We start from the raw sequence: 127,307 nt of genomic DNA on the forward strand, positions 1-127,307 counted from the left end.
CTCCCGCCTTCGAGAAGGGGTTGAGTTCGCAACTCCACTTACAGACTACGGAGGAACCCCAGGGTCAAACCAAACCAAACCAATTCTAGCCAGTTGCTTAGCGCGGTTCAAGTTGCCTAGTGCGCTGGAAGCGGCATTTCAGGCAGTCCAACATCTGGCTCGAACCTTCTCAGAGTATTCCAAGGATGGAATACTCTCACTTGAGCGCTGCCGAGGGTTCCGCTTGAGGGAAACATGAGTTTGCGAAGGTGAGCAGTCTGGGTCGGTAGCGAAAGCGGAGACCTTAGCTGACCCCGCAGCTATCTTTCTCTTTGTTAACCTCAACACATCGCGCCCCCTTCCGGGAACACTTGCTCTTCTCTCCTTGGCTTAACTAGTCCCGGTTTTTCATTCTTTATCCGTGACCTTTAGGGAACCGTGAGGGGGAAGTCTGGTTTCTGTCCTGCTGCTTTCCTTCAACTACAAGATGGCTTCTCAAAAGGACGTATGCAATGCCATTCCTCAAAGAGAGTATGTTGATTTCACAGTGTTTTTATATGAACAACATTCAAGTGTCAAAAGTATCAATTTCCAGGCTAGGAGCTACAAGTTACAAGGAAAACAAAAATGTTCCAAAGATACAGTGTTTATTAGCTACATCTTGGGAAGTGCCTTTCCAGAGAGTAACATGAAACCTTTTGCGTGACAAAGTGCACGAAGTATCTGAATTATTTCATTGGGCAATTGTGCAAAAGAAATAGCAAATTACCGTAGAAACAAAATAGTAAGAGCACAGCTAGATGGATAAAGATACAGATGTGAAAATATAGATGCCCTTTGCATGAAAATTCAGTTTTCCTCAGCACTAGAGACCCAGATACTCCTGAATTAGCATTATACTAAAGTCCTCACTAGCTAACCATCTGCCTTTCCTCCAATCCACGGACGTGGTCCTCAAAATAACATTTTATCTTGTGAGAAACCTTCATTAATTACACCTGACAACACCATGACGCAGGTTCATGAGGATACTACTGAAGGCAAAAGGAAATCCCTATTTCTCTGACCCTTTCCCTAATTTCCACTTAGCACAAATAAGACTACTCAACAGTCTGATTTTAAAAAATCACTGTATGGGCTGGGCGTGGTGGCTCCCGCCTGTAATCCCAGCACTTTGGGAGGTCGAGGCGGGCAGATCACTTGAGGTCAGGAGTTCAAGACCAGCCTGGCCAACATGGTGAAACCCCGTCTCTACTAAAAATACAAAAATTAGCTGGGCATGGTGGCAGGCTCCTGTAATCCTAGCTACTAGGGAGGCTGAGGCAGGAGAATTGCTTGAACCCAGGGTCAGAGGTCGCAGTGAGCCGAGATCCTGCCACTGCACTCCAGCCTGGGCAACAGAGTGACTCTCTGTCTCAAAAGAATAAAATAAATAAAAACCACTGTATGGAGCAAAAAGTAGAAGGACACATACCACATGTTATCAGTAATCTCTAATTTTGCTCTGTGATTTTGTGCATTTTCCAAGTTTTTTGCATCAGGTCTGATTTTCAAGTTTAATTCTCTGAGAAACATTCTCATCAGAGGAATGTTCTATCTTCTTAGAGAAACCTGATTGGCCTAGTGAAACTGTCATGTTCCTATTCCCTATAATCATATTGTAATTGTTTGCTTGTTTCCCTAGTAAAGGTGAGGCAATTTTCGGGTAAGGGTTTTCCCCCTCACTTCTGCCCTCCAAGTGCCCAGCATCTGCTTTGCACACAGAAATTTTTACATCTGCTATATGTTTGCATTAATATGTTCAACAATGATCCTAATGTAGGCCAGTCATTTTGGAAACGCATTGTGAAGTGGAGAGGATTATTAAATACCTCACATTTTGTTCCTTGTGCTAGTTTAATGAGACACCCTCAGCAATTGCTGTTTGCCAGACCAGAAAATGAATTTTACAGTTCCAATTCCAGTTCCCTTTCTCTAACCACTCTGTTCTAAGAGTTCCCCATAACATTATGATCCTATGGACACATCAGGTAAGTATATGTGTTTCAACACAGAATTTTGTAAGAATGTGTGTTGTGGTGGTAAATTTCTATGTAAGCAGCTGTCATGTGCATGATCTGCTGCAGTTTGATCATCCTGCACCTGGATCATCAAATGCTTAGCAGCCATCATTTTACCAGTCTTATTTGACAATCTGCTGTTAATGACTAACAACCAGGGGACTTTATAGGTTGAAATTTTTATTAATTTCCTCTGTTTTCAGTGTTTAAAGTAGAAAATTTGGCCAACCACTGTGACTCACGCCTGTAATGCCAGCACTTTGGGAGGCCAAGGAGGGTAGATCGCCTGAGGCCAGGAGTCCGAGACCTGCCTGGCCACCATGGGGAAACTGTCTACAAAAAAATACAAAATTAGCTGGGTGTGGTGGCCCAGCTACTCAGGAGGCTGAGGCACGAGAATCACTTGAACCCAGGAGGTGGAAGTTGTAGTGAGCCGAGATCGCGCCACTGCACTCCAGCCTGGGCTACACAGCGAGACTCTGTCTCAATGAATGAATGAATGAACGGAGTGAAGTAGAAAATTCTAGGGGAGGATATGTCACCTTCCATTATTACAGAAACAAATTATCCTTAAAGCAAAATGGAAATAAGCTAAGTAAGATGATATGTGGAAAATATATCGAAATAGGAACTATTGCTGTTTCTTGAGATTTGAACCTTTATGGTGTTATTAGGTGCCATATCACATCCATCTTAAAACCTAATAAAAATTTAAAACTGTGGTATATATATACAATTGAATATTATTCAGCCTTAAAAGGGAATGAAATTCTGATACATGCTACAATATGGATAAACCTTGAAAACATGCAAGATGAAATAAACCAGACATAAAAGGACATATATTGTACAATTTCACTTATATGAAGCACCTAGAATGGGCAAATTCACACAGATGGAGAGTAGAATAGAGGTTCCCAGGAGTTGGGAGAAGGGGGGAATGAGAAGTTACTGTTTAATGGGTACAGAGTTTCCGTTTAGGATGATGAAAGAATTCTGGAAATGTGAATGCACTTAATGACAATAATTATACACCTAAAAATGGTTAAAGTGGTAAATTTTATGTGGTATATATTTTACCACATAATACAATGGAGAATGAAAAATATTTAAAGCTAGTATGCTACAGGCACATCATTACAAATTACAACTTTTTTTTTTTTTTTTTTGAGATGGAGTCTCGCTCCCTTGCCAGGCTGGAGTGCAGTGGTGTGATCTTGGCTCACTGCAACCTCTGCCTCCTGGGTTCAAGCGATTCTTCTGCCTCAGCCTCCCAAGTAGCTGGGACTATAGGCGCATGCCACCACACCCAGCTAATTTTTGTATTTTTAGTAGAGACAGAGTTTCACCATGTTGGCCAGGATGGTCTCGATCTCTTGACCTCATGATCTGCCCACTTCAGCCTCTCAAAGTGCTGGGATTACAGGCGTGAGCCACTGCACCCGGCCTACTCTTTGATTCTTAATATAGTTATTTAAGCATTTCCTAGAAAGTAGTGAATCTGGCATAATGAAATACGAGGGTATAAAATAATATTTACTTTAGTTATTTAACAATAGATCACATTGGGCTTTATGCAGGTATTGTCCATTTAGGCCAGGTTGGAGAAAGTAAGGTGAACTTATGTTCAATGACTGCCTGTTCTTACCTAAAATCTTTTGTGATTCAAACTACTGTTTCTGTACTTAATTCACTTGTATGATGATGATTATTAGTAAACATCACTAGTGTTCGACAGTATGATTCTCCACAGGCTTACTACACACAGAAGACTGAATTTCTAAGCCCCTTAAAGTTAGGGAGTCCTTTATCAGTTAGTTCTGGCCAATTCATTGTGGGTTGAGTAATGAAGTAATTTGTCGGCCTACACTTAACAAGAGTTGGTGCACCGTCCTCAGGCTGCATGTTTCAGATAATACACCATGTTTCGGACAGTGCAGCTACAGGTTGGGAAATCCTCTGTCAGCCTGGATAACTGAGTTACTTCATGGGAAACAGTTGCCAGGAAGATCCTCAGATCTGTAAAGGACTTTGTAATGACCACGAGATAAGCCACTGAAATTCCGGGTTCATTTGGTAAGACAGCATAAGGCTAACCTATCTTGAGACAAATATAAACACTGGTAACAGGAGTTGGGTGCTGCTGAAACAAAGAACCTAAAATAAAAAGCATTAACTTAGGATTGGTTGGCAGAAAAAAACTAATATTGGAGGCTTGAAACATGGCACTTCACATTATGCAGCAATAAAGCATTTGATATAACTGTTACCGTTGATAATCTGGGAGGCAGATAATGTACATAATGAATTTTGAGCTAGGGGAAGAGGTTTGAAAACCAGATACTAGTGTGTGGTAGGTGCTTTTGGATGCACTAGACAAGGTATTGTAAGAAAGACAAAGGCTCAGGAAAAAAGAGTTGGCTTACTAAAGCTGAAATGAGTGAACAGAGGCAACCCAAAATTTCAAGCCTCCCAGGGTTGGTTTTTCAACTCCAAGCAGAAGATAAACTTGAGAAAGCTTTTAAGTGACAAAGGATTATTAAAACTCAGGCTTGCAACAAAGATAACTAAGGATGTAAACCTTATATCCATTTTGGAAAAATTTTCAATGGATTAAAGATGTGGAACCTTCATTTTTTCCTCTTGGGGGGAAAAAAAAGCCTGAGGGTGAAAATGTAATTACGAATATGTCTTTCCCAGCCGAGTGTAGTGGCTCGCACCTGTAATCCCAGCACTTTGGAGGCCGAGGCAGGTGGATCACTTGAGATCAGGAGTTCAAGACCAGCCTGGCCAACAAGGTGAAATCTCCTCTGCTAAAAATACAAAAATTAGCCCAGCATGGTGGCGGGCACCTGTAATCCCAGCTACTCAGGAGCTTGAGGCAGGAGAATCGCTTGAACCTGGGAGGCAGAGGTTGCAGTGAGTGGAGATCACACCACTGCACTCTAGCCTGGGTGACAGAGCAAGACTGTCTCAAAACAAACAAAGAGTATAGTATGTCTGTCTCATAAAATCTTGTAAGTAATTGCCATAAAGTGAAGTGTGGGGGCAGGAAAACAAAGAAATATAGCAAACCCAAGAACTATGTGACAAAAAACTCTGGTATGGTTGCTGGCATATGAATCTATCTACAGATGAGAAGCCTACTAAAATTTTAAGAATTGTATTAAAAACACACACAAACCTTGGCTAAAACAACTTGCGGCTATTCCAAAGTAAGAGAAATTACAGTCCCCAGTCATCTAAGAAATGGTCTCAAAAAAGCTGTGCAACTCCCAAAGTTAGCATATATATCCCTCAGTAGCTGTTCAGATGTAGACATGAAGATTAAAAAAAAAAAAAACAACTCCCAGAGGTTGGACTCTAGAGTCACGGAGAACAATAAACAAGGGAATTCTTCCTAGGAGATAGAAAAGAACCCTAATCATGAATATACCCCATACCCAGACTTAGGAATCCTAACTGTATCTCCCATTCTTCTTCCCCATTCAGAATGTTTATTGCAGATACAGTTCCACCACTGTACATTAAGTATATGGACATGTCCTTTTGGTTCCTGGGTCTCCAGAACAGTAGGAGCAAACATCCAAATCTGATATAGCACTTCCAGAGAGCCTGGTCTTGGAGGATAAAACTTTACCTTGATGGGACTTTTGGGCCCTGTCCCTTAGGAGTCACTGTGTTCCATGTGTATAAAGGAAAAAAAAAAAAAAAACTATTTGGTGACCAGAGGCATGGATTGTGGTAGAGACTTCTGTTAAATTCACATATCCCATTCTCCTTTTTTTGTTAAGCCCATGGGAGACTCTTTCCTACCCATCTTTCCTTGCATTTAGGCAGGGTCCTATGATTACTGCTGGCCAATGAGTTGTCAGAGACACATCCAAGATGAATAACTTAATTGCTGGTGCAAGATCTTTTAATGCTGTATTTTTCTGCCACAATTGGGAGACCTCATATTGAAATGGTACAGCCACAGACTGAATCAGCTTGGATTACCAGAATCGCCAGTTGGAGATCAGTTGCCTTTGCAGATTGTGCAGACTCACAGTGAACTTCGGATGTGCCAGAAATAACTTTTGTGTTAAGTCAGTGGGATTTGGGGTTGTACTGCAGCACAACTCAGCCTATCCTAATACATATGGGAATTCAAACATCTCAGATAATTCTTCTTGGGTGCAATTTAAAATACATATGAAATGGCTTCAGAAGTGTCCATGAATCTTCGAAATTACATACAAGAATTAGGGAGATACATTTTTCTGGGAACATACAGATGTTAAGACTTCCTTTCTCAGTCTCTATATTGCCAGAAAAGGCCCCAGAATTAAAACCCCATCCTTCCTACAACATTCAGCTTTCTCTTTCGGGAATATCAGTACTAATATCACCATGCCTTTTATCTCTAGGATATCTTCATCCCCTGTACCTTAATTTCTGCATGACTTCATAGGGAGTCCATATTGCTTGATTTTTCTCCATATCATTACCATTAACATAAATTTTCCTTACATTCTTAGAATGTGTATTTCCTCACCTCTTAGATTTCTGGCTCTTATGTTGACTGCTGTATCCCTAGTACCTACCACACAACAGGTATTCAACAAATACTTTTTTTTTTTTAGACACTCTGTCACCCAGGCTGGAGTACAGTGGTACGATCTTGGCTCACTGCAACCTCTGCCTCCAGGGTTCAAGCGATTCTCCTGCCTCAGCCTCCCAAGTAGCTGGGATTACAGGTGTGTGCCACCAGGCCCAGCTAATTTTTTGTATTTTTAGTAGAGATGGGGTTTTGTCATGTTGGCCAGGCTGGTCTTGAACTCCTGGTCTCAGGTGATCTGCCCACCTTGGCCACCCAAAGTGCTGGGATTACAGGCATGAGCCACCGTGCCTGGCCTAACAAATACTTACTAAATGACTAAACAAATAAAAGATAGTCTCTAACTTTCATCATAATCTCAAAGAGCTTCATGACCTGGAAGAAGTTTAGACACAAATGAGTAGGCAAAATATTTCTTAATTGCTGGTGCAAGACCTTACCCTTGTCTTAATAATTATCCTGTCTAAGTAATACACCTTTTAAGAAACCCCTGAAAGGAAGATGATCATCCTTGGTAGATACTGAAATCTGAGTGAAAGTGGCCCATAAGCTATTTTGTTTTGAAATAGAGAATTTCTAAAATATGTAGGGTATTTTGAACATAGCTGAGAAAGCTGCTATGAACTGAAGGTTTATGTCCCCTACAACATTCACAAATCCCCAATGTGATGGTATTTGGAGATAGGGCCTTTGGGAAGTGATTAGGTCATGAGGATGGAACCCTCATGAATGGGCTGCAAGAAAAGGGACCCACAGAGATGCCTTGTACTTTTCCCATGTGAGGACACAGCAAGAAAGTGCTGTCTTTATGAACAGAAGTGGGCCCTTACCAGACCCCAAGTCTACTGGCACCTTGATCTTGAACTTCCCAGCCCCCAGAACTGTGAGAAATAAATTTTTGTTAATACACCACCTAGTTTATGGTATTTTATTATAGCAGCCTGGGTGGACTAAGACATAAGCAAATGCATTGTTGATAAAACATTGTCAATAACGTAAACTGCGAAAATTCCAGGACCAATCTTGTAACATGAGATAAATAAAAATATTTATTATGCATGTTTTATACAGTAACACCAAAATAACGCTCAATAAGTTACACAGCTATTTTCTAGAAACATGGCAAAAGAAAATGAACAGTAGGAATAATATAAATTTATTACTCAAAATTGAAAATATAGTCATCTTTTAAACAGATTTGAGTTCATGATTTCTACATAAACAAAAACATCATAAATATCTAGAAATAATCTTTTTTCACAATGCACTAGATACTATCTAAAGGCTCAATTTTATTGCACATATTTGGTTTAGGCTTATTTGATCAATACATGCAGAAAAATAAGTTACAAACATGAATTTTTAAAAGGAATCAGGATGTCATTTTGTACTACAAAAATTAGATGAGGGTTGATACATTTCACAGCTTAATCTTCAGAAAATTTTATTCAGCTATTGCATAAAATCACTGATTAAAATCATCACCCATGGAAGCTAAGAACTATTAAATACAGTAAAATAGCTCTGTTGGTACATTTAAAATAAGAGAACAGGCATCAACTATTCTTTGAATTGATACCAACTGTCTTCTTTTTATTTATTTTTGAGACAGGGTCTCACTCCGTCACTCTGCAGGAGTGCAGTGGTGTGATCAATGGCTCACTGCACCTTGACCTCCTGGGCTCAAGCATCTTCCCCACTCAGCCTCCCAACAGCATGAGCCACCATGCCTGGCTAATAAATTGATACCAACTATCGCTCTACTCAGCTACCTAAAAAGGTGGTCTTCACAAGTTTTAAGAACATTAAATGACACAATATTGGCACATAATCAATATTTTATCATTTTATATTTGGAAAAAAAAATGGGAAGCTGGGGTAAACCAGTTTCTAAATAAAGCTAGTGAAACTTTAATTCATTCAAACACTATGGTAGTTATGTTGATGATAAGTAAACATTATTATTTATACTGTTTCCTGAGGTGATCCAGAAACTATTGTTGTTATAGTAGACTTGCTACTATATACATTTACTATCCCTGCAAATGTGCTTTGGAAATACTCAAAATAAAAACAAAAATTTTAATGTAGACCCATGTGTAATTTAACATGCTTTCTCTGTTACAAAAACTATCTTTAGGAAATTCTTAAGTATCAAAAATCAAATTTATTCCATTTTCAGAAGACAAGGAAAAAGCACTCATAAACTCTAGGCCATAAAAAAATAGATTTCATAAGTAGCTCATTTAACATGAAGAAAATGACAATAAAAATATCTTACTTGCATGTTACTTCTGGAATAATGTCAAAAATCTATGTACATCTTTCCATTTTAAGTGATGTTAAAATAGTGTCAGCACTGTGACTGACTCATAGCAAGTATGGGTATCTATCCAAATATTTGTCTTTGAAACAAGAAACAAGTGACCATCCGATGAAAAGTGCATGCCTCTTAACAGTATCTTTCTGTAAGAAAAATTAGGTGATCTATATTTACATTTGGGCAGTGGGGGGATGAAAACTGCTCTTACCAAGATGGCTGACTTGAATAAAGACATTCAATATTTTTCAAAAAATTCACTGCTCTGGTACTGAGATCTTCATTGATAATGGATTACAGTTAAACAGAAAATGCTGTAAAATACCTTTCACAGAACACAGCTTGACTTTGCAGATTAACTTAAAGACATATTTCTTGATTATTTCACTGTTAAAAATCAAGAAAAACACTACTAACGTTTCAACATCTTAAAAATAGACTTTATGCAATGACATTTTTAAGCTCTGCATTTTGTATACTATTACTATCTTTAATCACAGTTATGTTCATCCATATATCAAAAGGCAGCACTGGTAACCTTGATAACATTATATACGCTTATGTGTTTAAGACAGTCAGTCTTGATTAAATATTTCCATATATTATCGGCAGCCACTATTCTTATCCTTTCTTCCCAGGAGGAGAATAAAGTGGGACTAGGCATTTACCTGGCACTTGCCTGCACTATCATTCATTGGCACTAATGATTAGGATGCTTGAACCATGCAGTTTTGTTTCTATTTCAACAATATGACACTGAAGTAGCCATTATTTTTTGATATTTAAGCCTAAGTAATAGTAATATTCTTCATGCCAAGTTTTGACAGCTCAATAATTTGTATTCTAGAGGGGAAAAATGATATTTTTGCTGTTATTTAATTATTTAAAAAGAAAATCAAAAATGCCAGCTTAATGCCCCATTAAAATAAAAGCTAAATTCACCTGAACTTATTAATGATGCTTGCTGAAGACAAAGTGATTTCAAAACCCCAAAACTCTGTTTAGTATTTACAAGAAGTAAAAAAAGTATGTATTTTTCTGTTAAGAATATAATTCTCTATCATTTACAAATATAATTTGGTAATTTATATTTCAAAGCTATCCTATGGTCCTATATGGATTATCAACTTCTAATTGCCAATTCTAAATGTTAAAATCATCTATATTTGGCCTTGGCCAACCACTTGCAAGTTATCCTTAACTCCACCATGAAGAGGGTGCAAGAGATATGTTTATGAAATGCCTCAATATATTTCTAGTTTTTCAAAACCTCAAAGTAATAAGCTAACCAACAGATTATTTGTAAACCCACACTACTGAAATTACAGTGACACCCTTTTATATGGTTGAATTGTATAAAATATGACCAGGGAACTACACCATATTAGGTGTTACTTCATGAAATTATGTGTCATAGCAGTTTCCTAAATGGTAGTACACATATACCACTGGATGGCCCTGAGATGATTTTAAGTTAAGTGGTACGTGGATAAACAATTTTTAATAGTTTTATTTTAATATTTATTATAAAAATATAAAAGCAGATAAAACATGGAATATGATTGCTCAAAACAAGACTAGGGTTACAAAAGGCTAAAAATATATTTTTAAAAATAATCATGATACGGAATATGTGAGAGTTCAGGAAGGTGGCATTACATTTAGGAAACACTGTCTCAAGGAATGATTTGACTTAGCCAGCATCATTTCTGAATGCTTGTAATAATAAGCCACATCATAAAGGGGTTTCCTTTCCTACTATAAATTCTGGGAGGTTTTTGTACCCCAGAATAAATACCTGGAAACAAAATTCACATTTATTTTAAGACTATGAATTTTAAAGCATTGAGTAAATTTACTTTAAAAGTGTTCACCAAAATGGTGAAAAAGTTCAGGACCATTTGAGGAACATGCTATTCCTACAGAAGAGGGAAGACTACAAAGGCACGTTATATATTACAGTTATCACTGCGGCATTCAAAAACAAATGACCTAAATAATCATTACCATTAATAGTTATAATACTCTTTCATAGAAAAGAAGGTAGGCTTGTGCACTAAGCGCTCTTGATTCTGGAACCACCTGTACGTAAGTGTCACTAACATGGACCCACTGGCCTGCTGATTCACTATCAGCCTCTTTCAAACCTAGCAAAACAAAAAGAAATACAATTTTAAAGTAAGTATGCTTTAGGTTCTTACTCTAAATTACAAATAACATATTCATTACAAACTCTATCTAATGCCAAATTTTACCTGAGAAGTCTGTTTTTTCTTGGGTTAAGCATTTTCCAAAAAGAACGAATTCTTTTTTTTTTTTTTAATTATATTTTTAAGTTCTGGGATACCTGTGTAGAACGTGCAGGTTTGTTACATAGGTATACATGTGCCGTGGTGGTTTGCTGCACCCATCAACCTGTCATCTATATTAGGTATTTCTCCTAATGCTATCCCTCCCCTAGCCCCCCACCCCTGGACAGGCCCAGTGTGTGATGTTCCCCTCCCTGTGTCCATGTGTTCTCATTAGAACAAATTCTTTCAAAGCATTAATATTATAGGGATAATATTAATAATGCTGTCTGGCCCAGCGCAGTGGCTCATGCCTGTAATCCCAGCACTTGGGAGGCTGAGGTGGGTAGATCACTTGAGGTCAGGAGTTTGAGACCAACCCGGCCAACATGATGAAACCCCATCTCTAATTTTAAAAAAAGACATTAGCCGGGTGTGGTGGCAGGCGCCTGGAGTCCCAGGTACTTGGGAGGCTGAGGCAGGAGAATCGCTTGAACCTGGAAGGCAAAGGTTGCAGTGAGCCGAGATCGTGCTACTGCAATCCAGCCTGGGTGACAAAGTGAGACCTCATTTCAAAAACAAAACAAAAAAAGCAAAGTTAGTTGGATGATCCATAAACAAAGCCAGCAAATTTTCAACTCCAACTCTTCTGACAATCTGGTATGGCTTCAAAAACTTTTGGTATTGTTAAATAAAATGCTACTCCACTATAATACATAATGACTCAGTACCTTAAAATACCATGTCATCTCATATGATCTAGAAGGGTACAGTCTTCATAATATTTGAGATTTTCTAGGCACTCTTAGAGGGAATTCTCACTTAAGGTGAATCCAGTTGAGGCTGGGCATGGTGGCTTACACCTGTAATCCCAGCACTTTGGGAGGCTGAGGCGGGCAAATCACTTGAGGTCAGGAGTTTGAGGCCAGCCTGGCCAACACGGCAAAACCCCGTCTCTACTAAAAATATAAAAAATTCGTCACGTGTGGTAGCACGTGCCTGTAATCTCAGCTATTCGGGAGGCTGAGGCATAAGAATCACTTGAACCCAGGAGACAGAGGTTGCAGTGAGCCACGATTGTGCCACTGCACTCCAGCTTGGATGACTGAGACTCTGTCTCAATCAATCAATCAAGTTAAAATAAAATAAAGCAAGCAAGCAAATCCACTAGAGGCATCTATGAAATAATAACTTAGCTCTCATAGAAAAGGAAGCACACATTCATTTGTTTTTAAGAATAAAATAAATTTAGGATGGCATACCAGGCACATTTTTCTTCTTAGTGGTATGTTCTGATAATTTCCTGGAGGGTGTTCTCACTTTCACATAAGCAGTGTAGTGGCCTTCTCTCATCGAGCCACTATGCTCCACTATGCCGTAGAGACCATAGAGAACTTTATCTCCCATGCTTACATTCTTTTAAACAAAGAAAAAAACCCAAATTAGTAATATTTGTTAAATACTGTTGTAAGGAAAAGTAAGTAAATGTATATCTGCTTAACATAAGAAAAATGCATAGTAAAACTGAGATACTTTCCATACTTATTAGGCTGGCAAAATTGAAAAACCTTAACAAGGTTCTCTGTTGGCTGATTTGTGGGGAAAAGAGCACTCACACATATTGCATATGGGAATGCAAAGGGTACAATCCCTATGTAGGAATGTTTCTTTTTTTCTCTCTCTCTTTTTTTTGAGTTGGAGTCTCGCTCTGTCACCCAGGCTAGAGTGCAATGGCGTGATCTCGGCTCACTGCAACCTCCGCCACCCAGGTTCAAGAAATTCTCCTGCCTCACCTTCCCAAGTAGCTGGGATTACAGGCATCTGTCACCACATCCAGCTAATTTTTGTATTTTTAGTAGAAACAGGGTTTTACCTTGTTGGACAGGCTGGTCTCAAACTCTTGACCTCAGGTGATCCACCTGCCTCGGCCTCCCAAAGCGCTGGGATTACAGGCGTAAGCCACTGCGCCTGGCCTATGCAGGGATATTTCATGTTATCAGGCTAAGTTGTGTATGTATTACTCTTGGATTCATTAATCCTTTTTCTAGGATTTGATCCCATAAATACATGAGCAAAATGTCAAAAGACATGTACCACACTATTAATTGCAGGATTATCTGTAATATCAAAACACGAATTAAAATGTCTATAAATTGGGGACTGGTTGAATAAACTATAATGCATCCACACAATAGAGTATTATGCTGCTTGAAAAATGGAGTGTAGACTATCTCTAAATGCTGCTACGAAATAAGCTCTAGGATATAATGTTAAGAGTAAGGCAGAAAAAAGGATACATAGTGTCAGCTACCATTATTTAAGAGGGGAGATGAAAATATACATGCCTATCTGCTTATATTTAAAAACAAATTATAAAAGAATAAGCCATAATTTTTAAAATGGTTACCTATAAGGGGAAGGAGCAAACAGGTAGAATGACATGGAGAAAAGCCAGATATCTTTTAATTTACCTTATTTAGGTACATTTGACTTTGGGCCTATATAAATGTGTAATTATTAAACAAAATTAAATTTTAAAAGAAATTCCAAAAAGTTAAAATTAAAAATTGCACAAATGAAATATAGATCCAGTCCTCATCTGGTTACTAATTCATTTTAAAAATCACATTTATGAGACAATTGAAAATATGAACACTAGGTGATATGACAGAATTATTAAATGATATTGTGGTTATGTTAAAAAGTGTAGAGGGAGCAATTCTTATCTGTTAGAGATACATAGTGAAATATTATAGGTGAAATGATTCCTGATGTTTGCTTCAAAATGATAAAAGAGAAGAAAGTGAATTAGTGTGTGGATAGGGTAGGACTGGCCATGGATGTAAGGTTTTGGGGCTGGGTGCTAGAAGTTCATAGTACTGTTCTATTTGCTTTTGTGTATATTGGAAATTCTCTGTAATAGGTACTTTTAAAAAATATGTTTTCATAAATTTAACACAAAGATTGTTAAATTTCATTATTATTTACCACATTATCAAATTCTAGGAATACTGAGTATTAACAATTGACAGATAGTGCTGGTATTCCACAGCAGATACACTGTAATTCAACCAAAAATTGCATTTAAGATTTTTTTGTTTTGATTATCAATGTACTGAAAGTATTAAGTTCAATAAGCATTCTATTACATACCACAAAATCTAGACTTCTAGCCAGTAATCATGAACAGGACAATATGTTACCCCATAACTGCTTCCTTCAAAGAAGACCAAGTCATCTACTTCATCTACACAATTCTTACATGTAAAATAAGCAATGATAAGCCAGTCTGCTTTCTGTACCTAATTATTAAAGTAGCAGCAGTTTTGAAGTATCACACTCCGCTGACAAGTACACTACTCTCAGTAGTACACATGAAGTGGCACGAAAGACAATTCACTTCTATGCTGATTTGCAAAAGATACAGAACTCCACAAATGGCAAAACTACTACTGATTAAACAGTTCACAAGGAACAAGCGAGGACACAAAACCTCACTTCTCTCAGCAACCATCAGCTTCCAGTAGCACTTACAAACAGCTTAGACCTTCATAACCATCATGCCTCATGCCTTACCTTTTCAGTTTTCCTTTGTCTCCCAAAGGACAAAAATCATATTCAATGTATTAAATGTTCTACATATTACTGACTTAATCACTGGCTATTAAAATTCCCTTTCAGAAGAGAAGTTCTTTTTTTAGAAAAAGCATTGTCTAATAATATATAGGATACTTTCATGCATATTAATTTATAAATCAATTAAATATCTTAAAATACTGTACCTTACAAGTAGCAGAACAGAATGGTGCTAAATCGAGCACAAGTGGAAAATCTACATGTCTGTTTACTTTACGAACACTCAAGCCAGCCTTAAAAAGACCAAAACATTTTTGAAATGCAACAATTAGATATAAAGCATTGTGTTTGTTAACTAAAACCAAAAGAGAAATTGTAGGAGTTAGTTTTTTCATAGATAAAAAATGTGACTAATGTATAGTCTAAAATTAATGACTAAATTAAAAATTAGGTTTCATAAATTGTTACTGCAAAGATTATTCATTTACGTGGGGATTTTTACCACAAACAATAGGGGGAATAGTTACTTTCATTATGGCTTTTCAACACTTACGGAAAAATAAATTCAATATAAAAGCTAAGCTACTGACACATATGGTATCATGAAAATATATTCAACTAAAGAGTAAAGAGATTGGTGTTCTAGGCCTAACTCAGTGACTGGTTGTCAACTTGATTCCAGATGTAAAAGGATGAGATTAGGTCCTTTTCAGTTCTAAAATTCAATTATATTCATTCATTAAAACAAACAACCTGAACACTCAAAACATTTTATCAATAAAAGTAAATGCTATATATTACATAAATAAAATTGTACTTTTATGTTCTTAAATATGCTCTCTTTTTCTAATTTTCAAAGGCAAACCTTAAAAAGTATATGCTTTGCATTATGTAATGGTAATAAAAACTGGCTAATAAAATATCAAAGGTACTGAGGAGACCCATAAATAGAAATGGACTCTGTTGGAATGAAAGGATACCTAAACCTGAAATGAATGGGTAGACAAAAACTAAAAGAGGCAACCTTTCATGACGTCAATGACTGATCTTTCATTTGCATACTAATCACATACTAATCACTAATCACACTTGCTTTCTAGCAGGTGTTACCAACTTACACTCCCAATGCTGGTAAATGAAAATGTCTCTATCTCAGTTCATCCTTATCAACACTACTATATCTTTGCTAATTTGGACAGGTTGAAAAAAGAATCTGCCATTTTATTTTGTACATCTGTTGCTTTTTTATGGCTTATCTTTCTTTAAAGACAAAAAACCCTTATTTTTTTGCTGAAGTGTATCCACTTACTGATTTGTTTTTTCAAGTGATCTTTAGAAGGCTTGAAAATAGCTGACATGAAATTATGAGGTCATATCCCAGGAATATTTAATCTACTTTCAATTTCTTTGCCTTTTTCATCAGGTGACCTCTATACGCACCCAATACCAGCACTGTCTGAGATCACTTCAGCTATTCTGTTCTCCTCAATCAGTACTTTGCTGTTGAGAAATTACCCCATCATACAAGAGACTGTGTGAAGGACTTTAATATAAGATGAATCTTTTTTTTAGGTGGTAATTTTTGGAAAATATCTAGACTTATATTTGCATATACAGTCTCCTGCCTTTTTCCCTTTAATGGAATGATACACTGCATTTTCCATATTAAAATATAAATTTGATATCCTGCACATTGGACATTTAAGGTAGGCCTTACGTCTGGCATGATCTGAGTGGGACACACAAATTTTTGTGTATATCTCTATTTCCTTGTGGTAGGTTCTTAATCAAGAGTAATTAGCTTTGTTCAAAAATTGTTTTGTTTAAAACATTACTCGGCTGGGCACGGTGGCTCATGCCTGTAATCCAAGCGCTTTGGGAGGCCAAGGTGGGTGGATCACCTGAGGTCAGGAGTTCAAGACCAGCCTGACTGACATGGTGAAACCCTGTTTCTACTAAAAATACAAAAATTAGCCAGGCGTGGTGGTGGGTGCCTGTAATCTCAGCTACTCAGGAGGCTGAGGCAGGAGAATCACTTGAACCCAGGAGGCGGAGGTTGCAGTGAGCCGAGATCGCGCCATTGCACTCCAGCCTGGGCAACAAAAGCGAAACTCCATCTCAAAAAAAAAAAAAAAAAAAAAATTACTCAATGTTCTTCATATTCATTACTAAATTGCTTTCTAGCAGGTGTTACCAACTTACACTCCCAATGCTGGTAAATGAAAATGTCTCTATCTCAGTTCATCCTTATCAACACTACTATATCTTTGCTAATTTGGACAGGTTGAAAAAAGAATCTGCCATTTTATTTTGCCTTTCATTTGCTGGGAAGGATGGACCTTTTTCATACTTGCCTGTACTTTGTACTTCTAGAAATGTCAGTTGATATTCTTTTCCCATTTTACTATTAGGGTCTGATATTTTTATTATTGATCTTTAAGACTCTTTATATACTTACAATATTAAAATTTTGGCATATTTATGACAAAGATCTCTATCCAGTTTCAGATTTGCATTTAAGTGTTGTGGATGTTTCTGATATACAGCCCTAAAGCTACCATAGAGAAGGCGTTCAGGGATGTCAATGAACTAGAAACACAGGCATTGCTTAGGGACTCTGCTCCCTACAATGCCCAAACCCTGGGAATAAGAATGTGGCTTTGCTGACATTACATTTAGCTTGAGAGAAAAAGAGACCTAGATGGATGTCCATAAATATTTCCCTTTAAGGGCAAGAATTATTTCTGTAAGTTGTTTCTAAACAGGGATGCAAGTACCAAATATAAAATAACTGCGGTGCATCATGAAATTAGCTTCTGCAATCTGGCATTATCCTCTCTTATTCACACAGAATCACTGCAGATGTACCCTTTCCATTAGGCACTCTGATATGACAAGTCTGCTTCTGTTCTCTGTGTCATTTCAGTTCCATTGAGTTTCTATAACCTTGGCTATGGAAGAATTCAGAACTTAATCTAATCTGTGGATAGGGATGGCAGGATGGAGAAAAATCTCTTCTCACACATCTGGATCCCACCTAAAATGTTGCAAATATGTAAACTATCAATAGTTTTCCTTGAGATTTCCTTCTTAAGGTTTTATATTTAGAAAGTCTTTCACACAGAGGTCAAGTTAAATATTCATTTAAGGGCCAGGTGCAGTGGCTCACGCCTAAAATCCCAGCACTTTGGGAGGCCGAGGTGGGCGGATCACCTGAAGTCAGGAGTTCAAGACCAGCCTGGCCAGCATGGTGAAACCCCATCTCTACTAAAAATACAAAAATTAGCTAGGTGTGGTGGCACACACCTGTAATCTCAGCTACTCGGGAGGCTGAATCAGGAGAATCGCTTGAACCCAGGAGTTGGAGGTTGCAGGGAGCCGAGATTGTGCCACTGTACTCCAGCCTGGCAACAGAGGGAGATTCCCTCCCTCACCCTCCCCCAAAAAATCATTTAAGTTTTCTCCTTGTTTTCTTGATAATTTGTTTTATACAATTAAAATTTTTATTTGAAAATTGTATGGGCTGGGCGTGGTGGCTCACGCCTGTAATCCCAGCACTTTGGGAGGCCCAGGCAGGTGGATCACTTGAGGTCAGGAGTTCGAAACCAGCCTGGCCAACATGGTGAAATCCTCTCTCTACTAAAAATACAAATATTAGCCAGTGTGGTGGTGGGCACTTGTAATCCCAGCTATTTGGGAGGCTGAGGCAGGAGAATTGCTTAAACCCGGGAAGTGGAGGTTGCAGTGAGCTGAGATTGTGCCACTGCACTCCAGCCTGTGCGACAGAGCAAGACTCTTATCTCCATCTGGTCTCGAACTCCTGACCTCAGGTGATCTACCCACCTCGGCCTCCCAAAGGCCGAGGGGAGCCACCATGCCCGGCCACAAAACTTATTTTCTATTACCACACAAACATATACAGAGATACCATTTAGGTTCCTGCTGCCTAAATTTTCAAATATTGTGAATTAAACAATTTTAATCAGGAAAGTCTTATCAACTATTATAGCTAGATGAGCAGTAAATCTCACATGACACATTTTAAAATTCAATAAGTTACTGGTTATTGTCTAATCCTTGACAATATTCTATAGGACTTAAAGCTCTGTAAAACACGTGATGAAAATTATGGTGCTACTGAAGAAACTTACCTGATGAAATCTTTTCAGATGGAGAATTAGGACAGCGGGAACAGTAGAAATGAGCAATTGCTTCCTGGCATTAGTATAAACTCCTTCTACTTTCTTTTCTACATAAAATACAATAAATTTATTTATAAAATTCCATTTTATACATTATCTACCGTATAATAAAAATTTATACAGAAGCATCATACCACATTTTTAAAAATGTTAAAGAAATTGGATTTCTGATGAAAGGGCAGTCTTTACTCCTTCCTAAAACTCTGTAAAATGAAAGTAAAGGAATTTTTTTTTTTTTAAGGCACACAGTTAATAAGAACAAAGAATAGGAGAGGTAACACTTGAAACAAAATTTTGCAAGGTGGAAAGCAGATGGACTAGAATTAATTTCTGTCAATGCCGTCCAGCTAAAAATCATCAGAAGCACATGTGTAGTTGAAGAATTTGGGTTTAAAAATATTTCTAAATTTTTCTTTTCTTTTTTTTTTTTTTTTTTTGGAGATTGCTGTTACCCAGGCTGAAGTGGGGAGGTGGTCATGGCTCACTGCAGCCTTGACCTCCCAGGCACAAGCAATCCTCCCACCTCAGCCTCCCAAGTAGCTGGGACTACAGGTGCATGCCACCCCACCTGGCTAATTTTTTAAACATTTTTTGTAGACATGGGATCTCACTATGTTCCTCAGACTGGTTTTGAACTCCTGCCTACAAGCAATCCTCATGCCTTGGCCTCCCAAAGTGTTGGGATTACAGGAGTAAGCCACTGCGCCCAGCCCCAATTTCTACATTCCTAAGATTTATGTTAGTATTTGAACATTGCCAATTACATATAGGTATTTCTTCCTTCTCCCATTTCTTTATTACTAGTGTATTAAGTATGTCTTTATTCTGATGCTTTGACACCTAGGGTCTGGTTAACATTGGAGGGACAACCCCTCCCAGGGCTAATTCCTAGAGATAGTAAACAACTTACATACGCATGCCTTTCATACACAACCAATCCAGAGCCCAGAGTGCATACCCCAACAACCTCCTTCACTGGGCTCTTATACTCTGGGACACTATCCACTTGCTGTAATCACTCTAGGACCAGGCACCTGATAACTACAGACAGCTCCTATATCCCAGAGCCCACTAATATTATTCAAACTAGCCAATCCTAAGCCTGCTTAGCCTGCCTTATCCATTTCTTCCTTTAGAAATCACACTGAACGCTCCTGCCCATGTTTTCCCCTCACTCCCTCACCTCCTGACTGACGCTGGCGCTTCCCTGTGTGGTCCTGTGCAGGAAGGTGGGCCCCCACTTCTTGGGAACTATGAATAACACACTATTTCTTCAGTGGCAATTATCTCCTGATCTTTTAGCCTCACCGTACCTGAATAATAAAGCCTACATTTTAAAACAAGTAGTCACTAAGAATCAGAGTATTCTTTCCATTTATTCAAGAATAAAGATGAACTGAAAATTTCTTATTTTCCCCCTTTCTCCACTTTTCTCTGACCAACAATCATGGTAATTACAGCGCTAGCTTTATGACATGCTACCATTTAAAATCTTCAAAATTTATCTTACGTTGAGTTTACAACAGATTGATAGGATCTGTGAAACACATTAGCCTCATCATTTATGTTACCAGTGATACAATTAGAAGTTTTAGGGAGGCCGGGCATGGTGGCTCATGCCTATAATCTCAGTACTTTGGGAGGCCAAGGCGGGTGGATCATGAGGTCAGGCATTCAAGACCAGCCTGGCCAAGATGGCGAAACCCCATCTCTACTAAAAATACAAAAATTAGCTGGGCATGGTGGCAGGTGCCTGTAATCTCAGCTACTCAGGAGGCTGAGGCAGAATAATCGCTTGAACTCAGGAGGTGGAGGTTGCAGTGAGCCGAGATCGTGCCACTGTACTCCAGCCTGGGCAACAGTGAGACTCCATCTCAAAAAAAAAAAAAAAAAAAAGTTGTAGGGATATTTCTTCTGGATAGATTTCAGATAGGTAGTTCCCTCAAATAAAATTAAAATAAGATTATATGGGTTTGCATTTTCAGGGCAGAGTTGTATACTTCCTGCTCTTCAATTTATTTAAACAAAAAAACTATTGAAAATCTGTTCTGCCCAGTATTGTAAGCGCTCAGGTACAAATATGAATGAAAACATGTCTGTGCCTAAGTAACACAAGTATAGAGACAAGATTCTCAGTAAAATTATCAGTGAAATTTGTAACTCACTAGACACTATCAGGAGATCAATAATTATTTAATTAAAAAAATAGTTACCTGCAAAACTGGCTTCTTCTTGGTACTTCTGTTTGTTTTTAGTACAATTCTCACATAGAAGCTTATTATTCCCCATTAGTAATTCCACAGATGTAAACTGGTAAAGACAGGACTGAATTGAACATTCTTTAGAAGTAGTTATATAGCTCTGAGAAAGGGTCTGAAAAGCATTTTGGGGACTATGAGACCTCAAATGCTTCCCCTCTAAAAAACATAAATTATGTGAAATACTTAGTGGCTGATTTTCTCTGTCAAAATCTTGATCTCCAGTTACAGTGCTGCTCAAACGAAGTTCAGAAATAGCTTCAGCCATTTCCTTATCACCACTGTCAGTCTCCTTGGTGTACAGCAGTTCACCTGCTGACAGACGGTAAAGGGGTCCATCTGGGTGCACACCGGATCCACTACTGGATCTGAACAGCCCAGTCTGCTTTGAAGCACTTTCAGATTCTGAAGGCTCACTGTCAGCATCAACATTGCTTTCAGAATGGCTGGCTTCTTTTTCACTGTCATCAGTAGGGCTTTCATTCAGAGGTGACTCAGAATTCATGAGGCTGGCAAACATTAAAGAATCCCCATTCATTTCAAGGTTTTCATTTTTCTGGTATGTGACGACAGTTTCTCCAGATGACAATTTTCTAATACATTTTCGGTCATGAATTAGTTGACTCTGTAAGTTGACAGTGTTTTCAAAGAAAAGAATCTTGTAACCTCATTGAAAATAAATGCCAATGATTCTTAAATATATCACAGTTATTAAATACCATTTCTCTCAGATCCTTTTCCTAAGCCTACTGAAACTAAGATCACTAGAAGATATACTAAAAAGTAGTTCTATTTTAAAAGTAAATCTTCACACAAGAAACTAACAACAGTGTAACAGAGGCTATTTGTGGGGAAGGAAATAGGACTTTTGTAGAACAGGGCTATGAGGGAGACTTTTTTCTTTAAAAAAAAAAAAATGTCTTTTAGGGACAGGGTCTTGCTCTGTTGCCCAGGCTGGAGTGCAGTGGCACAATCACAGCTCACTGCAGCCTCAAACTCTCGGGCTCAAGTGATCCTCCCACCTCAGCCTCCCATGTAATTACTACTACAAGCATGTACCATCATACCTGGCTAATTTTTTAATTTTTTGTAGAGACAAAGTCTCACCATGTTGCTTAGGCTGGTCTTGAACTCTTGACCTCAAGTGATCCTCCCACCTTGGCTTACCAAAGGAGACTTTTCAGTTACTGTATAAACCTCTCCATACTTGTTCATTTTTAAACACTGAAAATGTATCTATTTTTTAAACAAATTAAAAAGTAACAAAAGTAGACTATAAACTATTACAACACAATGTTGCTTGGTTGCCATAGATCTGGAAGAAAATTACGGAAATAAAATAACCTAAGTATGCAAAGGGGGGAATCAACTAATTAAAAATTTTAAGCTACCTGAAATGTTTCACTAAAGTTTCCACACAGCTGAGGGCTCGAATTACATTTTTCTTTTCCTATACTTTGGCTGAAGGGTTAAGACAAAAAAATAAAGAAAAGACTATCATGAGTAATTGATACTCAGTTTTAGTTATTCAGGGGAAGAAGATTAGTAAGTTATAAAAAGTGTCTTGCCTCAATTTTTTTTATCTTCAAAATCAGGAAAAATAACGTTAGCCAACAAGTTCCACTCTGTTGAATTTTTATAGTACTTTTTCTGGAAACAAACTTTCCTATTATATATATAATACCAATAGTTGGTAAACAAAGCGGCTGGCCGGGAAGCTCGAACTGGGTGGAGCCCACCGCAGCTCAAGGAGGCCTGCCTGCCTCTGTAGACTCCACCTCTGGGATCAGGGCACAGCTGAACAAAAGGCAGCAGAAATGCCTGCAGACTTAAATGTCCCTGTCTGACAGCTTTGAAGAGAGCAGTGGTTCTCGCAGCACAGAGTTTGAGATCTGAGAATGGACAGACTGCCTCCTCAAGTGGGTCCCTGACCTCTGAGTAGCCTAACTGGGAGGCATCCCCCAGTAGGGGCAGACTGACACCTCACATGGCCAGGTATCCCTCTGAGAGGAAGCTTCCAGAGGAACGATCAGGTAGCAACATTTGCTATTCAGCAATATTCACTGTTCGGCAGCCTCCGCTGTTGATACCCAGGCAAACAGGTCTGGAGTGGACCTCCAGCAAACTCCAACAGACCTGCAGCTGAGGGTCCTGACTGTTAGAAGGAAAACTAACAAACAGAAAGGACATCCACACCAAAACCGCATCTGTACGTCACCACCATCAAAGACCAAAGGTAGATAAAACCACAAAGATGGGGAAAAAACAGAGCAGAAAAACTGAAAATTCTAAAAATCAGAGTGCCTTTCCCCCTCCAAAGGAACGCAGCTCCTCTTCAGCAACGGAACAAAGCTGGATGGAGAATGACTTGACGAGTTGAGAGAAGAACGCTTCAGATGATCAAACTTCTCCTAGCTAAAGGAGGAAGTTCGAACCCAATGCAAATAAATTAAAAACCTTGAAAAAGATTAGACAAAGGGCTAACTAGAATAATCAGTGTAGAGAAGTCCTTAAATGACCTGATTGAGCTGAAAACCATGACATGAGAACTACGTGACAAATGCACAAGCTTCAGTAGCCGATTTGATCAAGTGGAAGAAAGGATATCAGTGATTGAAGATCAAATGAATGAAATGAAGTGAGAACAGAAGTTAAGAGAAAAAAAGAGTAAAAAGAAATGAACAAAGCCTCCAAGAAATATGGGAATATGTGAAAAGACCAAATGTACATCTGATTGGTGTACCTGAAAGTGACGGGGAGAATGGAACCAAGTTGGAAAACACTCTGCAGGATATTATCCAGGAGAACTTCCCCAATCTAGCAAGGCAGGCCAACATTCAAATTCAGGAAATACAGAGAACACCAAAAAGATACTCCTTGAGAAGAGCAACTCCAAGACACATAATTGTCAGATTCACCAAAGTTGAAATGAAGGAAAAAATGTTAAGGGCAGTCAGAGAGAAAGGTCAAGTTACCCACAAACGGAGGCCCATCAGACTAACAGCGGATCTCTCGGCAGAAATTCTACAAGCCAGAAGACAGTGGGGGCCAATAGTCAACATTCTTAAAGAAAAGAATTTTCACCCCAGAATTTCATATCCAGCCAAACTAAGCTTCATAAGTGAAGGAGAAATAAAATCCTTTACAGACAAACAAATGCTGAGAGGTTTTGTCACCACCAGGCCTGCCTTACAAGAGCTCCTGAAGGAAGCACTAAACATGGAAAGGAACAACCAGTACCAGCCACTGCAAAAGCATGCCAAATTGTAAAGACCATTGATGCTAGGAAGAAACTGCATCAACTAACAAGCAAAATAACCAGCTAACATCATGACAGGATCAGATTCACACATAACGATATTAACCTTAAAAGTGCATGGGCTAAATGCTCCAAATTAAAAGACAAAGACTGGCAAATTGGATAAAGAGTCAAGATGAATCAGTGTGCTGTATTCAGGAGACCCATCTCACATGCAGAGACACACATAGACTCAAAATAAAGGGATGGAGGAAGACCTACCAAGCAAATGGAAAACAAAAAAAGGCAGGGATTGCAATCCTATTCTCTGATAAAACAGGCTTTAAACCAACAAAGATCAAAAGAGAAAGAAGGTCATTACATAATGGTAAAGGGATCAATTCAACAAGAAGAGCTAACTATCCTAAATATATATGCACCCAATACAGGAGCACCCAGATTCATAAAGCAAGTCGCTAGAGACCTACAAAGAGACTTAGACTCCCACACAATAATAATGGGAGACTTTAACACCCCACTGTCAACATTAGACAGATCAATGAGACAGAAAGTTAACAAGGATAGCCAGGAAGTGAACTCAGCTCTGCATCAAGCGGATCTAAGAGACATATACAGTACTCTCCACCCCAAATCAACAGAATATACATTCTTCTCAGCACCACATCGCACTTATTCCAAAATTGACCACATAGTTGGAAGTAAAGCTCTCCTCAGCAAATGTAAAAGAACAGAAATTATAACAAACTGTCTCTCAGACCACAGTGCAATCAAACTAGAACTCAGGATTAAGAAACTCACTCAAAACCGCTCAACTACATGGAAACTGAACAATCTGCTCCTGAATGACGACTGGGTACATAACAAAATGAAGGCAGAAATAAAGATGTTCTTTGAAGCCAATGAGAACAAAGACACAACATACCAGAATCTCTGGGACACATTTAAAGCAGTGTGTAGAGGGAAATTCATAGCACTAAATGCCCACAAGAGAAAGCAGGAAAGATCTAAAATTGACACCCTAACATCACAATTAAAAGAACTAGAGAAGCAAGAGCAAACACATTGAAAAGCTAGCAGAAGGCAAGAAATAACTAAGATCAGAGCAGAACTGAAGGAGATAGAGACACAAAAAAACTCTTCAAAAAATCAATGAATCCAGGAGCTGGTTTTTTGAAAAGATCATCAAAATTGATAGACTGCTAGCAAAACTAATAATGAAGAAAAGAGAGAAGAATCAAATAGGCACGATAAAAAATGATAAAGGGGATATCACCACCGATCCCACAGAAATACAAACTACCATCAGACAATACTATAAACACCTCTACGCAAATAAACTAGAAACCCTAGAAGAAATGGATAAATTCCTCGACATATACAACCTCCCAAGACTAAACCAGGAAAAACTTGAATCCCTGAATAGACCAATAACAGGCTCTGAAATTGAGGCAATAATTAATAGACTACCAATCAACAAAAGTCGAGGACCAGACGGATTCACAGCCTAATTCTACCAGAGGTATAAGGAGGAGCTGGTACCATTCCTTCTGAAACTATTCCAATCAACAGAAAAAGAGGGAATCTTCGCTAACTCATTTTATGAGGCCAGCATCATCCTGATACCAAAGCCTGGCAGAAACACAACGAAAAAAGAGAATTTTAGACCAATATCTTTGATGAACATTGATGCAAAAATCCTCAATAAAATACTGGCAAACCAAATCTAGCAGCACATCAAAAAGCTTATCCACCATGATCAAGTGGGCTTCATCCCTGGGATGCAAGGCTGGTTCAACATACGCAAATCAATAAATGTAATCCAGCATATAAACAGAACCAATGACAAAAACCACATGATTATCTCAATAGATGCAGAAAAGGCCTTTGACAAAATTCAACAGCCCTTCATGCTAAAAACTCTCAATAAATTAGGTATTGAGGGGATGTATCTCAAAATAATGAGCTATTTATGACAAACCCACAGCCAATATCATACTGAATGGGCAAAAACTGGAAGCATTCCCTTTGAAAACTGGCAAAGACAGGGATGCCCTCTCTCACCACTCCTATTCAACATAGTGTTGGAAGTTCTGACCAGGGCAATCAGGCAGGAGAAATAAATAAAGGGTATTCAATTAGGAAAAGAGGAAATCAAATTGTCCCTGTTTGCAGATGACATGACTGTATATTTAGAAAACCCCATCATCTCAGCCCCAAATCTCCTTAAGCTGATAAGCAACTTTGGCAAAGTCTCGGGATACAAAATCAACGTGCAAAAATCACAAGCATTCTTATACACCAATAACAGACAAACAGAGAGCTAAATCATGAGTGAACTCCCATTCACAATTGCTTCAAAGAGAATAAAATACCTAGGAATCCAACTTACAAGGGACGTGAAGGACCTCTTCAAGGAGAACTACAAACCACTGCTCAACGAAATAAAAGAGGATAGAAACAAATGGAAGAATATTCCATGCTCATGGGTAGGAAGAATCAATATCGTGAAAATGGCCATAATGCCCAAGGTAATTTATAGATTCAATGCCATTCCCATCAAGCTACCAATGACTTTCTTCACAGAACTGGAAAAAACTGCTTTAAAGTTCATATAGGACCAAAAAAGAGCCTGCATTTCCTAGACAATCCTAAGCCAAAAGAACAAAGCTGGAGGCATCACACTAACTGACTTCAAACTATACTACAAGGCTATAACAGCATGGTACTGGTACCAAAACAGAGATATAGACCAATGGAATAGAACAGAACCCACAGAAATAATACCACACATCTACAACCATTGAATCTTTGACAAACCTGACAAAAACAAGAAATGGGGAAAGGTTTCCCTATTTAATAAATGGTGCTGGGAAAACTGGCTAGCCATATGTAGAAAGCTGAAACTGGATCCCTTCCTTACACCTTATACAAAAATTAATTCAAGATGGATCAAAGACTTACATGTTAGACCTATAAGCATTAAAAACCCTAGAGGAAAACCTAGGCAATACCATTCAGGACATAGGCATGGGCAAGGACTTCATGTGTAAAACACCAAAAGCAATGGCAACAAAAGCCAAAATTGACAAATGGGATCTAATTAAGCTAAGGAGCTTCTGCACAGCAAAACAAACTACCATCAGAGTGAACAGGCAACCTACAGAATGGGAGAAAATTTGTGCAATCTACTCATTTGACAAAGGGCTAATATCCAGAATCTACAAAGAACTCAAACAAATTTACAAGAAAAAAACAACCCCATCAAAAAGTGGGCAAAGGATATGCACAGACACTTCTCAAAAGAAGACATTTATGCAGCCAACAGACACATGAAAAAAATGCTTATCATCACTGGCCATCAGAGAAATGCAAATCAAAACCACAATGAGATACCATCTCACACCAGTTAGAATGGTGAACATTAAAAAGTCAGGAAACAACAGGTGCTGGAGAGGATGTGGAGAAATAGGAACACTTTTACACTGTTGGTGGGACTGTAAACTAGTTCAACCATTGTGGAAGTCAGTGTGGCTATTCCTCAAGGATCTAGAACTAGAAATATCATTTGACCCAGCCATCCCATTACTGGGTAGATACCCAAAGGATTATAAATCATGCCGCTATAAAGGCACATGCACACGTATGTTTATTGAGGCACTATTCACAATAGCAAAGACTTGGAACCAACCCAAATGTCCATCGATGATAGACTGGATTAAGGAAATGTGGCACATGTACACCATGGAATACTATGCAGCCATAAAAAAGGATGAGTTCATGTCCTTTGTAGGGACATGGATGAAGCTGGAAACCATCATTATCAGCAAACTATTGCAAGAACAAAAAACTAAACACCGTATGTTCTCACTCATAGGTGGGAATTGAACAATGAGAACACTTGGACACAGGAAGGGGAACATCGCACACCGGGGCCTGTTGTGGGGTGGGGGGAGCAGGGAGGGAAAGCATTAGGAGATATACCTAATGTAAATGGCGAGTCAATGGGTGCAGCACACCAACATGGCACATGTGTACATATGTAACAAACCTGCACGTTGTGAACATGTACCCTAGAACTTAAAGTATAATTAAAAAATAAATAAATAAATAAATAAATAAATAAAAGGCATCCAAATTGGAAAAGAAGTCAAATTGTTCCTCTTCACAGACGACATCATCTTACATATAGGAAAACCTAAAGTCGTCAACAAAAAACTCTTAGAACTGATAAATTCAGTAAAGTTGTTGAATGCAAAATCAACATACAAAAATCAGTAGCGTTTCTATACACTAACAACAAAGTAGCTGGAAAAAAAAAATCAACACGGCAATCCTGTTTATAATGGCTACAAAAGAAAAAAAAAATCCCACCTAGGAATAATTTAACTGGGGAGGTAAAAGACCTCCACAAGGAAAACTATAAAATACTGATGAAAGAAACTATAAAATACTGATGAAAGAAACGAAAAAGCATCCCATGCTCATGGATCAGGAAAATATTAAAATGACTATGCTACCCAAAGCAATCTATAGACTCAATGAAATTCCTATCAAAAGTCCAATGACGTTTTTCACATAAAAAGAAAAAACAATCCTAAAATGTGTACAGAACCTGGCTGGGTACAATGGCTCATGCCTGTAATCCCAGCACTTTGGGAGGCTGAGGTAGGTGGATCAACTAAGGCCAAGAATTTGAGATCAGCCTGGCCAACATGGTGAAACCCCATCTCTACTAAAAATACAAAAAATTAGCCAGGCATGGTAGCGGGCACCTGTAATCCCAGCTACTTGGGAGGCTGAGGCAGTAGAATCACTTGAACCTGGGAGGCGGAGGCTGCAGTGAGCTGAGATTGCACCACTGCACTCTGGCCTGGGCAACAAGAGTGAAAACTCCATCTAAAAAAAGAAAAAAATTTGTATGGAACCAAAAAAGAGCCAGAATCACTAAAGCAATCCTGGGCAAAAGGAACAAAGCTGGAAACCTCACACTACCTGACTTCAAAATATACAAGACTACAGTAAGCAAAATAGTATGGTCTTGGTATAAAAACAGACACATAGACCAATGCAACAGAATAAAGAAATAAATCCACATACTTACAGTCAACTGATTTCTGACAAAGGGGCCAAGAACAAACACTGTGGGAAGGACGCCCTCTTCAACAAATGGTACTGGGGAAACTGGTTATCCATATGCAGAAGAATACAACTAGAACCTTATCTCTCACCATATACAAAAATCCACTCAAGATAGATTAAAGACTTAAATGTAAGATCTAAAACTATAAAACTACAAGAAGAAAACATAGGAGAAACACTCAGGACATTAGTCTAGGTAATGATTTTATGGAGACCTCAAAAGCACAGGCAACAAAAACAAATGGGACTACACTGTAAAAAGCTTCTGCACAGAAAAGGAAACAATCAACAGAATGAAGAGACCCCCGGTTGAATGGGAGAAAATATCTGCAAACTCTTCATCCTATAAGGAACTAATGTTAGACATTTCCCAAAAGAAGACATCCAAATGGCCAAGAGGTATATGAAAAAAATGCTCAACATCCCTAATCATCAGGGAAATGCAGATTAAAACCACAATGAAATATCATTTTACCCCAGTTAGAATGGTTATTATCAAAAAAGACAAATAATAAGATGCCTTCAAGAATGTGGAGAAAAGGAGTCTGAAACATGGTTGGTGGGAATGTAAATTAGTACAGCCATCATAGAAAACAGTATGGAGATGGCCGGGTGTGGTGGCTCACGCCTGTAATCTCAGGAAGGCCAAGGCAGGTGGATCACGAGGTCAGGAGTTCAAGACCATCCTGGCCAACATGGTGAAAACCCTGTCTCTACTAAAAATACAAAAAAATAAGCCGGGTGTGATGGCAGGTGCCTGTAATGCCAGCTACTCGGGAGGCTGAGGCAGGAGAATCACTTGAACCCGGGAGGTGGAGGCTGCAGTGAGCCAAGATCACACCACTGCACTCCAGCCCAGGTAACAGAGCGACAATCCATCTCTAAAAAAACCAAAAAACAAAACACAACAGTATGGAGATTTCTCAAAAAACTAAAACAGGGCTGGGTGCGATGGCTCACATCTGTAATCCCAGCACTTTGGGAGACTGAGGTGGGTGGATCACTTGAAGTCAGAAGTTCGAGACCAGCCTGGGGAACATGGTGAAACCCTGTCTCTAATAAAAATACAAAAATCAGCTGGGCGTGGTGGCACATGCCTGTAGTCCCAGCTACTTGGGAGATGGAGGCTGAGGCATAAGAATCACTTGAACCCAGGAGGAAGAGGTTGCAGTGAGCCAAGACTGTGCCATAGCACTTCAGCCTGGGCGGTGGAGTGAGACTCTGTCTCAAACAACAACAACAACAAACTAAAACAGAACTACCATAAGATCCAGCAATCCCACTACTAGACATTTATCCAAAGGAAAGAAAACCAGTGTATCAAAAGCATACTTGCACCCCCATGTTTATTGCAGTGCTATTCACAATACCAAGAAATGGAATCAATCTAAGTGTCCATCAGTAGATGAATGGATAAAGAAAATGTGGTATATATCCATAATGGAATACTCTTCAGCCCTAAAAAGAATGAAATCCTGTCATTTGCATCAACATGGATTGAACTGGAGGTCATTATGTTAAGTGAGGCAAGCCAGGCACAGAAAGGCAAATATCTTATGTTCTCACTCTTAGGTGAGAGCTTAAAAAAAAAGTTGGGGTGGGCGCAGTGGCTTACGCCTGTAATCCCAGCACTTTGAGAGACTGAGGTGGGCGGATCATGAGGTCAGGATATTGAGACCATCCTGGCTAACAAGGTGAAACCCTGTCTCTACTAGAAATACAAAAATTAACCAGGCTTGGTGGCAGGCACCTGTAGTCCCAGCTACTTGGGAGGCTGAGGCAGGAGAATGGCATGAACCCGGGAGGCAGAGCTTGCAGTGAGCCAAGATTGCACCACTGCACTCCAGCCTGGGCAACAGAGCGAGACTCTGTCTCAAAAAAAAAAAAAAAAAGTTGATCTCATGAAAGTAGAGAGTAGAATGATATCAGAGGCTTAGAAGAGAGTGAGTGGGGGTGTAGTGGAGAAGCCAAAAAGAGAGGTATGTTAGCGAGTACAAAGAGTTAGATAGAATAGTTCTAATGTTCCATAGAACAGTATGGTAACTACAGTTAACAACAATAGATTATTTCAAGGTAGCTAAGAGAAAATCTGAAATGTTCTCAATGCAAAGAAATGATAAATGCTTAAGGTAACTGATATCCCAAATACCCTGACTGTTGCGGGAAGTCAGGGACCCCAAACAGAGGGACCGGCTGAAGCCATGGCAGAAGAACGTGGATTGTGAAGATTTCATGGACATTTATTAGTTCCCCAAATTAATACTTTTATAATTTCTTATGCCTGTCTTTACTGCAGTCTCTAAACATAAATTGTAAAGATTTCCTGGACACATCACTTCCCCAATCAATACCCTTGTGATTTCCTATGCCTGTCTTTAATCTCTTAATCCTGTCAACTGAGGAGAATGTATGTCGCCTCAGGACCATGTGATAATTGCGTTAACTGCACAAATAGTACAGCATGTGTGTTTGAGCAATATGAAATCTGGGCACCTTGAAAAAAGAACAGGATAACAGCAATTGTTCAGGGAATAAGAGAGATCACCTTAAACTCTGACCTCCAGTGAGCCGGCGGAACAGAGCCATATTTCTCTTCTTTCAAAAGCAAGTGGGAGAAATATCGCTGAATTCTTTTTCTCAGCAAGGAACATCCCTGAGAAAGAGAATGCACGCCTGGGGGTAGGCCTATGAACGGCCCCCCTGGGCGTAGCCATCTCTTATGGTCAAGACTGCAGGGGTGAAATAGACCCCAGTCTCCCATAGCGCTCTCAGGCTTATTAGGAAGAGAAAATTCCCACCGAATAATTTCGGTCAGACCGGTTGCTCTCAAAACCCTGTCTCCTGATGTTATCAATGACAATGGTGCCCAAAACTTCGTTAGCAATTTTAATTTCGCCTCGGTCCTGTGGTCCTGTGATCTCACCCTGCCTCCACTTGCCTTGTGATATTCTATTACCTTGTAAAGTACTTGATGTCTGTGACCCACACCTATTCGCATACTCCCTCCCCTTTTGAAAATCCCTAATAAAAACTTGCTGGTTTTTGCGGCTTGTGGGGCATCACGGAACCTACCGACATGTGATGTCTCCCCCGGACACCCAGCTTTAAAATTTCTCTTTTGTACTCTGCCCCTTTATTTCTCAAGCTGGCCGACACTTAAGGAAAATAGAAAAGAACCTACGTGAATATTGGGGCAGGTTCCCCGATACCTGACTTGATCACGATACATTCTATGCATGTATCAAAATATCACATATACCTCATAAATATGTACAAATATTATGTACCAATAGAAATTAATGGTCAATGGAAAATACAGACCCATACAGGTTTTTAGTAACTTGTCCAAGATCATATAACTAATAAAAATAGCTGTGTCCAGAATCCAATTAATCTAATTTCTGATTGAATAGTTTCCAAACTCAGGTGATTATCAGACTCACCTAAGAGGGCTTGTTTTAAAAGATACATACCCGAGACATTACCGCTAAGAGATTCCCATTAATGATGTCTGCGGTTGGGTATGAGAATTCGTTTTAATAAACAGGTGATTCTCATGATCAGCTGGTCTTAGGAACTTTTGAATGAGACTGTTCTATCTATCCCTTTTATCTTCCTACTCCTAGTGAAATATAAAAGTACCCATTCCCATCCTTGTTTTCTGAGACTATAGAAAAGCCCACAGAGCAGTGCCTAGCCCATAGTAAGCAGCATACGTATCAGCTATTATTACTATTATTATTATTTTGAGACGGAGTCTCGCTCTGTTGCCCAGGCTGGAGTGCAGTAGTGCAATCTCGGCTCACTGCAACCTCCACCTCCTGGGTTCAAGAGATTCTCCTGCCTCAACCTCCCAAGTAGCTGGATTACAGGAGTGTGCCACCATGACCGGCTAATTTTTTGCATTTTTAGTAGAGATAAGGTTTCACTGTGTTAGCCAGGATGGTCTCCATCTCCGGACCTCGGGATCTGCCTGCCTCAGCCTCCCAAAGCGCTGGGATTACAGGCGTGAGCCACCGCACCCAGCCAGTATCAGCTATTATGATTGGCAGCAATCATGAGAATGAGCTCAGTGGTCTCCCTAAACACCATCCATGTACAAGCACTGAACTAGGCACCTGAGACATAGTGGCAAGAAGGACACTCGGTTCCTGTTTGCAGATCCTGCTATCCATCCCAATAGAAGTATGGTAAGACATAAGTTCAAGTCAGCAGGGGGCAGTATACGTGGTTAAGAACATGGTCCTTGTTTAACCTGTTTGAATCCCCATTTCTGCCACAGACTACTTGTATGATTTTAGGCATGTTATTTAATCCATCTCTTGGCTCAATATAATTGGTGTAAATAACTGAAAACAGTGATCATGACATAATTAAGAACTCAAATGTTAGGTACAATTTTTGTTATGATAGGAGAAATACAGTGCTATAGAAAGCCAGAGGAAAAGAACTAATCCAGAATTGAGTGGATCAGAGAAATATGCAGAAATTGAGCAGAGGCTACAGGAGGAGAATGAGACTGTTCCTGGCAGAAGAAACAGTTCAAAGGCCCACAGGTAAGACAAAGAACAAGAAATTAAGGAAGTCTAGCTAGAAAATAGAGTACAAATGTGGGGAGGTGAGAAGGACACACAAAAATTAACCAGATGCATATAAGTCACAGACTTGTTTTTGTTTTTCATTTTGAACAGCAATGAGATTTCTTTTTTCAACTTTTATTTTAGGTTCAGGGTACATGTGCAGGTTTGTTATAAAGGTAAACTTGTGTCACAGGGGTTTGTTACACAGATTATCTCTTCACCCAGGTACTAAGCCTAGTAGCTAATATTACTTTTTCTGATCCTCTCCCTCCTCCCACCCTGCACCCTCCAGTAGGCCCCAGTGTCTTTGTTCCCTTGTGTCCAAGTGTACTCAAATGTTTAGCTCCCACTTATAAGTGAGAACTTGTGGTATTTGGTTTTCTGTTCCTGTGTGAGTTTGCTAACGACAGTGGCCTCCAGCTCCATCCACGTTCCTGTAAAAGGCACAATCTTATTCTTTTTTATGGCTGCATATTATTCCATGGTGTATATGTACAACATTTTCTTATCCAAACTGTCACTGATCAGCATTTAGGTTGATTCCATGTCTTTGCTATTGTGAATAGTGCTGCAATGAACATTCACCTACATGTGTTTTTATGGTAGAATGATTTATATTCCTTCAGGTATATATCTAGTAATGGAAATGCTGGGTCAAAGAGTAGTTCTGTTTTTAGCTCTTTGAGAAATAGCCACATTGCTTTCCACAACGGTTGAACTAATTTATACTTCTACCAACAGTGTATAAGCATTCCTTTTCTCTGCAGCCTTGCCAGCATTTGTTATTTTTTGACTTTTTAATAATAGCATTCTGACTGGTGTGACATGGTATCTCACTGTGGTTTTGATTTGCATCTCCCTAGTGATCAGTGATGGTGAGTTTTTCATATGCCTGTTGGCTGCATGTATCAGACTTGATTCTGAGGGCTACAAGGAATTCGATGACCAATTTTGTATTTTAGAAATATTGCCCTGTCTGCAATGTGGAGCACCAAATGGTGTGGGGAATAGGGAGAAGAGTGGGGTCTAGGGAAACAAAAAATTAATCAGGTGGCTACATTATAATTCTCTATCTTTTCCCTCAGACCTTTTGGGTAGTGCTTTTTTTGCCTCACATAATTTTCCAATAAAAAATTTCTATTCACTGTTTCCTTTCACTACTTTTTAAACTTTCTAAAATACTCAGGCCAGATCTTTTGCCTTTCCAGCAGTGCTAACTTTCATTTGTATTCACATTACCATATCTTGGTTTTATTTCTCCTTTTTTCCTCACCTGATGCTTATCATCCTTCATATTAAACTTTGTTCAGTTTTAATGAGATAACTAGTATAATTTAGCAAAGAGAAGTGAAAAACTCAATTTACTATCAAATCAGTACTTGTACCTCTATTATTAAAAGATGCAAGGAGCTTCTCTTTTTGTTACAGACACTAAGTAGAGGGGAAAAGCCCACTTTTAAACTTTAAAAATATAAGAAATGAAAATGATCAAAGGGGAGATATATGACCTTCTCTGGGTATTTCCAAAATTCCCAAGAGTAAATTGAGCCAACACCACATGATAAACAAAAATATCCTTGCAACTGTTTTACTTGGACTTTAAAACTACTAAGTATCTGTTCAATTTGATCCTTAAAAAAATTTACATAGGTTAAGTTGCCATTTTCTCAAATACCTCTGTATAATACCTTGAGCAATTTAGCACCTAGGAAAAATGGTAAAATCAGGTAAGATCCCTTTGAATACAGGGTTTTCCTCAAATCTATTTTGAAGTATATCGGTAGATACCGTAACTACACAGTATTCTTTTGGTGACTGGTCTGATTGGTAAAATAAAAGATTGAAATTTTCCTAATTTCTTCCATGTAAATAAGAGGACTATGATTTTCTGAATATAACCCCAGTGATGAGAGGCACAACACAGGTTTCAGCAATTCCCTAACACCTTTTATAATAACTAAAAAGAAAACAGAGGAAGTAAGATGGAACACAAAAATTATTCAATTAAAACCAAAAGTGCATGAAAAGTAGAAACAGAAATAAACAACAGATGGGATAAATAGAAAAAACAGCAAGATTCTGGTCTTATAATTGAATGCAAGAGCTGAGTCTCAAAGAGCTTAATTGGCAAAACGCTGCGCAGCTAACAGGTGGTGGGAACCAAGGTTCATGTAAATTACACCAGCGCACAATGCACTTCTGATCCTGGCAGAAGTATTAAAGTTTTATGAAATAAAAAAAAATCTTTCATAAAACTAATATACTTATGTGTTGAAGCAGCTCAGAGAACTGAACTTTTGGATTTCTTTCTGAACTAATGAGCTGAGGCAGGATTTTATATAAGGATATCAATTTGAGATTTTCCAGTCTCTACAATTATTCAGTCAGCGTGATGGTTTTTTAAAAAGTTGTGGGGAGGGGAAAGAAGGGAAGAAAAATAGCCTATGGAATAGACTTCACATAATATCTTTTGGTAGCCATTTGTTGCAGCTCATTTTACCTTAGTTTTTGGTTCAAGAAGGATGTTTATATATGCCTATGGCTATTTACTCTGTTTATGTATCTGCCTCCTGTTACTATCTTTTCTGTATTTAGGCCAGAAATTGCACATATTAGTTTTATAGTGCTTTATTTAACTGGATTATTTGCCTGTTATCAGTAAGCAAAAGAAAATGCACTTTTTCAAGGTACTCAGAGATAACATCTTCCAACTTGCGGGCAAGATTTTCTCAGCTAATTTCACTATTATTTTTATGCAATTATTTTTATCATTCTTTATATTAAGTTTTTATGTGGTTTTAATGAGATAACTAATATAATTTGGCAAAGAGAAAAGGTGAAAAACTCAAAAACTTATGATCAAATCAGTACCTGTACCTCTAGTATAATTTTAAAAGATGCAAGGTGCTTCTATTATCGTAAGAGATAAAAGAATACTATAAAGTTTGTCACAAATATCTTTATACTGTTATTAATAGCTTTACTAATCAGCAAAACAAGACTTTATTGATCTTTATAAAACTAGTACTGAAATTAGTTAACTACTGAATCATTCTGGTTCCATGATTAAACTGGTTCTGTAGTTGAACTATTGGAAATAACTTCTACACATAAACTTCCTAATGACTGAAATACATTTATGTCATTTAAATTTTCGCTTCTTGAATACAGTACCTTAAAGATGTTATTAGAACTGTACTTTTCTAATTTTAGAACCGTATGCAAACTTGCACTTTTTCCCATCAAAACCAAAAAAAAAAGGTAACTCTATTACACGAAAAAAAGTTCAATAAAGAATAGGTCCAATAAAAAAGTAACAAAAAATATTATGTGAAAAAAATTTTCAATAAAGAGTAGGTCCAATTTGTTCAGCACAAGCACAAGTTATATCCATGTGGTGTCCAGATCTTTGAGGTACAGACAGTTTCTATATGTCATATATGCATATTCTCAGTTCCTAACCAATATTGTGTGGGAAGTATTTCTCTCATACATTTGGATAGCAGATGTATTAAAACTAATTTGGCCAGTATCACAGAATCTCCTAACTCTTTAAACTAAATAAAAATAAAGAAAAAAAAATCACCACACATTTATATTTTAATAACCAGTACTTTTTAGGGGAATAGCAACACAATTAATGCTTTAACCTTTTCAAACTCCGTAAGATGCTTTGTTTTATACCATTAGAATAAAGCATATGCTCAAGTTGAATTTAACTGTCCTATATATCTTAGGAAGCAAAATTAGCTTTTATTTAAAGAAAACATGTTGTCCTTTCTGAAGTCTTGTGACTTCTAACATAAGTCTTCTAACAGAGTAAGTTAAATTCAGGCCCAGTGCCATGGCTCACACCTGTAATCCCAGCACTTTGGGAGACCGAGGCAGGTAGATCACTTGAGGTCATCAGGAGTTTTGAGACCAGCCTGGCCAACATGACAAAACCCTGTCTCTACAAAAAATAACAAAAATTAGCTGGGCATGGTGGTGTGCATATGTAGTCCCAGCTACTTGGGAGGCTGAGGCACGAGAATCACTTGAACCTGGGAGGCTGCAGTGAGCTGAGATCGTGCCACTGCACTCCAGCCTGGCTGGGCAACAGTGTGAGACTCTGTCTCAATAATTAATTAATTAAAAGAGTGAGTTAAATTTAATGTTAATTTGCCAAATTAATACAAATCATTTCATATAAAAAAGTTTTTTTTTTTTTGCTGAAGTATAAGTTCAGATTGATTTCTTTCCATTTTCATGGGATAATACAACAGCTAGGTATGTCCCTAGTGAAATAATAGGTCTAGACAATGGTTATCAATGATCACCATTTCATGGAATAATTTTCCATTTTCATGGGATAATCCAACAACCAGGTACGTCCCTAGTAAAATAATAGATCTAGACAATGGTTATCAATGACTGGTAATATCATAGAAAGAGAGACATAAAATATTATGTGCATCTAGCTGATGAAAGTATACGTGCCACCACCTAAAAGTTTTCTGGCTAAAAATTAAATAAGTAATTAAATCTGAACCTAACTAGGCCTCTAGATCTAAATGTCTCAGAGAAGAAATAAAGGTGACAGAGGAATCTGTTAACACCATGCTGCTGAAAAAAAGGACCTGATTTCTTCAGCAAATAAACTGCAAAGGAGGAAAAAGAGGGAGAGGGAATCTGTAGATGAAAAGAGATTTAAGAGACATGGCAATCATCGGGAGGCCGAGGCGGGTGGATCACGAGGTCAGGAGTTCAAGACCAGCCTGACCAACATGGTGAAACCTGGTCTCTACTAAAAATACAAAAATTAGCTGGGTGTGGTGACATGCGCCTGTACTCCCAGCTACTCAGGAGGCTGAGGCAGGAGAATCACTTGAACTCAGGAGGCGGAGGTTGCAGTGAGCCAAGATCATGCCACCTGGGCAACAGAGCGAGACTCCATCTCAAAAAAAAAAAAAAGGAGAGAGACACTGCAATCTATAGACCTCTTTTAAATCCTAAAATCCAAACTTTAGAAAGCAAAATAAAAAACTGAGTACTTATGAGACAACTGTAGAAATTTAAATAATGACTGAATCCTTATTTATTTATAATGAATTAATATTTTTGATATGATAATGGTACTGTGGTTTTTGGTTTTTAAAAGAGTATCCCTCTGTTAGTGCTGGGCGCAGTGGCTCACTCCTGTAATCCCAGTGCCTTGGGAGGCCGAGGCGGGCAGATCACCTGAGGTCAGGAGTTCGAGACCAGCCTGACCAACGTGGTGAAACCCCGTCTCTATTAAAAACACAAAATTAGCCAGGTGTGGTGGCACATGCCTGCAATCCCAGCTACTCAAGAGGCTGAGGCAGGAGAATCGCTTGAACCCAGGAGGCGGAGGTTGCAGTGAGCCGAGATTGCACCATTGTACTCCAGCCTAGGCAACAAGAGCAAAACTCCGTCTTAAAAAACAAACAAAAAAAACCTCTCTTTTAGAGATACACATTGAAGTATATATTTGGGATTTATTCCAAAAATAGTCTGGGATGGGAGGAAGGGGAGGATGTGGGATATATATAGTTAGTCTTCAAGTAGCCAAGTTGATAATTATGAAGCCAAAAAATGGGTACATGAGAGTTTATTACACTATGTTCTCTACTTTTAGATGTGCTTGAAACTTTTGTTAATAAACTATTAAAAAACAGACGTCTAACAGATGCTTATGGTCTTACCTTATCTTTAGACGAAGAATGCTTCTTGGCAGCTCTAGGTTGATGAATATTTTCTATAATAACATTGCCACTGTATTGATCATGATCTGTCTCCTGTAAACTTCTATATTTATTCATTCTTCCCGAAAGTAAAGGTTTTGAAACCTATGTAAATGCCACATACAGAACACAAAACCTCTTTAGTAAATAAATTCTGGATGTTCTCATCTTAAAATTTTTAACTGACTTGAGATACAAAAAATTAACAAATTATCAAAATAAAAAGTGTTTAAGAGTTTAAATTCCTTGAGAATAAAAACCATCATACTTTATGCGTACTTACAGAAACCCCCAAATCAGACTCAATTACGAATACAAACTCAATTGTATATAAAAAATAATGACTCTCAGATATCTGGTAATATACTCAACAAATGTTTAAATAAATGATTAAATGTTCTTCACAAAAGCTTCATCATTAGTTTTCTTCTCCTTACCCTTTCTTCTATTATAGGAAGTGAAATATCAATGAACGGATCTTTCACCGTGGAGATCTTAAAAGGAAAACACATTGAAAACTTCGGTTAGAATTCTAATATAAACATATAGTTTTGTAAAGTACAAAGAAATCAAACTTCCCGGGCAACCTAAAATTTTACGTTAAAAAATGTTCCTGAAAAAAATAGCAATTTAATTGGGTATTGCAGCACATTGTTAATCAAAACAAGATATTCTCAAACATCAGTGAACGTGATCCAATTGAATTTTATATTACTGTCAATATGACTGGCCTGTAATATTTAAAATGACTTAAAAATAACTGTTTAATAAAACAGATTAACTAAAGAGACTAGACATTTTTGGTGAGCTTAGGGCTGTAACATAAGTAAACTATGAAATGTTAAGAAAAAGCCATGAAAAAAAGCAGAGAACTTGGCTGTGTTTTATAGATTCTTTAAGATAATTCTGTTTTAAAAGAAGTATCTTTTAAGTATCTCACAAGATACTCTCTATCTTGTGAGAGAGAAAACAACTTCTGTGTTGAATAGTCTAGAAACTTAAATAATCATGGTCATACATTCTGTGTTTCAGTGTGACAGGCTAGAATGAGATATATTTTATAATCCTGCTTCTTTAAGGCTAGAGAACACAGAAAAATACTCCATAGTCTGGGACAGGAAAATGAATAAAGGCTCCTTTTACTATTAAAATCTAACAGAAATTTAAACCTATCATACTCTAAGTAATATACTTACAGAAATATTCCTTACCAAGCAATTGAAAATCTACAAAAAATTCATACATGCTTTAAGTTGTTAAAGATGGCATTCAAAATAAAAGTTATTAAATTCAAAGTGAGTGAATTCTACACAAAAATCTTTAATACGTCACATAAACTTCAAATCAAATGTGATATAACCACCCTAAATTATGTTAATACAGTAAGTTATTTCTATTGGAATTACTTTTTTTTTTTTTTTGAAACTGAGTCTCGTTCTGTCACTCAGGCTGTAGTGCAGTAGCGTGATCTTGGCTCACTGCAGCCCTGCCTCCTGGGTTCAAGTGATTCTCCTGCCTCAGCCTCCTGTGTCGTTGGGACTATAGGCACCCACTACCATGCCTGGCTAACTGTTTTGTATTTTTTTTAGTAGAGATGGGGTTTCACCATGTTGGCCAGGCTAGTCTTGAATTCCTGACCTCAAGTGATCCACCCGCCTTGGCCTCCCAAAGTACTGGGATTATAGGCATGAGCCACTGCACCCAGCCTGGAATTACATTTTAAGGCACTGCAATCTAGCACAGTTACTCTCTTCACAGAAGTTTTTCTCTCACTTCAAACAGATAGCTAATGAATTTCAGTATATTAAGATAGGCTAAAACTGCCTCGTAGGTGTGTCATGAGGAAAAATAACACAAAAATACATTTACTTTTAAAAATATATAAATTATCACATTTACTTTCTAGGAGTGTAGCATATAAAAAGACTTTCAAGAATTATTATGTAATCATCTGTCAAATTTTAAAAATGACTGCCAACGATTATATGTGAAAGAAAATATAATAAAAATGATGTGATTGTAATCCATTCCATGCTGAATTGAATTCTAAAGTACCTACATTTGCACATTCTTCACACATGACCGTGCTAGTTAATTCACCAATAAAGATCCGATCTATGAAGTTCATTTTCACACCTTCTTTTCCATATGCTGTAAAAATCATACTTTTTAATGCAAAAAACATGTCAACCATCCATCTAGCAGTATAATAGGCTATCTTCTGGTTATTCAAAGGTAATCTGAATAAGATATTCTGTACTACATTTAATAATACATTTTACTATACATACAATATTCTAATGTCTTTCTTCTTTACAATTTTGTAGCAGATCTACGACTATCAACTACTTTAATCTCCAAGAAATAATGAACTATTCTTAAACTTAAGAGGTAAAACAACCACTATTCATACCACACCTCAGCCACTCCCATTAAAACTTACAAAACCTCATGTCTAACCAATAAGTACACAGAAGAATGGGAAAGGAGATTATGCTATCACAACTATGGATGCCAGGATCACGGCTATGAAAATAACAGTCGTAAAAGGCAAGTGGAAGGAATTAACATAGGTAATTAAGAACTCAAGGACATGGTTATATTTTTAAAAGTTCAAATTATTCTGCTCAGGAAATATTTATAAATTAAAAAAAATGCCTATGACTTACTTTAAAATAACCTGTGGTTGGGAGAAAATGGATTAAACATAAACCACGAATGCAGTTTAAGTTGGGTGACAGATATAAAGGGCTGCATTATGCTATTCTCTCTACTTTAATAAAAATTTGAAACTTTCCATCATAAACAAACCATGGGAGGAAAAAGTATATTAACAAACCTATTCACCCCTCTTTCAAACTTCTTTTTTGAGCCTCTATCTTCAAGTTTCATACAAACAATATTTAAAATCATTTAAAATATTAGAGCACTGAATGACAGAAAACATATCTGAATATATCAGTAAACATTAATTAAAATTGTATTTAGAAATACTATAATAATAAAGATGTTTCATCTAGAAAAACTACAAGGGATTGGAAACAGAGAGTACAAAACTGGAAAGAGGGGAAAGAAAAACGGGGATGTTATTCTAAACATCCACGAGATGGCACTATCTCAACACAAAAGAACAAGGCATAGTTGAGCAGCTACGTTTTTTAAAAATCTTGAACCCTTAATTACAATAAAGTGCACAGTAACAATGTGTGTATGTTTGCAAATTATAGACCTGTAGTACATACATTATAAAACCACAAAAACAAAAGTTAGAAAAAAATACAAATAATATTTTTAAATGTCTTCTAAAAATCATGCTAACATTAGTTAGTATCTCAATGCAGAATATACATTTAGGGCAAGGTATATAAACCCGCACTGTAGTATTGATAATGATAAATAACCAACTCTGATTAGGTAATCATCATTTGGGGCTCATATTTTATGGATGAATAGCAAACACTAGGAGTAGGCAAAGTGCCCTTACACTTGACTTACCAGCAGTCTCTTCAATAAATGGTTTATTTGCAGGAGTCTTTGGAGCACTAAAACATTTTGTCTAGTTACATCTAAAAAACATCCATAAATCCATTGATCCAAACACATGTCAAATGATACAATATGATAAATATGAACTTCCAAGTGTGGTTGCTACTTTCAACAACCTTTCAAGTTTCCCTTAGAAGATCTCACATAAAGGTATCAGTGTCAATCTGTATACTTGGTATTAGCTTTATTCTTATAAATTCACATGCATACATTCTAGCATTTTCTATGTTCCACTAAAGTATTTTTCAGACACTGCAGCAACTATGTCCTCCTTTTAAAGCCACTAATTTGGTGGATTAGTTGACATAATGCTCAGTTCTTTTTCCAACTAAAATAAAATTTTAATATTTTCTTACAGAAAAAAGTTTTAACAAAGAGTCAACATACCTTTGACTTTTTTTCTAGTTTCATCATCAGCAGTTTTAGTAGTTGGGTTGTTAAATGCTTTTAGAATGCTAGCTTGTATTCGCTGTAAAACAAAGTTAATAGATTCTGGTCTAATAATAGTTAACTCAGGCCTCATCCTCCTAATAAAAGTACTTTCAAACAGCAAGGTACACTGTGGATTTCAGTTCCCTAGTCTGAAAATAAAATGACCAAATTTTTAAAAAATGTCATTTCTTCCAGGTCTCAAATTCCATGAATGGATTGCTCTAATGTCAAATTTTCCCAAGTAAGAGTCAGAATTTCTGCATTTAGGGTCTCTCTTGGATTTAATGTATTTTTATCAGTGTACAAAAAGCAAGCAGCCTAGTCCTGTTGCTTAAATTCATTTGCCGTCTTTCTTCCTTCTCCCTCTCTCTAAAATGACACTTCTTAATTAGGACCAAAAAAGAAAATAGACCATATGAAATTTATTGTCTATGAAGACCTTTCTATATTAAGAAGCTATCAAGCTGGTTACTATAATCTCGATGCTATGTGGACTACCTTATTTATATACACATATAACTAAAGTCCAAATTTATCAATTAATGTCCATAGCAAGAAGAATCCCCCAAATTTTAATTATGGTTTTACTTGAACTTAGTTGTCAATAATGATTATGTCTTCAGCAGCTCTCAGTAAATGACAAGGTTTATATTAACTATTTCTACATCTCTTGTGTATGTTTTAGGAAAGATCCAATCTCACAGAAAAGTTTCAGAATAAAACTACATATTCCAAGAATAAAACTTAATAAGTGACCTTTTAACATTAACTATGCCCCTAATTAGTGGATGAATTTTGTCTTCCTAATTCAGATAATGACAGTAGGATGAGGGAAAAGTTTGTTAATTATCTTTCCAAAAAAAAAAAATTTTTTTTGTTTGTTTGAGAGAGTCTTGTTTTGTTGCCCAGGCTGCAGGGCAGTGGTGTGATCACTGCCCACTGCAGCTTTGACTTCTCTGGGTTCAAGTGATCCTCCTGCCTCAGCCTTCCAAGTATCTGGGACTATAGGCACACACCATGACACCTGGCTAATTTTAAAAAAATTTTTTGTAGAGATGGGGTTTTGCCATATTGCCCAGGCTGGTCTTGAGCTTCTGAGCTCAAGCAAGCCACCTGCCTCAGCCTCCCAAAGGGCTGGAATTACAGGCATGAGCTGCCACACCTGTTTTTTGTTTGTTTGTTCGTTTGTTTTGTAGAGACAGGCTCTTCCTATGTTGCCCAGGCTGGTCTCGAACTCCCAAAGTGCTGGGATTACAGGTGGTGCCTGGTCCTTCCTATCTTTTAATTGGGAAAGATCACTATGATATATTAAGTGAAAAAAGACAAAGTACAACAAGTTATATATATGGTATATGCCACCTTTTGAATAAGGAAAAAAAGAGCATAAAGGAAGAAAGACAAGAACATGGGATATAAACAATGGCAAAGTCAAAACACAAGAGAGGCAAAGGGAACTCCCAGGAGCATGGTTAGGAGGAATTCCAGAGTGACACCTGCACATCAGATATGAGAGGTAAAGAACCCAGACTGGAGCAATGAGACTTATGGATCAGACATATTGTCAACACCAAGATCCCCTTCTGCCATTATAACATGCTTTTAATCTAAGAACACAATATGATATGGAGAAGGAGGTGATCACATTCTTATTCTCGCTCCATGCCCTGCTGCCTGGATGAGCAGACACTCATGACCCCTCAGAATTGTTCTGCTGTGTATGATTTATGTTTCTTCTGTGTATGATGTATGTTTTTTAACACATTCTTCTCCAATAATTGTGAAACCGAGTCTCACTTATTACTAACTGGCCTGTGATTAACACATTATATTTCCTATAACTGTTTACTGTCCTCCTCAAGCATATTTTGAAAATTAATACAAGATTCAAAACACTTAAATATTTTACAAAGTAGGGGATAAAAGCAAACATAAAGCAATTCATACCGTGTGACACAAGTCCTGAAATACACTTATATACTATAAAGAAATCAAACAATGTCTCCCAGAAGCTATTAAATACTGAAATAATCTCCAATTCAGACTCAATAAATTTGAAAGTTGATAAAATTCAGACATTGTCTAAGCTAAAGTTGACTTTTACACCTTGAAAAAAGAATTTATTGAACTAAAGTAAGCAAATTGGAATTGTGTAAATTCCATGCAGGAGAAATATTTAATGAACTTAAATGAAAAATTCCAATAAATACCAATGTTCACCCGTAAATATTTCATATAATCATAATATTTCAAACAACTCAAGAAAAATACTTCTAACTCAACTTAGTCTGTAAATTTATCCTACAATTTAAACATTTTACTAATTCAGACATGATTTTCGATATGATTTAATGAAACTTTGCTATATATCCTGAAATGTCATATCACTCAAAAGAAGCTAAGAAGTTACCAATTCAAGCAGCAGGAAAAAAGCTAAAAAGCTGTGATTACACTCTAAAAAGAGTAAAATGAAATTGTTTAAATATTAGACTTTTGCTTTTTAATTTCGATCCTAACCACGAATTTATATTCTCTAAACTGTTTAAAAGTCAATTAATAGGTAATTCATCAAGTTGAGGAAAATAAATGAGTTTACATCCATATACAATTCCTCATTGTTAGGAGTTGTGCTTTGAACAATTTAGGTTAAAAGAAAGATCATACTTTGGTCAGGGAGCTGTTAATAACTGTAGCACTTAATCGATTAGCAGTATCAAGGTTCCACTATTTCAAATCTCCACCTTATACTTTAAAAACAAGAATGAAAATAATGTAGTTTAAGTTAGCTGAGATATTCTGTCTTTAAAATAATTCTAACCAAAAATGTATTACAGTAATAAATCTTGAAGATAATAAAAATATAATATCATTAATTTAGTGACTGTGCAAATTATAAGGAAAAACAAAGAAGCATAAATGTATAAATTAAAAAGACTGCCTTATACTTCTAGGAAATTTGATTTTGTACATGAAAATTTTACAATTTCTGCACAAATGATCCCTTAAGTACTATATTCAGCAAGAGTATATTCCTCAACGTTGTAGTTCAGAAAAGACTTTAATGAAACCATATGAAAGGAGGTCAGTAGTTTTTCATCATTACTAAAAGATTCTGGTGGCAGACATAACACTGTAGCCTTCCTTCAATCAAGAAACACATGGCAGCGACACACTACAACAACAGCACGATTAACAGCTGTGGAGTTCCCAGGTCAGACAATGCAGCTCCTGCCCTGATACTCACTGTAGCTGACCGTCAGGACTATCCTCGCTTATGAAATTGAATAGATCCACAGACTTGACATTTTAATTTTACTGCACCATTTAAAGCCCTCAAATAGTGCAAGAAAGATAAGAGCTTTCAAAACCAATGTGTCCTGCTGGGCTGCCTAAGATACTGTGCATCCCAATGCACCATTATGACTAAACAATAATTATAATAAAGACTGCTATCAAATTATAGAGGTAAATTAGAAAAAAAGTGACAGGGATATATTTTACTTTTTTTATAATATCAACAGAAAAAAAAACCCAAGTCATAATTTTAATCCATTCACATGACTTTTAACTTCACTTACATAATTTTTTTTTTTTTTTGAGAACGTGTCTCACTCCCTCACCCAGGCTAGAGTGCAGTGCCGCGATCTCGGCTCACTGCGACCTCCACCTCGAGTTCAAGCGATTCCTGCCTCAGTCTCCTGAGTAGCTAGGATTACAGGCACGTGCCACTATGCTTGGCTAATTTTTGTTTTTTAGTAGACACGGGGTTTCACCATGTTGGCCAAGCTAGTCTTGAACTCCTAACCTCAGGTGATCTGCCCACCTCAGCCTCCCAAACTGCTGGGATTACAGGAATGAGCCACCATGCCCAGCCCACTTACATAATTTTTAATTCCATTTAATGATACATGACCACCACATAGTAAATGTATTCCTGCAAATCACGGGGAAAAAATAATTTTAGCAATTGATAAATCTGAATTAATCTTAAAGTAACTCATATCATCTGTAGGCCCATTTATTGTTCATAATATAAAGAGCAACCTGTTCCCACCCTGCCAACATGCATCTACCCCTCAACAAGAACAGCAATATACCATAATTATTGAATCCGATTTAATACTTTTCCAAATAGTAAAATAATTGTGGTTACATTTTAAATAGCAGACTTAAAATCATTATTTCTACTGACTACAGATGTCCAAGCATTAAAACTAAACTTCAATTAGCAGTATTTCATAGAATTAGAAAGATCATTAGTTTGGGAGTCAGAAACACTTGAGTTTGAAGCTCAACTCTAAGTATCAGTTCCTAGCTCTAAGAAAATGGGATCAAATACTAGCTAGGGGACTATGCTAATATCCTCAATGGTTAACTAATTATAAATCTCTTTTTTTCTTTTTTAGACACAATGTAGGTAAAACAACACAGTATTATCCTGTCAGTTTATTAGTTTATTCAAATACAACATATTCAAAATAATTGCAAATCACAAAGAAACTAGCTAGTATAACATATAAGAATAATTATTTTGATTTCTTCCCAACTCAAATTCTCAAAAAAAGTTGCGTTTAAGGTTAAGCACATACAACTCATTCCAAAAACATTCACAGGGAGCCCGGAGTGGCAGCTCATGCCTGTGATCCCAGCACTTTGGGAGGCCGAGGCAGGCCGATTACTTGACGTCTGGAGTTCGAGACAAGCCTGGCCAAAGTGGTAAAACCCTGTCTCTACTAAAAATTAAAAAAAAATAAAAAAATAAAAAAAAAATTAGCCAGGCTTGGTGATATGTGTCTGTAATCCCAGCTATTCAGGAGGCTGAGGCAGGAGAATCACTTGACCCCAGGAGGTTGGAGGTTGCAGTGAGCTGAGATCACAACACTGCACTGCAGCCTAAGCAACAGAGCAAGACACTGTCTAAATAAATAAGCAAGCCTAGTCAACATGGTGAAACCCCATTTCTACTAAAAGTACAAAAATTAGCTGGGAATGGTGGCACACACCTGTAATCCCAGCTATTCGGGAGGCTGAGGCAGGAGAATCACTTGAACCTGGGAGGCAGCGGCTACAGTGAGCTGAGATCATGCCACTGCACTCCAGCCTGGGTGACAGAGTGAGACCCTGTCTCAAAAAAAAAAACAACAAAACACACACACACACACAAATTCACAGAACACCTACTATGTGCAAGGCACACAGGACAGAGACAATACATAGTACCATTCCTCAAAGAGATCACAGTCTAAGAAAGCTGACAGATAGGAACACAAATCTAAATAGAAAGTGGTAGGGTTTATGATCAAAAATGTAAAAGTAGAGAGGTGGCAGAAAGGGAATGACAACTCTAAAAGCGGAATTCAATTAGCTTAATAAGAAAGTCAATAAACAGACAATTAAAAATAGGATTGTGATACATGATGTTTTGTAGCAGGAGAGAGTAATTAATTCAATCCTTATTTTTAAAGGAAACCTTAAAGAAAATATTAAAACTCTAATTTTCTCTTCACTGGAAACTGGTCACTAGGAGTAAAGAGACACTGCCACACTATAATTAAAACAGGATTTTTGTTGTTTTTTGAGGTAGGCTCTGCTTTGTTGCCCAGGCTGGAGTACAGCGGTGCGATCACAGCTCACCCGCCTCTCGGGTTCAAACGATTCTCATGCCTCAGCCACCCGAGAAGCTGGGATTACAGGTGTGCACCACCACGCCTGGCTAATTTTTGTGTTTTTAGTAGACACATGGTTTCACTATGTTGGCCAGGCTGGTCTGAAATTCCTGAGCTCAAGTGATCCGCCCACCTTGGCCTCCCAGAGTGCTGGGATTACAGGCATGAGCCACCATGGCTGGCAGAATTTTTTTAAAAAAGGAAGGTCCATCTTACCTAGCACTACTTATCACAAGCACGTATGCACTTCACTGAACACTTGGCTGCTTTTATTACATATTACCATATAGATTAAGAAGTATATTTGCCTTGAATGGAAAACAGGTTTTCACGTTATTACTCCAATTATGACTGACAAGGGCTGCCCACAATGGTGTGCTCAGAAAATAATTGAGGCTGAACCCAAACTCACCTGGACTGTTAGGAACGACCAGCAATGTCTTCTATGAGTAAGAGGGAGGAAAACGGAGAATGTGTGCTGTGTATCTGACATCCTTAATATCTTGCATTTTCTCTGATAAACTGAACCCTATGTGCACAGGAAACCCCTCCCCAGAAGAAGTTGAATTTAACTAATTTAACATTAAAGTCAATAAAGGGCCAATCAGTTAGGGGATAGGCCTACAACCAACACTGTTTGGGGAAGCTATCCAGTCCACAAGCTATTCCTTTTCTGAGAAATGCTCTCTCATCCAACAGGCTGGGACTCGTCTCTCCTAGCCACAAACAACTGATCCATGGTGGAATCTAATCCAACATGGAATAATGAAGTTTCTCTCTACTGGGAATTTAAAAATCGAGAATCATGAATAGCCAGTATAGTTTTTACATACATGGAACTATGACATGCAAATACTGCTTGGTCTGCATGGAGAAAAATGAAGAAAATCTACAGAACCAGAGAAACTAGGATAATAAGAAGAATGCTTTCTGGATTCCTGACAGCTTTCCTGTTCCTATATCCCCCAGGAATATCTCCCTGCATCTTAAGATTCCTTTTTTTTTTTTTTTTTTTTTACCGCGTTTCACTCTGTCACCCAGGCTGGAGTGCAGTGGCATGATCTCGGCTCACTGCAACCTCCACCTCCGGGGTTCAAGCGATTCTCCTGCCTCAGCCTCCCAAGTAGCTGGGATTACAGGCGTACGCTACCACACCTGGCTAATTTTTATATTTTTAGTAGAGACAGGGTTTCACCATGTTTCCCAGGCTGATCTTGAACTCCTGATCTCAGGTGATCCACCTGACTCGGCCTTCCAAAGTGTTGGGATTACAGGCATGAGCCACTATGCCCAGCCACAATTCCTTTTTACTTAAGCTAGTTTAAATTATTTTATTTACAGCAAAGGACATTAACTAAAAAGGACAATAGGGCTGTAAAAGGATAAAGGTAAATATCTTACAGAAGAAAGAAAAAATATCTAGAATATTTATTCTAAAAAATTAAATTATTTCTCAACTGTACTTTTAAATTGTAATAGAAATTAATTACTTGTTTTTTGTTTTTTGTTTTTTTTTTTGAGACAGAGTCTTACTCTGTCACCCAGGCTGGAGTAGTGCAGTAGCATGATCTTGGCTCACTGCAACCTCTGCCTCCTGGGTTCAAGCAATTCTCAAGTCTCAGCCTGCCAAGTAGCTGGAATTACAGGTATGCACCACCATGCCCGGCTAATTTTTATATTTTAGTAGAGACGAGGTTTCACTATGTTGGCTAGGCTGGTCTCAAACTCCTGACCTCAGATGATCCACCCCGCCTTGGCCCCCCAATAATCTCTTAGTTTTGTATCCTCTTCTTGAAGAGAATACATGATATACATAAAGAAACCTGACCTTTGTTTCTTCTGTCCTCACTGCATCCAGAAGATAATGAAGAAGCTCCTGACTGTCCTGTTGCTGGAAATCTTTAAATCGAGGTGCCCTGTGATTTAAAAACAAAAGAGGAAAGAAAAAAAGAATAATCATTCCATGGTTCATCAACACTCTTCTCTAAATGCACTTGAAATAGCATATTATTAGCCGGGTGCGGCAGCCTACGCCTGTAATCCCAGCATTTGGGAGGCCGAGGGGCAGATCACTTGAGCTCAAGAGTTCGAGACCAGCCTGGGCAACAAGGCAAAACCCCGTTCTCTACCAAAACACACACCCACACACACAAAATGGCATAAAGACACAGTTTACTACTTTTCCAACTAAATAGACGAAATGTGATTACTGGTCCAATTAGGGTGTGATCTTAAGTGTGCACAGAGAATATGGCTATCATTTATTAAGCAACTACTATATGTTAAGCACAATACTAGTAGTTTTTCACACGTTCAGGCATAATCCTCCAACAACTTTGTTGGGATGTACTGTTTTCTCCAACTTACACATGAGGACTCAGCGGTATTGTTTAAATCATTTGCAAGGTCATACAGCTAGCAAATAAACCAGTATTCAAACGCAAGCCACTGTGATTTATTATCTTCCTACCTTAACCAAAAGGAAAGCAAGAGAGTGTTTATATTTCATATAAAGGACTATAAGTTGATCTCCCTGTGAATATATTTTTTAAGGACTTGATAATTAAATTTCCTCTGTATTAACTTAATAGAAAGATCAGGTACTATTCATGGAGACACTGACATAGGAAATATTTGGTTGATTTCAGTAACTTTAAAAAGTAACCTACAGTAAACTTTAATGCTAAAATGAACATTTTGTCGTAAGTGCAGACAAGTATTAAATCTAGAAAGTGTTCTGACCTAAGATGAATAAATAATTCTGTCAAAATACAAAATAATGAGAATATATTATAGTAGAAGACAAATTTACAACTATTTATGATATTTACAACATATCTCATGTGATATACAAAACAGCACTGTTCAGGAATTTATAATTAATATAAGTTCTACTTTATGCTTGAGAAAATTGAAGAACAAGCTAAGTGCCACTAACATAACTACAGGTCTTTTGACAGACTGCAGTACTTAATTATTTTTAATTTTTTTTTTTTTTTTTTTTTTTGAGACGGAGTCTCGCTCTGTCGCCCAGGCTGGAGTGCAGTGGCGCGATCTCGGCTCACTGCAAGCTCCGCCTCCAGGGTTTACGCCATTCTCCTGCCTCAGCCTCTCCGAGTAGCTGGGACTACAGGCACCCGCCACCACGCCCGGCTAATTTTTTGTATTTTTAGTAGAGATGGGGTTTCACCGTGGTCTCGATCTCCTGACCTCGTGATCCGCCCGCCTCGGCCTCCCAAAGTGCTGGGATTACAAGCGTAAGCCACTGCGCCTGGCCTAATTATTTTTAATTATTATCTCATTTTTATTTTTGTGAGATGGAGTTTCACTCTGTCACCTAGGCTGGAGTGCAGTGGCACAATCTCAGCTCACTGCAACCTCTGCCTCCTGGGTTCAAGCAATTCTCCTGCCTCAGCTTCCTGAGTGGCTGGGACTACAGTTGCTGGCCACACCTGCCATCATGCCCGGCTAATTTTTGTATTTTTAGCAGAGGTGGGGTTTCACCATGTTGGCCAGGCTGGTCTCGAACTCTTGACCTCAAATGATCCACCCACCTCAGCCTCTCAAAGTGCTGGAATTATAAGCATGAGCCATCACGCCCGGCCAAGTGTAGTACTTTCAGCATTATTCTTCATTATCTCAGGATAAATATTCATCCTAATAATACAAAGAAAGTGAGTCCCTGACTGCTAAAACATTAACCGGTCATCAATCTAGCCTGTAAGAGGAAACACCACTCCAGACATTCTTGCTAACTAGCAGCACATAGCAACATGCTGACAATACTTTATTACCTTGATGGGCTTCCCTACCTGCATGTGGTGGACAGAACTCACCTCCTAGATTAGAGATGAGGACAGAAACCAAGATGGACACATATTCTAATCCTATTTGGACCTCCACAGCTGGCATCAGGAGATGCAGAAACTGCAGAACCCTACACTTATGCTGTACACTCCAAGGAAGGCCAGTGAAGTAGCAGATGACTAGAGGAGGGAACAGGAGAATCCTTCAGAGATCTTCACTAGCCAAGGGGTAGGTAGGAGGAGGGGGCAGTTTATGGCTTTCAAAGCAGACACATAAGGAGGAAATCACTCCTGAACAATGAGAAACTGCCTCCACCATGTCTCTGCCTATAGCTCCTTCTCAACCAATGCAAAAACTATTTACTGCCTTCTAAACCACTGAAGAAAATTTAATAAACTTAGATTTGTTTTTTGTTTTTTTTTACCTAGGAATGGGCAAAAAAAACCATAGGATGATTTCTAGACTCTATGACGGAGGCTATCTGAGCTACTCATATCAAGAGAGACTTTCAAACCTATTAAAGGATTAAAAGATAAAAATCACCAAACATATGAAAATATTCAGCCTATTCAAAATAAGGGGAACCCTAAGGATTCCCAGGAAATGTATTTTAGTAAAAGTATTGCCATGAGAAAGAGAGAGGACTTTTAAAAACCTCAAGGCATGAGAGAAAAATATATGTACAAGCATAAATTAGGAGACTGTCAAGAAAAAGAAATTTAATCCACTTCTATGTTCATCACAGTGCTATTCACAATAGCAAAGACATGGAATCAACCTAGGTGCCCATATATGGTGGATTGGATACAGAAAATGTGGTCCATGTACACCATGGAATACTACACAGCCATAACAAAGAACAAAATCATGTCCTTTGCAGCAAGCAACATGGAAGCAGCTGAAAGCATCACCCTAAGTGAACTAATGCAGAAGCAGAAAACCAAATAAAACAAACAAAAACCACAAAGTTGAAGACCTTGCTCCCAAATAAGGCTCATCAGGTGGTCAAAGTGTCTGATAATCACCACTATAACAGAAACTTCAAGAGACTGGTTCACGTACACACAATATGAATAAACCACAAATTATGCCAAGTGAAGGAAGTCAGATAAAAAAAGAGTACACCCTGTATGATTCCATTTCTATAGAATTCCCCAAAATGCAAACTAATCTATTGCAACAAAAAAAACCAGGTAAGGGGTATACCACCCAGGGATGGAGTTTAGGGGAGAGGTTCTAGAGAAAGGGATTATAAAGGGGCCCAACAAAACTTTGGGGGGTGATGGATACATTCATTATATTGAATTAATGTATATATATATACATATATACACACACACACACACCCCCACAAAGTGTATAGATATGTCAAAATTTATCCAATAGTATACTTTATTTTTCAGAGAGACAGGGGTGACAGGAGTGCAATGACACTAACAGCTCACTGAACACTCAAAACTCCTAGGCTCAAGTGATCCTCCTACCTCAGCCTCTAGAGTAGCTGGGACTACAGGTGTGCACCATCACACCTCTGGCTAATTTTTTTTTTTTCACAGAGTCTCCCTATGTTGTCCTGGCTAGTCTCAAACTCCTGGCCTCAGGCAGTTCTCTCACCTTTGCTCCCAAACTGCTGGGATTACAGGCGTGAGCCACTGTGTCTGGCCCCAGTAGTACACTTTAAATATGTACAATTTATTTTATGTCAAATATACCTTACTAAAGCTAGTCAGAATATCCACCAATACAATTTACTATTCTGACAAAAAAAAAAAAATGATTATTTGGATACAGAAAAAGCATTTTTTAAAAATCCATTTCTTGATAAGAACTCTCAGAAAAAAGAAAAACTAAGAATAATTGAGAATTTCCTCAACCTGATAAAAGGCATGTATGAAAAATCTATAGTTATTATCACACTTATGTGTGAAAGACTGCATGCTCTCCCTTTAATATCAGGAATAAGGCAAGACACCTATTTCACCATTCTAACATTGTATTGGTGGTCCTTTTTCATTTTTTTCCCAAGAAGAGTCCTATTGCAATATGTATTGGTTGTCCTTGACAGTGACATAAAATGCGAAAAAGATATAAAATGATACAGACTGGAAAGAAAAAAAACAATCTTCATTAGCCAATGACATTGTCTACATAGGAAATACCAACGAATCAACATAAAGCTAAGAGAACTAGTAAAGCAAGTTGGGTAGGGTAGCAAGAAACAAAGTCAACATACAAAAATCAACTGTATTTCTGTATATTAACAATGAACAATTGGAAATTGAATTTTTTAAAAAGTACCATTTACAATAAATAGCATAAAAACATGAAATTCTTAAGATAAGTCTAACAAAATTTGTGCAGGATTTGTATGCTGAAAACTATATACCCTTGATGAGAAAAATCAAAGACGTAGAAAACTGGTAAGATATCATACATGAAAAGATTCAACATTGTTAAGATGTTGATTCTCCCCAAATTGATCTACACATTCAAAACAATCCCAACTGACAATCTGATTCTATAATTTACATAAACAAGCAAAGGACCAGCCGGGTGCAGTGGCTCACGCGTGTAACCCCGTCACTTTGGCAGGCCAAGGTGGGCAGATCACCTGAGGTTGGGAGTTCAAGACCAGCCTGACCAACATGGAGAAACCCCATCTCTAGTAAAAATACAAAATTAGCCGGGTGTGGTAGCAGGCGTCTGTAATCCCAGGCTGAGGCAGGAGAATTGCTTGAACCCAGGAGGCGGAGGCTGCGGTGAGCTGAGATCATACCATTGCACTCCAGCCTGGGCAACAACAACGAAACTCCATCTCAAAAAAAAAAGGACCTAGAATAGTTTGAAAAGGATGACCAAAATTTGAGAACTTATGCTACTCAATTGCAAGACTTACTATGAAGCTACAGTAACCAAGACAGTGTAGGCTTTGGGGTAAAGACAAGACATGTAGATCAATGAAACAGAATATAGTTCAGAAATAAACCCAAACACATGTGGCTTAAATCTTTACTTGATTTTAAAAAACTATATTTGTCTAATGTATACTTCTTTTAAAAGTAAACGCCATAAAACAAACCAAAAAAAGGCAATTTAAAACTTTTCAGCCAAGCATGGATGACGCTCATGCCTGTAATCCCAGCTACTTGGGAGGTTGAGCAGGGAGGAATGCTTGAGCCCAGGAATTCGACTATGATTGGGCCACTGCACTTGAGCCTGGGCACAAAGCGAGACCCTGTCTCCTAAAAAATACAAAAAATAAATAAAACTCTTCAAATAATGTTTGATCTAGTTATTCTAAGAATTTATCCTACAGATGTACTTCTGCAAGTACAGTGTATACATACAAAACTGTGTAAGTTACACACACGTGCTAACATGGAAAGATGTATAAAATATATCAAGCAAGTTGCAAAAGATTTGCATATGTCTGTGTATGTATGATCACTTTTGGAAAGAATCAGATAATAGTTACTTCTGAGGATTAAAGACAGGGAGGAGTTTGAATTTTTATCTATGAGTGCCCATTATTTTAATAATAATTTTTAAAATGTTAATAAACCTTTATAACCAGGAAGAAAATTATACAAAACAAGTTATTTCTGGCAAAGTCAGAAACAAATTTCTAAAGCATACAATGCCCTAATAACTTTTTTTGTTTTAATTTCAACTTTTATTTTAGATTCAAGGGGTACGTGTGCAGGTTTGTTACCTGGGTATATTGTGTGATGCTAAGGTCTGGAGTACGAATGATCCCGTCACTCAGGTACTAAGCATAGTACCCAATAGTTAGTTTTTCAACCCTTCCTCCCTCAATCTCTCCCACCTCTCGTAATTCCCAGTCTCTATTGTTGCCATCTTTATGTCCATGAGTACCCAATGTTTAGCTTCCACTTATAAATGAGAACATGTGGTATCTGGTTTTCTGTTCCTGCATTCATTCACTTAGGATAATGGCCTCCAGCTGCATCCATGTTGTCGCAAAGAATATGATTTCATTCTTTATTATGGCTGTGCTAAAAACTTTTTAACTCTGTGAGACACTCATGCCTCTGAGACTTTTGCAGGTGTTTTTGGTCTTCAGGCTTTGAAGAAACATCATTTGCCAACCAAATGAAACATACACTAAGCCCTCTATTTTGGACTATTATTTAAAATATCATGGCATTCATTACTAGTTTTAATTAAAATGAGATTTTAAAGTCTATAGACATACAAAAATGCAAGCTCATATTCAAAGAATTTTCCTTCTACATATTTCAGTAATTGTGGACTAGACTAGCTTGTGAGTTCCATGAGGACAGGGTACATTTGTGACGCAATATACGTTGTGTACCCCTGAATTGTAGCAAGTACCTCATAAAAAGCAAGCTCTCAAATTTTTATATAAATGAATACATGAATGCATTAAAGTCAAGTCAGATCCTTTATGTGTTTATTTCCAGGCACATAAGGATTCGGTTTTTAAACATACTGTAATACCTTGAGAAATTCACTTAAACTCTATTTGCCTCACAGCTCATCTTTTAAAATAAGAAAGCCAGATTAGATGTTATCTTACAGTACTTTCTAGATTTTATAACTCTATGATTTTCTCACTTTATGGTATTACAACATAGGCATCCAAGTCAGGACAGACCTCTATTTGATTCTCAGCTTTTCACTCAGACTAGGTGAGCCATTTAATTTGTGTCTCCATTTCCTTATAGATGAGGATAATCTGCTTCTTCTGAGGACTGAGATATAATTTTCATAAAGCATAGAGCTGTAACTAATAAAATAAATTTTAGTTCTCTTCATAGGGCAATAATAGCAAAGTTACAGTAAAAATGACTATTCATGTTAAGTGATGAATACATTAGTATTTTGTAACTCATAATTATTTATATTAAAAATGTAGATGCACCCACTTCTGACAAAGCTGATTAAAAAGAACTTTAGGAGAAAGTGGTCCTTTTTCAGTCTCCTTCATGCTGTGAAGAAACAGGAACAAGGCTGAGGTCAGTGGTCCAGGCCTTGAAAGTTCCACCACTAATGGGTCCTTTAAAAACATGATCAACTCTATGTCAGAAATGTACAATTTTAAAATAACATATTAAAAATCTGTGAGTTACACTCTGCTTAAATAATACCAACTAAATTGCCTCAATTGTATTAAGAAACTTTATTATTTCATAAATAAAATATATAAAAATGGAAAGGAGAATACCTGCCTTGAAAAACACAGGTATTTTCATATCCTCTGCCCTTTGCTTAATAAAACTATTAGATCAAATGATATCACCAATCTTTAGTTCCTTGTCACTGCCCTTTAATGCACTGTCCTATAAATAAAATCACTAATCTATTTAATGTTTGTACCACTACACAAATAATCATACATTATTTGCTAGTAAATAATGTATGATTATTTGTGTATGATGTATGATTATACATCTTTCTTTTCCCCAAATATTTTACTAGTAAAATAATAATGTGGAATCATGTGACAAAATCAGCATAACATCTCCGTCTTTTAAAGGGGAGAGACATAAAGCTTGACAAAAGCAGCTAACATTGGGTGAAGGATTAACCCATTTAATTCTAGAATTTTTTTCCCCCTCAAAATCTGGTTTCTAAAGTATTATCCCCACCAATAACACTTTCTCCTAAAAGACAAGGAATGGAAAGCAGATCCCAAATATAAACTTGGGACATTAAAGAATGTCATCTTCCAAGATAACTATTGAATATATTTTCCTATTTCTATATTCATGAAATAACTGCTACATAAGTATTTCATAACAACTATCCTTAAAAATCCACTATAATCACAGAAAGGACAGGCTATAATTTTCCATAGGTTTTTTTTTTTGTTTTTTTTTTTTAAAGATACAGGGTTGCCCAGGCTGGTCTTGAACTCCTAAGGCTCAAGCAATCCTCCCACCTCGGCCTCCCAAGTAGCTGGGATCACAGGCATGAGCCACCACACCCAGTCAAAATTACAGAGGACTCAAGACAGACTTTTGTTCTTTTTTTTTTTTTAGACGAAGTCTCACTCTGTCACCCAGGCTGGAGTGCAGTGGTGCGGTCAGCTCACTATAACTTCAAACTCTTGGACCCAATTGATCCTCCTGCCTCCACCTCCTGAGCAGCTGGGACTACAGATGCATGCCAGCATATCCAGTTGATTTTTAAAATTTTTGTAGAGACGGGGGTAAAGGCGGGTCTCACTTTGTTGCTCAGGCTGGTCTTAAACTCCTGGCTTCAAGTAGTGATCCTCCCACTCCGGCCACCCAAAGTGCTAGGGGATTACAGGAATGAGCCATGGTGCTCAGCCTTCCATAGCTTTTGAATGTCAAAAGTGCTTTTCTGGGCTGGGTGCCACGACTCACATCTGTAATCTCCACACTTTGGGAGGCCAAGGTGGAAGGATCACTTGAGCCCAGAGTGGAAGGCCCGCTTGGGCAACATAGGGAGACCCCATCTCTGCAAAAAAGATTTAAAAATTAGCCAAATTAGCCAAGTGTAGTGGCACGTTCCTGCGGTCCAAGCTATTCAGGAGGCTGAAGTGGGAGGATCCCTTAAGCCCAGGCTGCAATGAGCCATGATGGCACCACTGCACCCCAGCATGAGTGACAGAATGAGACCCTGTCTCCAAAAAAAAAAAAAAAAAAAAGAAAGTGTTTTCTCTTCTGCTGTAAACCTAAAACTGCTCTAAAAAATAAAGACTATTTTTTTTTAAAGTGTTTTCTGCCATGTTAACTGAAAGTTACCTCAAGGGTCAAAAGTAAAATCTAAGGTAATTTTAAACTTCAAGTACCAAGTTGCACTTCCCTTTTCCCAATGAAAGTCTTTTTTAGACAGAATAAAAAACCTTCAGAATGAGATGATGAAATAACCTTAGTTTTAAAAAGTACATTTAGACCTGGCGCAGTGGCTCACGCCTGTAATCCCAGCATTTTGGGAGGCCAAGGCAGGCGGATCACTTGAGGTCAGGAGTTTGAGACCAGCCTGGCTAACATGGCAAAACCCTGTCTCCACTAAAAATACAAAAAAATAGCTAAGTGTGGTGGCACGCACCTATGGTCCCAGCTATTCAGGAAGCTGAGGTAGGTGAACTGCTTGAACCTACGAGGTGGAGGTTGCAGTGAGCCGAGATTGTGCCACTGCGCTCCAGTCTGGGTGACAGAGCAAAACTCCATCTCAAAAAATAAATTAAATAAAAATAAAAAATACACTTAAACTGTGAAAACAAATGTTTGCTGAAAACGCAAGAAGGATGAATTTCACACATAATGGTGACAGAAAGAAGCCAAATGCAAAATAATGTATATAGTAAGATTCCATTTATATGCAGTATTAAAACAGGCAAAACTAATCTATCCTGTTAGAAACCAGGTTAGTGGTTACTCATGTGGGTTAGGGAAGTAGTGAATGGGCAGGGGGGAAGTTGAAGGGGCCTTCCAGATGCTGGTAATGTTACTTGAGCAAGGTGTTAGTTACACAAGTGTGTTAGCTGAGAAAATTCATCAAGCTATACACTCATGATATACATTTTTAAGAATATTTTCATTAAATAAAAAGTTTTCCACACACATTGTTGATATGCACATAAATATTAAATTGAATCTAGCAGCATATAAGAATATCATAGCTAACTGGGGTTTGTAACAGGAATACAGGATAGGTTTAACGTTTGAAAAAGGAATCAATGTAATTCACCACATTAACAGAATAAAGAAGAAAAACCATATGATCATCTCAATAGATGTGGGAAAAGCATTTGACAAAATTCAACATCCATTCCGATAAAACTTTCAGAAAACTAGCAATAGAAGGGAATCTCCTCAACCTTATAAAGAACACCTCTGAAAATCGTACCTTCATATGTAATAATGGGAGAAGGCTGAATGTTTATTCCCCTAATTTTGGGATTAAGGCAAGGCTGACTGCTCCCATCATCTCTATTCAACACGTTACTGGAGGTCTGAGCCAGCACAATAAGGTAAAAAAATAAAAATAAAAAAAAAAAGGTATATAGACAAAAGACAAAGATAAACTGGCAATTCAAAGGGCAGTAACCAACTCAAAGAATAGTGCCACAGCTCAGGTCAACTTTATGCCCTAAAAACCTAAGACATAAGATTGAAAATTACCCTGTTAGAATGATACAAACCTAAAGTTATTAACTACAGTATCTAATTGCCACATAGTAATCCTGAGACACAGCTCTGCATGTCAAATATTTAAACTCAACATCCAATCGCATTTAACAGGAAATCATATTTAACAGGTCTTTTTAAATGACTAGGCAATAACTTCCCTTTAGTAGTTTTAAGGATCTCACTACACTTCATTTAGAATAGGGCATTGGAATCTATCATTAAATTTTTAAAGGGCTGAACAAGAAATGTTTACAGGCTGCCTTTCGACTATATATACATATATATATGGTAAACACATGTATAGTAAATATTTATATATATAAAAAAGGAGGTTATTACATATAACAGTCTTATATAAGTATATATATATACTTATATATAACAGTATATATAATAATACTGTCTTTTAAAGCTATATATATATATATATATAATAGTACTGTCTTTCAAAACTGCCTACTGGGAAAAACAATCTAAGATTACTAAGCATTTTTAGAGGGCTAAGCATTTTTAGAACTCTTTTTTTAATTGTTTTCAAAAGTCAGATCATGAGCTATATATATACTCTGTCTTACACACACACACAGGCTGATCAATTTCTCACTAAAATTATCCTTACTAGTATCAATATCCCCCAGCCAAAGTCCATCAGAAACACACCTATCGTTAAACTAGGTGGGTTTATTACTTGTGGCAGTGAGGGAGATCACACAGCATGGGGAACCACAGGGTGTCCTAGTAAGAGGGCGCTGTAAAGAACCTACCCAGGATTTAGGCTCTGGTTGAATAATCTGAAGGTGGGTTTCAGGAAGCACAGGTTTACTCTAGAGTGAATGCCCTCAGAAAGCGAGGGTAATTCTATTATGGGACATCTCAATAAATCTTACATATTGTGGCAGTAGGTGGGGGAGACTAAAATGAGGATAAATCTCTAACTAATAAAGTAGCAGTCATTCATTTCTCATTTTGGCTGAAGGAGGGTGTTTGAGATTTTCTAAATGGCAAAGTGACCTTGTTTTAGACAAAATCATGAAGTGGCCTTGCTTTGTCTCATTTCATCATAGTCTCAGAGAAATCTAGTATCAGATTGTTACTCTGTGGGATTATCTGAATAACATGGCCTAACTGTGGGTGCCAGGCCAGCTTCTGAATATCAGGGGCTGCTTTTTTTTTTTCATCTTTCTCACTAACTTAAAAATCTATCATCAGGCTAGGCTTCAAAAAACCTTTAGATACGGCCGGGCACGGTGGCTCATGCCTGTAATCCCAGCGCTTTGGGAGGCCGAGGGGGGTGGATCACAAGGTCAGAAGATCAAGACCATCCTGGCTAACACGGTGAAACCCTGTCTCTACTAAAAATACAAAAAAAAAAAAAAAAAAAAAAAAAAAATTAGCCGAGCGCCATGGCGGACGCCTATAGTCCCAGCTACTCGGGAGGCTGAGGCAGGAGAATGGCGTGAACCCGGGAGGCGGAGCTTGCAGTGAGCCGAGATCGCGCCACTGCACTCCAGCCTGGGCGACAGTGAGACTCCGTCTCAAAAAAAAAAAAAAAAAAAAAAAACAAACAAACAAAAAAAACCTTTAGATGCTCACATTAAAATTTCATCTTCCTTTAAAGAACAAAAATGCTAAATTTAAACAAATGTCATCAGAAACTACAAAATAGGGGTCATAGGCATTTTGCTCAATAGAAGTCACACCTCTTTTGTTTCTTCCAGTATGTTTATTTTAAAGCTGCCTTAATATCTTTTTATTATTTGATCCATGGCATAGTGGAACCATAACATAAAGTTATGATTTTAGAAATTTTAAATCTGATTATTTTCACAGAATGCTTTTAAATTATTTTTAAGTCCCCTGACTACTATCTTAGTAGACTGATCTGCGAATTAGGAAAAGAGATTTTGGTAACATCAGTGGCTCATCTGAAAACAGCTATTATTCAAATAGTTATTACTCACCAGCTGAGAGTCTGAGGAAGGAAAAATCTTGAGTTTTGTACTACTTTCTTTGATCTCATCATTCATCAGATCAGTAAGCATATAAGTCTGTGCCAAGTTCTAAAAGAAAACAAAATTAAAGTCTTCAGATTCAGTTAAAATATGCCGCTGATTTTATGGAATACTCTCAAATTTCATCTAGCATAGCAAAAATGTCTATTTCAAAAAATATTAAGATTTAGTTGAGTACATTTTACATTTAGTAAAGGTCACTATTACCGACAGAGCCATGGTAAAATACACAGAAGACCTTTCTGAAGCCCTGTGTGAAAATAAGGTACATGTATACATATGGTGATGGCCCAAGATAGCGTAAACAAAAGGAAAACAGAGAAATTTCTAGAGGAACATTTAGTAGTCATTTGACAGTCTACAGGTGAGCCAATGACTATATAAATTAAGAGAATCTTTTACATATTACGAAGCTTTCTGATGACTCTTACCTGCATGACTGCATTAAAAAAGCAAGTATTTCCTAAATTTGTAATTCCTCTTACAGATAAACTTCTGCATTTTCCTCCCTTCTGTATTTCATCTGTTTCCCATTTTTCTTCACAAAGTTTCATGATTCTAGAAAATGCACCTACAAGTTAGAGAAAAAATAACTGACACAAGATGTAAAGATATATATGTCACTTAACATAATTTATATACATTATTTAAAATTAAATTTAAATAAGATTATCTCCCTGAATCAGTGTTCCTGATGGGGAAGAATATAACCATAACTATCTTTGGTTTTATATTTTATTGCTAGAGCAATTAATTTAAACTTTAGTATACAGATCTGCACCTCACACTATATTACAGAATAAATTGCAGATAAATTAAAAAACTAAATGTAAAAGAACAGTCGAGAACAAGTAGAAAAGGTCTAACTTCTAAATACCATTCCCCATGAAAAGGAATAAGGACTTCTAGGGGAAAAGGCTGATTCTTAACCCGGGGTAGCAAAGATGCAAAATGAACCCATAACATTTTGCCATGCCAGAGAGTAAGGAAGTGCTCAAAACGTGTGATTGGGAATAAGTCAAAATACACAGAGATTTTGACCAGGCTCGTTCAATTCAGATAATTTGATCATAAAAATAAGTAAGGGTAGTATAATAGATTATTATTCACAGAATGAATCTGAATTGGTAACAGATTTTTTAAATGAGAAAAAGTAGGGAAGAGACTTCTATAAGAGAATGCCAGCTAATAGAAGAAATGACAGAATTAGGAAAATCACCATCCTATAGTGGCAATTTTTGTATTATTCTTGCAACATTTCTGTGAATTTGAAAACGTTCATATTAAAAGTTTTTAAAAAATAAATAGAACCACATTGTAATACAAAAAGTAAAATACCTAAGTGTATGACACATAAGTGCATATTTTGTGCTTACAGATTTGTATAATTAATGCAGATTTGAAAATTATATTAGGCTGGCCATGGTGACCAGCCTGGCCAAGATGGTGAAAGCCCATCTCTGCTAAAAATACAAAAATCAGCTGGGCGTGGTGGTGCGTGCATGCCTGTAGTCCCAACTACTCAGGAGGTTGAGGCATGAGAATCGCTTGAACCTGGGAGGCAGAGGTTGCAGTGAGCTGAGATCATGCCACTGCACTCCAGTCTGAGTGACAGAGTGAGACTCTGTCTCAAAAGAAAAAAAGAAAATTATATTATCAGTTCATGTTTACTAATATGAAAACAAAGAACAATTCCTAACATTTACTGACATAGTTGACTACATGCATTTAGCAGATTACTCTCTGAATCAAAATTATGATAATTTGAAGTTTGGCAAGAAATTCCCAAGTTCTGAAATGCTTTAGTTTTAACTAGATGTTCTTTTAAATTCCTTTCAGCCCTCAGATTTTTTCTTTTTAAAAAACAGTGTCTCACTTTGTAGCCCAGGCTGAAATGCAGTGGTGCAATCTCAGCTCACTGCAACCTCCGCCTCCCAGGTTCAAGCGATTCTCGTGTGTCAGCCTCCCCAGAAGCACCCACTACCACACCCGGCTAATTTTTGTATACTTTTTTTTTTTTTAGTAGAGAAGAGGTTTCACCATGTTGGCCAGGCTGGTCTCAAACTCCTGACCTCAAGTGATCCACCCACCTTGGGCTCCCAAAGTGCTGGAATTACAGGTGTGAGCCACCGTAGCTGGCCAGCCCTCAGATTTTATAGTTCTTTACAATTACATGTTTTTTTCACCTAATACTGACATGCTGCCTTGCATTACTAGTTAACTTTTAAATATTTGGCTGATTGATGGAAATAGGGGAACATCTCTTACTATTGCTCTTCCTGCCGAAGGGGTACAGCACTGGGGGGACTGTTCATAATAAAAATTCAAAACGCATAAAAATCTGCAAGATTAAACAGCAGAACTAGTAGGTTAGCTTCTTACGTCTCTGACAAGTTCTTAAGAGGAAATAAATTACGACATCTGCCCCACTTCTGTAAACAACATTAAAGGAGATGAACCCGAGTGGGAGTGGCCCTGTTCTAAGGAGCAGGAAGTGCTGGGATTACAGGTGTGAGCCACCGCGCCCAGCAGAAGATGTTTCTTTCATGAAGCAAACCTATTTCATGGAAAAAAGTTTTCTTTAAGTTCTAACAACTTTTATCCTGTGCTACAATAGTTTTTTTTTTTTGAGACGGAGTCTCGCTCTGTCGCCCAGGCTGGAGTGCAGTGGCACAATCTCGGCTCACTGCAAGCTCCGCCTCCCGGGTTCACGCCATTCTCCTGCCTCAGCCTCTCCGAGTAGCTGGGACTACAGGCGCCCGTCACCACGCCCGGCTAATTTTTTGTATTTTTAGTAGAGACGGGGTTTCACCGTGGTCTCGATCTCCTGACCTCGTGATCCGCCCGCCTCGGCCTCCCAAAGTGCTGGGATTACAAGCGTGAGCCACCGTGCCCAGCCTACAATAGTTTTTATAAACCCTATTAACTGGTTTCCCCCCTTATTCCTGGTTTTTTTTATTCTTTAAATGTTACTGGTTGTTATTGGAATCTGTTCAGATATTAAGGAGCTGTTTTCAACTCCCAATTCCAGAATCCTGAGGTAAAGCAGAAGAGAACTAGCAAGATAGGTCTCTTCTCCTGTCCTCCAAATATTATAATAAATAATAAACCCCACACTAGAGCTTGGGGGCAAAGGCCAGCACAATCAATGAAGTGGGTCACTGAAGTACAAACACCAGGCATGGAAAAAAGGAAAAGGGGGAAGAGGCCAGGTAGTTTTCAAATGAATATAAAAGCAAATGAAAAAAGCCAGTCAGTACTTAGAAGCACTACACAAACAAGAGGAACTCTGATATGGATGCTGGCTGGGTTTACAGACAGAACAGTCTGCTGCTTGTTTATATCTGAGACCGTAAATAGAACCTAGAATAGGATGGGTTCAAACTCTCATTATTGCTGTTGCCAAAAGGTGGTTTCACAGTGATTTTTGAGAGATTTGAGAGAGAAATTAAATCCAAGCATTACTCAATTTTTTCAGGCTGTTAACTCTGATTTTACATTTCCAAAACTCAGTCTCCAACAGGTTAAGTGATATGCCCAAGGTCACAATGATAATCCTCCGATTATAAATTCATCGTCATTTTACCACCTAAATTCTCTTCAGTGATTTATGTACAATGAGAATTATAAAAGACAGTAGGTCAAGATTCTTACAGATTTGGGTATATGCAACCCTAAACAAATATGACTCCTCAAAAATATCTTTTTTTTTGGCTTCTTCCAAAACATGAAGCAGACTTAACATTCTTAATAAATGTTGCCACAATATTTTTTAGCTTATTAACATGAAAACAGAATGGCTGGAAGAAATAACTTATAGATAGTAACTATATATGTTTTATATACTTATGAAATATATATATACATGACACCTATTGGGCCTGTTTCAAAAAACATTAAAAAAATACATATATACACAGACACATTATTCACTTGGGAAAATACTCCTAGAAATAAATTATATTTTAATCTTGCAAAGACACATAACATTTTAAAAACCACAATATGCAAATGATTTATGTATCTGTGTGCCACATTTATCCAACAGTTTTCAAAACATCTGGGGTGGCATCCCAAAGTAAACAATGTTCATAAGACCATCTGGACAAAACTGCAGGCAAAATAAAGCATAAACATATGGAAAAACAGATTTTCCCCCTCCCTTCAGCAGTAAGGGATGACAAATGTCAAACCAAGATATATCCACGCTTCACTGTGCGATGCTTTTCAGCACCACCTGGCTCTCCATGCACAGCCACCAAATATGGACAGCACTGCCAGAAAGAACATACCCACAGGGCAGTGGCAATAAAAAGAGTTTATTTCATGGTTAAATAGCCACTTCACACAAGTGGCAAGGGTCTGTTTGTTGACTTTTACATGTAAGTCTGTGTGTGAAAATACTAAAAATTAACTACGCTACCAAACAGATAATTTAACTAGAAAATAGAATAATTTTTTTTTTTTTTTTTTTTTGAGATACAGTCTTGCTCTGTCTCCCAGGCTGGAGTGCAGTGGTGTGATCTCGGCTCCACTGCAACCTCCGCCTCCCAGGTTCAAGTGATTCTCGTGCCTCAGTCTCCCGAGTAGTTGGGATTACAGGCATGCGCCACCATGCCTAATTTTTTGTATTTTTAGTAGAGATGGGGTTTCATCACGTTGGCCAGGCTGGTCTCGAACTCCTGACCTCAAGTAATCTACCTGCCTCGGCCTCCCAAAGCACTGGATTATAGGAGTGAGGCCCCGCACTCGGCCAGAATAACATTTCTAAGAGCTATTTAAGTGTTTTACTTAAAATAAAAGTGCAAGTCTTAAATTTTACTAAGTAGTACATTTACAAAATGTAACAATTTAAATTGATTTATCAATGTCCTTTGTGTATCAGGCACTATATGAACCACTATAACTGTTTACACCTAATTTCTTATTTATGACTGGAGTATAAAGAATTGATACATAGTAAACAGCAGAGACTTTAGGCCTTAATTTTTTTTTTTTCTTTAAGACAGAGTCTCAGTCTGTTGCCCAGGCTGGAGTGCAGTGGCACAATCTTGGCACTGCAATCTCCGCTTCCTGGGTTCAAGCAATTCTTCTGTCTCAGCCTCCCGAGTAACTGGGATTACAGGCGCACGCCACCACGCCAGGCTAATTTTATATTTTTAGTAGAGATGGGGTTTCACCATGTTGGCCAGGCTGGTCTTGAACTCCTGACCTCAGGCGATCCACCCTCCTTGGCCTCCCAAAGTGCTGGGATTACAAGCATGAGCCACCACACCCGGCCAAGCCTTAAATTTATAATAACTGTAGTATCTCAGGAAAACCTTTAGACACTAAATATATTTGTTGTGCATATGTTTATAAGAAGCTGTCAACTGAGAGTTTATAATTCTAGTTTAAAACAGGGATGTCTGAATCAGTCTCAATTATTGGACATTCATGCAGGTATGTATGTATGTATGTATGTATGTATATATATATGTATTTATTTTGAGACGGAGTTTTGCTCTTGTCGCCCAGGCTGGAGTGCAATGGCACAATCTCGGCTCACTGCAACCTCCCCCTCCCGGGTTCAAATGATTCTCCTGTCTCAGCCTCCTGAGGAGCTGGGATTACAGGCGTCCACCACTACGTCCAGCTAATTTTTGGTGTTTTTAGTAGAGATGGGGTTTCACCATGTTGGCCAGGCTGGTCTCGAACTCCTGACCACAGGTGATCCACCTGCCTGGACCTCCCAAAGTGCTGGGATTACAGGCACAAGTCACTGCACCTGGCCTGTATGTTTTAATAAAAAGCAACTTATAGCTTCTACTGAAGAACTATTTTGATCATTTTGTTTTCAGAGATAACAAAGCTTTTCTCAATCTGGCAGTGCAAACATTTTAGATCATATTAAAAATTATCTTCTTCCTTTATAAACACAGAACCAAATACAATAAAGAATGAACTTCAAGATGTTTTTAAGTATGGTATAAGTAAGAGGACAAAGTTGCTACAATAATAAAGACAAACTATACAAAATTTTTATTATCATTTCTTTTGTTCTCCTAAAGTTTTACCCACACCTACAAAAAAGTGGTCCGCATAGTCAAAAAGGTAATCACAGAGTTTCCAGGCTAGGTTATTTTATTAAAAGGGATTTATCTCACGTTGGGAAATAAATCAAAACTAATAAAAAATAAAAGCAATTTAATTTACTCTACTTATCACTTCTAGATTACTAACACTGTCATCCTTTACATAAAAAGATAATATAGACCTAGAATGCAAAGAACATTGAGAGCACACTTCTGGCACTTTAAAGTTTTTAAAGCTCTTGTACATCTCTGTGGTTTACCTTTAAGCCTATAATCTGAGTCCTCAAAAAGTAGCTGATTGAGTAGGACTGATAGGTTTTGTACGTACCTCAAGTCTTCTAAGACAAAACTGGCTGAAATACCAGCAAAGCAAAAACAAAACAACAGAAACAACAAAACAACTTATCTAAGAACTTTAAAAAAAAAAACAAGATATTACCTCAAATTTTTCTAGCATAAAAATGACTTCAACACTTACATATCCTATAACTATCTTTTTAAAAACTGAGTTCAAGGCCAGGTGTTATGGCTCATGCCTGTAATCCCAGCACTTTGGGAGCCGAGGCGGCAGGATCACTTAAAGTCAGGAGTTTGAGACCAGCCTGGCCAACATGGTAAAACCTCGTCTCTACTAAAAATACAAAAATTAGCTGGACATGGTGGCGCTTGCCTGTAGTCCAAGCTACTCAGGAGGCTGAGGCAGGAGAATAGTTTGAACCCGAGAGGTGGAGGTTGCAGTGAGCTGAGACCATGCCACTGCACTCCAGACTAGGTGACAGAGTGAGACTGTTTCAAAAAACAAAAAAACTGGTTCAAGGACATTAAATCATAAACATAAAAAAACTCAAAGTATCAGCAAATTTTAGGTGAATATCTTTAGAATCTTGGAGAGCAAAGACTTTCAAAGCATGACCCCAAAGGCTAAAAACAGAAAAGACTAATAACCTGGCAACAATGACATTAAAAACTTCATTATGGCAAAACGAAACTGAACTATAAACAAAGTTAAATATGGAATTGTAGGCACTATTGTCAACTATACCCTTTGTACAAGCTTTCTTGAGGGCAGTTTTACAACAGTAATCAAAATTTATACTTTGGCCAAGAAATTGCAAAAAAATTTCACCTACAAAATAAAAGAGCAAGTATACAAAGATACAGCTTTGTTTATCACAGGAGAAAATTGAAAACAACCAATAGTGGGTTTGTTGTGAAGTAATATTAAATTGGTGTCTTTCTTTTCCCAAAGGTGTATTTGTGAATTGCCTTGGTTAAACCAAAAGTGGGGAACACTGGTTCTTCCCTTTCTTCCCATAGGCAAGGGGGAAGTGAACTTATTTTGCATTTAGAGTTGGAGAGTGTATCTCCCTTAAATTGTCACCTCTGATAACTGTCCCCATTTTAGAACTGAAGCATTTCAAAGATGAAACTGAGGTATACTGCTGGTTAGTGTTGAGGGAAGATTCAAACCCGGGCAGTCCAGCTTCAGAATTCACACACTTAAACATTATTATCTACTGTCTGTTATAATAAAGATGATGCAATTTGTAAGTGTGATAGTAGTTTAAGTCACTAACAAAATGCCAGTGGTGATATGAATAGCAAAGCCATTACTCTTAAGTAAAAGCTGTATGTAATCAATTGCTGCATGTGTTTTGTGTTTGGATTTATAGCTTTTTTAGTCATAGTTTGTACAGTCCTTCTCAAATGATTCCTTAAAAAATCACGCCCTAACATCCTAGGTACCCACTGCATGCAATTAACTTCTCCCTATGTATCTGGAAGGATACTAGTTATGTGACATCTTTGGGAAAACTGAGAAAATAGTCACTCTAATAATTTTACTGTGTTTTGTAGTTCCGATGAGGAACCCCAAATTAAAAACTCTATAGGTAAAAATAGGTTGTTTTAAAAATGTCATTATCTTTTTGAACCTAGCCCCTTGTATACACTGAAACAACGATTTTTAGTGCTTATTTTTGAAAATGCAAATTTCTTAGAAACATGACTGTCACTTTAGAGAACTGTCTTACCTCTTAAAAAAACAGACAAAAATAAATAGAGATAGGGTCATGCTATGTTGTCCATGCTCGTCCTGAAGAAGTGGTCTCAAGCAATCTTCCCACCTTAGCCTCCCAAAGTGCTGGGATTATAGGCATAAGCCATACATATGCCCAGCGTGTATCACCTTTTTTTTTTAAGTATTAAATAATAATCAAATTGTTACTGAAACAGGTCATAATATTATACTCAGATGGAGTTTCAGATCCCAAACATACCACCACTTACTTTCTTATTTAAAAAAAAAAAAAGATACAGCAAACTCATACTTCACAAAACCCACATAATTCATGTCTATTGTATACCAGGAGCATGAGCTTAATAAATTCAGCAGGATATAGTATTTTGTCTTCTCTTTAACCTTGTTAAAAACAGCATCCCATCAATATTAAAATTATGAGCCAAATGTATTGGTTTAGAAAAGAGCATGGGATTGTCAGTCATCTATTTCACAAAAAAATAAACCAACATTCAACTACATTATTTCACCAGTAATTCCTATATTCTCTAAATATTTGCAGAACACTTCATGACATTTAAAAGACTATTAAAGTGAGAAATCTCATGAGCCTTTCAGAGGACACTGGCCCTCTTTTAAAAAAAAAAAAAAATTCTTTTTTTCAAGCAGGTTTTAGGTTCACAGCAAAACTGAGCATACGTTACTGGGGATTTTCCATATCCCCCCTACCCCAACACATGCATAGCCTCCATTATCAACATCCCCCACCAGAATGGTTCATTTATTGTAACTGATGAACCTGCACTGACACATCATTATCACCTAAAGTTCATAGTTTACATCAGGGTTCACTCTTGGTAGTGTACATTCTATGGATTTGGACAGATGCAGAATGACATGGATCCAGCATTATAGTATCATACAGAGTAGTTTTATTGCCCTAAAAAATTCTCTATGCTTTGCCTATTCACCCCTTCTTCTCCTCAACCCCTTTCAACCACTGATTTTTTTTTTTTTTTTTTTACTGTCTCCAAAGTTCTCTGGTCCACTTTTTAATAATACCTATTTCTGGGTGGGACTCACAAAAATGCTTATTTGCCCATTTTCAGTCTTGCATTATATATGACCTTTTTATTCCATGTATGGGGAAGGGGGAGGTAGAGGGAGTTTTGTTTCTATAAGCAAATCCTAACATCAGATGTGAAATCTACACAGCTGTAAGCATTCTTCTGGGAACCTGAGCTGGGGTTCATCTCAACTGCTTAATGCAATTACCTAAACCAGTCATGTAGTATTAATGTAATCTGCCCATTTCTACAGCTGAAAAGAAGTTTAATATTTAAAGAGCAAGTAAAAAGAGACAACTTGGTGCCCCACAATTCCCCTAGCTTGGAACCAAATAATAATTAGCTTGCCAGTTTATTCTCAAAATCGACTAACTTCCAGTTAACCATTATGCCTTAGAAATCTTTACTTAGTCATATGATAAATTGATATTAACATAATAAATGGGCAGTCATACATATATTGGCATTCCTATCTGTCTCCATACAAGTCAAACTGAGATCTAAGACACAAAATCACTGATCAGCCACTTCTCTGCTTAAAACTTAACAGTAGTTCCTCACTGCCCTCAGAACAAATTCTATCTGTACAAGGCCCTTAAATATCTGTTCTTACTTACCTCAAGTCTCACCTCTCATCATCTTCTACACCACAAAACTCAACTTTTCAGCTGTCTAGACTTCCCTGAACCTATCGAGCTCTCGTCAATGAGCTATTTTCTTTGCCTGGAACATACAATCTGTTACCTTTTTGCCCAGATAATTTCTAGATATTCTTCTGCTTCCAACTAAGTTGGATTATTCTTCTAAATAGAATTGGCCTGGCTCCTCCAGTCGATGTTAGATACTATTCCAAATTGTTCTCATGGTCCCTGGTACTTGCTCCATCACAGCACTATTTAAACAGGCAAGTATAACTAAGTGCAATTTGTCTATATCCCTCAATAGACCAAAAGATCAGTAATGACAGGAACTAGAAGTAGATCTGTCTCATTTACTACTGCATCTCCAACACCTAATGCAGCATCTGGTACAAAGCAGAAACTCAAAGATATTAAAAGACTGAATAATTTTGATATTAATATTTAGGATTTTGGGGGGTGAAAGTGCAAAGCTTATCTACTTCCTCAATAAAAACTGGTCACATTCTATTTGGTTTATTCAGCAAGTATTTACTGTCTACCCACATAAAAATCAAAAAGAATATAATCCAGAGTCCAGTCTTAAGGAACCTACAGTCTTGGGAGAAAATAAGACATGTACAAACATAAATATGAAACATCAAAAAAGTGTTATTAGATTCTAAAGTGTGCTGCACAGACACTGAGTGCCAAAAAAGAGATCAGGATTGGGAAAGCATCCTAGAAGCAGGATTTGAGCTGAGCCTTAATGTGTAAGTAAGGCTGAAGACAGAAAATACAAAGACAAATGTGCTACAGTTCAGCACTTCTCAAAGTGGGTCGGAAGGCAACTTCCTTCTTTCAAGGGTACTTAAGGTCAAAAGTATTTTCATAATAAGCCTAAGATTTTATTTGCTTTTTTTACTTTCATTCACTCTCAATTATACAGTGCTATTCTCCAGAGGCCATATGGCATGTGGAGATTAAATGCACAAAAGATTAAATGCAGAAGCAGATATGAGAATCCAGATGTTTTCTACTAAGCCAGACACTTAAGAGTCTTATAAAAATGCAAGACAGTGCCACTCATTAAATTTTTGTTTTGAAACAGTTATCTTTCCTACAAATGTTATTTGTGTTAACATGGTATAGTATTTATTTCATTTTTATTTTTAGAGCCAAGTCTCGCTATGTTGCCCAGGATGGTCTCAAACTCCTGGACTCAAGTGATCTACCTGCCTCAGCCTCCCAAAGTGCTCTGATTACAGGAGTGAGCCACCCATATACTATCTGATTTTAGGATAATGATGCCTAAAAGTAAAGGAATAAAAAAACAAAAGAATTAATGATATACTTTAAAGAGAAAGAAAATTTCTGGTCATGCATAACTTCAAAATGTGTTTAACATACAGGCACAGGCTTTCTTCTCAATAACTATTTTTACTTAGTACAAAAATATAAAAATAACCTTTTAAAATCATACTTATCCTCTCACCCAAACACAATAATACAGTTTCATATTCCTTTTATCATATATAGGTGTTTTCACAATGTTTCACGATTACTATTAAGATTACTGCAAAATCATATCCAGCATTCTTACAAACCTCAATAAAAACTTTATTTGATTTTCCAAATATTTTATAAAAATATACGGAAGCCACATACAAGGCACAGTACGGCAAACTATTATATCCAAAAACTTATTCTAGAATGCCAAGGAATATTATTTTAAATCAAACTTGCCTGAGAGATCCTGTAGCTTGACCCACAAGGATAATGACATCTTGCCCTAGAACTGCGGAAAGCCTTAAACTAAGAACTACGTATCTCTCAAACTTTGAAAGCTCCACTCTCTCTCAAACTACCTCAAAAGCCTGTGCCCCAGGTGCTATTCACGGTTCTATAAACACAATTAAGGCTTGTATTTGTGCTTCCCACCACCTGAAATGATTTCTTCTCTCATCTTCACCTGCCCAAAGTTCATCCTTTAAGGGTCAGCTTGAAAGCCAGCTCATCCATGATTCCTTTTTAGTTCCTACAACTGAACATTATATCCCTCTTTGGATATTTGAAGGACTTTGGTTGTTACCTAAAACAGAAATCTTACTCTACTTGCATATCATTACTTTTTAATCTTACACCTTGTTTCAGATCTTTAGCCTCTTAAAGATTTAGTGACTATCAATCTCTATTCCCTGAAGCACCTTGGAAATATAAAATACTAAGGAAAAATGAGGCTTGCATAAACAGATTACTGCCTGGGGTCACACACCTAGTGACAGAGTCAAATTTGAACACCAGACCCCCTGACTCAAAGCCATCTACTGTCTTTTTTTCTTTTTTTTTTTTGAGATAGTCTCACTCTGTCGCCCAGGCTGGCATGCAGTGGTGTCATCTCGGCTTACTGCAGCCTCCGCCTCCCGGGTTCAAACAATTCTCATGCCTCAGCCTCCTGAGTAGCTGGGATTACAGGAATGTGCCACTATGCTCAGCTAATTTTTGTATTTTTAATAGAGTTGGGGTTTCACCATGTTGGCCAGGCTGGTCTCCATTCCTGGCCTCAAGTGATCTGCCCGACTTGGGCTCCCGAAGTGCTGGGTTTAAGGCCTGAGCCACCGTGCCCAACTTCAAAGCCATGTACTTTCCATCATACCGTAATTCTATGCTCCCTTCCTAGCATCTTTCTTGCAATAATTATTCAAGAAATCAGTAAAATTGAATGAAAATCAGACTGGCTTTGTACTTAACCTTAGGGAACCTCTAAGGTAAAAAAAAAAAAATCCAGAGAAAATAATTTCTAAACTTGTATTTTCATCACCCATGCCATCATCTCCCTGCCTATCTTCTTATTATGGCCAACGAAACTTAATGCTCATTTTTCAGCAGACAGTATTATGACCAACTTCAGTTCCAGTAGTGTTACATGTCTTTCACCACCATATTTTCCTGGTTCTTTATTTGAGCAGAATTGGAGCTACAACTAGTATGCCTGGTGCAGAATAGAACTCGATAAATGTTTGTTGAATAAGTAAATGATAAATGATCAAATTAATCATTTCTACTGCTGTTCAGGAGCCTGAGTTTACCTTCTCTGGTTCCTCCTCCAGTTCCTTCACCATTACTGTCTCATTAGGGCGATGGCTAACAAAAACAGCTGTACGCTGGGCTATAGAAAACACAGTTGGCAACTGTATTTTTATATAGCTTTTCAGTTTCTGATGCCACCTACTAAGCAATTCAATTCTGCTTCAAAGGCAACTCAAAATTATCACGTCCATTCACCTAACTGTTCAGTAAAAATCCTGAGGTTTGTATTAATACTTAATTCCTCCCACTCTCCCTCATTACATGTAATCCACTCACTCCCCATGAGTATCTATCAGCCTCTCACCTGCCCCCCCACAATCACCTCCTTAACCCTCTTCATGATCTCCCCACCCCCATGCTTAACTCCCTACAATCTGTGTGACACATAGCAATCACTTATCTCTATTTAAAAAAAAATATGAAATTACCGTGATATCCCCCTGCTTAAAACACTTTAGTAATTTCCATTACACTTCCAAAAAAAATAAAAATTCCTTACCATGGAGTTCATTACAGTATCCGTCATGACCAGCTCATCTACCTTGTAACTTCATCTCTTTGCACTCTCTCCTAACAAACCACATTTCTGCAATATTAGCCTTTCTTGATCACTGTGACTACTATATTATTACCCAGCACTGCAATCTGTTCCTTTCTTTTGTAGCACTTACCAGAAGTCATTATATATTTGCATTTTTTGCTTGTTGCTCCCACTATATCTAATGCCTAGAGGGCAAGATAAAACTATTTTTGTTTTACTCTAATACTACAGACCAAATAAAATTTAATACCTGGCATGTGGGAAGCACTTACTATTTTTGGAGGAAGAAACTATTATCCTATACACTCTTTTTTTTTTTTTTTTTTCTTTTATTTATTTATTTATTTATTTATTTTTTATTTTTTTTATACTTTAGGCTTTTAGGGTACATGTGCACAATGTGCAGGTTTGTTACATATGTATCCATGTGCCATGTTGATTTCCTGCACCCATTAACTCGTCATTTAGCATTAGGTGTATCTCCTAATGCTGTCCCTCCCCCCTCCCCCCACCCCACAACAGTCCCCGGAGTGTGATGTTCCCCTTCCTGTGTCCATGAGTTCTCATTGTTCAATTCCCACCTATGAGAGAGAACATGCGGTGTTTGGTTTTTTGTCCTTGCGATAGTTTACTGAGAATGATGTTTTCCAGTTTCATCCATGTCCCTACAAAGGACACGAACTCATCATTTTTTATGGCTGCATAGTATTCCGGGACTGTAAACTAGTTCAACCATTGTGGAAGTCAGTGTGGCGATTCCTCAGGGATCTCGAACTAGAAATACCATTTGACCCAGCCATCCCATTACTGGGTATATACCCAAAGGACTATAAATCATGCTGCTATAAAGACACATGCACACGTATGTTTATTGCGGCACTATTCACAATAGCAAAGAGTTGGAACCAACCCAAATGTCCAACAACGATAGACTGGATTATCCTATACACTCTTAACATACGTTATTTATTATTTATTTGTTAGGTAACAAAGTATTCAATAACAAAATACATAATATACAATACATTAATGTTATATAATAAAGGATCTGGCTGGCTTTTCTCCCCAGGTTCCTGGGAAGTACCCTCTAAATCCTTGGAATTTCCAGAGTGACAAGAGTGTCTGTTATTCATGATGGGTCCCTCAGGCCACATTTGACAGTTTATGTCAACAAACTGACTCACTGTGGGCACCTAGAGTTTATGCTGAAGAGATGAATCAGGATGGGGCCTGGCCCTGCCAGAAAGACCAACCATGTGATTAGAATGTTGGGGGCCTGGAGACTGAGTTAAATCAATATGGCCAATGATTCAATCAATCATGCCTACACAATGAAATCCCAATAAAACTCTCCACACCAAAACTCCAGTGAGCTTCCTTGGTTACCAATACTCTGTGCGTATTAGTGTACATGAATGCATGGGCTGGGGAGGGTGAGGAGAATGCGTCCTCATTCCCTCTGGAGTGGACACAGAAGCTTCTCATTTGGGACCCTCCCCAGACTTTGCCCTATGCATCTATTCCTTTGGCTGTTTTGTATCCTTTTTTGCTATATTAAAACTATTAATTGTTAGTACAGCACTTTCCTGAGTTCTCTGACTCATTCTAGCAAATTATCACTGAACCTGAAGAAATGGTAGGAACACCCAAATTTGTAGACAGTTGGTCAGAAATTCAGTGGTCTAGGAACCCTCGAGCCTGCAGCTAGTGTCTGAAGTGTGGGCAGTCCTGTGGGCAACTGTGCCCTTAGCCTGTGAAGTCTGGCCTAACTCCCAGTAGTTAGTGTCAGAACTACACTGCAATTATGTAACAAATAAGAGACACCATTTCATATGTATGTGTCAAGTACTGATATGGTTTGGATCTGTGTCCACACCCAAATCTCACGTCGAGTTGTAATCGCCAATGTTGGAGGAGGGGCCTGATGGGAAGTGACTGGATCATGGGAGTGGGCTTCTCATGAATGGTTTAGCTCCATCACTTTGGTGCTGTTCTCATGATAGTCAGTGTGTTCTCACAAGATCTAGTTGTTCAAAAGTGTGTACTACCTCCTCGTCTATCTTTTCCTCCTGTTCCACCATGTAAGACGTGCCTGCTTCCCCTTCACCTTCCACCATGATTGAAAGTTTCCTGAGGCCTCCCCAGAAGCTGAGCAGATGCCAGCAGCATGCTTTCTGCACAACATGCAGAACTGTGAGCCAATTAAACCCCTTTTCTTTATAAATTACCCAATCTCGGGTATTTCTTTATAGAAATACGAGAAAAGACTAATACTGGTACTATGCAAGTATTTTTACATGCACTATTTCTAAATCTTTAGAAAATATTATCTCTAGGCCTCATAGTAACTCCATAAGACAGAATTATCATCCTAATTTTATAAATAAGGAAACTAAGCAATAACAGTGACCATGGCCAATAAGTGGGGAAGCCTAAATTCAAACTTACTAGGACTGACTTCAAAGCCCATGATCTAGACACGACATACTTCAGTTTCTCAAATTGGTTATATAAACATACAACAAGGTTGCCACCTAAGAATGCATGATACTCACAATATTTTTTTTTTCTTGAGACGGAGTTTTGCTCTGTTGCCCAGACTGGAGTGCAGTGGCATGTTCTTGGCTCGCTGCAACCTCTGCCTCCCCTCCCAGGTTCAAGCGATTCTCCTGTCTCAGCCTCCCGAGTAGCTGGGATTACAGGCATGTGCTACCGTACCCGGCTAATTTTTGTATTCTTAGTAGAGATGGGGTTTAACCATGTTGGCCAGGCTGGTCTCAAACTCTTGACCTCATGATCTGCCCAGCTCGGCCTCCCAAAATGCTGGGATTACAGGCATGAGCCACTGCACCCGGCCAATACTCATAATATCTTTATTCAAATTATTGGCTGGGCTGTCACAGTAAAATCTAAAGTATTCTTTATGAATTTATGAACTGTTTATATGAAATACTGTATTTTAACACAGATTCCTTTAGTAATTGCTTAACTTACTTGTTTGTGTTTTAGAAGCATGTTTCTGGAGAAAATCAACTATCTGAGCCAAAACCTTCTTATTACAATGCGTTGATAATTTTTCATCACATTCATAACACCTGAAAAAATATAAAATTTAAGAAAATATTATGAAAATATCCTCAATAATTTTGCACATCAGACAACAAAGTTGGTATTTAGTTACTTTTGTCTTTAAATTACATGGGAGGGAATACAAAGGGGAAGCCACCAGGTAAGTCTAGAGAAATAAGCAGAGGACAATTCATACAGAGACTTACAGTTGAAATGAAAGTTTTGGCAGTTTATCTTAGGTATAATGAAATGCCACCAGAGGGTTTTTAAGCAGGGCCATGATATGGTCCAACTTACACTTTATTTATTATTTATTTTTGAGACAGAGTCTCGCTCTGTTTCCCAGGCTGGAGTGCAGCGGTGCAATCTCAGCTCACTGCAGCCTCTGCCTCCAGGGTTCAAGTGACTCTCCTGCCTCAGCTACCCAGTAGCTGGGATTACAGGCATGCACCACTATGCCCAGCTAATTTTTGTATTTTTATTACAGACGGGGTTTCACCATGTTGGTCAGACTGGTCTTGAATGCCTGACCTCAAGTGATCCACCCGCCTCGGCCTCCCAAAGTGTTGGGATTATAGGTGTCAGCCACCACACCCAGCCCTAACTTACACTTTAAAAACATCACTCTCACTAATGTGATAAACTAGATTGGAGGGATTGGAGGGCATTAGGAACAGAAACAGATTAGTATAGTAGCAGAGGATCTGGAGAGAAATGGGCATTCTTTATATATATTTGCAGGTAGAAACAGAAACAAATTAAAGAGGAGGGGCCGGGCGCGGTGGCTTACGCTTGTAATCCCAGCACTTTGGGAGGCCAAGGCGGGCGGATCACGAGGTCAGGAGATCGAGACCACGGTAAAACCTCGTCTCTACTAAAAATACAAAAAATTAGCCGGGCATGGTGGCGGGCGCCTGTAGTCCCAGCTACTCGGAGAGGCTGAGGCAGGAGAACGGTGTGAACCTGGGAGGCGGAGTTTGCAGTGAGCAGAGACTGCACCACTGCACTCCAGCCTGGGCGACACAGCGAGACTCCGTCTCAAGAAAAAAAAAAAAGAGGAGGGAAAGGGAAGTGTCAAAATAACTGCCATGGGTAGAGAGAAGTGAGTGAGACAATGTCAGCGATTCTCAATGTTGTTGTTGAGAATCACTGATATTCTCAATGAGGAGTGATTTTGCCACCTAGGGGACATTTGACAGTTTTGGTTCTGACAACTGGTGAGAGGTGAGAGGACCACTACTTGTATTTAAGTGGGTAGAGGTCAGGGATGCTGGTAAACATCCAGTAACGTACAGAACAGCACAAGAAGGAATTAATCACAGAGCATTAACAGTCCAAATGCTAATAGTATTGAGATCGAGAAATCCTGGCCTAGATGAAACAAGACTTGCTGTGAGTTGATAATGTTTAAAGCTGGAAAAACAACAACAACAACTGAAGCTGGTTGATGGGTATAGGTAAATTCATTATACCACTCTGTCTACTTTTGTTAACAGGCTAAAAAATAAAATAAGATAAAAAAGGGGAAGGAAATAACTGCTAGGCTTCTAGCTTGATTACATATAGAGATGGGTAAGACTCAAAGAAATAGCTGTTCTATTTTGCTTGGCGCTTATTTGGAGGTAGAGGGTTAGGAAAGACAGTTTCAAAAGCACATTCCAATTCAGAAAACTACCCTCAATTAAGTTTACTCATTAATACATCATATTAATTTGTTTCTTCTGTATATTATAATTACCTGTTTCCTTTATCCTCATGAGATCCAGTGATCATTTAAGAACATGTGTTGGAAAGTGTTCAAAGTGTTTTATAAACATAATGCATTATGGCCGGGTGTGGTGGCTCACACCTGTAATCCCAGCAGTTTGGGAGGCCAAGGCGGGAGGATCACTTGAGGTTAGGAGTTCGAGACCAGCCTGGCCAATATGGTGAAACACCATCTCTACTAAAAATACAAAAATTAGCAGGGCGTGGTGGTGGGCACCTGTAATTCCAACTATTCCCAGCCCAGGAGGCAGAGGTTGCAGTGAGCCGAGATCACGCCACTGCACTCCAGCCTGGGTGACAGAGTGAGACTCCATCTCAAAAAAAATAAAAATAAAAAATAATGCATTACACCAATGTTACCTTACATGTTCAAAATCTTCTTACCCACCTTTTTCTAATTCAGTAGTTCTTAAACTGTGGTCTCCAGACCAGCAGCACTGGCAACACTTGGGAGCTTGTTAAATGCAAATTCTCTGGCCCCTCCACCCCAGAACAACTAAATTAGAATTTCTAAGACTGGGATCCTGCAATCTGTCATAACAAGATCTCCCTGAGATTCTGATGCACCTAGAGTTTGAGACCACTAAAGTGAAATCCTTATTGAACTGCCACACTATGGCACCATTGCTGTCTCCCTTGGTTCCAATGCATCATTTATATATTAAGTTCTCTCTGTCCTTTCCTCATTCTCCCCAATAATACTACTTGGTGGGACTCACAACAACAAAGAAAAACACAAATGCAGCTGGTGCCCAACCCTTCTGGCTGTATTAAAGATGAAGACCTCTTCTGTGAGCCAAAATACCCTTATATTAATTTTAGACAAAATATTTTTATGTTAAAGAAAATCTGAGGACTCCTGAAAATTCATTCAAGGAACCCTTAGGAGTCCATAGATTCAAGCTGGAAAATTATTGTAAAACACAGAGGAAGCATTTCAACATAGTGTCCATTTATACCACCGAAACAGTGTGATATGCTAATAAGAAACTAGAAAATAAAAAAACTTGTTTTTGGTTTTTTTGAAACGGAGTGTCACTCTATCACATAGGCTGGAGTGCAGTGGCAACCTCCACCTCCCAGGTTCAAGCGATTCTCCTGCCTCACCTCCTGAGCAGCTGGGACTACAGGCGTGCGCCACCATGCCCAGCTAATTTTTGTATCTTTCGTAGAGATGGGGTTTCACCATATTGGCCAGGCTGGTCTCAAACTCCTGACCTCAAGTGATCCGCCCACCTCAGCCTCCCTAAGTGCTGGGATTACATGTGTGAGCCATCGCGCCCCACAAAAAACTTGTTTTAGTACCTGGATTTTTACTTCATAACCACAAAAAGGTAAATATTACATAGTTTCCTTACAGGTAACATAGGAAACTGGACTAGGTTCTCAACCAGGATGAAACAGCAGAATGACCTGAAAAGTTTTTACAAGCTACTTATGCCCAGCTCTTCCCTCTCCCTTCAGAAAATGACCTGACTGCTTGAAATATCTTCCTTCTCTACAACACTAGAATTCTGTATTAGCAAGTTTACCATCAAAAAAAATCAACTAAAAAGAATTTTTCTTTATATTATACAAGGAAAATGTTAGAGAAAAGTAGAGAGGCCGGGCGCAGTGGCTCACGCCTATAATCCTAGCACTTTGGGAGGCCAAGGAGGGCGTATTGCCTGAGCTCAGGAGTTCGAAGACCAGCCTGGGCAACATGGTGAAACCCTGTCTCTACCAAAATACATAAAATGAGGCAGGCATGGCGGCGTCCGCCTGTGGTCCCAGCTACTCAGGAGGCTGAGTCAAGAGAATTGCTTGAACCCAGGAGGCAGAGATTGCATGGAGCCGAGATCACGCCACTGCACTCCAGCCTTGGCGAGAGAGTGAGACTCTGTCTCAACAACAACAACAACAACAACAACAACAACAACAAAAAGTAGAGAGATAGTTAAAATTTTTCCAATTTAAATTTTATATTCACAGGTAATATTAATTTTCTTGAAGTATCCCATAGATTGTGTTCAGGTTAAAAAACCATAAGCCGGCCGGGCACGGTGGCTCACGCTTGTAATCCCAGCACTTTGGGAGGCCGAGGCGGGCGGATCACGAGGTCAGGAGATCGAGACCACGGTGAAACCCCGTCTCTACTAAATATACAAAAAATTAACCGGGAGTGGTGGCGGGCGCCTGTAGTCCCAGCTACTCGGAGAGGCTGAGGTAGGAGAACGGCGTGAACCCGGGAGGCGGAGCTTGCAGTGAGCCGAGATCGCGCCACTGCACTCCAGCCTGAGCGACAGAGCGAGACTCCGTCTCAAAAAAAAAAAAAAAAAAAAAAACCATAAGCTGATAGAACATCTTTAAATATTTTACCTTAAAAGCTTAAAGAAAAAAAAAATTGGGGGGCTGTGGTTAGTGGACACAAGAACTAACAAAATTTAACTTACCATATAATCCATGTGCTCAGATTAATTATAATACAATGGGGCTCTGTTCTGGAACTCTCGAAGTGCTTCAGTGAATGTTGGCTTTCTGAGTTTTTACCACATCCCTGAAGATGAACAGAATTTTATTTTGTATGACTTACAAATGTTTGTTTCAAATTAATCAAAACTTAAATTATACTCACACTTATACTGAAAAGTTTTGCTTTTAATTTCAGGCCAGAGGAGAAAGTTTCAAAAAAGTAATATGGATTCTCATTAAATTTAATTTCTTGCAAACAGGCTAACATGCTCAATATACAGTATTTACCTAAAACAATCATGGGCAAAGTTAATTTCCCTATCATTTGAAAATGTGCACACTGTGGAACACCCAGCATCCTGGCAGGCCAGTGGTGCCCTTCCGCAAACACACATTTCCCAGTCCTGTACACAACTTCACCCCAACCCACTGAGAACTACTGAGACACAGACCAATCATAGCGATTTCCCTCACTAGGTAAGTAAAGAAATGAGATGCAATTCTGGTTAATGCAACATGAGGGGAAGTCAAATCTGCTGAATCTTTCCAGAAGGTTTTTTTTTTTTTTTTTTTTTAAGAGGAACACAACTGTGAGGTTGAGGATGGCACAGCAGAAAACAGAATAAACCTCAGTTTTTAATGTTCTTTCCATTAAATTAACTAATCCTGAAATGGCCTTACTTCTGGACATTTTGTGTGAGATAATGAAGATTTCTCTTATTTTTTTAAAGAAGTATATACTTTTAATTTCATTAGAAAATTCCTTTATTACAGATATCAATAAATTTTAAACTTTAAGATTTTAAATTATTTTGAAAAGCAGCAGAATAATCTGTTTTGAGAGAGAAAAAAATTAATCTGAAAGGTGGATCCATTTCCTAAGTAAATACAAAAGGTAAAGACTGGTCCAGATATGGGAACTACTGCAAATAGGTTGAATTCCCTCTGCAAGTATTTATAAACCACACCTGATTACTTTCTGAACATAGCATACCTTTTACTTTACCTTAACAATCATTTTTAAGTTCATTCCTGGAAAATTTCTCTCTAAATTGGAATAAATTTATCTTAACTCCCATGCATGACCAACAGTCCAACTCACAATAAGCATTTAAGGAAAACATTTCAGAAAAACTCACATATAAATAACACTTTTCTTACCTGGAAGCCACACTTGAGGCACAACCAAATATCAGAAGGAAGTACTAGCTGCCCATCATAGAATCTTCTTTCTTTTAAACATTCTGAGCAAACTGACCACAGATTCTCAGCTATTGCTCTCTTTACATGATTCACGCTGATAGCATGACTTACATGTTGGCAAGTTAAACCTACTGAATAAGATAAAACAAAATCACAACATTTTCTTTGCTACACCAAAGTGCTACCATTACTGAGCAAACCTCAAAAGTATTAAATGCTGTTAACTAAAAAGCACAGAGATTGAACACACAAAATAACTCAAAAGATATATACTATATAATTCCATTTATATAATGTTCATGAAATAACATAATTACAGAATGAGAGAAGAGATTCATGGTTGTAGGGGGCAATGGACGCAAGGTAGAGGGTGGTGCTATAAATGGACAGCACATAGGGTGGTGATGACACAGTCAAGTATCTTGATTGGTGGTGGTTATACAAAGCTATACATGTACTAAAATTGGATGATGTTTCAGGATAGCCAGTTTGCTGCACTGAAGGATGTCTGAATTATCTCTTTAAATATCATTAGGACCTTATCTGATGTCCCTAATTTATTACAGTTTAAATTTTTGAACTAATTTTAGATTCACAGGAAGGTAGAAAGAAACATACAAGGAGGTCGCATTCACCCTTCAGTGAGCCTCCCCTGATGTTAATGTTTTGCACTGCTATAGTAAAATATCAAAACCAGGAAGCTGACGTTGGTACAATCCTTAGAACTTACTCGGATTTCAGAAGACATAGGCACTCATATGTGAGTGTGTGTGTGTGTATAGCTGTATGCAATTATGTATACCTAAAATGGAAAAAATATATTAAAAATATCCCTTTAAATGGAGAGCTAGCAAGAAAGTGAGGAAAATCCTCAGAGGCCCAAATCAAAAGCATGAGGCTAAAGAGAAAACCAAGCCCTGAGGCCAGCAGCTCCCAAAAGCCATCTGCCAAGCTCTGGTGGCTTGGTGACACGGTTTTAATAGGCCATGAGAAAGAGACCAAAAAAAAAAAAAAAAAGCCAATCTAAGTTACTTCATGTTATAAACTAAACAAAATCCTAATAAAAATGCCAACAGGATTTTTTGGAACTAGACAAGGTGATTCTAATATTTACACAGAAAACAGTAAAAATAAAGAGTAACAGATTTCTTAATTAAAAATATATACAGTCTTCCCTCAGATACTTGAGGCAGGGAGGTGGAGTGGGGTAGTTGGTTCTAGGACCTCCCCACATATACCCAAATCTGTGCATACTCAAGTCCCGCAGTGGGCCCTGTGGAATCTGAATTTAGGAAGTCAGCCTGCCAAGTATGCAGTTTTCAGCATCCTAAGAATAGTGTATTTTCCATCTAGGTTTGGTGGAAAAAAATTTGTGTACAAGTTGATCCTCAGAGTTCAAACCCATGTTGTTGAAGGGTCAACTGCATTGTTATTTCTTCTCAACACTATTTGGGATGCCAAATATCACAATTTACCAGCAATATCATCTGAAGAGTCTTCATCATGAGGTACAGTAGGCCTTTTACTTCTTTTGGCTTTCTCAGGTAAAGCTTTAATTGGATCTTTCACCCGCATCTGTTATTTACTGAAGGGATTGAGGGAAAAAAATTCATACATTTTAGTCTTCAAAATTAAAATTTTATATTTTATTTAATGCATATTAAAACTGAAATGACTTCAATTTCAATTGGTCTGGGAAATCAGCAGATGTAGAAGAGGGGAACATCATTTGAAATGAAATAAATCTTTGTTAAATCAGTATACACATGGTATATTCCATTGGCTTTTGCCAACTATACTGTTATGGACTAAATGTTTGTGTCCCCACTCCAAATTGATATGTTGAAATCTAATCCCCAAAGTGATGGTACTTGGAGGTGAAGCCTTTGAGAAGTAATTAGGTCATGCAGGTGGAGGCCTCATGAATGAGACTGGCCTCTTATAATAAGAGGCTGGAAAGCTACCTTTGTATCCACATAAGGATATACAGAGAAGATGGCCATCTATAAACCAGGAAGAAGGCCCTCACCAGATACTAGATTTGCCAGCATCTTGACCCTGGACTTCCCAGCTCCCAGTATTATGAGAAATAAGTCTGTGTTGTTTAAACCACCCAGTCTATAATAATTTGCTAAACCAGGCTGAACCAAGACACAGCCCCTAAATATATGATGTCCAGATGAATGACCAAAACTAAAGTTTTCATCAACGGAGTAAGTATTGCTTCTGGATAATGAGTTCTCTTTACCCTTTCCTCCCTTCTGCTAGCAAGGAAATAGTAGGAGCTGGAGGAGCCACACTGGATCAAAAATGGAAGCTGTAAGCCAAGCACAGTAAAGCCACTCTACCTGTGCTGTACGACTAGTGCTGGAATATTAAGAGAAAATTAAATTTCTATCTTTTTAAGCTACTACATTTTTGGGGATTTTTCACTCTAGCTTTCTATCATGAAAAATTTTAAACATCTACAAAAGTTAAAAGAACAGTATAATGAACACGCATATACTATTTAGATTCCACATTTATATTATTATTACTATTATTATTTTGAGACGGATCTCGGCTCACTGCAACCTCCACGTCCTGGGTTCAAGCGACTCTCCTGCCTCAGCCTCCCAAGTAGCTGGGATTACAGGCGTGTGTCACCAGGCCTGGCTAATTTTTTTTTTTTTTTCTTTGAGACGGAGTCTCGCTCCGTCCCCCAGGCTGGAGTGCAGTGGCGCTATCTCGGCTCACTGCAAGTTCTGCCTCCCGGGTTCACGCCATTCTCCTGCCTCAGCCTCTCCGAGTAGCTGGGACTACAGGCGCCCGCCACCACGCCCGGCTAATTTTTTGTATTTTTAGTAGAGACGGGGTTTCACCGTGGTCTCGATCTCCTGACCTCGTGATCCGCCCGCCTCGGCCTCCCAAAGTGCTGGGATTACAAGCCTGAGCCATCGCCCGGCCCAGGCCTGGCTAACTTTTTTTGTATTTTTAGTAGAGATAGGGTTTCACTGTGTTAGTCAGAATGGTCTCGATCTCCTGACCTCGTGATCTGCCCACCTCGGTCTCCCAAAGCGCTGGGATTACAGGCATGAGCCACCGTGCCTGGCTATTATTATTTTTTGAGACAGTCTCACTCCGATTGCCCAGACTGGAGTGCAGTGGCCTGATTTCAGCTCACCGCAGCCTTGACCTCCCCAGGCTCAGGTGATACTCCCACCTCAGCCTCCCAAGTAGCTAGGACTACAGGTGCAACCACCACGCCCAGATAATTTTTTTGTATTTCTTAGTACAGATGGGATTTCCCCATGTTGCCCAGGCTGGTCTCGAACTCCTGGGCTCAAGCAATCCACATGCCTTGGCTTCCCAAACTGCTGGGATTACAGGTATGAGCCATGGTGCCCCACCAATTCCACACCTATTAACAATTAGCTATGTTTGTTTTTATCTAAATATCAATATGTGTGTATAGAGAGACACATATGTGTATGTGAGTATATATATATATATTTTTTTTTTTTGTTGAACTATTTGAAAGTTGTAGAGATCTTGACAGTTCATCCATAAATACTTCAGCATGTATCTCTTAAAATAAGCACATTCTCCTATATAACAATGTAATCATATCTAAGAAAATTAATAATTTTCTAATATCATCTCATATTCCATCATATTCTAATTTCCTTAGTTGACCCTAAATTGTCTTCTATAGCTGGTTTTTTGAAAAAGATTCAATCAAGGTTTGCACTTTATATTGGTTATGTCTCTTTAGTATCTTTTAATCTATTAACAGAACAGTCCTTCCAACCTTTTACTTGACTAAGACTTTAGCTTTTTAAAGAGATCAGGCCAGTGCATGAGTCACCTTGAGGGTCTTGTTAAAATGAAAGTTCTGATTCAACAAGTCTGGCACAAGACCTGAGATTCTACCTATCTAAAAAGCTTCTAACTGAAGCCACTGCTGGGGGCCCATAGAATACTCTTTCGACAGCAGCTGTATAATGTCTCACACTGAATTTGTCTCTTTCTTCATGGTGTTATTTACCTCTATCCCTTATATTTCTTAAAAATTCAGTTAATTATCAAAGATTTTAGATACAAGCTAAGCATTTTTTAAAACTACTATATTTTGGAGTCTCTGTTAGAGTAGCTTACCTACCTTTTACTCTCCTGCCTGGTGGCTAAGCAACATCGTAATTTTCATGGTTGCTGACTTACTTTTCAATGATCAAGGTAATGAATCTTTCAATTCAGTACTAAATTCCCAATCTTGATTTATTCATTCCATATTTCACAATAAGGGAGCTTTCAAGTTTACCATTAAGTCCAACAGTCATCACTACTGAACTAAGTTGCAATAAATTAAGGGCTTCGGGGTTAGGAACACGTAAAAAGCCTGAGTTCCTTGAGCACTTCATCTCTACCTTCTCCCTCCAAAGTTCCTCATCTACTCTCCCGTACTGTTCCAGCTTATAAAATCACTAATTTAAGTATCCCTTTCTCTGATAGCAACTTCCCAGTTCTTCCAACTTGCCTGATCAGCCACTCATATTTTCCTATAGTGTCCAGGCTGACAAGAGGCTGCATCTCAACAAGTCCTTCCATGACCCTTACAGCAGGGCAGGAAGAAGTGGAAATGGCGAATGGAGAGCTGCTTCCTAAAGCAAGTCACATGGCACATTTAACTTCAAGCAGACATGGAGAGGGGTTGCCCATGTACAAAGAGTGCAGCATTACATGTACCCAGAAAGAGTTGAACCGGAATACTTGTGCAGAGCCTTAAGGACTACATCACCTCTCTCGCAGAACCCAATCCTAGATGAACCCAATTAACCATTTTTTCCATGTCGAGGGAAAGTCTCTTACGAAAGGATACTAGGTCCATTATTATTCACTTCACCTTCTGGTCAACTTACATACTAACCACAAAGCTATTTCAAATCTTCTTCACTTTCCTTAAACCTCTAACCCCTCCATCTCCCAACTAACTTATCAAAAACTGATCTAGTCTTTTATAAGGGAAAAGAGACATAAGCAGATGGCAAATTTGATCTTTCTAGCCCCAAATTTACAAACCTACCTCCATCAATTTAAATTTGATGTCCTAGGCCGGGAGCGGTGGCTCACGCTTGTAATCCCAGCACTTTGGGAGGCCGAGGCGGGCGGATCACGAGGTCAGGAGATCGAGACCATCCTGGCTAACACGGTGAAACCCCGTCTCTACTAAAAATACAAAAAATTAGCCGGGCGTAGTGGCGGGCGCCTGTAATCCCAGCTACTCGGGAGGCTGAGGCAGGAGAATGGCGCAAACCCGGGAGGCGGAGCTTGCAGTGAGCCGAGATCGCGCCACTGCACTCCAGCCTGGGCGACAGAGCGAGACTCCGTCTCAAAAAAAAAAAAAAAATTGATGTCCTGAAAAGAGATAGGTATAACTAATAAAGTACAGGGAAAATGGCCTATGAGAAACTGGTTATTCTTTCCCGCTGTGGTGCAGATAAGCTCTTGATAAAGATGAGCATTAACACAGATAATGCTAGCAAAATAACAAACAAAACCAGGCATTTGACCTACATACTGTAAGCAACCTGTGCCTTTTTTTCAAAAACACTGACTCAAACTTAACTTGGTAATGTAGAGGCAATTTCTGATGATTTTTCTGCCATATGTAATATGTCTAAACAGACAGAATCATTTGGTACAGTAACCCACAATTCGGCAATTATTTATCTGTAGTTTTCCAATTTCCATTTAAGGCAAAAGGGCAAAATTAAAAGTCCAATTATTAGAGCTTCCAATACTTTTTAGCATCAAAATTGTGTCTGGGCACTAGAGACTGGGAAGGATGGGAGTGGGGTTAGGAATGAGAAATTACCTAATGGACACAATGTACATTATTCAGGTGATGGTTACACTAAAAGCCCAGTACCACTAGGAAATATATCCTTGTAAAAAAACGGCACTTATATCCCTTACCTTTACACAAATTTACAAAACTGTGGCTGAGGATCTCCGTGATCTCCCCCACATTTAGAGCTTTGATAGGATGCACAGGACTCAACATATAGTTGAATTCATGGCTGACATTTATTACACAATGCAGTATGGATATACAGGCTCATCATAATAGAAAAAGACACAAGTGGAGTCTGGAGAAATCACGGGTAGGCTCCTTATGCGGTCTCCCTCCCAAGAGGGGTCAAACAAAACACACCCTTCCTCCATCAATGAAAAGGCAGCAGTTTCCGCGCAGGGAAGCCCATTAGAGACTCGGTGTCCCGGATTTTTACAGAAGCTGGTAATTTCGGCATAAAACATAGTGTTCAGCACAAACCCAAAAATCTAAGTTCCCAGATGCCAAACAAGCACCAACATTGCAAGCAGTCCTTTCTAAGGATAGCAGTCTAAGGCCTGCTATGTTAACTCTTTTTAGCAAAAATATGTTCTGGCCATTTTTCTCATGCGGTTTTCCAAACAATAAACTTTACAGTTTTCAAGTCACCATCACTTAACAGTTGTCTTTTCTCTAAAGTAGGATGTGCAACTAAGTTGTTTAGAAAGCTTTGCTTTTAAACACGCTATGTAAAAAGCCCATATCCTTAAGAAAAAAAAATCCTTTTTTCCTACTCTTGGGCAATTATTTATGGGGGTTGGAAAGAGAAGAAAAGGTCACTATCTCCTTTTAGATACCAAGCTCAAAAAGATGAGCAACACTTATGGTTTTGCTGTGTATCACGCTCAGTTCTAAGCACTTCACAAATATTAACCTACTCAACCCTCACAACCACCTTAGGAGGTAATTTGCTATTATTTTCCGCATTTTACACTTGAAACTGAGAAAGAGAGGTTAAGTGACTTGCAGAGGTCCCAAAGCCAGTAAGTGGTGGATGGAGATGCGGACCCAAGCAACCCGGCCCCGGAGTTCCTAATACACGACGCTTCCAGAAAGTCATTAGACACGCTTCCTCCGGTCACCAACACACACACCCCGAGGATGTGAAGAGAAATGAGCCGCGAGGAGGCGGACGGAAGGGTGTGGGGCCGCCGCGCGCCCAGGTCACCAGGGGACTCGGGCCCCTCCCAGGCTGCCCCTCCCCAGCCCCGACGCCCAGGGCTTCTCCCGCAGCCGCATGGACCCGGGTCCGGCAGAGCGGCGCTCACACGGCCCTCGGTGACCGGCCGGCGCCCCCAGGGATCGAGAAGCCAAGTGGGGTGGGGAGCCTCTCTTCCAGCCTCGCCCACCCACAAGGGGGTTAAGGTCGCCGAAGCGAAGACCGAGAAACTGCGGCGACCATACCGCCGCTGCGACCAAGGTGTCGCGTCCCCAACTCACCCCGCCCGGCCGGGCCGCCGCGTCTACAACCTGGGGAGACTGCGCCTGCGCGCCCGCCCTGCGCCTGGCAGAGGTGGGGCCTTGTCCGCCCGCCCCCAGCCAGTCCCGGGAGGGTTCTAAGCGGCGCGCCCCGGGCCGGGGAGCGCGGGGAGGGGTGGAAGGGCGGGGCCGGCTTGCGTGGCGCCTGCGTTCTGCATGTCCGCAGAGCCCGGAGAGTCCTTGACAGATAATTTAAGACTCATAGCCACCGACTAGCAATTTGTTAGGATCCTGGGCCACCGTGCGCACCTCGGATGTTGCAGGAGTCCGGCTTAAGTCCCACTTGTTGCTGGGCACCTTCTGAAACAGCCTCCGATTTCCCTCAGTTACCCTCCTCTGAACTCTTTTTTTTTTTTTTTTTTTGAGACAGAGTCTCGCTCTGTCGTCCAGGCAGGAGTGCAATGGCATGATCTCGGCTCACTGCAACCTCCGCCTCCCGGGTTCACGCCATTCTCCTGCCTCAGCCTCCCGCATGGCTGGGACTACAGGCGCCCGCCACCACGCCCAGCTAATTTTTTGTATTTCGTTTAGTAGAGACGGGGTTTCACCGTGTTAGCCGGGATGGTCTCGATCTCCTGACCTTGTGATCCGCCGACCCCGGCCTCCCAAAATGCTGGGATTACAGGCTTCAGCCACCGCGCCCGGCTCCGCCCCCTGAACTCTTAAAGTCACATCTAACATTCGTCATATGTTATTGTGGTTTTTTCCCCATTGCTGTTGTCTTACCTGTCCTTCTCTCTTCCTAACTAGATAGTACATTTCTTGAAATACACCTATACCTCCTCAAAGCCCGGTTATCTATTAAAGTGGCCAGCAGATTGCATGTTTAGTAAAAGTAGTTGGTTTGAAAATATTTTGTTTGAATCATGGATATTGCAAATGCCAACACTGGTTATGGATAGGTTGTAAAAGTTTCCTGATCTTTCACAACTCTTCAGCCGAGGGACAGATGTGGCTTTAAGGATAAAAGCATTGGCGTAGAAATCAGAAGATACGAGAGTTAAAATTGTAAACACTAAATTTTACTTTAAAAACTCTTCTAACAGTATTTACATGTGGAGAACTTGGCAAAGAAGGTTGATATTTGCTTATATCGTACTTACAAGGACCATTCATTTAACAAATATAATTGAGCACAGATATGCCAGTTGCTGTTATAGGTATAGAGGTACACTATCATTTTGGGGTTAGGATAATTTTTTCCCTAGGGAAAAAGAAAATATTCCTCAAATAAGAATAGGTCATGTGGTGTAATTTTGAAGGCAAAATTCTCTACTTCATAAATCAAAAGCTTTCATATATTTTAACGTTGGATTTGACCTAGAACTTGGAGGAACAAGAACAAGCAAACTTGAGCAAATCTAAATAATTTGCATCTTAATTGTGTCACTGTAAAAGAGATTTTAAAAAATGTATTATATATGGAAACCCAGTTTATGATTGATTTTTTAAAAGGGATTGAATTAGATTATGGAAATTTAGGTTCTTTTCTTCATAAGAAAAAATTTAGAAATTATCAAATACCATACAATACTTAAATTTTCTTGGAAACGACAAATTTCAAAGCTATCTTGATTTCCACTAGGTGTACCCTTAGCATAAAAAATCTCCAGAGATTTCAATCTTTGTCTCAAAACTTGGCATAAATTAAGGAAAATTCTCTAACACTAAGTTTTTATTTCTGATGTTCCTCATTTATCTTTTCACTTAATTGAATGTAAAATTTACTACTTGAAGGATTATTCAAAGAAAGGAAATTATTTTTAAATATTACCCAGTAAGTATGTGTTAGTGCTATTACAATGGCATTATAACAAAACATCAAATAAAAATATAGATTACCTTAAGATTATCTAACCATGTATTTTCCAAATAATGCTAAATATCTTAAATTTACCATCATGTTCTGTTTGGAAATATGGGGAATCCTTGTTAAGCTGTAGGCTATATATATTCCTGTTATATTTCTATCAAGTGTATTTTTTTCCTTTTTTTCTTTTTTTTGAGACGAATTCTCTCTCTGTTGTCCAGGCTGGAGTGCAGTGGCATGGTCTCGGTTCACTGCAACCTCTGCCTCCTGGGTTCAAGCAATTCTCCTGCCTCAGCCTCCCTAGTAGCTGGGATTATAGGCACCTACCACCACACACAGCTAATTTTTTTTTTATTTTATTTTAGTAGACAAGGTTTCACCATGTTGGCCAGGCTGGTCTTGAACTCCTGACCTCAAGGAATCCATCTGCCTTGGCCTCCCAAAGTTCTGGGATTAAAGGTGTGAGCCACCGTGCCCAGCTCCTTTTTATCAAACATGAAATTGAACCAGATATCAAGTATATATTTTTCAGATACACTCTTTATTTTAAAAGTAATACCTGCTGGTTTCTCATCTTCCCCTCCTTCCCACACTCCCATTTCCTCTTCTCTGCTTGCTGTTTTCTGATATATAGTTTTAGGCATTGTCTTCGTGCATACACCAGGCATTTGTACCATGTTTTTATATGACTACCTTTATGCTAAAAGATAACACAGCTTAGATTACAGTCTACGTTCTCTTCTATGACTTGAATTTTTCACTTAACAGTATATGTCAGACATATTTTCATATTAACCTTTTTTTTTTTTTTGAGACAGAGTCTCGCTCTGTCACCCAGGCTAGAGTACAGTGGCATGATCTCGGCTCACTGCAATCTCCGCCTCCCGGGTTCAAGCGATTCTCCTGCCTCAGCCTCCCAAGTAGCTGGGGCAACGGGCATGCGCTGCCACACTTGGCTAATTTTTGTACTTTTAGTAGAGACGGGGTTTCACCATGTTCGCCAGGCTGGTCTTGAACTCCTGACCTCAGGTGATCTGCCTGCCTCGGCCTCCCAAAGTGCTGGGATTACAGGCGTGAGCCACCGTGCTGGGCCATATTAGCCTCATTTTTTTGAGCAGTTGCTTAAGTCTCTTGTGAATGAATGTATCTATTTTTTCATCAGTCTCTTGTTAGTGTACACTTGTCTTTGCTTACTAACGCAAATATTCTCAGTAAATAAACTGTTCACTGTGGAAATGCTGAGTCAGCAGATGTTCATACATCTTCTGACTCAGCATTTATTAGAAGCAGTATGGAAACCCCACAAGGTGGCAGTTACGCATTGCAGAGGACACCAGCGAGCTTCCACCTTGGTGGGTTTGGAGAATTCCCCCGCTGACTTAGAGGCTGGAAAAGCAGCATCTGCCCCCTTCTGGGCATCAGTCACAGCCCCCCTGCTCCCTCAAGCACCTGATCTTGTATCTACTTATTCTAAAGAAGAAAAGGACTTTCTCCAGGCAGAGGGAGGACAAGTGATGGAGGAAGGATGGATTCGGTTACCAGACGGGAGAGTAGCTGTGCCACAGCTGCTAGGAGCTGCAGTTGTACTGGCTGTGCATGAAACCACCCATCTAGGTCAGAAATCACTTGAAAAGTTGTTAGGCTGGTATTTCTACATCTCGCATTTGTCAGCCCTTGCCAAAACGGTGACTCAGCTGTGTTACCTGCCGACAGCATAATGCGAGGCAAGGTCCAGCTGTTCCGCCTGGCATACAAGCTTATGGAGCAGCTCCCTTTGAAGATCTCCAGGTGGACTTCACAGAGATACCAAAGTGTGGAGATCTTATTCCTAGATTAGGACCGCCCTTACGGATCAGCTCAGATAACGGGCCGGTGTTTGTGGCTGACTTGGTACAGAAGACGGCAAAGGTGATTGAGTGTGGATCAAGGACTGGAACACAGCCTCTTTGTGTCCATGGTGGAAGGGACCCAGGACTGTCGTCCTGACCACTCCCACCACTGTAAAGGTAGAGGGAATCCCAGCCTGGATCCACCACAGCCGTGTAAAACCTGTAGCGCCTGAAACCTGGGAGGCAAGACCAAGCCCAGACAACCCTTGCAGAGTGACCCTGAAGAAGACGACAAGCCCTGCTCCAGTCACACCCGGAAGCTGACTGGTCCATGCACAGCCGAAGCATGAGGAAGCTCATCATGGGATTCATTTTTCTTAAATTTTGGACTTATACAGTAAGGGCTTCAACTGACCTTACTCAAACTGGGGACTGTTCCCAGTGTATTCATCGGGTCACCGAGGTGGGACAGCAAATTAAAACAATCTTTCTGTTCTATAGTTATTATTAACGTATGGGAACATTAAAAGGAACTTGTTTGTATAATGCCACTCAGTACAAGATATGTAGCCCGGGAAATGACCGACCTGATGTGTGTTATAACCCATCTGAGCCCCCTGCAACCACCATTTTTAAAATAAGAATAAGGCCGGGCGCCGTGGCTCACGCCTGTAATCCCAGCACTTTGGGAGGCCGAGGCAGGCGGATCACGAGGTCTGGAGATCGAGACCTTCCTGGCTAACACGGTGAAACCCTGTCTCTACTAAAAAGACAAGAAATTAGCCGGGCGTGTTGGCGGGCGCCTGTAGTCCCAGCTACTCAGGAGGCTGACGCAGGATAATGGCGTGAACCCGGGAGGCGGAGCTTGCCGTGAGCCGAGATTGTGCCACTGCACTCCAGCCTGGGCGACAGAGCGAGACTCCGTCTCAAAATAAATAAATAAATAAATAAATAAATAAATAAATAAATAAATAAATAAATAAATAAATAAATAATACAAAAATTAGCTGGGCGTGGGTGCGCACGCTTGTAATCCCAGCTACTCGGGAGACTGAGACACAAGAAATCACTCGAACCCACGATGTGGAGGTTGCAGTGAGCCAAGATCACGCCACTGCACTCCAGCCTGGGCGACAGAGAAAGACTCTGTCTCCAAAAAAAAAAAAAAAAAAAAAAATTCAACGCGGTATGATTCCACTTCTATCAAGTGTCTAGAGTAGTTAAACTCATAGAGTTGCAAATTAGAATGGTGGCCCCCAGGGTGGGTGAGAGAGAGGAATGGAGAGTTCGGTGAATGGGTGCCATTTCCATTTTGAAAGATAAAACTGTTCTGGAGATGACGGCGGAGGTGTGTACAGCCCCTGCGATCTTGGGAGTAATACCATCCTCTCCCCCTGAATAGAAGAAACAATATCACAGGAGGATGTAACCCCCTGCGATATTGGAAGTAACATCATTTTCTCCCCCTAGGGATATTCGGAACAATATCAGAGTGGGTGTGTACAGCCCCTGCGACATTGCCGCCACTATCTTCCTCTCCCTCCCAGGATAGAAGGAACAATGTCACAAGGGGGTGTACACCCCCTGCGAGATTCGGGGTATTATCTTCCTCTCCCCCGCTGCCTAATAGGAACAATGTCACAGAAGGGGTGTACACCCCCTGCTATATTGGGAGTGATAGCATCCTCTCCGTCCCTGGATATCAGGAACAATATCCCTAGGGAGTGTCCACCTCCTGCGATATTCAGACTAATATCATCCTCTCGGCTCCTGGATATTAGGATCCATATCACAGGGGTGGTGTGCACCGCCGGCGAAATTGGATGAAATATCTTCCTCTCCACCTTTGGATGTTAGGGACAGTGTCACGGGGGAAGTCTCCGCCCCCTGCGATATTGGGAGTCATATCATCCGCTCCCAACCAGGATATTAGGAACAAGATGACCGTAGGGATGGACACCCACTGCCGTATTTTCAATAATGTCATCCTCTACCCCCTGGCTATTAGAAATAACATCACAGAGGGGTGTACATTTTCTGCGATACTGGGAGTCATATCCTCTCCCCCACGGATATCGGGAACAGTTTTATTAATTATTAATATTAATAAATATAACAACAATTAATACTAATCATCGATATTAATGATTACAGTAGAGACAGTCAAACTTAATACGGATTAAAAATATTAACGATTACTCTTAATAATTAATAGCATATATCACTATTAATAATAAAATAATGATATCAGTAATTAATGTTACTGAAATCAATCATAAGTGATGTTGGTAATAAAACAATGATTAATATTAAGATTAATAACTAATATTATTAAAAATGACATTAATAGTAATAATTAATTTTAATCATGCATAATCCTCTCTAAAATAATCATTAATATTAATAACGTTATACCATTAATTAATATTACCATTGATAATTATTAATGAGACTGATGTTTCATAATTCACAATATTATTACTCCTAATACCGCAGGGGGTGTACACCTACCTGTGATATCATTCCTAACATCCAGGGATGGAGAGCATGATATTAGTTTTAATATCGCAGTAGGTGTACACTCACCCCGTGACACCGATCCTAATATCCAGCGGGTAGAGTACGACATGACTGCCAACATAGCAAGGAATGTACAGCCACCCGGTGATACTGCTCCTCATATTCACGGAAGAAGCGTATGATGTTACTCCCAATATCGCAGGGAGTGTACACCCCTTCTGTGATATTGTTCCTAGTATCCCGATGGGGAAACGATGATAATAATTCCAGCATCGCAGGCTGTGTTCACCCACCCTGTGATATTGTTATTAATATCCTGAGAGGGAGACGATGATATTACTACCCATAATAGATAGATATTACTCCCCATAATAGAGCAGGAGGTGTACACCCACCCTGTGATATTCTTCCTAATATTCAGAGGCAGAGAGGTCAATATTACTCCCAATATGGCAGGAAGTGTACAACCGCGGGTGAGATGCTCCTTAATAATATTCCAAGGCGGAGGGGGTCATATGACTACATATATCGCAGAAAGTGTACACCCCCCCAGGGATATCGTTCCCATGATCCTGGACGGAAGGGGCTGATATTACTTTAAATATCACGGAAGGTAGCCACGCCCCCACTGATATTATTTCTAATTACAACGTGGGAGAGGAGGAAATGACACCCAATATCGCAGGGAGTAGAAACACCCCTGTGATACTGTTCTCAATATTCAGGGAGGAAGAGGATGATATTACTCCCAAAACAGACGGGTGTACACCTGTCTGTGCAATAGTTCATAATTTCCAGAGGGAGAGATGATATTACTCACAATATGGTAAACAGGCTGTGAGTCCACCGCGGGTCCTAAGAGCCAGGGTGGCAGAGGGGCTGGCTCTTACGCCCCGCCAGCATTCTCGTCTCTCATAAATATTAGGAGCAATATCATCCGGTGGATGTACACCCACTGCTCCACTGGGAGTAAGGTCATACTCCACCCCTGGATATTATATTCGGATCAATGTCGGCGGGTGGGTGTACACCTACTGCGATATTGAAAGTAATACCATGCTGTCTCTCTCCCTGGACATTAGGAACAATCTCACAAGTGGAGCTGCACCCACTGCCGTATTAGGCGTCATATTAGTATTACTTGTTACTCATTTATGATTCACATTAATATGAATTACTAATATAATATTAAGTAATAATTGCTAATAAAGTTTTCAGATTATTAATATTAATATTAATTATTAGGAGTTAATGTTACTGTTTTCTAATGAATAAGATCAGCCCCAGTTATTAATATCAGGCATTATTAATAGTTAATTTTGATAATTTATTGTTATCGTCACTCTAACTCTTGAATATTAATTATCATTATTATCTGTATTGATTTTAATCTTATATGATCAGTTATTAATATTGATAATTATTACTATCAATTAATAATTGATATTAATAATCGTGATAAGTAATATTTGGACATTCCTCACAATCTGACAGGAGGGGTGTGCACCCTCTGCGTTATTGAGAGTCATATCATCCTCTTTCGCTCTGGATATGAGGAACAATATCACGCGGTTGTGTACACCCCCTTCGGTATTGGGAGTCATATCATCCTCTCTCCCTCTGGATAGTAGGGAGAGTTTCACCGGGGTGTGTACACCCCCTGCGATGTTGGGAGTCGTATCATCCTGTGGCCCTGAGGAAAGAAGGCATTTCTCTTTCTGTCTCCTGTCTCTGAAGATGAGGAGGAAGTAAAAGTTGAAAAACAAGAGGATTGAAGTCAGTGGCAAGACCAGCCGGTGCCACTGATGAGCCGGCCTGAGGTGAAAAGATGAAACCTCCCCCCACTCTAAGCACATGTGCTCTGAATCCATCAGGACCCGTTCACGTGGAACCTCTTAGAGTTGTAAGCCCTGAGAAAAGGGCCCAGGAACTCTGTCTTCCTTCGGGACGCTCGGCTCTTAAGACGAGACTCTGCCGACGCCCCCGGCCGATTAGAAGGAACCTCTTCCTTCTTGAATCCGGTGTCTGAGGGATTTTGCCCGCAGCTCGTCCTGCTCCACTTCTTGGTTCACAAGACTGGAAATCGAACCTGGGTCGCGGAGCGCCGACTCCTAACCACTAGACCACCAGGGAGCTTCAAACTTCATGGGAAATAGATTGCCCAACATGAGAAGTGGGTTGGTCGTCAGAAGGAAGCCTGGACAGGTTCATTGTTTCTCAAGTGTGGCACAAGGTAACTGGGAAAGGATACCTAGACCGCTTCCCATACATAGACACTCGGTGACAGCTGGTGCTAGACCCCCCACAGTGGCTAAGAGGGCAGGCAGCAGCAATACTAGTAGCAAAGGGACAGATAGCTAAGGAAGGATCCCGCTCCACCCGCCCAGGGAAATCAAATCCTCAAGTTCTGTTCGACCCAACATCAGAAGATCCATTGCAGGAGATGGCACCAGTGATCCCAGTGGTGCCCTCCCCTTACCAGGGAAAGAGGCTCCCCACTCTTGAGCCCACAGTGCTTGCGCCTCCGCAAGACAAGCGTATCCCTAGGCCACCCAGAGTAGACAAGAGAGGAGGTGAAGCCTCGAGACAAACCCCTCCCTTGGCAGCTCGTTGACGACCCAAAACGGGGATACAAATGCCCCGGACAGAGCAGCGGTATACTGGGGTAGATGAGGATGGTCACGTGGTGGAGAGGCGTGCTTTTCTGTACCAGCCCTTCACCTGTGCCGACCTTCTCAACTGGAAAAACAATACCCCGTCCTATACCGAAAAGCCACAAGCTCGAATTGATTTGCTCCAAACTATTATCCAGACCCATAACCCCACCTGGGCTGATTGCCACCAGTTGCTCATGTTCCTCTTTCACAGAGATGAAAGGCGGAGAGTGCTCCAAGCAGCAACTAAGCGGCTAGAGGAACATGCACCAGCTGATTATCAAAACCCCCAAGAGTATGGAAGGACCCAGTTACCAGGAACCGGCCCCCAGTGGGACCCAAATGAAAGAGAGGATATGCAAAGGCTAAACCGAGACAGGGAAGCTCTCTTGGAAGCATTCAAGAGGGGAGCTCAGAAGGCGACAAACGTTAACAAGGTCTCTGAGGTCATTCGGGGAAAAGAAGAAAGTCCAGCACACTTCTATGAGAGATCGTGTGAAGCCTATGGTATGTATACTCCCTTTGATCCCGATAGCCCTGAAAATCAGCACATGCTTCACATGGCTTGAGTCCGTCAAAGCGCAGAAGACGTGAGAAGAAAACTGCAGAAACAGGCTGGGCTTGCAGGGATGAATACATCACAATTATTAGAAAGAGCTAACCAGGTGTTTGTAAACAGGGATGCAGTAAGCCGTAAGGAACACCGCAAAGAGAATGAACGTCAGGCCCAGCGAAACGCCGACCTGTGTCTTAGCTGCAGCAATCAGAGGGGTCCCCCCACAGAGGCAAGGGAAGGGGGGCCCTGGGAAAGAAACTCAGCTTGGCTGTCAGAGTTGGCAGCGTAACCAGTGTGCTTATTGTAAAGAAATGGGACATTGGAAGAACAAATGCCCTCAGCTTAAAACAAGGTGACTCAGAGCAGGAGGCCCCGGACAAGGAGGAAGGGGCCCTGCTCAACTTGGCAGAAGGGTTCTTGGACTGAGGGAGAGCGGGCTCAAGTGTCCCCAAAGAGCCCATGGTCAGAATGACAGTCGGGGGTAGAGACGTTGATTTTCTTGTAGGTACCGGTGCTGAACATTCGCTAGTAACCGCCCCGGTCGCCCCCTTCTCCAAAAAGACTATTGACATCATCGGAGCCACGGGGGTTTCAGCAAAGCAAGCTTTCTGCTTGCCTGGGACTTGCACTGTAGGAGGACATACAGTGATTCATCAGTTTTTGTCCATGCCCGACTGTCCCTTGCCCTTGTTGGGGAGGGACTTGCTTAACAAGCTGAGAGCCACTATCTCTTTGACAGAGCACGGCTCTTTGCTGCTAAAGTTACCCGGAACGGGACTCATTATGACCCTTACGGTCCCCCGAGAGGAGGAATGGAGACTTTTCTTCACTGAGCCGGGCCAAGAGAGAAGACCAGCTCTGGCTAAGCGGTGGCCAAGAGTAGGGGCAGAAGACAACCCTCCAGGGTTGGCAGTCAACCAAGGCCCCGTACTCATAAAAGTGAAGCCTGGGGCCCAGCCGGTTAGGCAAAAATAGGACCTGGTCCCCAGAAAAGCTCTTGAAGGTGTCCAGGTCCATCTCAAGCGCCTAAGAGCTTTTGGAATTAGAGTTCCTTGTCAGTCTCCACGGAACACTAACCCGTACACATTGCTGGGGTTGCTGCCAGCTGATGACAGCTGGTTCACCTGCTTGGATCTGAAAGATACTTTCTTTCATATCAGATTAGCCCCTGAGAGCCAGAAGCTGTTTGCCTTTCAGTGGGAATATCCGGAGTCAGGTGTCACTACTCAGTACACTTGGACCCGGCTTCCCCAAGGTTTCAAGAACTCCTGCACTATCTTCAGGGAGGCGTTGGCTCGAGACCTCCATAGGTTTCCCACCAGAGACCTAGGCTGCGTGTTGCTCCAGTAGATTGATGCCCTACTCTGGCACCTGGAGGACTGTGGATATAAGGTTTCCAAGAAAAAAGCTCAGATCTGCCAACAGCAGGTACGTTCCTTGTGATTTACTATCCAACATGGGGAACGCAGCCTGGGATCAGAAAGAAAGCAGGTCATTTGCAATAGACTGGAGCCTAAGAGCAGAAGGCAGGTGAGAGAATTCTTAGGAGCTGTGGGGATTTGTAGACTGTGGATCCCAAACTTTGCAGTATTAGCCGAGCCTTTGTATGAGGTCACAAAGGGGGGGACCGGGAACTTTTGAATGGGGATCCCAACAACAGCAAGCCTTTCATGAGTTAAAGGAAAAAACTGATGTCAGCCCCAGCCCTGGGGCTACCCGATCTGACAAAGCCTTTTCCATTGTATGCGTCAGAGAGAGAAAAGATGGCAGTTGGAGTTTTCACCCAAACTGTGGGGCCCTGGCCGAGGCCGGTGGCCTACCTCTCTAAACAACTAGACGGGGTTCCTAGAGGATGTCCCCCGTGCTTGAGGCCCTTTGCAGCAACTGCCCTGCTAGTACAAGAAGCAAATAAGCTGACTCCTGGGCAAAACCTGCACATAAAGGCCCCCCATGCTGTGGTGACATTAATGAATACTAAAGGACATCATTGGCTAACGAATGCTAGACTCACCAAGTACCAAAGTTTGCTCTGTGAAAATCCCCATATAGCCACTGAAGTTTGGAACACCCTAAATCCCGCCACCTTGCTCCTGGTATCAGAGAGAGACCTGTCGAGCATGATCGTGTACAAGTGTTGGACTCAGTTGACTCTAGCAGACCTGACCTCCGGGACCAGCCTTGGTCATCAGTAGACTGGGAACTATACATGGACGGGAGCAGCTTCACCAACCCACAAGGAGAGAGAGGTGCAGGGTAGGCGATGGTAACCCTGGACACTGTAGTTGAAGCCAGATCGCTGCCCCAGGGCACTTCAGCCCAGAAAGCTGAACTCATTGCTTTAATTCAGGCCTCAGAACTCCCTGAAGGTAAGACTGTCAACATTGACACTGATTCTCGGTGTGCCTTTTGAACCCTTCAAGTGCATGGAGCATTCTAGAAAGAAAAGGGCCTATTGAACTCTGGGGGAAGAGACAGACAATATCAACAAGAAATCTTGCAATGATTAGAAGCAGTATGGAAACCCCACAAGGTGGCAGTTCTGCACTGCAGAGGACACCAGGGAGCTTCCACCTTGGTGGGTTTGGGGAATGCCCGCGCTGACTCAGAGGCTGGAAGAGCAGCATCTGCCCCCTTCCGGGCATCAGTCACAGCCCCTCTGCTCCCTCAAGCACCTGATCTTGTACCTACTTCTTCTAAAGAAGAAAAGGACTTTCTCCAGGCAGAAGGAAGGACAAGTGATGGAGGAAGGATGGATTGGGTTACCAGATGGGAGAGTAGTTGTGCCACGGCTGCTAGGAGCCACAGTTGTACTGGCTGTGCATGAAACCACTCATCTAGGTCAGGAGTCACTGGAAAAGTTGTTAGGCCGGTATTTCTACATCTCACATTGGTCAGCCCTTGCCAAAACGGTGACGCAGCAGTGCGTTACCTGCCGACAGCATAATGAGAGGCAAGATCCAGCTGTTCCGCCCGGCATACGAGCTTATGGAGCAGCCCCCTTTGAAGATCTCCAGGTGGACTTCACAGAGATGGCAAATTGTGGAGGTAACAAGTATTTACTAGTTCTTGGGTGTACCTACTCTGGGTGGGTGGAGGCTTATCCAACATGAACTGAGAAAGCTCGTGAAGTAACTCGTGTGCTTCTTCCAGATCTCATTCCTAGATTTGGACCGCCCTTACGGATTGGCTCAGATAACAGGCCGGAGTTTGTGGCTGACTTGGTACAGAAGATGGCAAAGGTATTGGGAATCACATGGAAACTGCATGCTGCCTACCAGCCTCAGAGCTCCGGAAAGGTGGAGCGGATGAATCGGACTATCAAAAGTAGTTTAGGGAAAGTATGTCAGGAAACAGGATTAAAATGGATACAGGCTCTCCCTATGGTATTATTTAAAGTTAGATGTGGCTGGGCGCGGTGGCTCACGCTTGTAATCCCAGCACTTTGGGAGGCTGAGGCGGGCGGATCACGAGGTCAGGAGATCGAGACCATCCTGGCTAACACGGTGAAACCCCGTCTCTACTAAAAATACAAAAAAAATTAACCGGGCGTGGTGGCGGGCACCTGTAGTCCCAGCTACTAGGAGAGGCTGAGGCAGGAGAATGGCATGAACCTGGGAGGTGGAGCTTGCAGTGAGCCGAGATCGCGCCACTGCACTCCAGCCTGGGTGACAGAGCGAGACTCCGTCTCAAGAAAAAAAAAGTTAGATGTACCCCTTCTAAAAGAACAGGATATTCCCCTTATGAAATATTATATCATAGGCCCCCTCCTATATTGCGGGGACTTCCAGGCACTCGCCGAGAGTTAGGTGAAATTGAGTTACAGCGACAGCTACAGGCTTTAGGAAAAATTACACAATCTATCTCAGCCTGGGTAAATAAGAGATACCCTGTTAGCTTATTCTCCCCAGTTCACCCTTTCTCCCCAGGTGATCGAGTGTGGATTAAGAACTCTCTTTGTGCCCACGGTGGGAAGGACCCCAGACTGTCGTCCCGACCACTCCCACCACTGTGAAGGTAGAGGGAATCCCAGCCTGGATCCACCACAGCCATGTAAAACCTGTAGCGCCTGAAACCTGTGAGGCAAGACCAAGCCCAGACAACCCTTGCAGAGTGACCCTGAAGAAGACAACAAGCCCTGTTCCAGTCACACCCGGAAGCTGACTGGTCCACACACGGCCAAAGCATGAGGAAGCTCATTGTGGGATTCATTTTTCTTAAATTTTGGACTTATACAGTAAGGGCTTCAACTGACCTTACTCAAACTGGGGACTGTTCCCAGTGTATTCATCAGGTCACCGAGGTAGGACAGCAAATTAAAACAATCTTTCTGTTCTGTAGTTATTATGAATGTATAGGAACATTAAAAGAAACTTGTTTGTATATTGCCACTCAGTACAAGGTATGTACACTGGGAAATGACCGACCTGATGTGTGTTATAACCCATCTGAGCCCCCTGCAACCACCATTTTTGAAATAAGAATAAGAACTGGCCTTTTTCTAGGTGATGCAATTAAAATAATAACTAGAACAGAAGAAAAAAGAATCCCCAAACAAATAACTTTAAGATTTGATGCTTGTGCAGCCATTAATAAATAGTAAAAAGCTAGGAATAGGATGTGGTTCTCTTAATTGGGAAAGGAGCTACAGAGTAGAAAATAAATATGTTTGTCATGAGTCAGGGGTTTGTGAAAATTGTGCCTATTGGCCATGTGTTATCTGGGCTACTTGGAAAAAGAACAAAAAGGACCCGGTTTATCTTCAGAAGGGGGAAGCCAACCCCTCCTGTGCTGCCGGTCACTGTAACCCAATAGAACTAATAATTACCAATCCCCTAGATCCCCGTTGGAAAAATGAAGAACGTGTAACCCTGGGGATCGATGGGACAGGGTTAAACCCCAAAGTTGCCATTTTAATTAGAGGGGAGTTCCACAAGCGCTCTCCCAAACCAGTATTTCAAACCTTTTATGAGGAGCTGAATCTGCTAGCACCAGAACTTCCGAAAAAGACAAAAAAATTTGTTTCTCCAATTAGCAGAAAATGTAGCTCATTCCCTTAATGTTACTTCTTGTTATGTATGCAGGGAAACCACTATCCGAGACCGATGGCCTTGGGAAGCCCGAGAGTCGGTGCCTACTGATCCAGCTCCTGATATAATTCCAGTTCAGAAGGCCCAAGCTAGCAACTTCTGGGTCCTAAAAACCTCAATTATTGGACAATACTGTATAGCTAGAGAAGGGAAAGACTTTATCATCCCTGTAGGAAAGCTTAATTGTATAGGACAGAAGTTGTATAACAGCACAACAAAGACAATTACTTGGTGGGGCCTAAACCACCCTGAAAAGAATCCATTTAGTAAATTTTCTAAATTAAAAACTGCTTGAGCTCATCCAGAATCTCATTGGGACCGGACAGCTCCTGCTGGACTATACTGGATATGTGGGCACAGAGCCTACATTCGGTTACCTAATAAGTGGGCAGACAGTTGTGTTATCGGCACTATTAAGCCATCCTTTTTCTTATTACCCATAAGAACCGGTGAGCTCCTAGGTTTCCCTGTCTATGCCTCCCGAGAAAAGACAGGCATAGTTATAGGAAACTGGAAAGATAATGAGTGGCCCCCTGAAAGGATTATACAGTATTATGGGCCTGCCACATAGGCACAAGATGGCTCATGGGGATACCGAACCCCCATCCACATGCTCAATTGGATCATACGGTGGCAGGCCATCTTAGAAATAATTACTAATGAAACTGGCAGAGCTTTGACTGTTTTAGCTTGGCAGGAAACCCAAATGAGGAATGCTATCTATCAGAATAGATTGGCCTTGGACTACTTGCTAGCAGCTGAAGGAGGAGTTTGTGGAAAATTTAACTTAACCAATCGCTGCCTACAAATAGATGATCAAGGACAGGTGATTGAAAACATAGTCAGGGACAGGACAAAGGTGGCACATGTGCCTGTACAGGTTTGGCACGAGTTTAATCCTGAGTCTTTATTTGGAAAATGGTTTCCAGCTATAGGAGGATTTAAACCCCTCATTGTAGGTGTACTGCTAGTAATAGGAACTTGCTTGCTGCTCCCCTGTGTGTTACCCTTGCTTTTTCAAATGATAAAAAGTTTTGTTGTTACTTTGGTTCATCAGAAAACTTCAGCACATGTGTATTATATGAATCACTATCACTCTATCTCACAAAGAGACTCAGAAAGTGAGGATAAGAGTGAGAACTCCCACTAAAAAGCGAAAATTCTCAAAGGGGGGAAATATGGTATGAGACCACCACTTCTCCTGTTCTCCTTCCCAGTTTCTCCCCAACCTCCCCTTTTCCCTAGTTTATAAGACAGGAGAAAAGGGAGAAAGCAAAAAGTTAAAGAAACAGAAGTAAGATAAATAGGTAGACGACCTTGGTGCCACCACCTGGCCCTGGTGGTTGAAATAATAATATTAACCCCTGACCAAAATTACTGGTGTTATCTGTAAATTCCAGACATTGTATGAGAAAGCACTGTAAAACTTTTTGTTCTGTTAGCTGATGTATGTAGCCCCCAGTCACGTTCCTCATGCTTACTTGATCTATTATGACTTTTTCATGTAGACCCCTTAGAGTTGTAAGCCCTTAAAAGGGCTAGGAATTTCTTTTTCCGGGAGCTCGGCTCTTAAGACACGAGTCTGCCGACGCTCCCGGCCGAATAAAAAAACCTCTTCCTTCTTTAATCCAGTGTCTGAGGAGTTTTGTCTGAGACTCGTCCTGCTACAGGTCTAGAAATCTGAAATGGTTTATAGCTTATTAAATTATTGATAACTGAAGAATTTAAAAGTAAATGCTTAATAAAATGATTCCTTGGACATACACTTTAATAATGCCATTTAAACATGAATATTTTAATTTTTTTTGAGATGGGGTCTCAGTCACCCAGGCTGATCACAGTGCACTATAGCCTCATACTCCTGAGCTCGGGTGACTCTCCTGCCTTAGTCTGCTGGTAACTGGAACTACAGGTTGGGACCACAGCACCTGGCCAAATATTTTAATTTTTAACTGTAAATCTATTTGCAGTTAAATATAGCTTTTTTTATGCTTGGGAACCAACCTGAGAATAAATAAAAAATAAGATAATCAGAAACTTTGTGTGGTAGGCTTAATAATGACCTCCTGCCCCAAAGATGTTCATGTTCTACAAACCCAAAACTTGTAAATGTGTGTTACCTTAACTGGCAAAAGGGACTTCGAAGATGTGATTAAGTTATCTTGAGATGAGAAGATTATCATGGATTATCTCTGTGGTCTGAATGTAAAGGTCCTTATAAAAGAGAGGCAGCAGAATCAGAGGAAGAGAAGGAGATGTGATAACAGAAGCAGGAGTCAAAATCAGGGATTTGAAGCTCAAAGCTGTTGGCTTTGAAGATGGAGAAGGAGGCCATGAGAGCCAAGGAATGCAGGCAACCACTACAAGACAGAAAAGACAAGTCAAGAAATTCTACTCTGGAGCTCAGAAGAAACACAGGCTTGCTGACACCTTGATTTTAGCCAAGTGAGACTTCTAATCTACAGAACTGTAGATAGTAAACTTGTGTTGTTTTAAGCCAGTAAATTTGGGGTAATTTGTTACGGTAGCAATAGGAAACTGACACATATTATACAATAGTTGGACATAACCCTGACAAAGCTATAGTCAAATATCATCAATTCGTGGAGGAAAGATGATAATATGACATTGGTTTAATGCCTACATCAGTTGAACCAGCTATCAGAGTTAAGAACAATTCTTAGAAAAGTTATCCATGTAGTCAGTCTGTTTTAAACAAATCCAATGTATGAAAGTCATGTTATAAGGTAAATCGGAAGATTTTATTTACTTTAAATCTTTAAATAATGTGTCACATTTTCTGCTTTCTATTTTTAAACTTTGTGTCTCCTAAAAAATAATAATCAAAAACAAAAAAAGTAAGCATAACCCTTAGTTTCTTTCCAAATGCCTTTTAAGTTTTAAAGCAGTAATTACACCTTGCGGCACTACCCGGTTCGGCCGGTGCCTGGCTGGAGGGCGCCGGAGAGCCTGGAGCAGCGCGCCAGGAGGCCGGAGCAGGAGGAGAAGGAGTAGGAGGAAGTGGTCAGTAGAGCGGCGGCCGCCGGCCCGCAATGGTGCTACTCTGGTTGCTGCTCGAGACTGCGCGCAGGGCGGTCCTCGGGTCCGCGGAGGCTGCGCTCTGCGGTGAGCTTGGTGGTCCCTGGGGAAAGCGAGAGCGCCTAACCTTAGACTTCAGGCAAGGGTTAACATTGGTGGGGGTGCTCGCTTCTTTAGACTTCCAGTTAAAAGTCAGACCCAGGCCGGGCGCGGTGGCTCACGCTTGTAATCCCAGCACTTTGGAAGGCCGAGGCGGGTGGATCACGAGGTCAGGAGATCGAGACCACGGTGAAACCCCGTCTCTACTAAAAATATACAAAAAAAAATTAGCTGGGCGTGGTGGCGGGCGCCTGTAGTCCCAGCTACTAGGAGAGGCTGAGGCAGGAGAATGGCGTGAACCCGAGAGGCGGAGCTTGCAGTGAGCCGAGACTGCACCACTGCACTCCAGCCTGGGCGACAGAGCGAGACTCCGTCTCAAAAAAAAAAAAAAAAAGACCCATCACTCTTGGCACCTGGGGATGTAACACCCACCTGGGCAAGATCTCGGGCTACCCGAACCTGTGGGCGCTCTGGGGACGTAGGTACAGAGGTAAACATTGCTCCAGCGAGGTCGTGTGGGAGGGCGTTTATACTGGCAGTGGTGCTCGACTGAGCAATACATGAAGGCCAATTTCGCAACTCAGAGGAGCGAGCAAGATGGCCACTCCCTGCCCGCGAGAGTCGTAATGCCCAGCCCAGCCTTGCGAGTTACATTTGTGACCCGCTAGAGAGCAGCACTCGGCGCTTCATGAAACAGCCACCTAGAACTATAACGTGTTAGAACTATAAAAATACCACCCTCATTTTACCGATGAGCCAGCAGAAGCCAGAGAAGTGAAGGTGGTTACCGGAGGGGTTGGGTCTAGAACTCAAAGCAGTCCCTTCTTTTCGCTTTGCATGCTGCCTCTCCAGCACCAACTTTTATCTGTGGATGCAGCTACAGGGACCCAGCATTAACACAGCTTCCCCCCAGCCTCACCTACCTATTTTAACTGTTGGTAAGTCCTCTGTAGTTTAAGATGTGCTTTTCTGTGCAAATTTTTTTTCTTTTTTTCTTTCTTTCTTAAGAAACAGTCTGGCTCTGTCGCCCAGGCTGGAATGCAATGCTGCAATAACAGCTCACTGCAGCTTGAAAACTCCTTGGGTCAAGCGATCCTCCCCTCAGCCTGCAAGTAGCTAGGACTACAGGCGGAGGCCATCAGGCCCAGCTGATTTTGTTTGTTTTGTTTTTGTAGAGATGGAGTTTTAGCTATGTTTCTCAGGCTGGTCTCGAACTCCTGGGCTCAAGTGATCCTCCTGCCTCGGCCTCCCACAGTGTTGGAATTACAGGTGTGAGCTACTGCTCCTGGCCACAGACTGTTTCCTTTCACCTTTATTCAAGAATCATTTGGCCGGGCGCGGTGGCTCACGCTTGTAATCCCAGCACTTTGGGAGGCCGAGGCGGGCGGATCACGAGGTCAGGAGATCGAGATCACGGTGAAACCCCGTCTCTACCAAAAATACAAAAAAAATTAGCTGGACGTGGTGGTGGGCGCCTGTAGTCCCAGCTACTCGGAGAGGCTGAGGCAGGAGAATGGCGTGAACCCGGGAGGCGGAGCTTGCAGTGAGCTGAGATCGCGCCACTGCACTCCAGCCTGGGTGGACAGAGCGAGACTCCGTCTCAAAAAAAAAAAAAAAGATATTAGATTTTAGGGCCCAGCACAGTGGCTCACGCCTGTAATCCCAGCACTTTGGGAGGCCGAGGTGGGCGGATCACGAGGTCAGGAGATCAAGACCATCCTGGCTAACACAATGAAACCCCGTCTCTACTGAAAATACATAAAATTAGCCGGGTGTGGTGGCAGGCGCCTGTAGTCCCAGCTACTCGGGAGGCTGAGGCAGGAGAATGGCGTGAACCCAGGAGGCACAGCTTGCAGTGAGCCGAGATTGCGCCACTGCGCTCCAGCCTGGGCGACAGAGCGAGACTCCATCTCCAAAAAAAAAAAAAATTAGATTTTAGGTTTATATTTGGAATTTATTTAAGCATAAGGAATGAGGTAACAGCCTGCTTAGTGTTTTCTCCTACTTAGTTGGCCTGTTTATTGAATATAATATCATTTTCTTATTAATTTGCAATGTCACTGTTAGCAGATACTAAATTCTCATATAAAGTATATTGTAAGCCTCTTTTCTGGACTTAGACTTTTAAACCTTTTCTTATGCCAGCTCTACACTTCTTAAATCAATTTTACTATATTTAATACTTTAAACAAAATTTGAAGCATACCTGTATAATTTACCTTTTTTACTTTTCTTTTTTTTTTTTCTTTTGAAACAAAGTCTCACTCTGTCACTTAGGCTGGTGGAGTGCAGTGGTGCCATCACAGCCTCACTGCAACCTCCACCTCGTGGGCTCAAACAATCGTCCTGCCTCAGCTTCCATAGTAGCTGGGACTACAGGCAGGTGCCATCACATCTGGCTAATTTTTTAAAAAACTTTCAGTAGAGATGGAGTGTCACTGTGTTGCCCAGGCTGTCTCCAACTCCTGGACTCAGGTGATCCTCCCACCTCAGCCTCCCAAAGTATTGGGATTACAGGTGTGAGCCACTGCACCTGGCCTTATTTACCTTTCTTATAGTGGTCGTTTTGTTGTGAAATATGAACATTATTAATTTTTTTGTTATTTTAAAAATGTTTTGGATATTCTTTTTAAAAAAATAATTTTAGACCTGTAGAAAAGTTGCAAAAGTAAAAGTTTCCTTTATTCTTACCAACTTCACATAGTATGAACATCTTACATAGTGCAATTACTGAAATCAGGAAATTAATATTGATATAATACTATTAACTAATCTGCAGACTTTAATCTTTCTTGACATTGACACTTTTAAAAAGGGTACTAGTTACTTTGTAGATTTTTTGTCTGAGGTTTTCTTCTAATTAGATTCAGGACATGAATTTTTTTTGCAAGAATACTAAGGAAGTGATATTGTGCGCTCTTCCCAGGGCCTCATATCAGGAGGCATGTGTTATCAACATGTCTTATTACTAGTGAAGTTATCTTTGAATAACTAGTTAAAGTAGTATCTTTCAGGTTTTTCCCTTTGTAATTAATAAGTATCTCATGGAAAGATATTACTTCATTTCTTATCACACTTTCACTCACTAGATCTATATCCATCAATGGTTTTTATCTACAACAATTATTACTGGAGTGTTTGCCTAATGGTTTTCTGTTCCCATCATTCCTTCTATATTTATTAGTTGGAAGTTCCCATATAAGGAAGATAATCCCTTCTCCTCATTTATTTATTCAATTATATCCTTATACCAATATGGACCCATGGATTTATTTTATTTTATGGGTTCCAATACCGTATTATGTTACAATTGTTATATTATGTTACAATATTATATTACAATACCATATTATGTAACAATATGTTGGCACTCTGTATCTGCAGGTTCAACACCAGAGGATTCAAGTCAACTAGAGAGAAGATATTCAGGAAAAACCCGAAATAATACTACAACAACAACAACAACAACAAAAAACCCAAAAATACAGTATAACAACTACTTACATTTATATTGTACTAAGGATTATAAGTAAACGAGATGATTTAAAGTACATGGGAGATGTGCATAAGTTATATGCAAATGCTATGCCATTTTATATAAGGGACTTGAGCATCCACAGACTTTGGTATCCAAGGGAGTACTGGAACCAAGCCCCTTCAGATACCAAAAGGCAACTGTATTTAAGAGAGAGAAACAGTGTCAGGCCGGGCGCAGTGGCTCGCTCACGCCTGTAATCCCAGCACTTTGGAAGGCTAAGGCAGGTGGATCACGAGGTCAAGAGATCGAGACCATTCTGACCAACATGGTGAAACCCCATCTCTACTAAAAATACAAAAATTAGCTGGGCATGGTGGCATGCACCTGTAGTACCAGCTACTCAGGAGGCTGAGGCAGGAGAAGTGCTTGAACCCAAGAGGCGGAGGTTGCAGTGAGCCGAGATTGCGCCATTGCACTCCAGCCTGGCGACACAGCCAGACTCCGTCTCAAAAAACAAAAACAAAAACAAAAAAAACAGTGCCATTAAGTACTTACAAGTGTAGTATAAAATGTAAGGTGCCCACATCTAATCTATGGCTTAATATCTTTGCTTGCAAGGGGAAATGAAATTAAAATTTTCTTAATATTGTAACTTGGATTAAGATTTACAAATTATTTCCATAATTCACTTACCAGATGCTGAATGTGTATTTATAAGCTCCCACCAATTAAGGGGCTTGGAAAGAGTAAAATATGGAACTGACACAAGGCCAATGTCAAACATTCAGGGCATCACAGCCTGCATCCTGATGCTCAGTGTCAGGATACATGCATACATGGAAAAACTCCTTTCTCTTTTTTTGAGACGGAGTTTTGCTCTGTTGCCAGGCTGGAGTGCAATGGCACGATCTCGACTCACTGCAACCTCTGCCTCCCAGGTTCAAGTGATTCTCCTGCCTCAACCTCCCGAGTAGCTGGGATTACAGGCACCTGCCACCACGCCTAATTTTTGTATTTCTAGTGGAGACGGGGTTTCACCACGTTGGTCAGGCTGGTCTTGAACTCCCGACCTCAGGCGATCCACCCACCTCGGCCTCCCAAAATGCTGGGATTACAGGCGTGAGCCACCACACCTGGACTTTTTTTTTTTTTTTGAGACAGGTTCTCACTGTGTCCTCCAGGCTGGAGTGCAGTGACGTGATATTGGTTCACTGCAACCCCACCTCCCGGGCTGAAGAGATCCTTCTACCTCGGTCTCCCAAAGTGCTGGGATTACAGGCATAAGCCACCATGCCTGGCTGAAAAATTCTTTTCTGTACTCTCACAGCACTTTTGATATCAGATGTGTGGGTTTTCCAAAACCAAGTAATTCTCCAATTCTCTGTGGACACTAACTGGATGTTCTAAAATTTTATTGTGAACTAACTACCCGGAGTTAGCATAGACCCCACAGGCTAAGGGTTCAGTCCCACAAGACTGTCCCTACCTCAGATGCCAGTCACAAGTCCAGGCCTCCCACTCTTCTGACCAACTAGCTGTAAATTGGGGGTTCTCTTGACCCCTTCCTTGAGTTTGATACTTTGCTAGAACTGCTCAAAGAAGTCAGAGAAACAAATTTATTGATTTATTTGAAAGAATATAATAGAAAATACAGATAAACAGCCAGATGAAGAGGTACATAGTGGGAAGTCTAGAAGGGTCCTATGCACAGGAGCTTCTGTCCCTATGGAGTTGGGGTGTGTTATCCTCCCAGCACTTGAATGTGTTCACCAACCAGAAGCTCTTTGAACCCCATTAGAGATATTTATGGAAACTTCATCATGTAGTCATCAGTTATTAACTGAGTCTCCAGCTGCTCTTACCTCCTGGAGGATGAGAATGGGGCTGAGTTCCAAGCTTCTAATCATAGTTGGGTCTTTCTGGTGACCAGCCCCCATCCTGAAGCTATCCATGAACCCACCGAGAGTCACTTCATTAGAACAAAAGAATCTATCACCCAGGAAATTCCAAGGGATTTGGAAGCTCTGTGTCAGAAAGTGGAGTAAAAAATGAAATACATTAAAACAAAAGATGCTCCTAGCACCCCCCCCACCCCCATCACTCAGGAAATTATAAGGGTTTCAGGAGCTCTTGTATCAGGAACCAGGAGCAGAGACCAAATATATATTTATTATGTCACTGTGCAAAATACATACCTAGAATACATAGTTTATTAAAGCAAAAAAATTAACTATAGTCAACTGACTGGAACCAGGGGGAAATTCTTTTAACCTATTCTTTCCAGATATTAATAGTGATATCACTCTGAAGTTGCCTAAATTGTTTATTTTTTCCAGGTTTGACGTCAACAAAGGGAAACCACCACAATTTTTATACTGCTATTTCTAAAGATGTCACTTATAAGGAACTTAAAAACCTGTCGAATTCTAAAAAATTTTTTTTTTTTTTGAGACGGAGTCTCGCTCTGTCGCCCAGGCTGGAGTGCAGTGGCGCGATCTCGGCTCACTGCAAGCTCTGCCTCCCGGGTTCACGCCATTCTCCTGCCTCAGCCTCTCCTAGTAGCTGGGACTACAGGCGCCTGCCACTACGCCCGGCTAATTTTTTTTGTATTTTTAGTAGAGACGGGGTTTCACCGTGGTCTCGATCTCTTGACCTCGTGATCCGCCTGCCTCGGCCTCCCAAAGTGCTGGGATTACAAGCGTGAGCCACCGCGTCCGGCCTCTAAAAATCTTATGTTAATTGATGTTAGAGAGATATGGGAAATTCGGAGTATCAAAAAATTCCTGGGTCTATCAATATACCATGTAAGTGACGTGTCTTAAATTAATTTATTAAAAAACATAAATAATTTACTATATCTAAAATCTAATTGAAATTCTTAACATTTTCTTTCAGTGGATGAAGTAGGTGAAGCTCTACAGATGAACCCAAGAGACTTCAAAGAGAAGTACAATGAAGTTAAAAGCATCCAAATCTGACAACTAGTGTTTTCTTATTTAGCCGGAGTGAGAAGCAAGAAGACCCTGGACACAGCAATATCTCTGGGCTTTCACAGGTGTGTAGATGAATGAAAAAATGGATTGATAAATGTATAACCCAATGTTTCATATATATTACATTTCTATATGTCTATTTAAGAATTTCTTGTAATTACTGTCAGTAAAGGCAGGATAGCAAAACTAAGAGCCTCTTTTCATCTTACTCAAAAGCAACACAATCATTTACATAGGTGTAGAGTCTAAATTGTATGGTGAATAGCCATTTAATTATTTATGTCTAAATTTCTATCAGTCTTCTGTTATAAAATACAGAAAATGTTTATAGCGGCCAGGCGTGGTGGCTCACGCCTGTAATCCCATCACTTTGGGAGGCTGAGGCAGGTGGATCACGAGGTCAGGAGATCAAGACCATCCTGGCCAACATGGTGAAACCCTGTCACTACTAAAAATACAAAAATTAGCTGGGTGTGGTGGCACACTCCTGTAGTCCCAGCTACTTGGAAGGCTGAGGCAGGAGAATCGCTTGAACCTGGGAAGCAGAGGTTGCAGTGAGCCGAGATTGCACCACTGCACTCCAACCTGGCAACAGAGCGAGACTCTGTCTCAAAAAAAAAAAAAAAATGTTTATAGCACTATTTGATGTATGTTTTCAGTGCTCAACACTATGCCAGAGGATGGAAAGAATGGGTAACCTGTGAATTTTCAGAGAAGAAACAAGGAAATTGAATTTTCGGAATACAAGTTGGCTCTTTCCTTGTGTACATGCAGCCTAGGTTAGTGGAATGAGCAAAATAATAAAAATCTAGTCCTGGCACCCCTGGTTATGGTAAGGGGATTTTTGTATAAGTCAATTAGTTATTGAATCATTTTCTCATCTGTAAATGGAAAATGGCACTCTCCCCTGAGATAACGCATGTTACTTGCCATGGAAATATAAGGGTCAGGATTCTAGGAATTAATTTTTAAGTAGCTTAGTATCATTCAATAGTATTCTAAAAGACCAGGTTACTTATATTACCTATTCATGTATGACATTTGTGTTAGTATACCTTCTATTCATCAAAGGGGCTATGAGCTAGACCTGCAGATTCACCCGAAGATGTGGCCTTAAAAAAAAAATCAGTTAATCTGGGATCCAGAGAAGTAGGTGAAATTTGAACAATGAAAATACATTAACAGCTTCTAAAGACTTATAGCAGCATTATGACCAGCATGGTAGTGATGAAATTTGCAATTTAAAAAATTAAAATTGGGCCGGGTGTGGTGGCTCATGCCTATAATCCCAGCACTTTGGGAGGCCAAGGAGGGTGGATCATGAGGTCAGGAGATCAAGACCATCCTGGCCAACATGGTGAAACCACCCCCCGTCTCTACTAAAATACAAAAAATCAGCCAGGCGTGGTGGCGGGTGCCTGTAGTCCCAGCTACTCGGGAGGCTGAGGTAGGAGAATCACTTGAATCCAGGAGGGGGAGGTGGCAGTGAGCCAAGATTGCATCACTGCACTCCAGCCTGGTGACAGCATGAGACTCTGTCTCACACACACACAAAATAAATAAATAAAATAAAAATTATGATTAGTATGGGGATAATCAGAACAGTGGTTGCTGTTCTAGAGGGAAGAAGATTAACTGGAAAAGGCAAGGAGGGTGGCTCAGGCCTGTAATCCCAGCACTTTGGGATGCCTAGGCAGGCAAATCGCTTGAGCTCAGGAGTTCAAGACCAACCTGGGCAACATGGTGAAACCCAGTCTCTACAAAAAAAATACAAAAAATTAGCCAGGCATTGTGGCATGTGCCTGTGGTCCCAGCCACTTGGGGGGCTAAAGGAGGAGGATCACTTAAACGCTGAAAGATCACACCCCTGCACTCCAGCCTGGGTGACAGAGTGAGACCCTGTCTCAGAACAACAACAACAAAATTGAAAAACAAAAAAACAAAAAAGGCAAGGAGAGAACTTTCTAGGGTGACGGAAATGTTCTGTATCTTGACTGAGGTATTGGTACATAGGTATATACATTTGTCAAAACACATTGAACACTTGAATGTACATTTTTGGTAAGTGATTATACCTCGGTTTAAAAATAATGAAAACGGAAATACCTAAATGTAAATGACTCCCACTAGCATGGGTATATTCCTTTGGAATGTTAAGTCCTACATTTATTAGTGTGCTAATATACTGGTGGCAAAATAAACCTGTTTTCTCTTGTCTGTGCCTCTTTAGACCCATGTATTTTTAGACTCACTCATGCAGTTATTGTTGTAGTAACTATAAGGACAATGTCAGAAATATATATATTTCTGTCAGTGTGTGTGTGTGTGTGTGTGTGTGTGTGTGTGTGTATATATATATATATATATATATATAAAGGCAAAGAGAGAACTTTCTAGGGTGATGGAAATGTTCTGTATCTTGACTGAGGTCAAGATATATATACACACACACACACACACACACACATATATATAAGAGCCATAATCTCAGGGAGAAGGAAAGTTGTAGACAATGAACCAACACTAAGTACTGGGCCCATCAAGGAATAGGATTCTGGGTAAATACATCAGGCTTTTAGTCGGAATCCTGAAAAGGCTATGCCCTAGAAGTAGAGGTGAACCAGAAATTCACAACCCCCACAAGAACTCAAAACAAGCTTTGAATCAACTAAATCCCTGAATGAATTAAGGTGATCTTCCTAATATCTTAAGGGCCTACCAGAAGTAAATCCTCTCTGGAGAAAGATACTATGATCTAGCTAGAGCAGAGGTTGGCAATAATCAATCTTTTAGTCTTGTGACCAGTTAGGTTTCTGTTGCAACTGCTCAACTCTGCTGTTGCAGCACAAAAGCAGCCACAGACAATACATAATGTGACTATTCCAGTAACTCTACTTATGGCCACTTAGGTTTGAATTTTATGTTTCATGTGTTGCCAAATATTATTCTTCATTTGATTATTTTTCAATCATTTAAACACATAGCACTAACATTCTTAAAGCCAGGCAAAAACAGGTAGCAGGTCAGATTTGGTCCATGGGGCATAATTTGTAGATCCCTGAGCTAGAGCCACAAATTTTCCTTACAATTTTTCACATACAATTTCACCTTACAATTTTCACATACAATTTCAGGTATTCTATCAAAAATTACTAGGCACAGCAGTCAATAGGACCTTATGATTGAGAAATAACGGAAAAACGAGACAAGAGAAACGGATCCACAGAAGATCTACAGATTGGAGTTTTCAGACACAGACTTTAAAATAACTGTGATTAATATATTCAGTAACTTAGATAACAAAATTACAGTAACTGAAATTAAACACCCAATAGAAGGTAGATAGGTTTAATGGCCAATTAGACACACCTGATGACAGGATTAGTGAAAATGGAAAAATCAGAGGTACATGTATTAACATGGATGACTCTTACAATGTTGAGGGAAAAAAGCAAATTACAGAAACATACACTGTATAGTTTTTGTTTGTTTGTTTGTTTTAAGACAAGATTTTTCACTGTTACCCAGGCTGAAATGCAGTGGCAAGATCACAGTGCATTGCAACCTATACCTCCTAGGCTGAAGCAATCCTCCCACCTCAGCCTCCAGAGTAGCTGGGACCACAGGCATGCACTGCCACACCTGGATAGTTTTTTCACTTTCTGTAGAGACAGGGTCTCGCTATGTTGCCCAGGTTAGTCTCGAACTCCTAGCCTCAACTGATCCTACTGCTTCTACCTCCCCAAGCACTGGAATTACAGGCATGAGACACCATGCCTGGCCAGTATAGTTTTTAAACATACAAAATATTATATTATTATTTAGGCATATGGACATATATAGTGTAAGTATAAATAAATTATAAAAATAATATCCACTTCTGAATGGTTTCCAATGGGGGAAGGGAGAGGAACACAATAGGCTTTAACAGTATTGTTGACTATTTTATTTAATATGTTTGGTAGGTAAGCACTTATTTTTACCTTTTGTATGCATGGGACAGGAACTGTTGTCCCCACTTGGCTACACTTGAACAAGATCCTGGTACCCTTTTTTTTTTTTTTAAGAGAAAAACTTGATAATGTATTCTATTTATGCAAATAAACAAAGGGTTAATAAATTAGAATAATGTATCTTCTATATTAGATCAAACTTAGACAATTTTAGTTGTCATTCTGATATAAAGATTTAACAAATTTTATGTGTGTGTATATATATATATATGCTTTTTTTTTGTTTTGTTTGTTTTTTGAGACGGAGTCTCGCTCTGCTGACCAGGCTGGAGTGCAGTGGCACGATCTTGGCTCACTGGAGCTCCACCTCCCAGGTTCACGCCATTCTCCTGCCTCAGCCTCCTAAGTAGCTAGGATTACAGGCACCCGCCACCATGCCTGGATAATTTTTTTTGTATTTTTAGTAGAGACGGGGTTTTACCGTGTTAGCCAGGATGTTCACGATCTCCTGACCTTGTGATCTGCCCGCCTCAGCCTCCCAAAGTGCTGGGATTACAGGCGTGAGCCACCGCACCCAGCCTTTTTTTTTTTTGAGACACGGTCTCGCTCTTTCTCCCAGGGTGGAGTGCAGTGGTGCGATCTCCGCTCACTGCAACTTCTGCCCCTGGACAAATTATACTTTTTAAACTGCACTGACTTATACAACGATTTTTTTTTTCTTTTAGACAGGGTCTCACTCTGTCTCCTGGCTGGAGTGCAGTGGCATGATCACAGCTCACTGCAGCTTGACTTCCTGGGCAGCTCACGTGATTCTCCTGCCTCAGTGTCCTGAGTAGCTAGGACAACAGGCACATACCACCACAGCCAGCTAATTTTTCTATTTTTTGTAGAAGTGGGGTTTCACCATGTTTCCCAGGCTGGTCTCAAACTCCTGGGTTCAAGCAATTACCCTGCCTTGGTCTCCCAAAGTGTTGGGACTACAGGCGTGAGCCACAGCACCTGGCCTTATGCCAACAAAACTCTTATGAGTAAAACCATTATTAAGGTCTGTAGTATCAGAGACCTCAAAATGTGAATATACAGCATATGATTTAATACATCATTTAATAAATGTCTGTTTATTTCAGTAATGGGAGAGTATCACTTTTACTTTGATAATACAAGGGTAGATCAAAAGTTTCAGATATCTATGAGAAAAGCCAGATTACATTTTTAAATGCTATATGTACACTACATCTCTTTCATAATGGAATATGAGGAAGATGTCCTGAAAAAACTGGCAACAGTGGATAGCCTCAGAGTTCTAAATTAATCAAAGTATCTCAGGTTTCTTTCATTCACATCATCTTTCTTCCGTGCTTATGATCTCAGTGGGGTTTCTTGGATTCTGAGATAATGTGCCCTTTTGCTATCTAGAATGTGTATGCCATAGAAATACTGGATAGAGGTAGGATCAGCAGCTAATCTGAGAAATTTTGTATGATTAGACACAAAAAATTGAATGCTTATTCTACCATCCAGTAAAAAATATTTTTCAGTGCCCCCCAAAATAGCAATTTATTAATGGAAAAATATAATTTTATCACTACCACTTTTTAATGCTACAAGTTTCTCCAGGAGCAAAGGATAAGAAGAAAAATAGAGAAATTTTAATAAGGTATTTTTTTTTTTTTTGAGACAGTCTCGTTCTGTTGCCCAGGCTGGAGTGCAGTGGCTCCATCTCAGCTCACTGCGACCTCCGCCTCCCGGGTTCAAGCAATTCTCCTGCTTCAGCCTCCCAAGTAGCTGGGAATACAGGCGCACACTGCCACACCTGGTTAATTTTTTTTTTTTTTGAGGCGAACTTTCATTCTTGTTGCCCAGGCTGGAGTGCAATGGCACGATCTCAGCTCACCACAACCTCCACCTCCCGGGTTCAAGCAGTTCTCTTGACTCAGCCTCCCGAGTAGCTGGGATTACAGGCACCTGCCACCACGTCTGGCTAATTTTGTATTTTTAGTAGAGACGGGGTTTCTCCATGTTGGCCAGGCTGGTCTCAAACTCCCGACCTCAGGTGGTCCGCCCACCTTGGCCTCCCAAAGTGCTGGGATTACAGGTGTGAGCCACTGCACCTGGACACACCTGGCTACACCTGGCTAATTTTTTGTATTTTAGTAGAGATAGGGTTTCACCGTGTTGCCCAGGCTGTTCTCGAACTCCTGAGCTCAGGCAATCCGCCTGCCTCGGCCTCCCAAAGTGCTGGGATTATAGGCGTGAGCCACCTCGCCCAGCCAGTAAGGTATTATAATGGCAGAATGTGGTTGAAGTGAATCCAAATAAGGATAATAGTTCCTACTTCACAGTAAAATTTTGAAGATTAAATCAGATAACATGTCAAATATTTAATACTTTGCTGCTATTATTACTGTGTGAATATGTACAATATGATACCTGTTTTGTAGGCAGCTGATATTTTGTGTTACTGTTTGCATTAATTTAACATTAATGGGTAAAGATGGCAGGTGAAAACTCCTCACCTCTGGGGGCAGAAATGGCAGTGGACTCCTTACTGAAAACAAGGAGATAAAGTGAAACTCTGCATACTGAACAATGAGCTAGCTTCTTGCCTTATTTCTTCTCTGAGAACTGACAGCTCAGCTCCTACTACCTGAGATAGATTTCTCTCCAGAAAAATTGACCCATCCTGAAGAAAAACCTTTAAAAAATAATGTTGGGAGTGTGAGGCTAAGGAAAATGTTTTGCTGTTCCCTTACCTATAATGAAGCTCACCACTGAAAAGTCCTAGGCATGTACACAGAGATGTTCCAGTTAGCTTTCTCTGTGTCTCTCAAATATGAAGGATCCCGAGACAATTACGGCCAAGCTTCTAACTTGAAAGACTTGACCAAACCAAACAGCAAAAAGGAACTTAAAGGAAATACCGGTTTAATAGCCCTTATCTGAAACAGCTGGGACCAGAAGTGTCTCAAATTTTGAAATACCTGCCTATATATAATGAGATAGCTTGGGGATGGGACCCAAGTCTAAACAAAATTCATTTATATTTCATGTACACTTAATACAAATAGCCTGGAGTTAATTTTATATAGTATTTTGAAATAATTGTGTGCATGAAACAAAGTTTTGACCCATCACATAAAATCAGATAGGGAATTTTCTACTTGTGGCATCAAGTTGGCACTCAAGTTTTGGATTTTGGAGCATTTTGGATTTCAGATTTTCAGATTATGGATGCTCAATCTGTAGTGTTAATGCAGGGAACAAAGAAAATTTTAAAACAACCAAAAAAACCTAAGTTAATATCCTTAGAATTTTTGAGAAGCCATTGCACTCTCCAGAACAAGGTACTACTTAAAAGACTTGGATTACCAGCTAAGTGCAGTGGCTCATACCTGTAATCCCAGGGCTTTGGGAGGTTGAGGTAGGAGGATCACTTGAGGCCAGGAGTTTGAGACCAGCCTGGAAAATACAGTGAGACCCCTATTTCCACAAAAAATTTAAAAATTAGCTGTGCACCCACAGTCCTAGCTATTCAGGACACTGAAGTGGAGGACTGCTTGAACTCAGGAGTTCAAGGTTACAGTGAGCTGTGATCGTGCCATTGCACTACAACCTGGGTGAGAGAGGGAGACCTTATCTATGGTAAAAGAAAAAGACTTGGATTCCCCATATCTCTTAAATGCAAGAGAAAACAAAGGGAAGTCCCAATATGATCAATTCTATTATGACAACTGTGTTTCTTGGACAGTAGTCAGTCCTGACTGAAGGCTGTAGAACTCCAAGAAGAACTCTCCCTGTGATTTGGAAAATAAAAAATGACAAACGATTCTGATGATCAATTAACAGAAGATAAAAATGAAGTTGAACGAATTACAACCAAGGCAATTACTTCCAGAAATAGAAAAATATTATAAAAGAAAATGTAATCATGGTATGCTATAGAAGACAATATTATCTATGTACATTTATATATTCGACATGAATTTAACAAACGTTATACAATTAAGTGATGATGGGAGTAGAAGTCCCAGTGTAAGATCAGGTTGGGGAAGGAGAATAGGGGGAGACGTATGAAAAGCAAAATCTTCGTCTTCCATAGCAGGGAGTCAGATAATATTTATAATTTAAAAAAAAAGAAAAGAAAAAATGAGGGGAGTGTAAGCGGAGGAGGCAACATGGTAATATATTTGGAGGTTAGATGCCCAGTTTTAAAAAATGCTTTATTTATTTATTTATTTATTTTTTTTTTGGAGACGGAGTAAAAAATGCTTTATTTATTTATTTATTATTATTATTATTTTTGGAGACGGAGTCTCGCTCTGTCGCCCAGGCTGGAGTGCAGTGGCACGATCTCGGCTCACTGCAAGCTCCGCCTCCCGGGTTCACGCCATTCTCCTGCCTCAGCCTCCCGAGTAGCTGGGACTACAGGCGCCCGCCAGGGTTTCACCGTGTTAGCCAGGATGGTCTCGATCTCCTGACCTTGTGATCCGCCCGCCTCGGCCTCCCAAAGTGCTGGGATTACAAGGGTGAGCCACCGCGCCTGGCCCATGCTTTATTTATTTTTTAATAAACAGAGACAGAGTCTCGCTTTTTTGCCCAGGCTGGTCTCGAATGCCTGGCCTCAATCCTCTTGCCTCAGCCTCCCAAAGTGCTGGGATTATAGGCGTGAGCCACCACGTCTGATCAAATGCCCAGATACTAAGAATTAGAATCTAATCCAAGCTCTGTCACTTACTTAATCTGTGACTGGGTAAATTACTTAATATTTCTGCTCCAGAGTTTCATCATCTTTAAAATGATTGTTCTAAGAATTTACTTCATAAATGCAGAGAGCTTAGAACATAATTGGCACATTTTTAATAAGTGTTCAAATAAATGTTATAATTAAAACCTTGTCCCTTGGAAATGTGGAAGTAAACAGCAGAGAAGTGACTAAAAGTTGAAAGTGGCTGCCTCTGGAGAATGGGATTGAGAGGTAGGGATAATGGGACAGGGGTCTAACATTTTCTCTATAATGTCTTACAGCAACACTGTCCAATAGAATTTTTTTTTTTTTTTTGAGACAGAGTCTCAATCTATTATCCAGGCTGCCCAGGCTAGAGTGCAGTGGCATGATCTCAGCTCACCGCAGCCTCTGCCTCCCAGGTTCAAGCAATTCTCCTGCCTCGGCCTCCTGAGTAGCTGGGATTACAGGCACCGACCACCATGCCTGGCTGATTTTTTTATTTTTTAGTAGAGACGGGGGTTCACCATGTTGGCCAGGCTGATCTCGAACTCCTGACCTCAGGTGATCCACCCACCTCGGCCTCCCAAAGTGCTGGGATTGCAGGCATGAGCCACTGCACCTGGCCCAATATAATTTTAATGCAAACCATTACATGATTTTAAATCTTACACTTAAAAAATTTAAAAAGAAAGTGAAATTAATTTTAATGTTTTATTTAATCCTATGTATCCAAAATATTTAAAATATGTAATCATTATAAACAAATTAGAGATTTTATATCCTTTTGTTTTGTACTATTTGAAACCTAACATATATTTTTACATTTACAGCACATCTCAATTCACACTAGCCACGTTTTAAATGTTCAATAACCACATGTGGCTAGTAGCTATCATACTGGACAACTATGGTAATATTTGACTTTTAAAAACAATACATATCATTAATGGCTGCTATTAAATCATAGAGAAACCCAGCCACTTTATGTCTCCTGATTAAAGACCACTACTTTACTTGTACAGTGGTCTTCTAAAAAAAAAAAAAAAAAAAAAAAAGAAAGAAAAAGAAAAAAAGGAAGCAAGCAAACAAGCAAGCCTGAATCTGATCAAGCCTGTAGATTCAACTACCAATTTACAGAAAATATAGAGGAGAAAATAACACATTAAATGGCATGTCAAGGATGCAATCAGCAAAATCCAGATGGTAAGAGACTCTTAGTAGACAAGCAAACCAAAAACAGGAATTTAAAAAATGTGACTGAGAAGTAATTCATGAATTTAAAAAGACATGGCTGGATGCAGTGGCGCACTTTGGGAGGCTGAAGTGGAGAGATCACTTAAGGTCAGGAGTTCCTGACCAGCCTGGCTAACATGGCGAAGCCCCGTCTCTAATAAAAATACAAAAAATTAGCCAGGCGTGGTGGCATGTGCCTGTAGACACGGCTACTCTGGAGGCTGAGGCAGGAGAATCACTTGAACCCGGGAGGCAGAGGTTGCAGTGAGCAAGATTGCGCCACTGCACTCCTGCCTGGGTGACAGAGTTGAGACTCTGTGTAAAAAAAATATAATAAAAAAAAAATAAAAATACTAAAGATTTATCAATAAATTGTAATGTGTGATCCTTATTTAGATCCTGACTAGAACTCTAACAATTTTTATACTTGTGAAATAGCTGAAAATCTGATATTATTTTTACTAATGC

General features: G+C 39.7%; 1 protein-coding gene across 9 annotated transcripts; it reads right to left on the minus strand.

The window, feature by feature from the left end:
• Positions 1 to 7,665: 7,665 nt before the first annotated feature.
• Positions 7,666 to 92,921, minus strand: USP45 (ubiquitin specific peptidase 45). 9 transcript variants are annotated; one of them, XM_030809490.1, is made up of 18 exons: positions 92,824 to 92,921; positions 86,987 to 87,096; positions 85,470 to 85,642; positions 84,290 to 84,393; positions 80,016 to 80,116; positions 64,044 to 64,183; positions 63,562 to 63,660; positions 58,364 to 58,494; positions 51,475 to 51,562; positions 43,939 to 44,020; positions 42,065 to 42,156; positions 40,443 to 40,499; positions 39,967 to 40,110; positions 21,239 to 21,908; positions 18,975 to 19,072; positions 15,030 to 15,116; positions 12,510 to 12,663; positions 7,666 to 11,106 (listed from the first exon to the last, which is right to left on the minus strand). In XM_030809490.1, exons 2-18 carry the CDS (start codon positions 87,084 to 87,086, stop codon positions 10,976 to 10,978), a joined length of 2,451 nt encoding a protein of 816 aa, XP_030665350.1. In that variant the 5' UTR covers positions 87,087 to 87,096; positions 92,824 to 92,921; the 3' UTR covers positions 7,666 to 10,975. The 9 variants fall into 9 exon arrangements, 7 of the variants coding, with proteins under 7 accessions (XP_030665350.1, XP_003258417.1, XP_030665352.1 ...); XM_003258369.4 differs by lacking the exon at positions 92,824 to 92,921 and adding an exon at positions 92,279 to 92,802; XM_030809491.1 differs by lacking the exons at positions 7,666 to 11,106; positions 12,510 to 12,663; positions 15,030 to 15,116; positions 18,975 to 19,072; positions 21,239 to 21,908 and adding an exon at positions 34,363 to 38,213.
• Positions 92,922 to 127,307: the final 34,386 nt, after the last annotated feature.

The sequence above is a fragment of the Nomascus leucogenys genome, chromosome 3, assembly GCF_006542625.1.
Source record: "Nomascus leucogenys isolate Asia chromosome 3, Asia_NLE_v1, whole genome shotgun sequence".
NCBI classification, from domain to species: Eukaryota; Metazoa; Chordata; class Mammalia; order Primates; family Hylobatidae; genus Nomascus; species Nomascus leucogenys.

What these genes read in the sequence shown, in the direction of transcription:
- USP45 (XM_030809490.1), bottom strand. Translation starts at nt 87,086, where the DNA reads ATGCGGGTGAAAGATCCAATTAAAGCTTTACCTGAGAAAGCCAAAAGA. An exon ending in AGAAGAAGCCAGTTTTGCAG is followed by an intron (nt 19,073 to 21,238) that starts GTAACTATTTTT and finishes TATTTTATGTAG; the next exon opens with AAAAGAAAGTAGAAGGAGTT. An exon ending in ATCTGAAAAGATTTCATCAG is followed by an intron (nt 15,117 to 18,974) that starts GTAAGTTTCTTC and finishes GGTCTTTTTAAG; the next exon opens with GCTGGCTTGAGTGTTCGTAA.